General features: G+C 43.6%; 10 protein-coding genes and 2 long non-coding RNA genes across 23 annotated transcripts in view; 5 read left to right on the top strand and 7 right to left on the bottom strand.

The window, feature by feature from the left end:
* The window catches only part of LOC135109496 (uncharacterized), a 181076-nt gene extending 179790 nt beyond the window's left edge, over window positions 1–1286 (bottom strand). Inside the window, exon 1 of the mRNA XM_064020875.1 lies at window positions 995–1286. Within this exon, the coding sequence (XP_063876945.1) occupies window positions 995–1286 (292 nt within the window). The remainder of the gene's footprint in view (window positions 1–994) is intronic.
* Window positions 1287–12606: 11320 nt separating this feature from the next.
* LOC135109849 (galactose-3-O-sulfotransferase 4-like) lies at window positions 12607–16258 on the bottom strand. 2 transcript variants are annotated; one of them, XM_064021610.1, is made up of 9 exons: window positions 15791–16258; window positions 15284–15573; window positions 14870–14957; window positions 14571–14744; window positions 14332–14427; window positions 14031–14180; window positions 13717–13854; window positions 13341–13583; window positions 12607–12960 (listed from the first exon to the last, which is right to left on the bottom strand). In XM_064021610.1, exons 2-9 carry the CDS (start codon window positions 15412–15414, stop codon window positions 12823–12825), a joined length of 1158 nt encoding a protein of 385 aa, XP_063877680.1. In that variant the 5' UTR covers window positions 15415–15573; window positions 15791–16258; the 3' UTR covers window positions 12607–12822. The 2 variants fall into 2 exon arrangements, with proteins under 2 accessions (XP_063877680.1, XP_063877681.1); XM_064021611.1 differs by lacking the exon at window positions 15284–15573 and having other exon boundaries at window positions 15791–16254.
* Window positions 16259–17193: 935 nt separating this feature from the next.
* On the bottom strand, window positions 17194–24159 carry LOC135109847 (galactosylceramide sulfotransferase-like). Its single transcript, XM_064021603.1, has 9 exons — window positions 23888–24159; window positions 21199–21380; window positions 20794–20881; window positions 20110–20283; window positions 19356–19451; window positions 18953–19105; window positions 18696–18833; window positions 18371–18613; window positions 17194–18016 (listed from the first exon to the last, which is right to left on the bottom strand). The coding sequence occupies exons 1-9, from the start codon at window positions 23918–23920 to the stop codon at window positions 17861–17863; spliced, it is 1263 nt and encodes a 420-aa protein (XP_063877673.1). The 5' UTR covers window positions 23921–24159; the 3' UTR covers window positions 17194–17860.
* Window positions 24160–29139: 4980 nt separating this feature from the next.
* On the bottom strand, window positions 29140–39333 carry LOC135109846 (galactosylceramide sulfotransferase-like). Its single transcript, XM_064021602.1, has 10 exons — window positions 39057–39333; window positions 33460–33638; window positions 33027–33114; window positions 32342–32515; window positions 31591–31686; window positions 31175–31327; window positions 30924–31061; window positions 30548–30790; window positions 30323–30435; window positions 29140–29324 (listed from the first exon to the last, which is right to left on the bottom strand). The coding sequence occupies exons 1-10, from the start codon at window positions 39087–39089 to the stop codon at window positions 29180–29182; spliced, it is 1362 nt and encodes a 453-aa protein (XP_063877672.1). The 5' UTR covers window positions 39090–39333; the 3' UTR covers window positions 29140–29179.
* Window positions 39334–39427: 94 nt separating this feature from the next.
* LOC135109843 (nuclear protein localization protein 4 homolog) lies at window positions 39428–51839 on the top strand. 2 transcript variants are annotated; one of them, XM_064021597.1, is made up of 10 exons: window positions 39428–39490; window positions 45007–45241; window positions 45599–45863; window positions 46197–46335; window positions 46599–46961; window positions 47488–47730; window positions 47895–48038; window positions 48193–48338; window positions 48537–48675; window positions 50127–51839. In XM_064021597.1, exons 1-10 carry the CDS (start codon window positions 39443–39445, stop codon window positions 50394–50396), a joined length of 1992 nt encoding a protein of 663 aa, XP_063877667.1. In that variant the 5' UTR covers window positions 39428–39442; the 3' UTR covers window positions 50397–51839. The 2 variants fall into 2 exon arrangements, with proteins under 2 accessions (XP_063877667.1, XP_063877668.1); XM_064021598.1 differs by lacking the exon at window positions 39428–39490 and adding an exon at window positions 42016–42122.
* LOC135109841 (trichohyalin-like) lies at window positions 49971–58455 on the bottom strand. 4 transcript variants are annotated; one of them, XM_064021592.1, is made up of 11 exons: window positions 58101–58455; window positions 57437–57621; window positions 57174–57245; window positions 56992–57081; window positions 56595–56699; window positions 56119–56298; window positions 55533–55673; window positions 55092–55220; window positions 53672–54610; window positions 52581–53322; window positions 49971–52184 (listed from the first exon to the last, which is right to left on the bottom strand). In XM_064021592.1, exons 2-10 carry the CDS (start codon window positions 57578–57580, stop codon window positions 52582–52584), a joined length of 2541 nt encoding a protein of 846 aa, XP_063877662.1. In that variant the 5' UTR covers window positions 57581–57621; window positions 58101–58455; the 3' UTR covers window positions 49971–52184; window position 52581. The 4 variants fall into 4 exon arrangements, with proteins under 4 accessions (XP_063877662.1, XP_063877659.1, XP_063877663.1 ...); XM_064021589.1 differs by having other exon boundaries at window positions 57437–57618; window positions 58101–58454; XM_064021593.1 differs by having other exon boundaries at window positions 49971–50320; window positions 57437–57618; window positions 58101–58453.
* Window positions 55097–55929, top strand: LOC135109850 (uncharacterized). The gene is made up of 2 exons (XR_010272933.1): window positions 55097–55236; window positions 55479–55929. It is a non-coding gene; the product is annotated as an uncharacterized LOC135109850 (long non-coding RNA).
* Window positions 58456–60759: 2304 nt separating the features above from the next.
* On the top strand, window positions 60760–69332 carry LOC135109844 (inner centromere protein A-like). The gene is made up of 7 exons (XM_064021599.1): window positions 60760–61455; window positions 63116–63204; window positions 63453–63596; window positions 63871–64032; window positions 64207–64357; window positions 64507–64663; window positions 65146–69332. Exons 1-7 carry the CDS (start codon window positions 61398–61400, stop codon window positions 66269–66271), a joined length of 1887 nt encoding a protein of 628 aa, XP_063877669.1. The 5' UTR covers window positions 60760–61397; the 3' UTR covers window positions 66272–69332.
* Window positions 69333–69850: 518 nt separating this feature from the next.
* LOC135109848 (uncharacterized protein C19orf47-like) lies at window positions 69851–76436 on the top strand. 5 transcript variants are annotated; one of them, XM_064021607.1, is made up of 3 exons: window positions 69851–70109; window positions 70893–71975; window positions 76056–76436. In XM_064021607.1, the coding sequence occupies exons 2-3, from the start codon at window positions 70921–70923 to the stop codon at window positions 76078–76080; spliced, it is 1080 nt and encodes a 359-aa protein (XP_063877677.1). In that variant the 5' UTR covers window positions 69851–70109; window positions 70893–70920; the 3' UTR covers window positions 76081–76436. The 5 variants fall into 5 exon arrangements, with proteins under 5 accessions (XP_063877677.1, XP_063877678.1, XP_063877676.1 ...); XM_064021608.1 differs by having other exon boundaries at window positions 70908–71975; window positions 76042–76436; XM_064021606.1 differs by having other exon boundaries at window positions 69852–70109; window positions 70908–71975.
* LOC135109845 (E3 ubiquitin-protein ligase RNF25-like) lies at window positions 74267–82672 on the bottom strand. The gene is made up of 8 exons (XM_064021601.1): window positions 82380–82672; window positions 80781–80849; window positions 80233–80367; window positions 79773–79878; window positions 79277–79410; window positions 78732–78852; window positions 77997–78188; window positions 74267–77596 (listed from the first exon to the last, which is right to left on the bottom strand). The coding sequence occupies exons 1-8, from the start codon at window positions 82397–82399 to the stop codon at window positions 76967–76969; spliced, it is 1407 nt and encodes a 468-aa protein (XP_063877671.1). The 5' UTR covers window positions 82400–82672; the 3' UTR covers window positions 74267–76966.
* A 409-nt stretch (window positions 82673–83081) lies between these two features.
* On the top strand, window positions 83082–90168 carry LOC135109842 (AP-4 complex subunit epsilon-1-like). 3 transcript variants are annotated; one of them, XM_064021594.1, is made up of 11 exons: window positions 83082–83227; window positions 84197–84413; window positions 84836–85031; window positions 85311–85507; window positions 85855–86025; window positions 86391–86533; window positions 86643–86837; window positions 87403–87598; window positions 87696–87900; window positions 88292–88955; window positions 89514–90168. In XM_064021594.1, the coding sequence occupies exons 2-11, from the start codon at window positions 84231–84233 to the stop codon at window positions 89833–89835; spliced, it is 2472 nt and encodes an 823-aa protein (XP_063877664.1). In that variant the 5' UTR covers window positions 83082–83227; window positions 84197–84230; the 3' UTR covers window positions 89836–90168. The 3 variants fall into 3 exon arrangements, with proteins under 3 accessions (XP_063877664.1, XP_063877665.1, XP_063877666.1); XM_064021595.1 differs by having other exon boundaries at window positions 83107–83247; XM_064021596.1 differs by having other exon boundaries at window positions 83124–83146.
* Window positions 90169–90384: 216 nt separating this feature from the next.
* On the bottom strand, window positions 90385–91142 carry LOC135109851 (uncharacterized). The gene is made up of 2 exons (XR_010272934.1): window positions 91105–91142; window positions 90385–90723 (listed from the first exon to the last, which is right to left on the bottom strand). It is a non-coding gene; the product is annotated as an uncharacterized LOC135109851 (long non-coding RNA).
* Between the last annotated feature and the right edge of the window lie 11358 nt (window positions 91143–102500).

The raw sequence follows: 102500 nt of genomic DNA on the forward strand, positions 1-102500 counted from the left end.
CCTCCTCCTCCTCCTCCTCCTCCTCCTCCTCCTCCAATGTTGCTGGCGGGCTGACGGGGCTGACGGGGCGCACAAAGGGAATGGCACAGGCGAGGCGTTGTAACCGATCAACACCTATACAAAGGAAACAAAAGAATAGCGAACCCTAACTACACTTCGAATTTTCTACGTTCTTCCCCCCGACAGCAACAGTAGCAGCAGCAGAAGCCTTGTTGTTGTTGTTGTTGTTGTTGTTGTTGTTAAAGGGGGGATGGTGGTGGTAGGTGGTGGTGGGTGGTGTTAATGCCTTTGTTTTTGTTTTTGTTGTTGTTGTTGTTGTTGTTGTGGTGGTGGTGGTGGTGGTGGTGGTGGTGTCATTATTGTTGTTGTTGTTGTGGTTTTGGTGGTGATGGTGCTGTGCTGTTGTACCATTACACTTGTACTGGAAAGTATCATTAGTGGTGGTGATGTGAGAGAGAGAGAGAGAGAGAGAGAGAGAGAGAGAGAGAGAGAGAGAGAGAGAGAGAGAGAGAGAGAGAGAGAGAGAGAAATTAGAGCAAAGAAAAACGCTTTTACAATTACACATTTAGACAAACAATATGATGAAGAAACGAGAGAGAGAGAGAGAGAGAGAGAGAGAGAGAGAGAGAGAGAGAGAGAGAGAGAGAGAGAGAGAGAGAGAGTGGTGATGAACATATCGCAGCGCGCCGGGTGACCTGACCTGCCTGCGTGGAGTCAAGCAGACAGGTTGCAAGTGAGAGGTTCAGCGGCTATATTTACTGGAGCACTGAGCTTTTTTTGGCGCCTCTCATAAATAACATGCTCTTTTTTTTTCTCTCTCTCTCTCTCTTTCTCTCTCTGAAGCTGTTCAGGTTACATTCATTGCAATAATGCGAAATAATTAGTAGTGTGTGTGTGTGTGTGTGTGTGTGTGTGTGTGTGTGTGTGTGTGTGTGTGTGTGTTCACGCGTGTGTGTTCGCGCGCGCGCGTATGAATGTCGGGCGGCGTGGTTACCTGCGTCAGCGGGGTGGAGGGCGGCGAAGAGCAGGGCGGAGGTCAGGAATAGGCTGAGGCCGAGGCCGAAGTTGAGGGAGGGTCTGAGGGCAGGCCCTCGCCGCGCCCCTGGCCCATGGTGGTTGGCGGAGGGCGGCTCACGTAAGACACTCGAGGGGCGGCGGCTCTGAACACCCACACACGGCTGACCCTCCCTCAGCGCCTCCGTCAGATCGGTGGCGCGGATGGCAGTGGGTGAGGGCCGCTCGCGGAACCCTAGGGGCCCAGGTCCCCGGCAGTGGGGGCCGCACATCGGTCTGCCTGGAGAGTGAGCACTGCAAAGACCACCTCGCCCTCCACGCTCACGACGGAGACCTCATCCTGGAGGCGGGGCTTGGGGGGCGTCCCATAATTGGTGGTCTAGGCCCACGTGTCCATGGCGAAGGAAGACAGCGAGGAATGCCCTGAGCGAGAGTGCCGCTGAGGACGGAACGAGGCACTGTCGTCGTCGCCCCCCGGCCTCACCCTCCCTCCCGCAGCCCGCGATGCCAACCGACGGACACAAGCCTGAAAAAACACATCCACTTTTTCCAGTATTGTGGACTCGCCCGGGCGCCGCGTTCGGGGTTCGCTAGCCACTCCGAACAGCAAGTCCGACGTCAATCAATGGCCTGCTTTGCCGCCACTGTATTGCCACCCGCGGAAAGGTTTTCACAAAAGATCTTGAGGACCCGCGGCGGCGCACAACCTCCCTCTCCCACTGCCGAGACTTCACTGAACGGTGCTGTATGTTTTCGAGGTCGAACAGCTGAGTCTGGAACGCGGTGCCAGTTAGTGTTTTTCCGACTAGCAAGCGGGGAGGTTTGAGTCACCTGGCGGCGTCCTGGAACAGGTTGACTGGAATTCTGGGAAGGGGGGCGATTCCATGATGCGCCGCCATGAATGATTTAGCAGCTTCAGGAATCAGGGAGGCCGGGGAGAGGCGAGAGTAAATAAACAAGCGGCGGCAAGCCTTCCAGGGAGCCTCCGCCCTCACCCCTGCCCCCACCATCACCACCACCACCTGCCTCGCCACCACTTGACACGACCCTCACGTTACAACAGTTCAAACCTCGCACGTGGATGCTTCCTCCCCTGCCGCCGCCACCACGCCCTCGCCCGCAACGCCTCCACCACCTCGCAACACCTGCCTGCACCACCTCCGCCGCCCCCGCCTCAACCCCGCCTCAGCAACCCCAGCCACGTGCTCACAACAACAAAAGTTAAAGCCCCCCCTGACGCCCCTGACGCCCCTGCCTGCCTGGCCCGCACTTGCCGCACCTCGGGAGTATGAGGATGAGCAGGGCGGCGTGACGTCTTCCCCGCAGCCTTTACCCGCGCCCTGAAGCCTTATCATAATCATAGTTATCGCAAGAGAACAACAAAGCATTCCAGTTTACATCTGGAGGTCTTCATCGATTTTTAGCCTCTCGTCTGCACCTGCGCAGTTCCCCCGAGTCTTAGATATATCTCATAGAAAACGGACGCTATCACAGGCTGGAGGTTTCGTGACTTCCATGCCAACATCACAGAATCGACTCCTTTCCACTTTTCTCACAGCACTAACACCTTCCAACACTATGTACTAATGGAGGCGTTAATATGCCCCACTGTCAACGCAAAACCCAACACTTGCTCTGCCTCGCACGGGAGATACCGACGTGAGAGCCGAGAATGGACGAAGGCCGAGTTTTCCCGATGAGCGTAAACAAACACGTCGTGACTGCCTTGAGGTAAACACACCTGCACCTCAAAACAAAGGTTACACAAGGGCCATGTCAACACGCCCCAACATGACACGGGCGGCCGCTGCATACACGCCCACACAACGTTCTCTCTCTCTCTCTCTCTCTCTCTCTCTCTCTCTCTCTCTCTCTCTCTCTCTCTCTCTCTCTCTCTCTCTCTCTCTTCTTTGTAACTGTGGTGAATTACAGCCAAGGAATAGAGTGAGGGGATACAATACACCCCCTCTCCCTCTCCCTCTCTGGCTGTCTTAGTGGAAGCCTTGCCCAGAAACTTACTAAATAATTTGAACGGGCCAAACAGGAGGTGGGGAAGGGAGGCGGGCGGGAGTTAATTCTGGTAAATGAATGTAGCATAAACTTGTGCTTAAGTGAGAGAACGCTGGCAACTCTTGTGTGTATAATTATTGAAACATTACCAGTATTAGTAGTGGTAGTAAGAGTAGTAGCAGCAGACTTGTTGGTCCATACGAGGTTGTTTTGTGGTACTCTACTGTATTTGATTAAGCTCAAGTGTTAAGAGATGTTAGGTCGTAAAGTACTAGTAGTAGTAGTAGTAGAAATAGTAGTAGTAGTAGTAGTAGTAGTAGAAAAAAAGAAAAAAAGAAATAATAAAAATGAAAAACAGATGCAAAAAAAGATCGACGAAAAATAAAAAAAAAAAGAAAGGATAAAAAAGAAAGAAAATAACAAAAGAGAAGAATAGAAAAAATATAACATCCCTAATTGTACCACCGTAATATTAGCAAAATCAGCAGAAATCCAAATAGAAATAATAGATAAGTATGCCAGTAGAAGGAGAAGTAAAGGTAGATAAGTAAGCCAGCTATTAAGAGAACAATTTAACGCTACGACCATTAGCCAAGTAGACCATGGAAGAAGAAGAAGAAGGTAAGAAGGAGCAACAGGTGATGATAATTAGTGTTATTTGGAGCAAGACACCTGAGCGAAGGAGGAGGAGGAGGAAGAGAAGGAACATGAGGGTAAGAAGAGGAAGAAAACGAGAGGGAAAACAGGAAAAGTACATAGAGAAAAAAATTAGTATTGTTAGCACAGGAAACAGTATATGACTGACTGAAGTGTTTTTGTTAATGCAGGTATGTATTGTGAGACAGAAAACGGAGAAGGAGGAAGAGGAGAAGAAGAAAAAAAGGAGAAAGAAAATAGAGAACGTAAAAACAAGAAAGATCAAATAAGAACAAGAAAAAAAGAAGAGAAAGAAAGAAGGAGAGGAGAAGGAGCAAGAAGAAAAAGAGGAAATGTAGAATGAGGAGGAGGAAAAAAATTATCGTAGTATTTAGCACACAACACACTGACCTTTCCCTTCTCGGCCAATCAAATTAGCGAATAAAAAAAAAATCGGATTGTTCTCAAATGATGTAAAAATATCATCCCAAGAACCAACAGTTGTTTAACCTTGGCAACGCTGTCCTTGTGCTCGTCAGAAAGCGCTGCCAATGATGGTGTGGCAATGAGAGAGAGAGAGAGAGAGAGAGAGAGAGAGAGAGAGAGAGAGAGAGAGAGAGAGAGAGAGAGAGAGAGAGAGAGAGAGAGAGAGAGAGAGAGAGACACGCATGCAGATCGACAGACCGACAGATAAACAAATAAATTGCAAGACAGACAAAAAATAAAGCCAATGACACAGACAGACAGACAAATAGACAGATAGATAGATAGATAGATAGATAGACAGATAGATAGATAGGATAGATAGTGAAATAGATAGACTGATAGGTGGATAATTAAATTGAATGACTGACTAGTAAACAAAAACAGAATAATAACAAACATCTCGTACAGAGAGAAAGAGAGAAAGAGAGAGAGAGAGAGAGAGAGAGAGAGAGAGAGAGAGAGAGAGAGAGAGAGAGAGAGAGAGGATTAACTGCTACCTAATGCTCTTTAAAGATGATATTAACACAACACCGTTGCCATGTGACCAGAGACTGACCCTCCCACTCTCTCTCTCTCTCTCTCTCTCTCTCTCTCTCTCTCTCTCTCTCTCTCTCTCTCTCTCTCTCTCTCTCTCTCTCTCTCTCTCTCTCTCTCTCTCTCTCTCTCTCTCTCTCTCTCTCTCTCTCTCTCTCTCTCTCTCTGGTTTTGCTGTCCACCATTCAGTCATGCAATGTAAGTTCATCCAATCTGCAAACAGGAGGAGGAGGAGGAGGAGGAGGAGGACAAAAGAAGAGAAGGACGAGGACGAGGACGAACAGCAGGAAAGTGCAGAGAGAGAGAGAGAGAGAGAGAGAGAGAGAGAGAGAGAGAGAGAGACCATCTACCTACGCAGTGGTTTCAGGGAATTTCAGCTTATCACTATTACCATTTACTGGGAGAAACCAAATGCTCTCTCTCTCTCTCTCTCTCTCTCTCTCTCTCTCTCTCTCTCTCTCTCTCTCTCTCTCTCTCTCTGGTATTAGCTATTAGGGGCTAGGATCTAATTGGTAATATAAGCATGTAATATTCTAAAAATGCAACAAATAAACTAATAAAATAAATCAATAGGGATTCAAGAGCACAAACTGTCATGCTAATTGATTCATGGGAAGTTCTATTGCAAAGTCTTGTGTTGGCGGCGTGGGAAGCAACATGCGAGTGTTCTCAGATGCTTTGTTCTTCCACCACGACTATTTTCAAAGGCCACAGAGATGATTAGCCTTGTTTTCATGTATCTCCCATATTGACGACGCGGGATCTTTGTCAAACTATCACTGGAATCACGAAAATATCTTTGCCTATTGAATCAAGAAGCCACAAGAACAGTAGCGTATTCGTAGTATTCGTTAACGCTTTGTTCTCCCGCCGGTGTTGTTTTCAAAGGCCAAAGACATAACTGGTCGCGTTTCCAGAGGGATGTTTTTTTTTTCTATTTATGATACCGAATTCTTGTTTAGTTATCGCTGTAATCATAAAAAAAAACGTTCTTAGAAACTCATTTACTTCTACACGAGTCTTAACTGGAAGGGGACAAGACAAAGTAATGTTTGGAAATGTTGTTCTTTGAGTCATGAAGCCACCAAAAATTTATAAATTCTTTGTTCTCTCACCGTTACAATTCTCAAATGCTACAGAGATGATTAACTGAGTTTTCATGTGTGTCTTTCATACTGACGATGTGGGATCTTTGTCAAACTATCATAAACTATAACTAGAATCATGAAAACACCCATTAAAAACTCGTGTGATTTCTCACTAGAGCCAGCTAGATGTAAGGGACAGGACAAAGCAATATTTACCAGCGAGTTATGAGGTCACAAGAACAAGTGGGTGTTCCTAAATGCTTTGCTCTCTCGCCACAACTATTTCCAGACCGCACAGAATGATAAGCCATGTCCTTATGTGTTTTTCCTAGTTGATGATGCAGAATTCTTGTCACATTATCACTGGAATCACGGAAACACCCCTGAAAACTCCAATAACTTCCTTTACATCTTACGAGACAGCGCCCAACACAACGCAGAACACGGAGAACCACTTTCCCCTCTCCAGTTCATAACGAAATCTTGCAAATCTAGACCCAGAACCGTATAAACACTTAAAAATCATCGTAACTTCAACTATAGAACCACGCTACTTCTCCTAATAAAAAACAAATAGTACCCCCACAAAAAAAATCGAACTCATGGAAAATTTTTACACCTCCAATGCAAGCACAGTAGCAGAAAGTCACCAGCCAGCGGCGTACCCTAAGGTGGAGCGTGATCTGTGACCGTTCCCTGATTCATGCTCCACGTGCTGCAGCTTACGAGATCATTGTGGGGGCATGCTAAAAACTACTATGACTTACTTTCAGCGTCACGAGAGCGGCTTTGTATGGTTCTATGGTTTCCTTGGATGGTTCTTCTTACTGGATGGTTATGTAAAGGTTCTGGGCACGTTTTGTAAAGTTCTGTGGATGTTTTGTAAAGTCCTGTGGATGTTTTGTAAGGTTCTGCGGATGTTTTGTGAGGTTCGCTGGATGTTTTGTAAGGTTTTATACGTTTTTCGGATGGTTAAAGAATGGATTTTGTTACTGGATGGTACTGTAAGGCTCGAACTGTGTGTTTAGTGCTTGTAGTTGTATTGGTTCGTAGTAAAATGGTCTCTCTCGGTCTCTCTCTCTCTCTCTCTCTCTCTCTCTCTCTCTCTCTCTCTCTCTCTCTCTCAGAACACCGTGACACATTTCAACCCACGCGCATCCCATTTCTCATTGATGCTCTGATTAATTTCCTATCTATTTTTTTCCATTAGTCTCTCTCTCTCTCACTCTCTCTCTCTCTCTCTCTCTCTCTCTCTCCTCCTCTCTCTCTCTCTCTCTCTCTCTCTTGCCAAGAATAAATATCAATCACATTTTTTCACCCATCAGTAGCAGAAATCTCCTCCTCCTCCTCCTCCTCCTCCTCTTCCTTTACCTTCCTCCCTTTCTAATATTTATTCCTCCTTATTCTGCTCTTTCCTTTCCACCTCCTCCTCTTCCTCCTCTTCTCCCCTCCTTCAGTTGCTCCCTTAACTTCTAATCCAATTAAGCATTCTTCCTTCCTCCTTCCTTGTCTTCTTCCTTATCCTCGTCTTCCTCCTCCTCCTCCTCCTCCTCCTCCTCGTCACCATCTTTCCGTGAATCCAAAAAAGTGTCTTACGAAAGCAAACTCAGAATCTCTAAAGGCAGGTCTTCATAAATCTCTCTCTCCCTCTCTCTCTCTCTCTCTCTCTCTCTCTCTCTCTCTCTCTCTCTCTCTCTCTCTCTCTCTGTAGCTATTTTGTTTGGAAATTACTAGGACAAGGTTACTTAGCAAACAGAGAGAGAGAGAGAGAGAGAGAGAGAGAGAGAGAGAGAGAGAGAGAGAGAGAGAGAGAGAGAGAGAGAGAGAGAGAGAGAGAGAGAGAGAGAGAGAGCATTGAGCATATGTTCTTTAGTTGCCCCGTTTAAAATATATTCCTGAAATATTTATTTATTACTCAATTAAAACTACCATAGTTACAGAGAGAGAGAGAGAGAGAGAGAGAGAGAGAGAGAGAGAGAGAGTGTGTGTGTGTGTGTGTGTGTGTGTGTGTGTGTGTGTGTGTGTATATATGTCTTACTAGGCTTCCTTGTGACCTCAGACAAATACCTAAGGAAGAGAGGTCAGGAGGGGGGGGTAGGAGGGGGGTAATGGGGAATAGGGAGGATTCTCTTGACCTCAAACCCGTTGACCTAATGACCTTAAAACGATATTATGCAAGAAGCTTAAGTAATAGAAGAATTCGAAGATAAGGGTGTGTGGTGGTCGTGGTGGTAGTAGTAGTAGTAATAGTAGTGGTGGTGGTGGTGGTTGTGGTGGTTGTAGTAGCAATAGCAGCAGCAACAGTAGTAGTAATAGTAGTGGTAGTAGTAGTAGTAGTAGTAGTAGTAGTAGTAGTAGTAGTAGTAGTAGTAGTAGTAGTAGTAGTAGTAGTACCAGCAGTAGTAGTAGTAAGAAGGAAAACAAGAGAAGAAAAGAAACAAGAAAACAACAACAACAACAACAACAACAACAACAACAACAACAACAACAACAACAACAACACCAGCAGCAACACCAGCAGCAACAACAACAACAGAACAGAACCGGAAGTAACTATGTAACCCCCAGAACCCCCAAAATTCCACGAAAACACACACAAAAAAAAAAAAAAAAATCACTGGAAACACACACACACACACACACACACACACACACACACACACACACACACACACACACACACACATACACACACACTTCCATACACCGACAGCAATCAACAATACCACGAAAACTTTGGGGGGGAGAAAAGAAAAAAAAAATTGAGAGAGATCCCCCTAAAAAACAAAATGGTTCAAAATGCTATCATAATTTCCCGGAAAGTGAGCCTTACAGCGGGTGAGTGAGCGGACAGGAATCAGGAATCGGGAATGAGGCAGCAGGTGTTCCCGAGAAGACATCAAGGGTGACTGAGAAATGTTTGAGTTCAGGTGAGGAAGGAAGGAAGGAAGGAATGCAAGCCACGTGTGTTACCTGGAAGTGGTTACCTGTCCTTTCTCTCTCTCTCTCTCTCTCTCTCTCTCTCTCTCTCTCTCTCTCTCTCTCTATACCTATTATGGTCAAGCAACTACAAGTGAACAAAAATAGAGGATAACTCACTTCTCTCCTTCAAGCAGAGCGGGTCGATAGGACAGCTGTAGTGGCGGTAGTGGTGGTGGTGGTGGTGGTGATGGTGGTGGTGGCTGCGGCTTGAGGGTCACACTATGGACTCAATGTAAAGGAATTCAGCCCATTGTACCCTGAGAGCCACCAAGGCGTGGTCAAGACAGAGCTGATATCTCGCACAGGGCCCGTGTCGGCTTCTTGTTCCTGAGAGACAGGCAGGAGTCATAAAGTATTGCCACACGATGTCTGTCTACAATATCAAGTGCAACGTTTAGCTATAGAGATTATTCCAGTATTGTGTCAAGGTGATGTTAAAGACTACGTACTGTCAGGATCGTGTTTCAGATATCAAGTCAATGTTTTAGCTGACCTAGTACCACAGGGATTGGTAAACAGTGACTGACAAACTATCTTACGGACTCTCATCTATCTCTAACAGACTCATTTGCTCCGTCCTCTTAATTGTGTTTACATGTGAGTCATATGAATACATATCTTTTACAATTTACATGTTGGCACTGTTTAGGAAAATAAAGGCTTTTACTTAAACTAAAATCAAACAAATAATATAGGCACGAGACATTTTAATACATTTGCCTGAAAAGAAAAAAAAAAGTTAAAATTAGGAAAACCATTAAAACTGATTTGCACAACTGAAAAATAATAGCAATAATAATTCAATAAAGAATCCGAAAACATGACATGCAATATTTGAAAATAGTCATAAAACTCATTTAAGCACAACGCATCCAGCAAACCACTCACTCCATAACCTGCACAGTTTCATAAGCTTAATATATCAAATAAAGCCATAATGTTTCGAATGTTCATAGTTGTGAAATGTAAAGACACACCAATAAACAAATCAAAGCAAAGCATCCAGTTACGTAAATTAGTTATGAAATATGAAGGGCATGCACACAACATGACAAGTTCTCATAACACTGAAATGCAAATACACATACACCAGTAAAAGGCTGAAACGAAGATATGATGAAACGAAGATAAGCAAAATACTGAAAATGAATACATGACACGTAAATATTTATTAGAATTGTCATATCACTAACGTGTAAACCAACTTACTCCAGCAAATAATTAAGATCGCAACATGCACTGCTCTGGGAACTTAATATACGTTATGAAGACATGACAAACATTATATTTTAAGTTCTTGCAACACTTAAATAAATAAAAATCAAGTACATGAATTATATAGTTTCATCAGCCTATTTCAGTGAGATGCACGCAACTGTCTGGCACGGGAGCAAGGGGAGATACTCATTCCTGGATTGATTTACTTACATACTTCTTAAACAATTGTTCTAGAGCAGACCACTTCACCGCCTCCTCCCTGCCCTCCCCTCCCCAGTTTGACAACCACTGAACTGAATTAATAAATCGATGTGTACACTTACATTGGGCCGTCGAACACTGCACCACATGAAGGACAAGCCGAGGCGTAGAGGCGGCGGGTCACCAGCTGGCACAAGATCCACAATAAGAGAAACAAGTCATGAAAATTTGAGGAGTTCACCTCGCACTCACTCACCAAAGGAATCCAGAGAAAACGGTGTCCTACGTGGGGTGACTCATACAACCCTCACACCAGACAAGATTATCGGCACTGACTTCAAAACAATACAATTATTGTTAGTTTTGCTGAAAGCTACCAAACGTTACAGTAAACTTAGGCAGATAATGCCCGGCTACTCATTCCGAGGCAATGAGTGGTCATTTCTCACAAAATCTGATGTGGCACCCTTCAGAGCGCTTTCCAGGCTGGCGGAGCAGTAATATATATATATATATATATATATATATATATATATATATATATATATATATATATATATATATATATATATATATATATATATATATATAATTTTTTGTTTTTGTTTTTGCTCAGGTTAACAGATCCGTCCCTCCATCCTCTCCAGCCCTCCAAACATCGCAAACAAGCTTGAGGGGGGGGGCAGAGGGAAATCGGGCATTTGGGAGATAAGAAAAATAAATAAATAAAAAGCAAGCGAAATATGGACTTTCAAATTTAAATTTTCAAGGAAAAACCGCCCATTTTGAGAGATACCTCCTGAGAAACGAACATTAATGTAACCTAAACTGTGGATCCTCAACACTTCCTGGACACCCAACCCCATGTTAAGGACGTTAACCTAACCTACCCTTACCTAGCCTAAAAAACTACCAGAACCCCAAAGGATTACCTAATCGACACAATTTAATCTTATTAGATACATGCTTACCAGCGGGCCTGTTACACTCCAGCCACGGCACAGATTGAGGTAAACAGCCGTATGAGCACAAACTCTATCGCTGAATCGTCTCACAAATGTAATTTTGCCATAAAATTCCAGTAACGGTACTCACACTTAACCACCCCATCACGATGGCAGCCATTTCAAACTGAAGTAGATCTGCTACTTGGTGGTTCCCTGCTGCATGCTGGGTAACGTGCTGTCTTGCCATTGGTCAGAACGTGACGTCACACACGTCACGGACTCCAGAGCATGCGCACCAGTTGGCCAGTACTCTGCTGTAAACAAACACACGAACGAACGCAGTTTAGGCTCAGCTGATCACAGACTAGTCTTTTAAAGATCTTTACATTTACGCCAAGGCGTCAGTGTGTCCTCCTTGATACATAAATTTCAACACTGTAAGCGATAGGGATTTATTATAAAAAATAACCAAAAAAACCTATTCCAGTTCCAATTAAGTGCGTCACAGACTCACCCGCTGCCATTATTTCTCAAGTCTGAAAGGGTAGTGCTGATCACTCTTCATCACGCTAGACTAGTTAAGGCTAGGTTAGATTGGATTAAGTCTTACATCGGTAACTTTGTGTGGAAATCACAACTGAGAGCATTTCCGACAATATCCTGTGGTTAGTTTCGGAGCCACAGCCAAGCGTCTTCACAGGAGCCCATACACTCCCACAGACTTCGGAAAAAATGCCACCCGCTGCGTGCAGAAACACAAACATTTCACCCTGCAGGCCCTTGATCCCCTGCTACCCCTGCCGTGTTGTCTGCTCAGTACTCATCTCCCCGCAGGCTTTTGGTGAACGCCCTTGCACTCCGGGAACATCAGACGTGATGCAGGCAGCAGGGACTCGGAGCAAAACATGATCATTGCCTCAGGACTCACGAAGGGTCTCGAACAAAGGGACGCTGACACAAATTGTCAGCTTTTGCTTCATCGTTGAAATCAAGATTTTTCTTATGTTTTCCTGTAGTTCATTTCAGTTTTTTTTTCGTGTTTTTCTCCTTTGTTCTTTTCTTATATATATTTATTTTATCTTCCTTCCTTCTTCATTCATTCAATATTTTATATAGTTATCCTTCCTTTCTTTGAAACTGCATACATATTATTCTTCTTTTAGGTGATCTGGCAAGACATTTCTCTTGAAATAGAGAGAGAGAGAGAGAGAGAGAGAGAGAGAGAGAGAGAGAGAGAGAGAGACCTTATCCCTCCCTTCCATTCGTCCCATCTCATTATTGCTTTCCCTCCCCCACCACTCCCCATCCCTCCCCTCCGCATTACCTTTAATCAGTGGCGGGCAGGTGTTACAAGGGTCCCCACAGCGGCAGAGAGGACGACCAAGAAAAAAGAAAAGAGGGGTGGAAGAGGGACGCCGACTATTCTGACGCTCTCGCAATTCTGTTTGTTAAGTTAGGTTTTCCTTGTGATAATTATAATATGTTCATACTTGGCTATTTAATATTTTTATTATTATTATCATTATTATTATTAATATGTATATGTTGCTCCTGAAAAGTTTTGGCCTCAAAAATGCTAGACACGTTTTCATGCCATTATTATTCACTGTTATTATTTGCCATTTTTGTTACAGTCTATGGATAAACTGTTCAAATGTTCAAAATGTAGTAGTCTGTCTATTATCTGTTATCCAGCTGTGCATCTGTTATCTGCTGGGAGCCTGTTGTGTCCCGTTGAGGAGTTCCCTGCGTTGCTTCTCCTTCAGAAGGTCAAGATAAATTGGATTTGCTATGGTGAACAGCCCGCACGCCTCTCCACCTCGCGCTGCCACGAAGCCGTCCACCTGCAATCAACACAACATCAAAGTAAGAATGCTGCAGAAGGACAGGTGATCCACGCAAAGCAGCTCCCATCCACACAGGCACCTGCACCTCGCATGTATTGATCAGTATAAAGACAAACAGCGTGCTGTGCTGGGTCGCTGTTTACCTCGCCCCGCAGAGGCTCATGGGCATGACACCACCAAAGTTATTATTATTATTATTATTATTATTTATTTATTTTATTTATTTATTTTTTTTTTTTCATTCTGATCTCATCCCAGCCTCAAGTCAGTTATGACGGCAATGACCCATCGTGGCAAGGGGCAGGAGTCTAATTACTCAATATAAAGCATTAACCACACCCACCCACCGACACACACACACACACACACACACACACCTTATACGACCTCGGCTTCTGCCTCCCCGTGAGACCCGAGGCTTCCTTCCTAACGAAGTTACACTTGCTGACGAGCAGCGCCATCAGCTCCCGCAGCCTGGCCACCTCCGCCGCCATCCTGCGCCGCCCGAACGCCTCCACCTGCTGGTCGAACTTCTCCAGGAAGTGGTTGTACAACAGGTAGTCCGGGGCGAGCCTCTGCTGCAGCGCCTGCCGCGACTCCTCACTGATGGAAGACTTGAACTGCGGGAGGAACAAAATGAGTCACCTGAAGGAGGGAATGACTGAGTCACCTGAAGGAGGAAGTGACTGAGTCACGTGAAGGAGGGAGTGACTGACAGGCACTGTGTGCCCCCTCCCCTCCCTCCCGCCTCACCTCGTCCCTGAGGGAGTTGACCCGCAGCACCAGCACGTCGCGCAGCTCCCAGCACATGTACTTGGCCAGCAACACCAGCGACTCGTCCATCCGCTCCGCCACCAGCACCAGCCCGAACTGCGCGTCTGCGTGCCGCACCTGTATGTATGTATGTATGTAAGTATGCACCTCCAGTAATGCCTGGATCCGTCCTCACTCACCACACATCTTCCGTGTGTGCTTGAAAAAGGCGGTGTGTACTCCCAAGCTGATAAAGGTATCAGGCTTTCTGCACACACACACACACACACACACACACACACACACACTCTTACCAGTTCATGGGCGGCAGTAAGGTTGTCCATGTCCTCCAGCGACATCCCGAAGTCCCAGGACATCTGGTTGTAGCCCAAGTAGCCGAAGCTTCTGTCTTGTGCGAAGCCCACCTGCTTCACGTACTGGTCCAGTGTCAGCCCCAGCACGTCCTGCCCACACCGCCATACAAGGTAGTACATGTCATCTTCATCAACATCATGATGATAGTAATAATAATAATAATAATAATAATAATAATAATAATAATAGTAGTAGTAGTAGTAGTAGTAGTAGTAGTAGTAGTAGTAGTAATAATCATACCTCCCTCATGGTGAAATCGAAGAGGGACTGGAAGAGAGCCGTGGGTTCCCTGACGATGGTAAAGAAGGAAGTGTCTTCAGGCATCGTTTTTTTCACCTGTAAAGGAGAGAGCAGGTTTTTAGGTGCTTGTGTCATTCAACCACCCTTCCTCCCTTCCCGCCCCCTTCGCACTGCGCTCCCTGCACCACCACCACGCCCACCACTACCGCCGCCACCACCACCACCACCACACCACCCACCTCCTCGTAGTCCCATTTGGAGTGAACTGCGAAGATATTGGGCGTCACCTTGTTGAGGGGCGAGGACTGGACCATGGAGGCCTTAAAGGGGTGTTTTCCGCCGCCGAAGTAGTTCCCTCTTTCCGGCAGTGCGAAGTAGAGGTTGTGTTTGTCGCCATAGCGGAAGAGAATGTTCTGTGGGGGAAGGACGGCAATGCATGTACGAGTGTATATTTGTGTGTGTGTGTGTGTGTGTGTGTGTGTGTGTGTGTGTGTGTGTGAACCAGCCATCTGAACCGTCTTCCCAGCGAGATACTCACCTGGATGGCGGAGGACGCACACTTGTGGGTTTTGAGAAAGGCGACGTTGTTCCTCGGCGAGCAGGTGTTGAGCTCCAGCCAGGGCGGTCTGCGGGACGAGAGAGAGAGAGAGAGAGAGAGAGAGAGAGAGAGAGAGAGAAAGAGAGAGAGGCCCATATTGAGAAACGCTTCTCTTTCTCACCACCACTATTTTCAAAGGCTACAGAAGTAATTATTCGGGTTCTCAAAAGTGTTTCTCCCCGGAATAATGTAGCAATTATGTTAATGTGTCTCTAGAATCACACAAAAAAAAAAAAAAAGCTTTAAAAACCCGTATAACTTCAACTACAGCCTTTTGAAAGTAATGGAGAGGCGGCGCGGAGTGATTTAGAATAAGGTCCAGAGAGAGAGAGAGAGAGAGAGGCGCCCACTCACTTTCCTGGGGATTGAGCCCCGTCCATGAGCAGCGCACAATACAGCAGCGCCACTGTCACCGTGGAGAACATGACGGTCCTGGTGGTGAGGTGACGCGCCCTCGCCCACGATGGCTGCGACCTGCGTGCCATCTTCGCCCCGCTGTCAACGGAAGGAGCACCACCAGGCAACACTCCCGGAGGTGCTGCTTGTGGGTTAGCGCGGAAGACGAAAAGAAGAACTCAGTCAACGCTACTTGGAGTATGGGAGCAGTGCAGTCATCTGTTGGCGGTGCATGGCAGAGACCCCACCTGCCGAGACAACCCACGCAGGGAAGGTGTGCATGCTGCCTGTTTCTCTCTCTCTCTCTCTCTCTCTCTCTCTCTCTCTCTCTCTCTCTCTCTCTCTCTCTCTCTCTCTCTCTCTCTCTCTCTCAAGGGACCAAGGCGTCACTGGGACGTCATGCAAGCCTGAGTCGTCACCCTCACCTCCCTCACAGCCACCACTCAGTGCCCAGCGCTCACTTACCTTCAGTACTCCTGTCTCCTCGGTGGCTCACCCTCGCCCTTCACGGCACGGCGATGGTCTGTGGTCTGCACGCGCCCTTCCTCGCTCGCCGCCGCGTCGCGTTTTGCACTAATGGCGCCTTACACTGTCAGCAGCAGTTTGCAGTACTCAAATCGACGCTGTAGTTACTCACTAGCGCCACTCCAGGCTTGTGTCTCCGCCGCGCTGCGATGGAAGAGTTTACTGTGCAGTGTTGTAATTAAATACGCCTTCCATGTTGTAGCGTGTATCTGAGATTCCATGAAATAGGAGACAGAAAATAAGTAAATAAAACCATAAAAATGAAAGGAGGTGGAGTGAAGACCAGCTATAAGGAAAATCGACATAATTTTAGAGGAAAGTTGCTAGAAAAGCGTCTGCCCCCGAGGTTCAGGTTTAAGGGTTTTGGTCCATACTTATCCACGTTTTTACGACCATGCTACCTGCGGATGATTGCTCACCTGCCACCCACCCATCCCATCCCTCCCTACCCCCTGCTCCCTCCCCCCTGCTTCCTGCTCCCCCTGGCCGCTACGTAACAGAATCTGGCAGACGTAACGATGTAGTTGATCTGTTTAATCAGAGTATGTGATGTGGAACAGAAGTCTCTCTCTCTCTCTCTCTCTCTCTCTCTCTCTCTCTCTCTCTCTCTCTCTCTCTCTCTCTCTCTCTCTCTCTCTCTCTCTCTCTGAAAGGTACGCATCGTAAAAAATAACCCATAATTTACGTCTTTTCCTGAAGCAATGTGTGTTGATAAGGCAGGTGAGGTGGCGGTGTTGCTGCAGGAACCCTCTGCTGGATGGGAGCTTGGAGATGCAACCCGCCATGCCTTGGGTCACCAAACGCATTCGAGATACTCCCCCTTGTGTCCCCCTAACTCAGCTGCGCCCTATTCCTGATGATAACGAGACAAGAGGGAGTTATTACAGCAAAATAACATCAAAGTTAAGTTTTCCCCTTAAGCCATTCTTGAAGGTAAGTGAGCAATAAACTGACTCGGGGTTTAGATTCAGTTGGGATGTGACAAGCTGGATCTCAAGGTAAGCTCTGGCAAGAAAATCACCGTGGAACGCCTGCTGGTTGTTACTCTGCCCATCATTACGGTGGTTATGTACAGACCTACATTCCTAGGCCCCAACGCTACCTTCAGACAGGTTGCCTCCCAGTTGCTACCCCTCCACCACCACTACTATTACCACCAGCAACAACAGCAATCCATCACCACCACTACCTTTACCACTATTACCGCCAGCAACAGCACCACCACCACCACCACTACCCAGTATGGCGCCTCCTGCCACGCGTCCAGCTTGTTGAATATTTTTACGTGAAACTCATGTTCTTCCTCACTTTTAACACGCACGGGGAGTAAAGTTAGGAAATGCTATTAACGTCATTACCTTTTATCATCCCCAGCTAGGTATTCATGTGGACAAGCTGATATAACAAGGGTACTGCAGATATCCTTTGGGTCAATAAGTGGAGGACACGAATTAACCACTCAGCTTGATAGAGGTGGAGGAAGGAAGCTATTTTTACATAGTGATTATACATTTCTGCCAGATGGAATGATTGTGGTTCCCGGGGCGTGTGACTCAGAGACCGCCTGTAGCTTCACCTGTGATCTTAGTTACACGCGTCTCACTCTGGCAGACTCCAGTAAACATATGTGAAAAAAAATAATGATAACAATAAAATAATTACAACAACAACAATAATAGAACAATAAGTACTACAATAGCAAGTAAAAAGCATCATTAAATAGCATCAAGAAACACTCACACTCCCATTAACTCCCACAATAGCTTGTTAAAAAAGTAAAAACAAAATCACACCACCACAGATGACGCAGAAACACTGAAAAACACGCTTCTCGATATCATTTTGTTAACACTTCCACCTTCTCTCGCTGTAATAGTCACTGCTCACGATAACATCCGGTACTTTGCTGGCCTCACTCCCCAAGCGCCAGGGAGAAGCACGAGGGTCAATTCAACACAGCCTTCCCTTCCGTCCCTCGCGGTGGCTAGACGCACACTGATCACTGGCAGGTTAAGAGTCTTGAGAGGGAGTCTTGCTAGGAGCCTGTTGTGTCCCGTTGAGGAGTTCCCTGCGTTGCTTCTCCTTCAGAAGGCCAATGTAAATTGGATTTGCTATGGTGAACAGCTCGCACGCCTCTCCACCTTGCGCCGCCACGAAGCCGTCCACCTGCAATCAACACAACATCAAAGTAAGAATGCTGCAGAAGGACAGGTGATCCACGCAAAGCAGCTCCCATCCACACAGGCACCTGCACCTCGCATGTATTGATCAGTATAAAGACAAACATCGTGCTGTGCTGGGTCGCTGTTTACCTCGCCCCGCAGAGGCTCATGGGCATGACACCACCAAAGTTATTATTATTATTATTTTTTTTTTTTCATTCTGATCTCATCCCAGCCTCAAGTCAGTTATGACGGCAATGACCCATCGTGGCAAGGAACAGGAGTCTAATTACTCAATATAAAGCATTAACCACACCCACCCACCCACACACACACACACACACACACACACACACACCTTATACGACCTCGGCTTCTGCCTCCCCGTGAGACCCGAGGCTTCCTTCCTAACGAAGTTACACTTGCTGACGAGCAGCGCCATCAGCTCCCGCAGCCTGGCCACCTCCGCCGCCATCCTGCGCCGCCCGAACGCCTCCACCTGCTGGTCGAACTTCTCCAGGAAGTGGTTGTACAGCAGGTAGTCCGGGGCGAGCCTCTGCTGCAGCGCCTGCCGCGACTCCTCACTGATGGAAGACTTGAACTGCGGGAGGAACAAAATGAGTCACCTGAAGGAGGGAGTGACTGACAGGCACTGTGTGCCCCCTCCCCTCCCCCCGCCTCACCTCGTCCCTGAGGGAGTTGACCCGCAGCACCAGCACGTCGCGCAGCTCCCAGCACAGGTAATTGGCCAGCAACACCAGCGACTCGTCCATCCGCTCCGCCACCAGCACCAGCCCGAACTGCGCGTCTGCGCGCCGCACCTGTATGTATGTATGTATGCATGTATGCACATTCTGTAATGTCTGTACCTGTTCCCTTCCCCGTACAGATCCTAGCCCAAACCTTCTGCACACACACACACACACACACACACACTTACCAGTTCACGGCCGGCAGTAAGGTTGCTCATGTCCTCCAGCGGCATCCCAAGGTCCCAGGTCATCTGGTTGTAGCCCACGTAGCCGTCAGTTCTGCTGGCGTCAATGGGGTTCCGCCTCACGTACTCGTCCAGCGTCAGGCCGCCTGCTCTTTCCTGTCACACACAAGACGCATTACAACATTTCGCTGCTGCCTGCTGTCTGGACGCCGCGTGACCCTTGACCCTCCTTACACACACACAGCCAAGTGGATCACGATGGTGATAATAACAATAATAATAATGATACTACTACTACTACTACTACTACTACTACTACTACTACTACTATTACTACTACTAATACTACTACTACTAATAATAATAATAGTAATAAAAATAATAACAATAATGATAATAATAATACCCCAATACTGGCGTAATCGAAGAGGGACTGGAAGAGGGCCGTGGGTTCCCTGACAATGGTGAAGTAGACGGTGTCTTCAGGCATGACTTTTTTCACCTGCAGGAGAGAGGACAGGCGTGTCACTCACACACTCATCACTGCACACTTACTGTGCAAACCAACTCACTTCAAACTGTAACTGACGCGTGCAGTAAAAACTGGAAAAGTGAACAGACACAACTGACAGCAGGACTCGGGACCCCAAAGTTCATTCGTGTACATTATCTCCTAGTCAGTTTCCTTGTGCTTTGTACATGAAATGACGGTAAAAATCATATTAAAATTGTAAACTCTGGAATTCCCTGCCTGTTTCTGAATCTCCTCCTTCTTATGACTACTTCTTTCACGAGGGAGATTTCAAAACACTTATCCTCCAATATTCTATTATTCTTTTTGACTTCAGTTTGGGGACCGGCACTTAAGTGGGCCTTCATTTCCAATTTTTGGTTGCTCTTGGCCAGAGCCCCACTTAAATAAAAATAAAGACTTTACAAAATTCTATCGATACATTTGTTGAAACTTTACATAATTTGGCTTAACTTGTCCCGTTTCTCCCGACATCCGACGTCCAGCAGCGGACCAGCAGGAGACCTAAGATCTGAAGGGCCTCACTGGTGCCACGACGTCTCCTCCCCGACCCTTCCCCGACCCTTCACCGACTCCTCTCCACAGAGTTCCCTGTACCACCACCACCACCACCACCACCACCACCCACCTCTTCGTAGTTCCACTTGGTGTGAATGGCGAAGATGTTGGGCGTCACCTTGTTGAAGGGCGAGGACCGGACCATACCAGCTTCAAAAATGTGTCTTCCACCGCCAAAGTAGTTCCCCGTGACCGGCAGTGCGAAGTGGAGGTTGTGTTTGTCGCCATAGCGGAAGAGAATGTTCTGTGGAGAAGGGCGGGATGAGCTCCACAAGGTTTGCAGGTTATCCACTTGTGAAATCTTTAGTCGTTTTATATGAATTAAGACCATCTCCTGAAACACTTCTGCACCGCACCTCCACTACTTCCAAGAGGCTCTGGTTGAAGATATACGGGTTTAATTTAAGGGTGTTTTTTAACAAGATTTCTACATTGTTAAGAGGAGAAACACTCTTGAAATCTCGGTCAATAATCTCTGTAGCCTTGGAAAATAGTCGTGGTGAGAGTCGCCCTCTCCAAACACACACTCGTCATTAATATTTGGCTTTATGTTCGCACTAATGACATGATGCGAATTTAAAATGTATTTATTTTAATGTGTGTATTTAGAATATTGTAGATTTATGTTCATGCCTAAGAAGCTATTTAATGTGATTTAATAAATAGCAATAATAAGTGTCTAGTGTGTTTAAAGTGTGTTTAAAGTTTTTGGTGTGTGAGTGAACCTGAACCGTCTTCCCAGCGAGATACTCACCTGGATGGCGGAGGACGCACACTTGTGGGTTTTGAGAAAGGCGACGTTGTTCCTCGGCGAGCAGGTGTTGAGCTCCAGCCAGGGAGGCCTGCGGGACGAGAGAGAGAGAGAGAGAGAGAGAGAGAGAGAGAGAGAGAGAGAGAGAGAGAGAGAGAGAGAATATTTCATAGATAATGGATCATGTAGTCAAATTAGTTACCTACAAAATTAATGCAAAGAAAATTATGACTCATTAGCTGATCCTAATGAGAATAAAAAAAAATCTTAGCTCCTTCTTTCCTTGTAATACCTACAAGCTGAGCTGAAAGTAAATAAAAATTAAAATCAGTTAATAAACATCTCCACTTATCCACTCCCACACACACACTCAGAGAGAGAGAGAGAGAGAGAGAGAGAGGCACTCACTTTCCTGCAGATCGCGCCCCATCCATGAGCAGGAAACCATACAGCAGCGCCACCGCCACCGTGAAAAACACCAGACCCCTGAAGGTGAAGCGACACACCCTGAGCCGCACCATTGGGCAGCGGGGCAAACTCATCATCGTCCATCCCTTGCCGGCGCCGCACTGCTCCCCCTCTGCCACGTCCTGCCGTGAGCGTTGGGTGCTTGTACAAAGATGTTAAGTGTTTAATACAGGGTTAGGCGGCCACGTGTATCCACCATAAACACCTGAGGATACACACACACACACACACACACACACACTCTCTCTCTCTCTCTCTTTACTTCCTCGTGACTCGGCATTGATAAAGAGTGTTAAAATCACGGTACCATGTGCCTCTTCTTCTTCCTCCTCCTCCTCCTCCTCCTCCTCCTCCTCGTCACACGTGATCCACCCCTTGATTTAATGTTCCCCAGACGATCCCTGCAATTTACCTAAAAAGAGGAACTAGTCACCCTCAATTATTGCGATCCCAGGCACGGAGAGCCAAGTGTGGAGTCACGGAAGATGTGGTGACTGACTCTCTTTATCTCCGGTATGTTATCATGTGCTTGAGGTTAGTATGTTCTTAATGCATTTTCTTTCTTCTTCTTAATGCATTTTTCTTTCTTCTTTCATTTCTTTTTTTCTATACTTACTTGTCTTTTATTTATTTTCGGTTGTGTTTTTCCTTTTTTTTTTTTATTGCAGTGCGTCTGATTAGTAGTGATGCACAGAATCTTCTCGCTTTGTCCTTCCTCGTAGTGATCTACATGTACGTTCACAGGATTAAGGTAAGTTAGTAGCACCTTGTCTTTAAATACCATACTACAACTTTTCTTTAAATTTATGTAGCACCTAATGTGTAGCACCCATGTGTCCTCCAATTTTAAATGATCCTTTTGGCCTTCCTTTTGGGATTGGCACCTCAGTGGGTCTTTTTTTTAACTTCCGTTGCCCTCGTTGCTGTTAACCAGTGATCCTGTTACTAAATAATAAGTAAAGAATAATAAAAAAAAAGTTCGCAAGCACCTCTAGAAGTACGGCACATCCATCACTCTCAGGCCACACCTCTCGTGTATCATCTTTTTAGAAACATTTCCCTTTAGTCTCTCAGGCAGCAAGTGTTTCAGGCCCGTATTCAGAAATGCTTTGCTTTCACCACAGCTCTCCTACCCTCCCTCTGGCACTGTCTTGCAATCACTTCCACTTCGTTCTACTCAAAGATTCCATGAGACCACCACCACCACCACCACCACCACCATGACCTGACCTCCGCCGTTCCCAGCACCACGAGTCGTCGGCACCGGCCTGGCCACAGCACAGTTATACTTAAGGTCCCGTGCTCTCAACCGTTTCGGGAGTCTTAACGCGTTACTGCAGTTTTCAAGGGTTCTTTCATGATGCTGGCAGAAATTTAAGGAGTATTCAGTATTATTAATGGGAAAACACCAATGAGAACCTCGATAATCACCTCTGAAAATAGTTATATGAGAATCCAAAGTCTTTTAAATTAAGACTTCGGTATAAGTAAGCTTGTTTCTGCTTCTTCTTCATACCCTCTTACTCGCAACACTGCACTCCCTGTTCCTTGACTCTGCCGTGCCTGTATCTCTACGCAGTCGACAACCGTACAACAAATAAGAGTGTATTGATCTTAACGGCCTGGAGAGCTGCACACAAGGTTGCGCAAATAATATTAACACGGAGTCAAGTCCACTTTCAGAAGGCTCTAATTGGAGCTACACGGGTTTTTAATAATTGCGTTTATACGGTTCTAGTGACAGATTAACACCATTTCTACATTATTAACACGACAAACACTCTTGAGAACCCGATTTATCATCTTTGTGGCCTTGGAAAACAGTCGTGGTGAGAGCAAATCATTTTTTTTTAATACTGGTCAAGGTACTTACTTAACACTGAACAGGCCACAAGCATGTTGTGATCTGAGCACGGACTCTGAAGCGCCTCGGGATCTCGGTCCTATAAGGAGTACCTTCCAAAGCCACGAAGGTTATGAGTTGGGTTCTCATGGGGTTTTTTTTTCCCACTCATGGTGCAAATTTCTTGTTAAAACTTTTCTCTCTCACGAAAATAGCCTTGAAAATTCCCGTTAACACGCTGGAACGCTAAGGAATGCGGTCTCTGTTAGGTGCAGATCATGTTGGCTGTGAAAGCTGTGTCACTGGGAGCTTTAAGAGAAGATTAGACATATTTATGGATGGATAAGATACGTGGATATAGGTAGGTACATTCATGCAGGGGCTGCCACACATAGCCTGATAGCTTCTTGACGGTACCAGTGTGGACGAAGCAGGTGTCATTGGCTGTGGTGTCACGTGAGTGTTCAAAGGCTACACACATGCTATAACATGTTTTCTCGATCTAGAAATCTACCCCATCAACAACAGAACGGTCTTTATAAACAACACTCGGCGCAAGGCTAGGGCAACCACGGCGGGCAATCTTAACCCTTTAGAAATTCTTTTTGAGCTGACAGCATCTCACAACAAGCAACTGATTCTCTATAATTCTCTATATATAAATGATAAAAAATACAAGTTTACTGCGAGGCGAGCGTGATCCTGCAGTAACACCTATATTACAGTGAAGCAAAGGAGAAGCAGGCACGATCAAGAACGTTCTTCCTGCCAGTACATCAAACACACCTTGAGACTGTCGGAGATGACCTCAGGCCTCATCAGGATCCCTTCCAGCACTCATATACTCATCACGTCTGCACACCGCCACGAAAACCTTGAGTGTGTGAGTCAAAGCGAGAGTGTGTGTTTTGCCTACCTCGAACACTTGAGCCACACATCTACCAAACAGTAAGGCAGCGGGGTGTGTAAAGCCACCCTGCTCAGTCTCCTCTTTGCTCTCTCCTCCAGCCCTTCACTCTATGAACAACACCAGCAGCACAACAAGCTCCTCGTGCGCCAGACAGCCTAGGAGGAAAGAAGGTATGAAAATATATACAAGTAATTGAGATAGCGTCTCAGAGAAAGAGACTTCTGTTCCACATCACATACTATACGTCCGCCAGAATCTGCTACTTAGCGGTCAAGGGGAGCAGGAGGCAGGGGGAAGTGGGGCAGGGAGGGGTGGGATGGGTGGGTGGTAGGTGACCAATCATCCTCAGGTAACATGGTTGTAAAAACCTTAAACCTCGGTGGCAAACGCATTTTTAGCGGTAGTCATCTAAAATTATGTCGACTTTCCTCATAGCTGGTCTTCACTCCACCTCCTTTCATTTTTATGTTTTTTTTTTTTTTTTTTTTTATTTCTTTCTGTCTCCTGTTTCATAGAATTTCAGATTCACGCTGCACAATAAACTCTTCCATCGCAGCGCGGCGGAGACACAAGCCTGGAGTGGCGCTAGTAAGTAACTACAGCTTCGATTTGAGTACTGCAAACCAGTGGCGGCTCGTGACTGTTACTGATGGGGGGCTGCCTCACATTCAGACAAATAAAGTCTTAAATGCTTTTATTGTTATTGTTTAACATACCATTGATTGATAGATTATAAAGATAGATAGATAATTATTTAATTCTTTAGATCTTATCCTAACAGCAAATGCTTGACTTCCTTAGTGCTGGCTTAGGCTATTTGAAAAGGATGTCCATTCTCCTGTTCCTATTTTGTTTTGGAAAAATTGAGTTCTTTCAATGCAGAAACCGTCTTTGCTTCTTGTGCGATTTTGCAAAATACTGCTAGGCCTACGTGGGAAAAGAAAAAAAAATACTATTTTATACGATGTTTCTGTGATTTTACACCATCTATGATAATCAAGATTGAGCACAAGCCATCACTGATCAATAATATTTTAAAATCATCCCTGGCAAATTGAAAAACACGATCGAAAATAAGACCGACGCAAGAACACTCACCTAGCCACAACAACGGCCGAGACAAGACCGCTGGACGCAGTCCACACTCGCCATTCCGCCCGGGAAGCCTCCCCCCCTTTCTCCCCGCTTTCGTATCATTAAATAGTAAATAATTTCCGTACTTCCTCATTGTTTTGCAGTATTTTTTTTTTTCATATAAACATATGAGAATTGGTGTTTTCATGTGAATGATAGTCAAAACATAAATAAATTAACATTATTTTCGTGAATCCTAGAAATCCACTGGGGGGGCTGCAGTCTCGCAGTCCCTATTGACGAGCCGCCACTGCTGCAAACTGTTGCCGACAGTGTAAGGCGCCATTAGTGCAAAACGCGACGCGGCGGCGAGCGAGGAAGGGCGCGTGCAGACCACAGACCATCGCCGTGCCGTGAAAGGCGAGGGTGAGCCACCGAGGAGACAGGAGTACTGAAGGTAAGTGAGCGCTGGGCATTGAGTGGTGGCTGTGAGGGAGGTGAGGGTGACGACTCAGGCTTGCATGACGTCCCAGTGACGCCTTGGTCCCTTGAGAGAGAGAGAGAGAGAGAGAGAGAGAGAGAGAGAGAGAGAGATAGAGAGAGAGGTAGCATGCACACCTTCCCTGTGTGGGTTGTCTCGGCAGGTGAGGTCTCTACCATGCACCGTCAACAGATGACTGCACTGGTCCCACACTCCAAGTAGCGGTGGCGCGGCCGTTTTTTGCGAGCGTATTGACTGAGCTCTTCATTACGGGGAGTGTTGCCTGGTGGTGCTCCTTCCGTTGACAGCGGGGCGAAGATGGCACGCAGGTCGCAGCCATCGTGGGCGAGGGCGCGTCACCTCACCACCAGGACCGTCATGTTCTCCACGGTGACGGTGGCGCTGCTGTATTGTGCGCTGCTCATGGACGGGGCTCAATCCCCAGGAAAGTGAGTGGGCGCCTTTCTCTCTCTCTCTCTCTCTCTCTCTCTCTCTCTCTCTCTCTCTCTCTCTGGACCTTATTCTGAATCACTCTGCGCCTCCTCTCCATTACTTTCAAAAGGCTGTAGTTAAAGTTGTATGGGTTTTTAAAGCTGTTTTTTTTGTGTGTGTGTGTGTGTGTGATTCTAGAGAACATTAACATAATTGCTACATTATTCCGGGGAGAAACACTTTTGAGAACCCGGATAATTACTTCTGTGCCCTTTGAAAATAGTGGTGGTGAGAAAGAGAAGCGTTTCTCAATATGGGTCTCTCTCTCTCTCTCTCTCTCTCTCTCTCTCTCTCTCTCTCTCTCTCTCTCTCTCTCTCTCTCTCTCTCTCTCTCGTCCCGCAGGCCGCCCTGGTTGGAGCTCAACACCTGCTCGCCGAGGAACAACGTCGCCTTTCTCAAAACCCACACGTGTGCGTCCTCCGCCATCCAGGTGAGTATCTCGCTGGGAGGACGGTTCAGATGTCTGGTTCACACACACACCACACACACACACACACACACACACACACACACACACACACACACACACACACACACACACACACACCGGAATATACACTCGTACATGTGTGTGTGTGTTCTAAAGCCGTGAGTCAACTTGGGTTCATGGAGTTTTTCCAAGGGTGCCTAGAAACAGTGGGAGGGGGAGGGCGTTACGAGAATGGGCTGAATGGGCACATGCCAGGGTTAGTGTGCATGAGAGAACATAAGAACATAAGAAATAAGGGAAGCTGCAAGAAGCGACCAGGCTTACACTTGGCAGTCCCTGTTTGAAATATACCTTCCTATTTCCATCTATTATCCCCATCCCTAAACCCGTCTAATCTTCTCTTAAAGCTCCTTAATGTTCTAGCACTAACAACATGAACATAGTACCGAAAGATGTTTCAGGAAGAAAAGTGGGTTATGTTGGAAATGTTTCTTAACTGAGAATAAACTACGAGTATTACAAATGTGTGTGTTATATTAGTATATTACACTTGCGTCTCACATATTTAAGATGCGTCATTTTATTTACTATACATTTAGCATCTATTTGACATTTATTTAGGAGTGAATAGATTTTTTTTTTTTTTGTTTAAAATGGATATCTAATAATTCAATTGAGATATTTTCAGTCTTAAAACTAAAAAAAAAAAAAAAAACATTAAATATTCACGTTATTTTTTGTGATTAATCGTCGTACGTTAAGGTACGTTTATGAATTTCTCAAAGGCTTCCGGAAGGATGCATGAACTTAGAAAAGGCTGAGAACCACTGCACTGAAGGAGCTGCGCACTCAGTGAGGAGGTAAGGGAGTTGGTTAAGAGGGACAACAACTGCAACAACAACAACAGCAACAACAACAACAACAACAACAACAACAACAACAACAGCAACAACAACAACAACAACAACAACACCCCTCTTTCCAAACAGATCCTGCGCTTGGTAACCTCCGTCTCATCCAGTTTCTGCAAACCAGTAAGTACTTCATAAATATGCCATGAGTGCGGTTACCTACTTCCCTTATTGCGCCACGTGATCTTAGGTCAAGGGTCAGCTGCTCACGACTCTCTCCTTCCTTTCCCTTCTCTCACGAGACGATGCCAGTAACGGTGACGCAACAGTGTACGAAAGTTACTCCCATACAACAAGTTTCTACTATTATGGGAATTTTAAAAGTGACCATTGTTGTACCTGGCAAGAATGACGGCTTCTGTAAGGACCAGTGGATATTATTTCCATCCGTATTTTGTTTGTGTAGAAGAGTGAGAGTCCGTCCCGAGAGACGAGCTCAGCTGCGCCCTGTTCCTGATGATAACGAGACAAGAGGGAGTTATTACAGCAAAATAACATCAAAGTCAAGTTTCCCTCGTAAGCCATTCTTGAAGGTGAGTGAGCAATAAACTGACTCAAGGTTTACATTCAGTTGGGATGTGAAAAGGTGGATCTCAAAGTAAGGGGTTTATGCATAGACCTACACTCCTAGACTTCAACGCTACCTTCAGACAGGTTGCCTCCCAGCTGCTACCCCTCCACCACCACCACCACTACTATTACCACCAGCAACAACAGCAATCCATCAACACCACTATCACCATGATCAGGAAAACACTCCTGAAAACCCTGATAGGTTCCACAAGAACTTGTTATAACAAGCAGAGGAGACAGGACCCCGAAAGCCTTCAGAAACCAGTTCATTGTTTGTAGATTGTCTTCCTCTCTTGTCTGTTTGCATCAAGTCGGAGATCACAAAAGAAAGTTTGATTTGATTTATAACTTCTCTAGTTTTCTTACTATTATCAGTATTACATTAGCTGGGAACCGAAAGCTATCCCTTGAACCCCTTTCTCAGGCTTGTAGGGCTTTGTCAAGACTTCTATAGAATATTTTGATGCTGTAAATTGTTACATAGCGCAATGAAAGTGCTTCTTCAAGGTCATTCACGCCAACCTATACCCACCACCACCACGGCTTGCCTGCTGTGCCCGAGATTATCTAAGGTTATTTATTAAACCTTGGCTGTCCTTCCTTCAGCGTGGCGTGGGGAGCTGTCAGGCCCTGAAGGCAGATGGTGCGTGTGGGGAGTGGTGCTGTGCTCTCATCGGGGTGCCGGTCCAGAAAAGGCCACTTATTATTATTATTATTATTATTATTATTATTATTATTATTGTTGTTGTTGTTGTTGTTGTTGTTGTTGCTGTTAAGTAGTAGTAGTAGTAGTAGTAGTAGAAGTAGCAGCATAGTATCAGCATCATCACCATCGTTGTTTTATCATTGAAAAAATCATAAGTTTTCAGATATTTTTATTCATTTGTTAGATCACACAAGTCTTCATAATCATTGCCTTCTTCTCCTCGTCCTCGTCCTTCTCTTTCTTCTCATTGTGCTCCTCCTCCTCCTCCTCCTCCTCCTCCTCCTCCTGCATCACATCTTTATAATCACTGCCTTCTCCACTTCCTCCTCCATATCCCTCTCTTCCTCCTCCCCGTGTATCGGTAACTCACACTCATAATCACCCCACACTCACCTAAACAAGAACAACAACAATAATGGTCCCAGATGATCACAGCCACAGCAGCACCCTTCCCTCCCTCCCTCCCTCCCTCCCTCCCTCCCTTCTCATCCTTGCTCCCTTCACTCGCCGCCCGCAGCACTTTTTCTGTCACTTCCCATCTTCTTTGGTGCTAAACTTTTCCGCATCTTTTTGGGGTTCAGCTTCCCGATCGCCTGCGCTCCCAGAGGTATGGCGCCGATGGGAGGCCCCGGCGGAAGTCCAAACCTGAAGGAGACGATGAAGGTGAGACTCGGCGGGAGGGGGAGCAGTTTACGTATTAAGGAGGTCGGTAAAAGGCACAATAATGAATGAATAAGAGAAATTAACAAATCTTGCTCATAATAATGGTTCACCCCTTAAAAAAAAATAAATTACTGCAGAAACTGAATTATACAAAAAATTATTTACATGACCTATTTAGTCTGGTTAAGTTCAGCGTCCGTTTGGTTTTGTGGAGTTCGGTGTGAGGTTCTCGTGTACGTCCCTGATCCTCACAGGTGTGTTGGTTTCCGCAGTAGGTGATTAGTGTGAACATAAGACCGAATAATATATCATAGTGACGTGTATGGGGTGATGGTGGGGGGGGGTAAAGCATATGTCTTTAGGACCACAAACCTTCTATTGCTAAATGATATTGATCTATACTGGATATTTGTGATCAATAAACTAATTGTGTGTGTGTGTGTGTGTGTGTGTGTGTGTGTGTGTGTGTGTGTGTGTTTTCCAGACCCCTACAAAATGCGTCTGTAATTAGGAACTCTGAGTCAACAGTGACGCAGCCGCGCCTCACACCAGCGGCAGGCCAACTCGCTCTGGTGACCCACCCACCTCGGGGCCACATTCACACCTGAACTTCATCTCATAAATCACATTCCATAATGAATTACACCTTCTCAAAGACCGCAGCACCTGTCCCTACGCCGCTTGCCTCCACATGCTTCCTCCAGCCACCTTTCGCAGTTGCCTCCCGGAAACAGTTGCCTTGTTCAGCACACCGCAGCTGATTTGTTGACTTGCACACGCCCCGCACCCTCACACGCATACGTATTTTCAAAGTCGAACCCTACGTACGCCCCGCACCTACATGATGTGTGCACGGTGCGACGACACTGGTTGCGCACTGCGAGCACTCAAGGGATCCGCATTGATGGTCTAGTAAACACTGTGTGTGTGTGTGTGTGTGTGTGTGTGTGTGTGTGTGTTTGAGGAAACCAGACACTCACTTTTTCTCTATGAACTTCTGTTGCTTGTTCCTCAGCGCATCCAGGAAGTGAAACTCAGCGAGGGTGTACGAGCCGCAGCTTCCCCCTGCCTCTCCAGCCTGGAACCCGTCCACCTGCAAAGACAGCCGTGAAACAGCTGAGGGCCGGGCGCCGGGTGGGAAGAACTTCATCTTCTTTTTTCCTTTCAAACTTCCAGTCCCGCTCGGCCACGCCCTGCACACACACCTTATTGGACCACGGCTTCTGCTTCCCACTGAGACCCGAGGCTTCCTTCCTAACGAAGTTACAAGTGGTGACGAGCAGCGCCATCAGCTCCCGCAGCCTGGCCACCTCCGCCGCCATCCTGCGCCGCCCGAACGCCTCCACCTGCTGGTCAAACCTTTCCAAGAAGTGGTTGTACAGCAGGTAGTCCGGGGCGAGCCTCTGCTGCAGCGCCTGCCGCGACTCCTCACTGATGGAAGACTTGAACTGCGAGAGGAACAAAATGAGTCACCTGAAGGAGGGAGTGACTGAGTCACCTGAAGGAGGAAGTGACTGAGTCACGTGAAGGAGGGAGTGACTGACAGGCACTGTGTGCCCCCTCCCCTCCCTCCCGCCTCACCTCGTCCCTGAGGGAGTTGACCCGCAGCACCAGCACGTCGCGCAGCTCCCAGCACAGGTACTTGGCCAGCAACACCAGCGACTCGTCCATCCGCTCCGCCACCAGCACCAGCCCGAACTGCGCGTCTGCCCGCCGCACCTGTATGTATGTATGTATGCATGTATGCACATTCTGTAATGTCTGTACCTGTTCCCTTCCCCGTACAGATCCTAGCCCAAACCTTCTGCACACACACACACACACACACTTACCAGTTCACGGGTGGCAGTAAGGTTGCTCATGTCCTCCAGCGGCATCCCAAGGTCCCAGGTCATCTGGTTGTAGCCCACGTAGCCGTCAGTTCTGCTGGCGTCAATGAGGTTCCGCCTCACGTACTCGTCCAGCGTCAGGCCGCCTGCTCTTTCCTGTCACACACAAGACGCATTACAACATTTCGCTGCTGCCTGCTGTCTGGACGCCGCGTGACCCTTGACCCTCCTTACACACACAGCCAAGTGGATCACGATGGTGATAATAACAATAATAATAATGATACTACTACTGCTACTACTACTACTACTACTACTACTACTACTACTACTACTACTACTATTACTACTACTAATACTACAACTACTAATAATAATAATAGTAATAAAAATAATAACAACAATGATAATAATAATACCCCAATACTGGCGTAATCGAAGAGGGACTGGAAGAGGGCCGTGGGTTCCCTGACAATGGTGAAGTAGACGGTGTCTTCAGGCATGACTTTTTTCACCTGCAGGAGAGAGGACAGGCGTGTCACTCACACACTCATCACTGCACACTTACTGTGCAAACCAACTCACTTCAAACTGTAACTGACGCGTGCAGTAAAAACTGGAAAAGTGAACAGACACAACTGACAGCAGGACTCGGGACCCCAAAGTTCATTCGTGTACATTATCTCCTAGTCAGTTTCCTTGTGCTTTGTACATGAAATGACGGTAAAAATCATATTAAAATTGTAAACTCTGGAATTCCCTGCCTGTTTCTGAATCTCCTCCTTCTTATGACTACTTCTTTCACGAGGGAGATTTCAAAACACTTATCCTCCAATATTCGATTATTCTTTTTGACTTCAGTTTGGGGACCGGCACTTAAGTGGGCCTTCATTTCCAATTTTTGGTTGCTCTTGGCCAGAGCCCCACTTAAATAAAAATAAAGACTTTACACAATTCTATCGATACATTTGTTGTAACTTTACATCATTTGGCTTAATTTGTCCCGCTTCTCCCGACATCCGACGTCCAGCAGCGGACCAGCAGGAGACCTAAGATCTGAAGGGCCTCACTGGTGCCACGACGTCTCCCCCCCGACCCTTCCCCGACCCTTCACCGATCCCTCTCCACAGGGTTCCCTGTACCACCATCACCACCACCACCACCACCCACCTCCTCGTAGTTCCACTTGGTGTGAATGGCGAAGATGTTGGGCGTCACCTTGTTGAAGGGCGAGAACCGGACCATACCAGCTTCAAAAATGTGTCTTCCACCGCCAAAGTAGTTCCCCGTGACCGGCAGTGCGAAGTGGAGGTTGTGTTTGTCGCCATAGCGGAAGAGAATGTTCTGTGGAGAAGGGCGGGATGAGCTCCACAAGGTTTGCAGGTTATCCACTTGTGAAATCTTTAGTCGTTTTATATGAATTAAGACCATCTCCTGAAACACTTCTGCACCGCACCTCCACTACTTCCAAGAGGCTCTGGTTGAAGTTATACGAGGTTTAATTTAAGGGTGTTTTTTAACAAGATTTCTACATTATTAAGAGGAGAAACACTCTTGAAATCTCGGTCAATAATCTCTGTAGCCTTGGAAAATAGTCGTGGTGAGAGTCGCCCTCTCCAAACACACACTCGTCATTAATATTTGGCTTTATGTTCGCACTAATGACATGATGCGAATTTAAAATGTATTTATTTTAATGTGTGTATTTAGAATACTGTAGATCTATGTTCATGACAAAGAAGCTATTTAATGTGATTTAATAAACAGTAATAATAAGTGTTTAGTGTGTTTAAAGTGTGTTTAAAGTTTTTGGTGTGTGAGTGAACCTGAACCGTCTTCCCAGCGAGATACTCACCTGGATGGCGGAGGACGCACACTTATGGGTTTTGAGAAAGGCGACGTTGTTCCTCGGCGAGCAGGTGTTGAGCTCCAGCCAGGGTGGCCTGTGTGTGGGACGAGAGAGAGAGAGAGAGAGAGAGAGAGAGAGAGAGAGAGAGAGAGAGAGAGAGAGAGAGAGAGAGAGAGAGAGAGAGAGAGAGAGAGAATATTTCATAGTTAATGGATCATATAGTCAAATTAGTTACCTATAAAATTAATGGAAAGAAAATTATGACTCATTAGCTGAGCCTAATGAGAATAAAAAAAAATCTTAGCTCCTTCTTTCCTTGTAATACCTACAAGCTGAGCTGAAAGTAAATAAAAATTAAAATCAGTTAATAAACATCTCCACTTATCCACTCCCACACACACACTCAGAGAGAGAGAGAGAGAGAGAGAGAGGCACTCACTTTCCTGCAGATCGCGCCCCATCCATGAGCAGGAAACCATACAGCAGCGCCACCGCCACCGTGAAAAACACCAGACCCCTGAAGGTGAAGCGACACACCCTGAGCCGCACCATTGGGCAGCGGGGCAAACTCATCGTCCATCCCTTGCCGGCGCCGCACTGCTCCCCCTCTGCCACGTCCTGCCGTGAGCGATGGGTACTTGTACAAAGACGTTAAGTATTTAATACAGGGTTAGGCGGCCACGTGTGTCCACCATAAACACCTGAGGACACACACACACACACACACACACACACACACACACACACACACACACACACACACACACACACACACACACACACACACACACACACACACACACACACACACACACACACATACACACTAAGGCAGCCAATGATCTCACCTGCATACACACACACACACACACACACACACACACACACACACACGCTCTTTACCTCCTCGTGACTTGGCATTGATAGAGAGTGTTAAGATCACGCTACCATCTCCCTCTTCCTCCTCCTCCTCCTCCTCCTCCTCCTCCTCCTCCTCCTCGTCACACGTGATCCACCCCTTGATTTAATGTTCCCCAGACGATCCCAGCAATTTACCTAAAAAGAGGAACTAGTCACCTTCCATTATGGCGATCCCAGGCACGGAGAGCCAAGTGTGGAGTCACGGAAGATGTGGTGACTGACTCTCTTTATCTCCGGTATGTTATCATGTGCTTGAGGTTAGTATGTTCTTAATGCATTTTCTTTCTTCTTCTTAATGCATTTTTCTTTCTTCCTTCATTTCTTTTTTTCTATATTTACTTGTCTTTTATTTATTTTCGGTTGTATTTTTCCTTTTTTTTTTCATTGCAGTGCGTCTGATTAGTAGTGATGCACAGAATCTTCTCGCTTTGTCCTTCCTCGTAGTGATCTACATGTACGTTCACAGGATTAAGGTAAGTTAGTAGCACCTTGTCTTTTAATACCATACTACAACTTTTCTTTAAATTTATGTAGCACCTAATGTGTAGCACCCATGTGTCCTCCAATTTTAAATTATCCTTTTGGCCTTCCTTTTGGGATTGGCACCTCAGTGGGTCTTTTTTTAACGTTTCCGTCGCCCTCGTTGCTGTTAACCAGTGATCCTCTTATTAAATAATAAGTAAAGAATAAAAAAATGTTCGCAAGCACCTCTAGAAGTACGGCACATCCATCACACTTAAGCCACACCTCTCGTGTATCATTTTTTTTTTAAACATTTCCCTTTAGTCTCTCTCAGGCAGCAAGTGTTTCAGGCCCGTGTTCAATAACGCTTTTGTTTTCACCACAGCTATCTTCCAAGGCCACAGACATTATCAGTCAAGTTCTAAAAAAGTATTTTTCCTGCTTATAATGTAAAAATTTTGTTAATCTATCACTAGAATGATAGAAAAAAAAAAACACCCTTAAAATCTCCGTGCAACTTCAACTAGAGCCTTTTTAAATGTAGTGGGGATGCGGAGAGAAGTGTTCCAGAACATGGCCTTTACTCACATCTCCACTACACGCCATTACCTGTAGCCGCAAAGGTCTCGTGTTCTTCATCACTATATAACCAGGTACATAGACTGGTCTTTTTTCTCGATTTCTCGCTTTCTCGCTTCCCGTGTCCCTTATGCTAGCTTAAGGACGCTTCCCGTCCTTATGCTACGTATGTAAGCACAAGGCGATGTGTTTCATACTGGGACTGCTACGTGTAAGCCTGGTCGCTTCTTGCAGCTTACCTTATTTCTTATGTTCTTATGTTCTTACACAGCTGTGCCTCATTTCGACACACCTAATTCAGTCTACACACCTGCAAGGAAATGCAACGAAGCAGCTGTCCAATTTAAAATTCAGAAAGATTGGCTTTTCTCTTAATTTTTATGACACCTCTCATTAGCTAGAGCTGCCTTTGACATGAAGCTTGATGCCTGCCTGCCCCCTCCCCCCACAGCACCACCACCACCACCACCACGACCACCACCACCACTCCACATCAGCCTTCCTGCCCCTCTCCTCCTCCCCCATGTTTCTTATGCTTCCTCCATCCACTCAACGCCGTATTTGTGATATTTCTTTCCTTGTTCTTTTTTTTTTTTTATGTAAGAATGGGACTGGCGTTAGGCAAAAAAAAGAAAAATGAAAAGAAAAAAAGGCTCACTAAGGTGCCTTATTAAATATGAAGCAGACTGCACATACCTGTTAAATTATCCTTGATATATGGTTAAATAATTTCAGCTTTAGTCATGCTTCAATAAATCTTCAATATACTCGTTTTAATTTACCGGACACGTGTGACCGATTTGGATTTTCAGTGTGCGTCGCGTCACCGCGCCCCTCCAGGAAGTTATGAGGGGAGGGTGTTCCGTTACCCCGAGGAAGATGACGCCCACGGAGCAACCTGCCGCGTCATTACATATTGTTACCGTCATAGTTTGTGGCACTCACGAGTTTTTTTTCGTCACGGGGAGGAACGCAACAAAACACGCCCCGCTAAGTCTCCGGGGACTGGAAACTAAACCGGCACTAGCTTTTCTCCGCAACCCAAGGGAGTGTGAAGAGGCAGACGAGCACTGCGTAGGGTCATTCAAAATTTGTGGTGTTTTACTGTGGATCAGTGTACGTCGAGGCCGCGTAGGGGTGTAAAGGAGTTTATCTTTCTTCTGTTCAGCTCCTTCTACCTTCATCTTCCTCCTCTCATTTTTTTAACTCCGTTTTCTTTCTCTTACTCGCTCTTTATCAGTCATTCCCTTCCCATCTGCCGTTTTTTATTAATCTTTTCCTCCCTCGATCCTTTTCTGTGTATCACTCCTTCCATCTTTATCTTCCTCCTCTTAATCTTTCAGTTCCTTTTTCTTTCTCTTACTCCTTCTTTATTAGTCATTCCCTTCCTATCCGCCGGTTTTTGTCAGACTTTCCCTCCTTCCCTCTCTCCTACTCTCCATCTGCCACTGTCTTGTAATCACCTTCCACTTCGTTCTACACAAAGATTCCGTGAGACCACCACCACCACCACCACCACCACCACCACCACATCCTGACCTCCGCCGTTCCCAGCACCACGAGTCGTCGGCACCGGCCTGGCCACAGCACAGTTATACTTAAGGTCCCGTGTTCTCAACCGTTTCGGGAGTCTTAACGCGTTACTGCAGTTTTCAAGGGTTCTTTCATGATGCTGGCAGAAATTTAAGGAGTATTCAGTATTATTAATGGGAAAATGCCAATGAGAACCTCGATAATCACCTTTGAAAATAGTTATATGAGAATCCAAAGTCTTTTAAATTAAGACTTCGGTATAAGTAAGCTTGTTTCGTAAAGAGACTGTCACGTGTGGGTCTAACGGGTTCTTGCAGCTTCCCTTATTTTTTGTGCTCTTATATTCTAGGAGAGTGATTTTCTTTTCCCTGACGTCAAGTTGAAGGTGAAACGTGCGGGGTGATGACAGACACTGCACTACTAGCGTATTGCTGTGTTGTGGAAGATGAGCGGAATGTAGCGATGATTTGTATTTGAATTCACTCTCATTTCTCTTGTTGCCCTCTCCGGAGAGAATGAAAAAGGCAGCAGGAGAAGCGTTAGGAAGCAAAGTAGTATCTCTGCTTCATACTGTCTACCTCGCAACACTCCACTCTGCTTCATACCCTCTTCCTCGCAACACTCCACTTCCTGCTCCTTGACTACCGTGCCTGTATCTCTACGCAGTCATTGAACGCGCAGTCAATAACCGTAAAACAAATAAGTGTATTGCTCTTAATTAATGGCTTGCAGAGGTGGACTCGAGGGTGCATTCGTGCCTGCGCAAATAACAATAACATGGGGTCATATTCTGAAACACTACTGCGCCGCACCTCCTCCACTTTCAAAAGGCAGTAACTGAAGCTACACGGGTTTATAATAAGGGTATCTATACGGTTCTAGTGACAGATTAACACCATTTCTACATTATTAACACGAGAAACACTCTTGAGAACCCGATTTATCATCTTTGTGGCCTTGGAAAACAGTCGTGGTGAGAGCAAATCATTTTTTTTTTATACTGGTCAAGGTACTTACTTAACACTGAACAGGCCACAATCATGTTGTGATCTGAGCACGGACTCTGAAGCGCCTCGGGATCTCGGTCCTATAAGGAGTACCTTCCAAAGCCACGAAGGTTATTAGTTGGGTTCTCATGGGTTTTTTTTCCCACTCATGGTGCAAATTTCTTGTTAAAACTTTTCTCTCTCACGAAAATAGCCTTGAAAATTCCCGTTAACACGCTGGAACGCTAAGGAATGTGGTCTCTGTTAGGTGCAGATCATGTTGGCTGTGAAAGCTGTGTCACTGGGAGCTTTAAGAGAAGATTAGACATATTTATGGATGGATAAGATACGTGGTTATAAGTAGGTGCATTCATGCATGGGCTGCCACACATAGCCTGATAGCTTCTTGACGGTACCAGTGTGGACGAAGCAGGTGTCATTGGCTGTGGTGTCACGTGAGTGTTCAAAGGCTACACACATGCTATAACATGCTTTCTCGATCTAGAAATCGACCCCATCAACAACAGAATGGTCTTTATATACAACACTCGGCGCAAGGCTAGGGCAACCACGGCGGGCAATCTTAAAAATTCTTCTCCATCCTTCTCATTAACACGAAAATTTAATCGGTCAAATATTAAATCCTCTCGAGCAGTATGAAACAAAACACCACCGGCCAGACCTTACGAGTAATGCGGCGTGAGGAGAAAGTAACCCGGAGAGAGAGAGAGAGAGAGAGAGAGAGAGAGAGAGAGAGAGAGAGAGAGAGAGAGAGAGAGAGAGAGAGTTCACTTTCACTAATCTTCCTCCTCCTACTCGTCCTCCTCCTCCTTTTTCTTTTCCTACAGCCGGGTGAGTCGCTGTCCCTTCCCCGGCACTGACTTGCTGGGTGAGGCATTCTGAGACACGAGGCACGGATCCCTCACACTACTAGCTACTCCCCTCCACTCGTAATCATTGTTCTGAAACGCTTTGCTCTCTCACCACGACAGTTTCCAAGCCCCCAAAGATCATTAGCAGCACTCTCAACAGTGTTTCTCCTATTGATAATGTAAAAATCCCTAAAACCATAAAAATATCCTTAAGAATCAGTGTAATTTCATCTAGAGCCTTTTGAAAGTGGTGGAGATGCAGCGCAGAAGTGTTTAAGATGCATCACAGCCACCCTTCCCGAATCCTGCCGTCAGTCACGAAACTACGCAATGAAATGAAGGCACGAGGAGTTTTATTTTACCAGTTCATTTACTCATTTAGTTATAAGCACAATCACACGCGTCCCTCGTCCTTTCGCCGGTAAACTAATGATATGCGGCTGGCGGGTAAAATCGCTCACTATCATCACAGAGACTTTTTACGTAATCTAATCTGAGCTGATAGAAACTCATAACGATCAACTGATTTTCTATAATTCTCTATATATAAATGATAAAGAATGCAAGTTTACTGCGAAGCGAGCGTGATCCTGCAGTAACACCTACAATACAGTGAAGCAAAGGAGAAGCAAGCACGATCAAGCACGTTCTTCCTGCCAGTACACCAAACACACCTGACTTACCTTGAGACTGTCGGAGATGACCTTAGGCCTCATCAGGATCCCTTCGAGCACTCATATACTCATCACGTCTGCACACCGCCACGAAAAACTTGAGTGTGTGAGTCAAAGCGAGAGTGTGTGTGTTGCCTACCTCGAACACTTGAGCCACACATCTACCAGACAGTAAGGCAGCGGGGTGTGTAAAGCCACCCTGCTCAGTCTCCTCTTTGCTCTCTCCTCCAGCCCTTCACACTATGAACAACACCAGCAACACAACAATCTCCTCGTGCGCCAGGCAGCCGAGGAGGGAAGAAGGTATGAAAGTATATACAAGTAGTTGAGACAGCGGCATCTCCTGTCATCCAAAGCGCGACGGACTCTCACTCTTCTACACAAACAAAATACGGATGGAAATAATATCCACTGGTCCTTACAGAAGCCGTCATTCTTGCCAGGTACAGCAATGGTCACTTTTAAAATTCCCATAATGGTAGAAACTTGTTGTATGGGAGTAACTTTCGTACACTGTTGCGTCACCGTTACTGGCATCGTCTCGTGAGAGAAGGGAAAGGAAGGAGAGAGTCGTGAGCAGCTGACCCTTGACCTAAGATCACGTGGCGCAATAAGGGAAGTAGGTAACCGCACTCATGGCATATTTATGAAGTACTTACTGGTTTGCAGAAACTGGATGAGACGGAGGTTACCAAGCGCAGGATCTGTTTGGAAAGAGGGGTGTTGTTGTTGTTGTTGTTGTTGTTGCAGTTGTTGTCCTTCTTAACCAACTCCCTTACCTCCTCACTGAGTGCGCAGCTCCTTCAGTGCAGTGGTTCTCAGCCTTTTCTAAGTTCATGCATCCTTCCGGAAGCCTTTGAGAAATTCATAAACGTACCTTAACGTACGACGATTAATCACAAAAAAAAAATAACGTGAATATTTAATGTTTTTTTTTTTATTTTAAGACTGAAAATATCTCAATTAAATTATTAGATATCCATTTTAAACAGAAAATATCTATTCACTCCTAAATAAATGTCAAATAGATGCCAAGGCGTGTATAGTAAAAAAAATGACGCATCTTAAATATGTGAGACGCAAGTGTAATATACTAATATAACACACACATTTGTAATACTCGTAGTTTATTCTCAATTAAGAAATATTTCTAACCTAACCCACTTTCTTCCTGAAACATCTTTCGGTACTATGTTCATGTTGTTAGTGCTAGAACATTAAGGAGCTTTAAGAGAAAATTAGACGGGTTTAGGGATAATAGACGGGATGGGGATAATAGATGGAAATAGGAAGGTATATTTCAAACAGGGACTGCCAAGTGTAAGCCTGGTCGCTTCTTACAGCTTCCCTTATTTCTTATGTTCTTATGTTCTCTCATGCACACTAACCCTGGCATGTGCCCATTCAGCCCATTCTCGTAACGCCCTCCCCCCCCCACTGTTTCCAGGCACCCTTGGAAAAACTTCATGGACCCATAGTTGACTCACGGATTTAGAACACACACACACACACACCAATTTGAGATCAATATGATTTAATGAAATACACACATGAGTTTTTTTTTTTTTTCCCTCTGCTTACGTCCACCTGTGTGTGTGTGTGTGTGTGTGTGTGTGTGTAGTGCTAGATCTTGCATCAGTGAGAGAGAGAGAGAGAGAGAGAGAGAGAGAGAGAGAGATTGCGCTAAGGTTATGTCACATACTGTTCAAGACCTTCAACTCACTCTCACCCTTACAGTCCTAATGCAAGAATTAACCAGAATCTTCAAGCCTTCATCCCTTCCACTGGTAATTTCAGGAACTTTCTATTTCTTCCTCCTTCCTACGACTTGAACTGTTTCAAAAGAGAAGTATCGAGACACACTAGGAACTGAGAGTCAAGTTTTTGAAACTCTTTTTAATTATTCTGGAGGAGGAGGAGGAGGAGGAGGAGGAAAAGGAGAAAGAGAAAGAGGAGGGAGAAAAGGAGGAGGAGGAAGAAGAGGAGGAGGAGGAGGACGATAATGACAACAACAACAACAACAACAACAACAACAACAACAACAACAACAACAACAGCTGCAACGATAATGATGACAGTGATAAATGATGAAACGGACTGACTGTGAACTGAAGAAGGCACTGCGCGTTACTATAAGAAAATTCATGAATCTGCTTGAGAGGGGGCCAGAATAACTCTAGGTGGATATATGTGTGCACGTGGGTGATATACTACAACTGTTGGCCGCCTGCCTCTGATGCCTCACTCACTCCTGTTGTTTGTTATTTCTTTCCTTGTTCTTTTTCAGTGTAAGAGGGGCACTGGTCTAGGGCAACAAAAAGAGCGAAAAAAAAAGGCCAACTGAGATGCCAATCCCTAAAGAAAGGTCTTAAAGGATCATTCACAATTAAAATTGTCTTAAAACCTTCCTCATGAAAGTTCAAGCCATAGGAAGGAGGAAATACGGAATCAGGCAGGGAGTTCCACAGTTTACCTTTGTTTAATACGACTCTTGCTGTTTTGAAGTGGTATTAGATTATAAAATGAGGCAAAAACTTAACCACGGGCACTAATTTAAAATGCTCCATCACTCCTTTTGTCATTTGTGGTGTGTATGGAAACTGTATTCCAAGTTTATACAGACCGTAGCAGTCGAACAGCTAGTCCTCCTGAATACTTCCTGAAGAAATATTCATATACTGCACATATACATTTTTTTCTCTTTCTCTCTCTTCTTATTCCTATTCTTATTCATCTGATCATCAAGAGAGAGAGGACCTTAACTTAATTCATATTTTTATGTTTTATTTAATCAATATTTTATATAGCCAATAAAATCTATCCATTTATCTATCTACCTTGTTGGTGATGACATGACATGCACAAGCTGCAGAGTATAGACGCCTTGGCCCTTCACTACCCTTACTATTCAACCCCGCAATATATGACACATAAACACCATAAGGAATCCATAAGAAGACTTCAAGTCCATCATTCCGATTTTATTTTGTTTTTTTTGGCCGGTGCAGTTTGTTATGGGTTCCTGTGTTTATGAATCCCAGGCCGAGGAGACGGACCCCAACAAGCGCTGCCATGGTGCGTATTTTGCCATCAAATCAGTAGAATAAGAAGGTTCAAGGGCTATTTGGCTCTCTAGATCATAAGTACAAGGGTAAATCAACATGTAAGATTAATAAGAGATTGTATAGATCTCTGAAGCCTGGGATTTATGGGGTACTTGAATGATGATGCATTTTGGTATTTATTTGTACCCTCTGTTGGGTTTGCGTGATGTCTGTGTGTGGAATTTTCTGGTATTAGTTGTTTGTGTTGTACTGTTAGTGTCTGGGAGTGCCACGTGTATGGGCTGGTATTTCTTTTATTACTGTGACATCACGCTGCGTGCACTCCACTGGTTGGCTTTGTTTACGTGAACCTCTATCACCAGGGCTTGTTTGTGTCGTGCAAGGTAACTTTTGGCGAATATTGAAAGCGAAAGAAAAAACGCCCGGCTCACAGTGGTAGATCTAAAGAAACCTAGCAGATGAGACAGGAATTGTTGCTGTAAATTGGGTGTAGTTGACTTACCTGGTTGGATCACCTGGTTGGCTCATCCAGTTGGCTGCCCTTTAATGACATGTATGTATTGGCAGGTAGAGGTTGTTTTTCTGAATATAAGGGCAGCACGGATCTGCAGGTACGCCAGTCAGGAAGATTTCAGTACTATAGCAAGCTGTTCTAATAGTAGTGACTGAGCTGTGTACCTTATGCAGAATATTGAAGTAGGAAAAATATATATTAATTTTAAATAATTAATATTTAAGGCTTTGTTTGTGGCATTGGTAAGACCACATGTGGAGTACGCTAACCAGGTATGGAGTCCACACCTAATGAAAGACATTGAGATGGTCGAGAATGTGCAGCGAAGGGCTACAAGGATGGTGCCGGGACTCGAAGGACTGAGTTATGAAGAAAGATTAAAGAAACTGAACCTACCAACACTGGCATACAGAAGAGCATGGGGAGATATGATAGAGACCTACAAGATACTTACAGATAAATATGATAGCATCTGCAGTCAAGGCATACATATTAACACTCAGAGAAGAAAACATCAGTAGGGGAAATTCACTGAAGCTGTTCAAAAAGAGGTCACGACTGGATGTTAGGAAACATGCTTTCCCTTGTAGGGTGGTTAATAATTGGAATCAGCTGTCAGAATGGGTGGTTGGAGCAAAATCAATTAAGCAATTTGAGGGCAGACTTGATAAATTCTGGATTAATCAAGAACTAAAATATAACTATAAGGCAAAAATCCACCGCACGCTACTACAAGGTGAGTCACAGGCGTAAGCCTCTTCCAGGAAGTCTTCTGTGAGTATCTGTGAGTTAATGGTTATGAGATCAAGGAATAACACTGTATGATGAGATAGTACAGGTTAGTAAAATGCTATATCACAAACATCACAAATATCACAAGTTGTATAGTTGGTAGGGTAGGTCATATTCGGACCATTCGGAAATATCAGCTTGGACCACCATCTCAGTCAGCTCGTGTACAAGAATGACTATTCTTGTTTTGTTGTTTGTAGTCAGTGTTGGGTTGCCATGGTGTGCTCAAGATGTACAGAGGAGTGCCAATGAAACAGTTGTAGCAGGCTGCTGTACATTAACAATAATTATGGTAGTACAGGGACCTCACACCCACCAAGACTAAAGATGTGTGAGTCATGGGAAGCTGCTGTATGTAGGAAGGTAGGGGACATGGCTGGGATTGTCTGAATCATGACACTCAAACTGTCATCTCAACTAACTCGGACCATTCTGAATGACCGAGGAATGTGTGAATGTCATTGTCTTAATGTTATATGTGGTTTTTATTGTTTGAAAGCTTTTATAATTTTATTTTTCAATTAATACATTTTAGTTTTTATTTTCTTTTAACCTTGTTGTTTTATGTCTTTATGTTAATAATGAATTACAAACAGTTTCTTGGGTGGGTGAATTTTATTTCTTTAAAGCTTTTGTTTTTACCTTCTGTTCAGTTTATTGATATTTAGAACCGGTCCGAATTGACAATGGACCAAGCTGGGGGCTAACCATAGTTGCTAGCAAGTACCAGTTTAGCCAGTGACAGCTCATCTTTCAGTAATTCTTTATATTAGGTCCAACACCTCATCATTCCTTTCCTCAAACAAGCTTAGGGACTAGGTGAGAAGATGGGTTTTTAGGGAGGGGAAGCCAAATTAGACCAAATTTGAAAAAAAAGTCTAAGGATGAGATGCCATGTTTTGAAAACTGGGGAAATATCTAGCCTAACCTAACATAACGAATGGTATTACACTGCTACCCACAATTCCCAGTTAAAAACAATGGAAAGTCATTTCTATATCAACTCTCAAGCTGAGTAGCTGGCTGAACTTACAAGAAATTGTAAAACCTCGGCACGTTCTCAAAGGTATTGCACTCTTACTAGACACTGCCCCTTGCCTCTGTGGTAAGGCCACAAAGTCTCTTATAACATGCATGAGTTTCACCATTGTATGAGCCTCAGTGACTGTGGGAACTAGAAAGAATGAAGAATCTGTGGAAGGATGTGGCATCATATACCTTACTCTTCCTCTTCTTGTGGACAACATCACATGGCACTATTCTAATTGGCTGTCTCTCCCTTCATGGTTTTAATATTCACTTTGTTTGCCTTCCCTTCTCCTTTTGGTTGTTCTATCTCTCTCTAACTCTCCATGGCCTCTTTTGATTAAACTATCACAGGTAATCCATTTGTGAATTAACTGTGAATGCGGACTCTTACTAGTCAAGGTAAATCACGTGCAATTTGGAAAGAAGAGTGGTACAGAAGTGGGAAGTTACTAATGAAAAATGTGTTTCAAAACAAAACCATGGTATAATACCCACACTGGTTTATTCCTAAGGGTAATGTATGGAAAGATTTTCAGTTAAACCCAACATTCCATTTCAGATCATCCGTGTCCAGTCAGCAGATGGCACTAAGAGAGTGGAGGTGAAACCCACAGACACCACCAAGACCTTATATGAGAAAGTCTATGAAATACACAACCTCTCCTCCTTTGACTTCACTCTCACCACCTCCCGAGACATTAAGTCTGAGATTGCCTCCTCCAGCCGTAAGACACTCAAGGGATGCAAGCTGAACCATGGTGACATGCTTTTCCTGCACAAGCTTGACACTGAAGGTGAGGCTGTAGGGCTGGGGGGCTGGGGCTGTCTCCTAGTGATGGATGATAGTACTAAGAAAGGGTGACGGAAGATTGTACAGTAGTACCAACAAAGGGTAATAAAGAAATGTAAGTTAGTAACAGAAACTGCAGTAGATAAACTTGCACATTTTTTTTTATATGGATGTACTCTTTTGCTTACTTCTTACTTTCTTCCTGTGCATGTTCTTACTAACTGCCAATTGTTCTGCCGTAGGAGTGTTATGTGTGAGCTCAGTGCTTCAATTTGAGTGAGAAAATTTAAATGAATCACACATACACCTAAAAGTTATCCTTATGTATGCTGAGGAAACACTCTTGTCTGGCTTTGAGCAGGAAAGAATGGCAGCAGTATTAAGAGTAAGGAGAATGAGATCTTTGGCCACCCAGTTGCTGGCAGCAGCAGCAGCAGCAACACCAGCAGCAGAAGCCTCCCCAGCACCAGCAAGAATGCGATGAAGAGCAGTCCATCCACATCCACATCCTCAGGCACCTCCCAGCAGATAGCCTCCAGAATCAAGAGTATGGTGGAGGAGGATGAGGTGGACCGCATCCTGGCCAAGGAAGATGGCCGCATCCCCAGGAAACAGAACCCCCAGTTGTGAGTTTTGTTGGTTGTTCATTTTGTATATGATTCATTCCCATGGTGTAGTGTGTTCCCTTGTGCCAGGTCCACAGTCACTCTTTTTTGCATGCTAGGTAGCCAACAAAGCCAATTATGTGTAATACAGTAGTCCATGAGACTGTCCCTTTCCACTGCAGGCCAACAGGACTAACAGTGAGAGTGTGGTACCTTGTCTGGGCCACTGTGTGTGGGATTGCTGGCCTGGTATATGCTAGATAGATTATTCCCTTGATATATAGTCCTCAGTCACTGTCACCATTACCAGCACCAGTGGTAGTGTGTCTTCAATCAATCTCTGTCTTCCCTCAGGTGTCGGCATGGGTCAACCAATAAGTGTGTTCATTGCATTCCCCTCGACCCTTGGGATGAGAATTACCTGAAGGAGCAAAACATCAAGCACCTTTCCTTCACCTCATACCTACGGAAGCTAACATCAGGTGTGGACAAGGTAAGTAGACTAAAGTTTATTTAAAAGTATTTGTCTGATGTTACTGTATGTATTTCTATATTATTTGCCTTAGTTACTCCAGCAGCAGTTAGTCCTAAACCAGTTGTGTCTCTTCCTTTGCCCATGATGCAAGAGAGGTTTATCCTCAGCCCTCACACACTCAAGGACATGCACACATTCAAAATAATTCTAACTTAAGTAGATGAAAGCATGTGTTTCAGGTCTTACCTTTGTTTCCTCTTCTAATGTCATCCTCTCCACAGGGAAAGTTTGTCAGCTTAGATGACATCAACTGCAGAATTAAGGCTGGATGTAAAGACCATCCGCCATGGCCTAAGGGCATCTGCTCCAAGTGCCAGCCATCAGCCATCACCCTCAACCGTCAGTCTTACCGTCACGTGGACAATGTCATGTTTGAAAACCCTAACCTGGTGGAGCGCTTCCTCAACTACTGGCGGGTGACAGGCCACCAACGCCTCGGGTTCCTGTATGGCCGGTATGAGCCACACCTGGACGTCCCACTGGGCATCAAGGCAACAGTGGTGGCAGTGTATGAGCCACCACAGGAGGGCACCAGAGACCATGTCAAGCTGCTACCTGATCCCAGAAAGGATCTGGTGGATGAGGTATTGATCAGTGTTGTTATTTTAAGCTCTGCTTGAAGCATCACGTGCCATGCTGTTTCCTGGTGTGCTTATGTTGCAGAATAGCTCAGAAGAGAGGAAAACCTTTTCTGTAGGGGGCCAGTTTTGTAATGAATCTTAATGTGGCTTGCAGTAAAGTTACAGGCAGACATTTTTTCTAAACTGAAGCACTTCTGTCTCAGTCTGAGAGGCATTGATGATCAAAGAGTACTTACCTCAGAAACACTATGTCTATTTCACTGTATTTATAATAGTACATGCCATTACCCAATGTTGCTTTCTGCTCCCAAACTTGAAACTACTGCCCTTCCTCTTATTTTCTACATTTATCAAACTCTCTTCCTTTCCCTTTATTTCCTCACTCTTCACCAAACACTCCATCCTCCACTCATTCTCCCAGCACCACGTACACTCCTCTGAAGCCTCCATCCTTATCATTAGTATGTAGAGCTAGAATGATAATAATGACTGATATTGTGTGTGACAGTCCTTGATCTTCCACTTCCAGATTGCAAAGGGGTTGGGACTGACCTGTGTGGGCTGGATCTTCACTGATCTAGTGCCACTCGATGCCAACAATGGCACAGTGCGGTATCTGAGGCATGCTGGCACCTACTTCCTCTCTGCCCACGAGGTGATCACCGCTGCCCACCTCCAACACCTCCACCCAAACCCTTGCAGACTGTCCCCAGAGGGAAGGTTTGGCTCCAAGTTTGTCACAGTGATAGTTACCGGTGACCAGAATAACCAGGCATGTGATCTCTTTTTTGTATGCTGAGTAAAAGATGTATTTCTCTAATTTAGCACATAAGTTGCCACATCTATAATTATAATAAGTAAAGAATAATTGCATAAGAGCATTGGTGTGTACACGGAACTGTAGACCCGGATGTAACGATGTATTCCTTCTGACAGGTGCACATGGAGGGGTACCAGGTAAGCAACCAGTGCCAGTCTGTGGTGAGGGACAAGTGCCTCATACCCACCAAGGATGCCCCTGAGCTGGCCTACATCAAGGAATCCACTGCTGAACAGTACGTCCCCGATGTGTACTTCAAGGTCAGTTTTTGTTGTTGTGGGGAGATGTGTAAAACTGAAAGCTTGACTCAAAACTTTTGAGAATAACAGTCATGGTGGAATTTATGACTTGATTCATCTCTTATGTGCCTGTATCTTATCCTGATGGCTCCCGCTTCTGTTCATCCCCTCACAGGAGAAGGACCAGTACAACAATGAAGTTGTACGTTTAGGAAGACCTTTACCTGTAGAATACCTGCTCTTAGATTGCCCAGTCTCAACTCCTAATGAGCCTCTCTATACATTTGCTGTGAATGAAGCCAGTTTTCCTGTGGCAAACAGGTACGACTCTGTTATAGCATGTTCAAGCATTTTGGCTTCATATGTGAATAAGTTTTTTCTTAATGACCATATATATATATATATATATATATATATATATATATATATATATATATATATATATATATATATATATATATATATATATATATATATATATATATATATATATATTGTACCATTGTGTTCTTCCAACAGGATGGTGGAGGGTCACCTGCAGGACTTCACTACGCTAGCAGCGTATCTCAAGAAGTTCACTGATGACCAGTTCTTGGAGGCCATGTCAGACTTGCATGTCCTTATATACATTGCTGCGATGGACATGCTACCTCTCAGGGTATTTATCCTTTTGTTCAGTTCATTGCCATATTGTAAATACACCATTGATGCATGAGAAATTAATGGGAGTGGCACTGTCTCTACTCTGCCAAAATTATAAGAAACTTTAAATTTCTGTGACAGTTTTAACTTGATAAGAGTTGTGTACAGGAACTGCTCAGTATGATTTCAGTTCATCTCCCATTTACTTTTTTTTTTTTTTTTTTTATGTAGGAAGGACACTGGCCAAGGGCAACGTCAGGAATATGAGTAGGGTGTTGCACCAATTGCTCTAGGTCATGGAGGATAGCAAAGTTGTAGGCTAGTTCACTAGGATGGTCAGTGAAGGGAGAGGAAAGCCAAAGCTGGTGTGAACATTGAAGTCTCCAAGAATGGAGATCTCAGCAAAAGGCAAGAGGGTCAGAATGTGCTCCACTTTGGAAGTTAAGTAGTCAAAGAATTTCTTATAATCAGAGGAGTTAGGTGAGAGGTATACAGCACAGATAAATTTAGTATTAGAGTGACTATGTAGTCGTAGCCAGATGGTGGAAAGCTCGGAAGATTCAAGAGCGTGGACACGAGAGCAGGTTAAGTCATTGCGCACATAAAGGCTGCATCCAGCTTTGGATCGAAAATGAGGATAGAGAAAGTAGGAGGAAACAGAAAAGGGGCTACTGTCAGTTGCCTCAGACACCTGAGTTTCAGTGAGGAAAAGAAGATGAGGTTTAGAAGAGGAGAGGTGGTGTTCTACAGATTGAAAATTAGATCTTAGACCGCAAATGTTGCAGAAGTTAATGAAGAAAAAGTTGAGCGGGGTGTCAAGACACTTAGGGTCATCGACAGAAAGGCAGTCCGACCTGGGGACATTTACGGTCCCCTCCCCAGATGGGGACTCCGAGGCTGGTGTAGGAGTCGCCATGATGATTTTAAAATTTTTGAGTGAAGGGTGTGTGTTATTATGTGCTTGTAGTTTTGTGTGGAGGAAGAGAGTTGTCTTTAGAGGGCAGGCTGTGACTGCCCCCTTGTGTTGTGAGACACAAAGGGAAACGTTCAGTGTGGTCACAGCTGGGTTTAATAAGTTCACAGCACCCCCTGAACAGTGCTTTAGACCTCACTGGGAGTAATTATCATTTCAGCAGGTCTCTACTGCCTCCTCCTGCTGAGTAATCCTTCATTATAACTGACCACAATATGGCTGACATCAGTTATTATGAACTCAACAGCTAAGACAAATTACCTTCATGATTCTTTTTATGCAGATCTCCCAATCACTTTGCTCCTTCTGAGTTTCAGGTAATAGGTAAAGTTTTGGTAGGAAACAAATCTAATGTAATTTTATTTATAAACTACACTGGTTGATACATCTGGAAGCAACAGGTGTTCTTTTTGGTCTTGGTGGTGGACATCTCAGAAAACCACCCATCACACTGGATGTGTGATGGGAGTACATGTGATGGGTGTACTTTTCAGGAGTACATTGGACCATTACTTGAAGCCGTCAAGACCCGCAACCGAGCCGCAGCACTGGAGTGGAAGCAGTCGGGCCACTGGGCAACAGTAGAGCAGTTGGTGATGGCCTCGGGACCAGAGAGTCTGGCTGGTGCACGGGGGGCTGATGTGGTAGGGGTGGGGTCCAGCACGCAGCCCTCGGCGGCGGCCACCTCCTGGACGTGCCAGCATTGCACCTTTATTAACCAGACAGCAACTGAGAGCTGTGATATGTGCCACCTTCCTAAGTGAATTGGCCACAACTATAACTAATGTGACTTTCAGTGCTGATGCTGATATTCAGTATCTTGTGTGACCTAGACAAATTCACTGCAATTTGTTGATGGGTAAAAAAAAGCTCATGTTGTTCACTGAACAGCAGGAATATCTCAGATATATATATATAATATATTATACACAATGATTTGCTTGTATCTTATCAAGCACTGTAGTGCATCCTCTGATGAGGGTATTCAGGTATTTCATAGGTATGTTTCATTTATAACTGCTAAAGTCCTCAAATAAACACTGCTGAGCCTAGGTAAATTCTGGTGTAAGGGGACACTTCCGGAGGTTTTTAGTTTGGTTTCAGTGACAAAATTCTAACAACTTATGCATTATACTGACTGTGGCACTCAATGAGAAAGTGAGGAATGGAAGGGTCTGTATGTAGCCCACCTGCCTGTATGCCTTCAGAACATTCTATTTTATGGCACACTCTGTAATATTTCTCTCAAGTAAATGAGAAAAAAAATCCTGATGAAACAATGGTTAATTGATTTTGTCAACATCTTGAGAATTGTATTGAGGATTAGGGAGCTCCCATGCACCCTTACAGCAGAGAAAGTATTCGACATTGTGTGCCTTCTCTTTATCTTGTTTAGAGTGATATTACTCAGATTATACTAAATCATTATTTTTAATATGTATCTAGTGAGATTTATACTGTGGCTTGATAATTTTTCACTACAATTTTGACATTGCAAAAAACCTTAGCAGGGTAACTACTAGATGGAGTTTTTCTTACGGCCTGAAGGTGTGAGGTCTGACTGATGCAGGGAGGGAGTGTGGTGTAGCTGCATTAGAGGGAGAAAAGTGTTCCAAATTCTTACTGGTAAAGATACGTTCTATGCCTTATCAAATAATGTGTTGGTGATTACTAGGTGCTTCAGACTTGGTAAATATGATGTTTAAATGTACATAAAGGTAGCAACTTGTTAGCGCTGCCACAAGCATGGCACACCTTCAGGCCGAGACGTGAAAACTAGAGGCACAAAGGTCACAGTAGAGGAATATTCATAGAATTTTGGAAAACAGTTGTATCAGAGCTTGAGTGAGGCCTAAGCACAGCACACCTCAGGTCCCACAGAGCTTCCACAGGTTGGCTTGAGTTTTATGAACATGAGTAAAATGCAACATTTCATCTGATAGGTGTAACTTTGTGTTGTGCAGGAGTTGCAAGTTTTATCTTTTTACATTAGCAAGTGTATGTGACCCTTGCTGTTTTATATTTTTCAGTTCTTAAAGGGTTACTTTTGAGCATTACACACAAAGTAATTGAGCATTTTGCAGTGTGACATTAGAGACCACTTCCAGTGTTAGCCTTACTTATTGCCCCTTTTTGCACCTGTTATTTCTAGTTTGTACAGGACCCACAGTGGTTGAGTAGATTATTAATAAAAAATCAAAGTGTTATGCTCATCATTTATATATACTAAATATAAGTAAATGTAAATATATTTTCCCTGTGGTATGGGAGATGGCCCAGTTACACACTGCAGCTGGGGTAGCAAGAATACTACCACTGTATCTCTATATATCTATGTCATCAAAATGCTGTTAGGGACATTCTGTGGGTCTAGTGAGAAAGAACAGAAATCAGTGTGTGTGAAAAAGAGAATAGTAATGTGTGTATTTGAGTAATCCATCATGATGTTGAGGATCACATGCTGGATTTAGGGATGCCAGCCTGTGAGAGCCTGGAGCTCATAAAATGTGATCTATGGGTAAGTCTGCAACTCAAATTCTTGTCAGTCATCACTGAAAGAAACATAAAAAAAAGCATAATACAAACCTCAGCAACAATCAAGCTTGTTACGCACACACAAGAATAAGGTAGCATGGGAGATCTTGAGTAAGGAATTGGATAGATGTGTAGAAGAGCATGCAGTACCAGATGAAGTACAAACAAACCAAGGCTCAAGATTAATACTCGTGAATGTCAGAGAAAGTTAAAGATATGAATGCAGGTGATAAGTTTTCAGAGATAGAGAAGGAATGAAGAATGACTAAGAGAGGCTAAGCATGGAGATGAACTACCATTTGGCTAAAAGACTGAAACTTCAAAGAGATATAATGAGCCATTCAAAACAATGATGAACCAACCAATAAACCTCATAAACCTAGAAGACAAGTGAAAAGTAATAATTTAGTCACCTTAAATGCCCTTGAGACCAGTGGTGCCTATGGCCGGAGAAGTCACCGACTGGAGGTCAACACTGGAGAACAAGTTATGGTAAGTGGAGGTAAAGGTGGTCAATTGCCTCTGCAATGTGGAGTTCCTCAGCTGAAGTTGGTCCACTTGCTCCTCCAGTTTCCTGACAGTACAGCGAAGGGACTTCTCTGTGTGTTCCTTCTCCATACGCAGGGCTGCCACTTGAGCCTGGTAGCGAGAGGCCTGTGTTTGCGCCTCCAGGAGCTGCTTGTGGGAGGCAGTTTCCCTCTCATTCAGCTGTGTCTGGATGCGGTCTGAATCTTGGTTCTGCTGCAGCTTATAGCGGTCAGCGAGAGCGGAGAGGCTGGCACACTCCCGGATCCTCTCCTCCAGCTGAGCAGACGTGTGCTCCAGGATGACATCTTTGGTGGAGAGTTGTTCACACAGCTGGTTCATCTCCCTTGTCATCTCCTCAAGCTGGTGCTGCAGGGATGAGACAGACTCCCGTGCCCCTGCTGCCTCCTTCTCCCTGCTCAAGCTTTGCTCACGTTCTGCCTTCAACTTGGATTCCTTTTTGCCAAGTTTTTCTTCTAAGTGTTTAAGTTGGCTCTGCAGTCTTTGGTTTTCCACCTGAGCCTTGTGCAGCAGCTCCTTGGTGTCTACCAGCTGCTGCTCAGCCTCCTGCACCTTCTGAGGTAGTCCACTAAGAATACCCAGCTGTTCTGTGGTTCGTGTGGAAGCCATCTAGAGAATAAAACAATTTTACTGGACAAGGAAATAATCTTAGATGACAAAAAATCTTATTTTTCACACTTAGAATAATAGTTGAGGTAATCAATTTTCTGACTGGTTAGGATTCACTATTATTGAACAACTACTCATACAAACATAACTGCATCAAGACACTATTTATCCAAGTACTAAAGATACCTCATGATTAATACTGAGCTCTATTACAATCCCCCAATTTGCTCCAGCCCTGATACCTTACCTCCTATTAACTAATCTCTCATTTATAATTTAATACAATATGAAGGCAGACACAAGTTACCCTTAACTTCCACAGTCCACCAAGACTGAAGGTCACATTTACCTGTGATTCAAGGAGGGAACTCTGGTGAAGCAGCTTCTCATTCTGCCGCTGCTGGTCTTCATTCTGTTTCTGCAGGGTCTCTATCTTCTTGTTCCTCGTCCTCAGCTTTCTTTGCAGTTCCTCATTTTCATGCTGCAGTTGGTTTTTATGTGCGTCCTGCTGTGATTTGGTCTGTTGGAAGCTGTCCCTCCATTCTTGCAGGCAGGTGTTGATGGTGTCTTTAATAATAACCATCATTCCCTCCACTTCCCCTCTGCCTATCTGCAGGCTCTCAAGTCTCTTAACAATAAGTGTCAAGGCCTCATTGTACATCTCATCTGTTCTTGTCACTGTTGCTGATTCAGGCTTCCCCTCACTCTCTTTACCATGGCTCACTGCCGTGGCTTGTGGCTGAGCGCTTTGTGTGTCCTCTTTTGAATGCTTTGGGGATCCCTCATACGTACCACTAGCCAGGTCCTTTGGGGAGTTACAACCATCAGATTTAGCTACTTGATGGCCAGGACTTTCCTTTACCCTGACCTCATTTTGGTTTCCCTTCAAATGATCTGCCATTTCTTCTCCCTCTCTGGCATGGTCTTGCTCCTCTTCCATGACCTTGGCCTCCTCCAGTGTGTTCCTCTCCTTGGTCTTGAGTTGAGTCTGGGCTTTCTGCAGCTGTTTTCTTAGTTCCTCTATCTGCTGGGCATGGTCCTGCTCATCCATCACCACCTTCCTCTGCGTCTGCTCCAGCTGATCCTTGTATCCCTGAATGGCTTCCTCATACATCTCACGTGTCTCATTGAACCGCCTCATCCACTCCTCCTCTAGCATAGCTGTCTCAGGGCTCCTGCTGCCTCCTTGCCTTTGCTTTTTAAGGGCTTCTTGTAGTATGATAATACTGTCCTTCATTGCCTTCAGCTGTTCCTCATATTTCATCAAGTTCTCATCTTTTTCCATAAGCTGGGGAAAGAAGCAGAAAGTACAGTAAGAAAGATATCTATCTATTCATCTACATCTCACAGCTTTTCCTAAAAATTCTTCCCTGGCAATGACTGCAACAGCAGTCTCCATTTATTACTATCCTTGCATTTCTCCTTGCATGCCATAATCTTCTCATTTTCCTCTCTTCCTTTCCTCTCATTTCACACAAGGTCTTCCTGCTGCATCCAATACATCTCACCTTCTGCCATTCTTCACATCTGACCAAGCCACCTCAAGGTGTCACACTCACCAAAAAAACACTGACATTTCTCATACATCCCTTGCATTCCAAAAACTTTACTGTTTTCTCAATTTACCCAAACAGAAGCAAAAAAGATGCAAATATACATGAAAACAAGGAAACAAAATGAAAACTGGCAGGTTGGGGATCACAGAGTAAGAATCACTCCTCAGCAATATTTATCAAGAGTGATAAGACAGTTTGCATGAAGGCACCCACCTGCTGCCTCAGTGCCTGTGTCTCTTCCTGCAGCTCTGTTAGGGTCCTCCTGGTGGACTCAGTGTCTATGCCTCGGCCTTCCCCTGGTGCCCCAACAAGGCTGTTCAGCTTCTGGTTCTCAGCCTCAACCTGTTTGGATTGTGAGGTAGTGAGCAACTTTTTCCTTCTTTCTTTCTTTCTTTCTTTCCTCCATTCTTCCTATTTCTCTTCCTCTGAACAAGCCTGATTCTCTAAAATCCTCATGTGTATTCCCATCTTCTTATTCCTGATACACATTCAGTATTTTGATGTATCTTTCCTTTTTCATTCATATGAAACATTGATGAAAATGTAACATGGTGAGCCATGCAATATGAAACATCAGAAAACTACAAGATCTCTTTCAAGGACATTTTCTAGAGGCAGAGTGAGAAGGCTGCAGACCACCAACACCAGTGGTACCTTGAGGACATACTGCAGCAGGTCTTCATACTTCTTCTTGAGGGAAAGGATAACATCATCTTGCCTGGGGACCTCCACACTCTCCCTGCTGCCTCTCCTCGTTTCCCCTTGTCGCTTGGCCCTCTGCCGCAGCTTCTGAATCTGAGGAGGATTTGGTGATTCCTGCTGTAATGACCTTGCCAGATTTAATTGATAACTGTTATAATTCACAATCCTGAAGTCTAATGTTCAGTATTGAAGAAACAGCCATGAGCCTACATTTCACAGTAAATAACCCATTGCTAGAAAAATCCTTGTTGTGAAGAAAACTGTAGCACTTAGAGACTTGTGGGGGCGATGGTCCTGTACATGTTGTGAATGGAAGGGAAAGAATTTAATAAAAAATCTGGTTCTAAAATTCTTGTCCCTCTTCATCAACAAATCTATGGTGGCTTCTAAGATATGGTGATACACTACCATGGTTGTTTGGAAGATAATTAAATGATCTACCATGACTATACAACAAAGGAGAGTGTGGGAGTATATTTTGATATGGTGGGAATGACAGCTTGGTATACAGTCTCAAAATGTGGGAATCTCAATTTACCTTCTTCATGAGCCTCTTGTTCTCCTCCAGCAAATAGATGTTGTGCTGGTTTAACTCCCTCGCATTCTTCAACTCCTGACGCAGCTCCTCCTCTTCCTTCTCAAACTCACGTTCACTTGTTTCCTTCTTCCGTCCACTCTGGCTAGTTTGCTGCTTCCTTCCTTTCTTTTGTCCTGCCCCCTGAATTAGAAAGTGCTCAATGTACAGTCTCCTATCCTCCACTTCCACATTCATCACTCAGCATTGCCAGTGTGTAAATCGTCTGCTGTGAGCCATCCAGCCTGATTCAGGTTGTATCTGAGACATCCCAATCAGTGTGAGTAAGTGGGAGGAAGACAGAGGGACTGGTGAGATTTTCTTTGGATAGGAGCCAAAGCAAGTGGTCTACAGTGGCAGTTCACAGTGAATGGACTGTACATGTGGAAATCTCAGCTTTTGATTCATCTTACCTCACAGTACAGCAAGAAGCAACTCACCCTGGTCTCCTCCTCAGGCTTGGGTGACATCTTGCTCCACTTCATGACAGTGTTGTACATATCCTTGGGCAAGGGATCACCATTGCGCACCCTTCTCTGCGCCTCCTGCCTCAACAAGAAAGGGTAAGCTACAGAGGTACAATCATGGTCATTGGTCAAATAACCTGCCACACTCATTTCCATTGTGTTTATCTTTTGCTCTCAGTTTGTAAGTCCTCCAATCTGGTTAAAATTAGTAAGGAGATTTTCAGATTTAAGGACTTAAAATTATAGGAAAACTCAATATAGAAGGATGGGCAATATGTTTCAACTTATGACAATCTATACAGAAAGGTAAGATAAAGTAAGGAGATAAGAACAGAGGCATAGCAAGGTAAGGTGATAGTGAGACTGTCACCTTGATAAGATCTTCTTCATGGTGGAGGCGCTCAATGTAGCGGGAGTGCTGGGCCTTGTCCTTCTGACTCAGTGACCTCCTCTCCATTCCCTGTCAGAAAGAGATGCAATGATACATTTTTGTTCTATTGCACTGCAGTCAAAGGTCAATATGCAGTGGACTGAGTGAAAATCTCTACTCACGCCAATGTGAGATGAGTGTGCCAGCAGCTCAGGGTTGGAATGAAACCTTCTTGACAACAGAAGAGAAGGTTCCTGCACACATAAGTAGATAATGAGTAATTGTAACTGTATAAAGATGATAAGAAAAGAGCAATAAAACAAATGTGAATTCAATGAATGTCTGTAGTTTCTCCATCAATGTCAATTCAGTACCAGTAAACAGCATGAAAGTAAAACATGAGCCACTGAACAAGGATATATTTCTCTCTTCTCTGGCTACTCACTCCATGGGGCCTGGATGTGCGGCAGGGTGGAGGCACCCAGGGCCGGGGGTGCAGGTGGAAGGGGCACAAACACAGCCGTGGCTCAGGACGCCTCAAAGTCTTCAAGAACTCTTGGTAGCGACGAACCCTCCTGCTGTGCAGCATCTTTGGCCACACATGTAGTCCTTCTACACTGGTATTTCCTGCTAGTGGTGTGTGAATCCTAAACTACTTATGCTTGGGATCAAAACACAACACACCTCCCTACCACCTGACATTAATATGTGTGGGAAAATCTCTGTTTCAGGATGGGAGAAGCCAAATATTCCAAATTTGGACACTCATGAAAAATCTAAGGATGTGATGCCACATTTTGAAAACTGGGGAAACTTCTACCTGACCTCAGGATGGTTCATCACCTGCCAAACTGAACAGGTTGCAAGGAATTTTAACCTGGAAACGACTACAACTGACTGCATTGGCTATCAATATTTACATATAATCTTTAACGATTAACGTGTCTTGGGAAGGAAAAAGAAAAGGGAAGGTAGAAGGAAAAGAAAGGAGTGGAGGAAAAAAAAGAATGGAAGGAAGGAACGAAGAGAATGGATACATGGAAGGAAGAAAACAATGAATGGAATGAAAGAAGGGACGAAAGGAGGGCAGGAAGAAATGCATCACTGACCTTTCCAGTGCCACGGAGCAGCACCACTCCCCCACACACGAGCATTAATGAAGGTCCAGCGGGTATATTGCAGCAACCCACTGACACCTTAACCTGGAGTACCCAATGCCAGTGTTCCCGCCCTTCGTCTTGCCTTCTCTCTTGTTCTTCCAATAACGCCTTACATCGCCTCCTGCGGCCTGGATTTCTTTCAGCTGGGTTTGAGTTTTGTTTTGTTGGTCGGGAATGTTGCCTTCGAAACGGCACTCCCTGACGTGTCCCTTCTCACTGTCTGGCTCTTCTGTTTTCTTTCTTTTTCCTTTCCTTTTCATTTATTACTCAAAATTTATGCACTATTCTCTTTTGCAAACCATAGTTCCAACCGGAGAGAGAGAGAGAGAGAGAGAGAGAGAGAGAGAGAGAGAGAGAGAATCCACGTGTAGATAAATGACAGGTCAAATAGAAAACCAATAATCAGTGGATGATACTATATGAGGCTATAGCGTGGTGTGGTATGAGAGAGAGAGAGAGAGAGAGAGAGAGAGGGGGGGGGAAATTTGCATTGGATAGCTTTGCGCCAATTATTATATTCTACTTTTACGCTTTATCACCATGAGCTGTAGTAGTAGTAGTAGTAGTAGTAGTAGTAGTGTCTGTGTCCACAAATCAGTTAACATATAGGTAAGGTATTTCACGTTAATTCACTCATATCTATGATAAGGAGTGGAGGAGGCAGTAGACACCTGCCGAAATGATAATTACTCCCAGTGAGGTCTAAAGCACTGTTCAGGGGGTGCTGTGAACTTATCATTAAACCCAGCAGTGACCTCACTGAACGTTTCCCTCTATGCCTCACAACACAAGGGGGCAGTCACAGCCTGCCCTCTAAAGACAACTCTCTTCCATACAACATATCAAAAGCTTTTGATAGAGTCTGGCACAAAGCTTTGTATTTCCAAACTATCCTCCTACGGTTTCTATCCTTCTCTCTGTAACTTTATCTCAAGTTTCCTTTCTGACCGTTCTATTGCTGCTGTGGTAGACGGTCACTGTTCTTCTCCTAAATCTATTAACAGTGGTGTTCCTCAGGGTTCTGTCCTGTCACCCACTCTCTTCTCATTATTCATTAATGATCTTCTAAACCAAACTTCTTGTCCTATCCACTCCTACGCTGATGATACCACCCTGCACTTTTCCACGTCTTTTCATAGACGTCCAACCCTTCAGGAGGTAAACATATCACGCAGGGAAGCCACAGAACGCTTGACTTCTGATCTTCCTAAAATTTCTGATTGGAGCAGAGCAAACTTGGTATTGTTCAATGCCTCAAAAACTCAATTCCTCCATCTATCAACTCGACACAACCTTCCAGACAACTATCCCCTCTTCTTCAATGACACTCAACTGTCCCCCTCTTCTACACTGAACATCCTTGGTCTGTCCTTTACTTATAATCTGAACTGGAAACTTCACATCTCATCTCTAGCTAAAACAGCTTTTATGAAGTTAGGTGTTCTGAGATGTTTCCGCCAGTTTTTCTCACCCCCAAGCTGCTAACTCAGTACAAGGGCCTTATCCGTCCATGTATGGAGTATGCTTCACATGTCTGGGGGGGTTCCACTCATACTGCTCTTCTAGACAGGGTGGAATCAAAAGTTTTTCGTCTCATCAACTCCTCTCCTCTAACTGACTGTCTTCAGCCTCTCTCTCACCGCCGCAACGTTGCATATCTAACTGTCTTCTACGGCTATTTTCATGCTAACTGCTCTTCTGATCTTGCTAACTGCATGCCTCCTCTCCTTCCGCGGCCTCGCTGCACAAGACTCTTCTTTCTCTCACCCCTATTCTGTCCACCTCTCTAACGCAAGAGTTAACCAGAATTCTCAATCATTCATCCCTTTCTCTGGTAAACTCTGGAACTCCCTGCCTGTTTCTGTATTTCAACCTTCCTATGACTTGGATTCCTTCAAGAGGGAGGTTTCAAGACACTTATTCATCAATTTTTGACCACTACTTTGACCCTTTTATGGGACTGGCATTTCAGTGGGCATTTTTTGTATTAGATTTTTGTTGCCCTTGGCCAGTGTTCTTCCTACATAAAAAAAAAAAATAAATAAATAAACATTAGAATAGCATGTCACCAACGAGCTAGGTATCCCAAATGTTCTAATGCCTCATAAAATCGATGAAAGTCTATCTTAGGTATACTACTTATCTTATCAGCCTTTTCCCTCCAGAGTTAATTGTTTGTTGACACACACACACACACACACATACACACATGATGCAAGACTCAAAGGTCATCAGTCCTCAACCCGCTTGTGGGATTTCCTGGTAATAGAAAGTGAAGATTACGTGTAGTAAGCAAAAGATAACCCATCCACACCCTAATAGTTTTAATAGTTTCAGTTGGATGCATTACATGAGAGCTGCTCTGTTACATCCATTCATACGTCATATCATGGACTATATTTTGAAACGTTTCTGTCTCGACTACATTCAGAAGGCTCTAGTTGAATTAATACAGAAACGGCTAATCACCTCTGTAACCTTTGAAAATAGTCGTGGTGAGAGAGCAAAACCATTGAGAACACGGGACCATATTATGTCATGTGGTGGGCAGGACCATATAATACACGGGGGAAGACACATCACCAGTGAAAACGTGTCCTATCACTATGGAACGTATTGCACCATGTTAGATGAGCGAGGTAGGATGCTCGCCCCGCCGCTCTCTTATCTGGCCAGACAACTTTCAACTGTACTCCAAGACGGATCATACGCTACTCACGGAGGGATAAATGTGTGCAAATCTATTCTTCGGAGTGTACTTTATTGTTGAAGTGATATATTATGGCGTGGTAATGGCAAGAAACACCTGCAGCATGAATTGACGTGACAAAGAATGCTCTGTACTGACATGCAGAGCAGTGCATGGTACATAGCGCCTTACCTTTGGCTATGTAGTATGCCATCAGTGATGCAATATTACGTGAAAGACATGCCAGAAGTTTAAGCAATAACTGAAGCCAGCAGAAGAATAAGAGATTATCAAGATAGTAAGATTGATGGAAGTTGAGATGACACTTCTTCTTCAGCGCTAGTAATTCACTTTTGAAACACCTCAGGACAACGGGTGAAGGCGGCAAGAGGATACGAAGAGGACAGCAAAACATTCTCCAGGACTTAACTTGATACCAAAAGATCGCGAAGTCGGAAAAAACTCGTTAGGCAATTCAAGGAATCGGACAGAGCGTGCGCCTGCCTAATAAGGGCGGCTGGCTGCTCCACTCCTCGCTTAATATCTCAGCATTCGGCATGACCACGGCTAAAACCACCATGGAAAAGACGGAGACGAAACCAGAGGACGGTGGAGGTGAGTTTGGGCGGCTTTTGTTCCTCATACAGTAAGAGTAAAGAGGGAATAGGCACGTTTATGGAATGAGTCAGACAGGCACTTGGGATGCGTCATACTTAAAACATCGTCATATGCCACTCGCCTCACTGGCGCACACTCGCCGCCCTACCATTGCTTTCAGTGTATGACGTGTGTGGGATAATGTGCCTTGTGACCTCTCTGTTGCATATCACTAATGACAATGATGGTAGGAGGAATGATAAGCCTGCTCGCATTCGACTCTTGCTAAATGATACCATAATATATTTCCTGCTTCAGTTATTTATTCCTGTTTGTATCTCCTTCCACACAGGTTTCATTCCACTAGTACTTAGCGGGGCTCATAACTTACGTATGTGGTATCAGCATTGTTTAATGGTCGTTTACCTTAATGACAGGTTAATTGCGTAGAGGAGTGATTTGTGTATCTCTTTATGTTGGCACGCTGATATTCAAAGCTGATGACGCCCTTATCGATACCACTTGTCAAGAAGTTTGATCACAGGTTCAGGCGACGCCCCCCTGTGACATGGTATGCGTAATGACAAGTTTGAAGAACTGATGTGATTGACATTTTCAAGGATAAGTTTCAGTTAGATGCTCTTCTTATACTCTTGTCACCATTTTTATTAAGACCCAGTGCTTCACATGATTACTCCTTCAGACAACCGTTGTGACTTTCTTTTGCTATTTCTGTATCAGTGACCTTCAAGAGTAAAGAATCAAGTATGGATATCAGTGGTTCATGTGGGGGTGGATCAGTGTATCAGAGAAAGTCAGAAACATGTCAGCATCCATATGTGTGAAAATGGTCTTATCTCTTCAACATGGCCGTAGCCCTTGACATGATGCAACATCAGGGTCATCCTGTTGAGTTGACAGAGTTAATTGAAAAGAAGAAATGACTGTAGTGACTTGCAGTATGTTTATATGGTTGAAATTGCATAATATGCAATCATTTCACAGGTGAAGGTCTAGAGGAAAAAAACAAAAATCGAACTTTAATTGTTTGTAATTTTGAAATAACATAATATTGTGCAACTATTACACAGATGAAAGTCTGGAGGAAAGATGCTTAAAAAACAAACAAAAACTTAACTGTTTATAACATTGAAATAAAATAATATTATGCAACCATTACATATATGCAAGTCTGCAGGAAATATATATATATATATATATATATATATATATATATATATATATATATATATATATATATATATATATATATATATATATATTAACTAATCAGTCTACCTAAACAGTAATGTATGATAAACAAGTGATCATATCAAAACTCAGAATTAGGGTGATGACTTTTGGCTTCAGTGTCGGAATATATCATGTTCATGAACGTTTATTGTTTGCTTACCATAACTGAATGTGAGTCATACAAAAGACTGTCAAACTTAATATGAAAGGAACCAAGTTTTCACCATATCATGACAGTTCTATTGAATAAAAATCTATATGATTAAGATGATTGGTATGAGCATTGAACTTGCAGCACAAAGACAAGTACACTAGCATGCAGTATCTGACTCATGTTGCAGTGACCTTTGTGAATTGATCTGGTCCTCACAGATCAAGGTAGCAACCTTCATAGAGTGTCTAACCAATATCCTCTACTTTCCAGAGATGACAGAGTCTCAGATGACACAGGCAGAGTTCACTGATAAGATGGAGACTCATCAGGCCTTCATACATGCCAAGTCAGGTGAACTGGTGAGTAATGAGTTACATTTCACCTTATTGTAACCTCATAAATTTGTTTCATGTCTTTTTTTTTTTTTAATGTAATTTAATTACTTTTGATAATGCTTGAAGCAGTATGATAATTGTTCATGTGCAGCGATATAAAACTGCTTAAGGAAAACTAAATTAAAATGTTTAGTTTAAGTTTAGCTCTGTTTTTTGGATAATTTTATATATTTAATTTATTATGAGCTTAATACTTATATAATCGTGGACAGACCCGCCTGATGGACACCCTGAAGACAGTGCGTGAGAGCAAGGAGCCACTGGCACAGGTCAAGAATACCCTGCAGGAAGAAATCAACACCTGTAACAAGGCCATCAATGCTGTATCTGAGGAAGTCACCCATCTGAAACAGAAGGTGTGTGTGTGTGTGTGTGTGTGTGTGTGTGTGTGTGTGTGTGTTCATACATGGTTTCTTCGTCGCCAGCTAAATTGTACCACATATTTATCCATGATTTGAATACAAGTGTCATATATACATAGCCATCATCAGTGTTCTAGCAAGAAATTATTTTGGTCCATCTGTTTATGTTCATATACAATGACTGTTTCTAAGAATTTCTGCCCCCTCAGAGGGATAGGAGCAAATACCAACCAGCTCTGTCCATTGCTGACCACCATTCACCCCACAGCTGAGGTACCACAATGTGAAGCAGATCCTTGATAACATAGAGCGCCTTGAGTACCAGCTGCGCAACAACAACTTCAAGCCCAGGGAGGAACAGAAGATCCTTGATGAGATCTCAATGCTCCAGAAGTCCATCCGCACCCTCCGGGAGTACGAGGCCAAACAGGTGAGGCTTTGTTTCTCAGATGCTTGTTGTGTGCCATAGACTGCTGTTAATACTGAGGTGTTGGAAGAGTAACAGATTCACAAGATAAAAAGAGATGACATAGATGCCAAAGAGTATAAAATTGAGTCTGTTGTAATATGGAATTTGTACTTATTCCATTTTTCTTTGTTTTAGGTTGAGAACAAAAAGTACCGTGCAGAACGAACTAGACTGATAGAGGAGAGAAACAACAATTACTCCAAGATCAGGGCTCTTTATGCTAAGGAGGATGAAATTAAGAAGGAAGTAGCAGTTCTGCGTGGGGACATTTCTGCCAATAGAAAATGTAAGAAATCAAGGAGGCATTGTAGAGTAGTGCCACCTTGGTATAGAGATGAGGATATTGTTGAGCAGTTTTCCAAACTTTCCCTTTATAAAAATTATTTCCCCACTTTTGCCATGAATCATCTGGATTCTGTCCCTTTGTCTGTCTAGCCGTTGACCAGCTGCGGCAGTTGCGGCCTAAGCTAGAGCAGGAGTGGACAGCTCAGCAGCGGAAGCTGAAGGCAGCGCGCAATAAGCGTTATGAGGAGAAAAAGCGATTGCGGCAGGAACAAATACGGGAACGGCAGGAGGAGAAACGGAAGCTGTGGTAAGGCACCAGCAACATACTGAATGTATTATGTTGCTGCCTCTAGGTGTATTCAGCCAGTTTTGCCTTTTTATGCAGATAGTTGGGCAAGGGAAGGAGTATTAATATAAGGAATATATATATATATATATATGAATAATATTCATATAAGGAAGGAGTATTAATGTCGTCATCATTGTTTTTGAAAGGCAGCATTCATGGTTTTGCAAGTGAACCTTAGCAACTTGATGGCTGAATGCCAGTTTGAGTATGCATGGTTATGTGCAACTTTTGAGATTCCTCTTCAGAAAATATGCATTTAGTTTATTCCAGTTGATCATACTCAAAATTTTTAATCCAGTGACCCAAACCACTACAGTCTGTTTTGTCCTTATCACTTCTTCATTGTGCTCAGTTTCACATCCTGCTTTCATAGTTTTAGTTGTTAAAAACAGGAAGGCAGTTTAGAACCTTTATGAGTGGCAGTTTTATTAACTCTTCAGGGAGGAATATGAAGCAAGCCGAGAACCATATGAGGAGGAGAAGAACCTTTGTCGACTCCTCATCAGTTATCTGCAGTCCAGTGTGAACGGCAGCACTCCCACCCCCAGCACCCCAGCCTCCATCACGTCCCGGCACTCAAGCTTCAGCACTCCCAGCCTCACTCCTGCCACCACTCCCTCCCAGCCACCCCCACCTTTCCCCTCATGCAGCTCTACAGAGGCATTCAGCTTTCCCTCAAAGTGTAAGAACATGGTGCCTCCTGAGTCATCTGGTGCTTACTATTGTAAACCCAAGGATGAGAATGCCTTGACCAAAGTGAGCAAGCGAGAGAAGGCCAAGGTGAGGAGGGAACAGAAGCTGGCAAATCGCACAAAAGAGTTGCCACACACACCTGATGTGCTCCTGAAGTTCAGCAAGTTGTCCATCACTCCGCCCAGGAACACAGAGCAGATCCCTGGGGTGATAGTCTTGCTGCAGGACCAACTTCAGCACTTCCACTCACTAGCACTGAGTGAGGGCACCAGCAAACAGATTGATGGCAGTGTGGATAACACAAACAAGGTCAAGGGTGCAGGTAAAAGCTCCAGACCCAAGAGCTTGCCTGTAGTGTCTTGCTCCCAGCCCACTTCTGCCTCAGTCACCACCACCACATCCACTGAGCAGGAGCTCTCCAGTGAAGTGAAGGAAAATGGCCAGCTCTCTCCCATCACTTCTGCTGCCTCCTCCACCTCCCCTGCTATCAGTGTGTACAGTGTGACTAGTCCGGTGTCAGTGCCGGCAATAAATGTGGTGGCGCCTGGTGTGTCGTGGGCAGGCAGTGTTATTCCTAACCATGTACCTAAAGACAGTTTAAGTGAAAGCAGTGTTAGTAGTCCAACAAACACTGAGCCTGTGTACAGTGGCATTTCCCATGCAATTAATGGAATGCGGCATGAAGTGAACTCAGTGCCAGAGCTACAGATGTGCTCAGACATCCTGTCGACAGGGAACAATGACTCGTACTTCTCTGGACCAATATCATACACCTGTAATGTGGTGGAGGGAAAGAGCTTGAAGGAACCAAACAATAATGGTGGCTTTAGCTATGCTGCAGTTGCAGCAAAGGTGAAGCCACTTGAGTTTTGAGCTGTAGCCAGATAGCTTAAGCTTATATATTAATGGTTTATTTGTATTGCTACCAAAGATGATTTGTAAATACTCGTTTGCTAAATACCCTTGTTCTATATAGATTTAGTTATTTTTGCATTTCTATTAAGAATGACCTATAGATGCTTGTTAATTGTGTGCAGAAGGCAGAACTTGCAGACAAACAAAAACTAGTATGGTGGTGCTTGAGGGAAATCACTGTTAAGTGGTTGGTTGATCTTCATCCATGTAGAGTAAGAGTTCAGTGCTCAAAGGAATGTAAAAAAATAGTATGAATAGAGGAAGAAGCGGAGAAGGTGTAGGAGGTGCAAGAGGAAGACCACCAGTGATAGGACAGTGCTGGAGTACATGGGAGATTAGGGTGTGTGTGGACAGGAATGTAACTAGTTGTGGTCATCCATGGGGGAAGGTGTCACATAAATATGATACTAATTTAACTGCATTTATTACTCAACTAATGATCTAGTCACTAGTCTTAGTTATTCAATGTTAATAATGTTTGTGTTGCTTTAGGAAATTACCTTTGGTACTGTTTTTATATTTATATTGTTTTATATGCTAAAAAATATATATATTGTTGCCCAGAAACGTGTCATACTCTCCCCCTCCACGAATGTGCCTCTCATGGGAACACTGATTCATTTCAGAAGATAAGCCTTCTGTTGATGACAGCATGGGACACAATGCCCTCCACATGTGTACAGTACAGCCAACCAAAACATCCATGTTTGCAATAACACTAAACTATACATTGCATATAGACATGGTACCAATATGCATCTACTGTTTTTATTTCATATTCTATTGATCTTGAGTGTCATTTTGTAGATAACTGCACCATCCCATTCGGAGGCAATGCTTTGACAGGCACTGATGTGGTGGTGCCCCTTGGAGTGATGTCTTCAGTGCTGTGTTGCTTCTAAAGCCACAGTGAACTGAAGAAGTGACACCAAGGGCCAAGAACAATATTTAATAGTATTTTAGATGCCTGTAATTTAATTTCCCTCTCCTAGAAACACTGTTATAACTCGTGTGGTGAAGGTATTATTGATGAAATGGCCGTGTCCAAGTTCATTGTTTACAAAAAGTCCAGCTCAGGTAAAGCCCAGATATCATTTGTATACATCCAAATAAATTTCTTTTACGCAATATATGACAGGCTTATGGGCAGTGCCTGGAAACTTGTCAGCTGCCTTGTCCAAGCTTAACTGAAAAACTTTGGGGTCCAGAGAAAAACTTTACATTGAATGTTGTGTGCAGTGTCTTTCTGTAACACCAGGCTAATAGCCAGGCTTGTGCACTGACACCCTCTGTTTTCATGTTAAGCTCTTCTTGGATAGGACTGTTCATGATTGTGTCTAGGCTGACTGGGATGTCTTTAGACACTTCCAGGATGTGTTTGTGGTGATGCATCTCAGACATGCTAGGGAAAGGGGTGTTACATATACTATTGGCTACTGATCTGTTTCCCACCATGAAGTGTGTGGTGTGTTGGTTAGACAATTACACTGAGCATGTTTGAATTGTACCATCTGACAGACACTGTTAGAATAACTGCTGTTGGAAGTGAATGGTTTTGCCATCCACAGGGAATAATTTGACAGTTGTAGGTGATGTTTTTTGATGCTCTGATTTGTTATTTAAAGCACATCAGTGGTCCATGACCTGCTTAGTCCAGACAGCCACATTGCTGTACTCAGCAGCATGGCGTCTTCTGTGAAGAAGAGTGTCACTAAGACATGTTATTTATTTCTTGAGTAAAAGTATCACCAGCTTATTTTTGCTCTAGCTTCTCAATGTTTTGTATCATTGTTGAAGTATACTGCATTCTCATTCAGTATTGCAGGTTGGATTGTGATACTATGCCAGATTAAGATAACTACTATAGTGAGACTAGTTCAAATGTATAGAATATTTTAAGTGATGGGGCAAAGCCCATCTTTTGTTATGGTGTGTAGCTTCATAGTTATTCTCATGATAGAGATCAGCTTTATTTGTTGAGTGAATCTATGAATCATATATTTCAAAAAGATTATTTGCAGTGGTGTGTTATTATACTGCAGTTTTATGAAACCTGAAATTTCTTTAGTGTGTGTGTGTATAGAACCTTTTGTTTTTGTGACTAGCTATGATCCACTCATGTGCACCCTCCTGGCATGATAGTGCTACTTTATTTAGACTGTACTGATAAGGGTACTGACCGCACACACATCTGGTCAACTCAGTATTTAGTCTTGTAACATCAAACACAAAAACGGGTGTTGATTGTAACTGTGAAGTATCCATGCTTTAGACAAAATGATGTAGCAATTTTTCCTCATCAGGTAACAAGTGGGGCATCATAGGAGTGACACTTGATCATTCAGGATGTTAATGTTATGTAGATGAATGTTGTTAGTTATGTTATAATAAGAAACACTGCTAACCATTAGTCCTGCTATCATGAAATGTCAACCAAACAAAAAACCTTGAGCATTTCTTGTATTAAGAATGAAAATTATGTTTAAAAAAGCATACTGTACTCAGCAGTCCTGGTTCGTTTCCATGATAGTTTAGACATGATTTTGCCAAGACCTTGCAGAACAGTAAGTTTTCTTTCTGCTTATAGTGAAAAATGAAAGACTTAGGAACAGTGTTATTAATTAGACCTCAGGTGGGCTGCAGTGTTTGGCTTATTGCAACATATTGGTGTGCTATTCATTTCATATCAGTAATGCTTTGATTCAGAATGTAGTACTAATCAGTCAATGCTCTGTAAGTGTCACCAAGTTTGAGTGCAAAGCAGAAAGGGTGTTGTCTGAGGAGATCCTAGGCACTGTGTCCAAAGAGGGGTGTCTTAGTGGAAGTATTGTTAAATATGTGCACAAATCTTGTTAAGTGTGTTATACAGAGGACATGATGAGGGACATTACTGGCACAAAGGTGGTGGGAGTGTCTGTGACTACTTACACATCATTATTGGAAATTTTAGGTACAAATTTATGCATAATTGGACTCGTTATGTACATAGGTAAATATTTAATAAAATAAATAATGTTTATATGCTTGGTTTGAAGGTCCACTTGATGTATATATATATTAAAAAAAAAAAAATGTACAGGATGATCCGACCTAAAGATACCATTACCTCTTAGCTATGCTAGGACACACACACACACACACACACACACACACATTGAGTGAAATGAAAAGGGACAAAGCAATAGAGCCAACACAAAAAAGGACAAAACAAGAGACGCCACTAAAAAGGACACGTCACAAATAGGGACATGATTAAAGGAAAAGAAGCTATAAAAAGGAACAGAGCTTTATAAGTTGCAGAAAGGGACACGTCACAAAAAGTGACATTCATGACAAAAAGCGACACAAAGCAGTATGTCACAAAAAAAGGACACAGGTCACAAAAAAAGACATCTGTCACAAAAAAGGGACACAGAGATGATGAAAAAGTACACAAAACAATATAAATAATGAAAAAAAAGACATAAGACAATATGGGTCATAGAAAAGAGGACATAGGTCACAGAAAAAGGACATATGGAAGGAAGCCACAGCCAATGGCTGTTAGACAGGGAATCGGATGCAGTGTTGTGATGGCGGCGAGGCGCGGGCCAGGAATAACCTCCCAGGAGCCTCAATAACCTCTTCCCGGCCTCCCTGCAGCGGCCTTGACGGGGGTGCTGACCAGGCGTTACCAAGGGGGCGGCGTGAGGGCCTGATCTGACCCTAAACAGCCCCCCATGACAGTGCCCGGTGGTGAGGAGGGGCAGGGCTAGGGGGTTGACCGCTTCCCACTCACTCACTACACTGGTCTGAGGTTTGTTGATTTGCTGCTTTTTTAAACGTATATTTGGATGATATTGAAATAACATTAGCGTTTTCATCTGAGGGCGGGGTTAGGTTAAGTTAGATTTAGATTCATTCATTTGGCTAGGGCGGGTTGACCACTTCTCACTCAGACACTGCACCGGTCTAGGTTTGCTGAGTTGCGTCTTGGGTAGAATTGCAGTTTACGCAAGTAGAAATGCTCCTAGTAATGTGATCTGCAAGTTGAACGTGATCAGAAGTACCTTGTGTGAATTGTGTTAAACTGCAAGAGAATCGCAGTTTGTTTAAATGTATGTCATTTTATTGTGCTTTCAGATCATACAGTGCTTGTAGTTATAGTATTCAGTTAGTTTTATATATCTAATTGACCATGAGGAAAAGTGAAATAGAAGATTAACTAGATATTTCAAGGTTTCTATGCAAAAATATGATTTATTTATTTATTTATTTATTTTTTTTTCAAATAAATAATCAAAACAAAATCAAACCCTTTGATGAAAATGCAAATTTTGTTTCAAATATCAACTAATACAGTCCATGTAGTTATAATATTCAGTTAGTTTTACATCTCTCCAGTTAACAGTAATGAAAGAGATGGGGAAAGATTAAGTGCACTGGTTGAAACTAGTTTACATCCTACAATAAATAGGTAATCTGTAATATTTCTTCAACTTGTAAACTTCTAACTACCTTTACATTTTACTTACTTAATATGTAATGATTATTTGACATTGAAACTCTCTGTTCAGACATTGAAACTCTCTCTATTCAGACTCTCTCTATTCAGAAAGAGGAGCAAAATGTCATCCATCAGCGACACCTCAACATGGCTCAAATTCTTTACCGAGGCTGGCATCCCAGCAGGCGAGGCCACCAACTATGCCATCATCTTCACTGACAACCGCATCAAGACGGATATGCTGCTGGACCTGAACCGGGAGTACCTGAAGGACATGGGGATCACGGTGATGGGGGACGTGATTGCCATCCTTAAGCATGCCAAAGTGTTCTCTGGCCAGCTCTCCCGTCAGAAGGTGCTGCAGGTCACACCAGCTGCCCCTGCCCAGCATGAGACACCGCCCCCTGCCCCAGCCCCCAAGAAGAGCACCCCAGCCACCAGGATGCTGGAACATTATGTCAGGAAGGAAGGGCCACCCCCATCACCTCCCTCCACCAACCCAAGTCTCTCACAGAGCCTCTCTTCGCGCCTTAGCTCAGGCACCAAGAGGCCTTTGGAGGAGGAGGACTCAGGAAACAGCAAGAGGAGCTCAGTGTTTAATAGGCTTGGTGATAACTCTGTCACGAGCACCACCAATGAGAACCCCAAGATAACCATTACAATGCATGGGAAAGATGTCATCCGCTCATCCCCATCAGCGGAGAATGGCACCAAGAAGTCCTCTTCAGTCTTCGGTCGTTTGGTGTTCAATGAAGATTCTGACTCGGGTGCTGGAGAACGCGACCTGAGCCCAGGGAAGCCACTGGAGTACCAAGGTATTCTGAAGTACACCTCCAAGGAGAGTGCAGAAAAAGCAACACCAGTTAAGAAGCTGTCAAGCAGTTCTTTGGGCACCATAAGCTCAGCCACGGCCATGAATGCAGACACCACCACCAGTGTCAAGAGCAGGCTAGGGGTGCAGAAGAGTACTGGAGGTGCAGCTTGCTCCAGCGCTGGGATATTTGCCAGGGATATAATAAGCAAGACGCCCAAAGCATCCGCTGTCAGCACATTGAAGGGAAAGGTGTCTCCTGCTGTGGCGACAACACCAGCAGCATCCAAAAGTCAACCGGTGGGAAGGACTGTGGTTACAGCGGCAACCTCTTCTTCTTCTGTGTCTTCAACAGCAGGGAAAAAGTATGTCAAAAAAATTGTAAAAGTGAACAAAAAGACTGGTGAAATTGTGAGTGAGGAAATGATACCTTTAAAAACTGATGTGTTTAGTAGACTTGGAAATTAATTAGTGTGGAAAGTGTCTCTTCACATCAACATTATGGTATGGGCATTGATTAATTCAGCTGAAACCTGGAATAGAGAAAAGTGGGCTACTTCCAAATTTACATGAGATAGATAACTTCTTGTCATTTTATCAGTGATTGCTCTTCAGCCAAGAAACAAAGCTTCATGCCAGTGTGTAAAAACACCCCATGACAGGTTTTGAGAAACTGTCATTTAAACTTCATGACTGCATGACACATTAGTTTTATTGATGTAAAGCATTGTGGCTTTCACACAAAACCAGTAACACCAGAATGAAACTTTATTAATGTGTGTAGATATCCCAACTGTCTTTATGGACTCTTAATAGTTGATATATTTCAAGAATGATATTTTGAGTACAAGGAAGTGAGGAACAAGTATGCTTAGTTGAGAGTGTCATGCTTTCTATTCAGGGACTGTTATGATGCAATAGTGTGTGCCCATGCTTGTGTGTGTGTGCGTGTGTGTGACACTTATGTGCTGAACCGTTTTTATTTTGAAATGGCATGTAACTCTACTGTGGAAAGTACTGATGCATACTCACAAAGTATTGTGTGTGTGTGTGTGTGTGTGTGTGTGTTTCCAGGAATGCACAAGGTAAAAGTTAGCCTGACATTGAAGTGATGTGTGTTTTAAGAACCAAGTTAGTTTTATAATTTTTGACTGAGGTCACACTTTTCCCAGGAAGGAGGAAAGTATGTTTATCTAATTTGACATGCTGCCTAATACAAGTAATATGTTGGAGTTATGTTGCTTATTGACCAGGAGGGAGGAAAAGGTGGCCTAAGGATGCAGTCATTGAGGGAAGCTTTGACTGAGGAGGGAGGAGGCTGTGGAGGCAATGGCCAGTCTTTACAACTTTCTCCTTCATTCATTCATGTATTCATGACTAACACCCTCCAGTCCTACTCACCCAGGGAAGAGGGAAATGTGTTATGGGTCAGGCCAACACCTGGAACACTGTGACTGCATAATGGAGCAGATAACACCCAATCTCTGTTCATCAGACAGATGTGTAGAGCACAAGGCTTCAGCCCAAAGCTTTGTCATAGATGACACCATTCTAGTGGATACCAAACTGAGTTTCCTGCTCAGGCCTTGTGTTCTGGGAGGACTGGAACAAGTGGCACCTCTGTGGTATTAGACAAGGATGATGAGGGCATGAAATGAGGGAGTATACAGATGTTACTAGTGTTGCTTAGTTTGTCATTATTCACTTTACAAGTTATATTTTTAATATATCAATAAAAAAGGTTTGCATTTTTGCTGTGTAACTTCATGTCATGTCAAAACAAATTAATACATGCCTTTGAAACAGTAGTGTAAGATATAATTATTGTAGTGTATATTGTGATACCTGTACTGCATGACTGCTCATCTGCTAAGTGAAGACTATCAAGCTTGTTAGATGCAGTGGTAGAGCCACTCGTATTTGGGTTCCTATCTGTCCGTGGCACCAAGCTGTCACTTCAATTGCTTGTGTTGTGGCTTGGAGCTTGGAGCACCAGTAGGTATATACAGATGGATGTACTACCAGCTTGCAGGTGATGGTTTGAACACCAACCACATGGAATGAAAATCTGTCTTGAGGTCCAAGGGCATGATGATGATGATGATGATGTGCAATATGATGGACCCAAAACCAAGATAAAAATATATATATACTTTCTTTGGTATAGTAAAGCAAATGTTCAGTTGAAGCGCTTTGGTATTAGACATTGGTCGGAAAATGGATATGCATTAATATTATGTCTAAAAGTATTTAATTTGGATATGTGCATGGAGATACTTTGTCTCAGCCACCACCTCTGTGAGGCTTCAGGCTGGCGCAGAGAGATAGATGAGACCTCTTGTGGTTTCATAGTACGTACAACTTTTAAATTGTAATGTATTTTTGTGAAGGTATTGATATTGACATCAGTCATATACTATTTATGATACATGTCAAATATAAGCATTACTTCTTATAGTATTATGAAATAGATATGTTCCTTTGTTTCTGCTCCTCAGAGTTGATTGTTCAGTAGGCAACAAAATTGAGTTAAAGTTTCTGTGTACAGATAACTAAAATTTTTCTGAAACCTAAAACAAGTAAAAATTTTCTTTATACATTTATTCATAAGACTTGGTCATCCAGTGAAAATATAAAAGGGGAAGTAAATACTGTGTAGCCAGTAGGAAAGGGATAATTTATATTTCACATTTAATACAGTATGAGACAATTATTGTGTTACGTTGATCCCAGTAAATACAAATCAGTGTCATTTCTACAAAGCATAATTCAAAAAGGTATTTACCGGGCTGTGATTGCACACAAAGGAATGCAGGGTTCAGTCTATTGTTGAACTAAGATTTTTAAAGTTTACAATAGCTACACAAATTTCAGCCTTTCCAAGATATGGTTCAAGTGCAAATGTCCATGAGTGTGACACTTGGGGAATGTCTCGTCGGAGTCACTCCTTCCACCGTGCTTCAGCGAACCCGTTGGCAAGACCTTGAGTGGCACAAACCTGTATCAGCACAATTGCCAGATAATGTGTAAACAAAACCAAGTGATAAAAGGTCCAATCAATCCCACGGGTGGCACCAGACCTTGAACTATTCCACAGACTGCTCTTTGTAGAAGTGGAAATATTGTCAAGAAAATAGCAATAACTTAGAAAATACATACTTAAGAAAAGTAATTAGGAACTTGTAAGATAAAGCAAGGCTTGCATGATGGTGCAGAGCTTGGTGAACGACTTCATTACTTAGTTGTGGATTAAAAGTCCAGCAGTGTGTGAGGAAAGCACCTTCCTCAGAGCCACCTTGACATTTGTCAGCAACAGCACACCAAGACCAAAGCCTTGCTGGCTGATCTCTGTACCTAACTAAAACTTTTGTTTCAAGTTTATTCTTATTATTTACTACTATGTAAAACTACATTAGCATTGTCATCTGGGTGACAACTTTTTCCCCCTCTTGTCTGTGCTGCAACAAAGTCATGGACATAATCCTTTTTCTGACAATCTGAAAACAATAATCACAATACATATATAGTATAAACCATGCCGTATGTTGTACATAACCTGTTAAGTAATTACTGCATCTATTCACTGTTACACAAATAAAGAATAAAATGAACACATGATAGTAATAGAAAACTGATGGGCCCAACATTCGGGAAAATACCACCACATACTAATCAAAATCTAGGAGACATGAAACAGTCCTTAAGTTGTAGTGCATGACTGATATTAGTCAAGTGAGTAAAGGTACCGCAGCAACCGTCCCTAAGTTTGTCATTCCAGTGGCTATAAATTGTACTGTATTAGGAAGCTGATATCCCCATCCTCTCCCTCCCTTCATCAGATGCTAACATGGCACTCAGCTTAGCCTATAATATCATCACAAAGGGTGAACTGAAGTGGCTGTCTTGTGTCGTCCCTCAAGTAAGTGTTCCCTTGCTTCAGACTTTCTAACTTTATGGCTTATACTTATCAATGTGTACATGGATATGACTAACAATGTGCCCTTTACACTAGAAAACATTTTATTTGTCCCTGAAAAATACCTGTCAAATGTAAAACAATCATACATAAGTGGTAGGTTTGTCATATCAGCTGATTTAATAATTAGATTCTTGTAAAATGTCTCAACATGAATCTGTTCCTCCCCAACAAGACACACCACAAACTGAGTATGAGGCAGGCAGAGCACATCTATGGATCACTACACCACAGTCAGTACTAAGTGGTGCTGTGAATTAAAGCAGCTTAACCAGTCTGTCTTCAGGGCACTGGTCATCAAAGTCGATTACATATATTATAAGTAGTCAAGTAATTTCCAACACATACACCATTAATTATTATGTGAATCACAGCTTTAATTATTGTTATATTTAGTTTTCACCAATCCTGAAACCGTCACATCTTCTGTTTCTTCCTCTTCAATTGATGCACAGTTCTTCATTTCCAGGGTGAGGAAGTTGCTGGCCAGATAATGAGGCTGGTGTGTATGTGTGTGTCTGTCCTTGGCACTCCAGCTTGAGGCCTGGCCCCTGGCACTGCCACTACCACCAGGTGCTGTCCCCCTCACCCTCGACCCAAGAAGGTTGCCGAGTGTTACCACGGAAGTCTGCCTTGTGTTGTGTTTGAGATGATACATATTTAGAAAAGAGTAGTTACAAGCATCCCTTTCCATTCACCCTCAATTAAACTCATAACAATTCTCATCACAGACTAAAATGTAAAACTAACTTTTGATCATCTAAAATAGATTAAAAACAAACTATTACTATACAAAGTAAATATTTTGTGCATATAAAAAATAAACTTTGTGAAGAACTCAAATACAAAATCTTTCCCCAAAAGAACCCAAGGACAGCAGGGTGTGCCACTGTCTGCCACACACTGCCAGCTTCTGCATCTTCTCCTAGTGTTTATATTATGCAGGACTTTGATTCTCATCAGATTTGCTGTCTTTAATTTGTTGTCTCCCCTCATAGTTGGGAGAGTACAGAGGACATTAATTCTCTGTCAAAGTTGTGAGTTTAAAATTTCTATGAAAATCTTGATTTTGCTAGTGGTACACCTAGAGGAATATCTTACGGCCAAGGGACACGTAATGCTATTGCTATACACCGAGTTGGGGGGTCTGGGGGATGCACGAGGGGGGGATGACGCACGGCCAACACACTCATCTATGGCGCTACGGTGAGTAAGCTGATCATTGTAACTACTTCTACAACACCCATCTCTTTTGGAAGTTGAATATACTGAATACTTGAGGGTTAAATACATCATTATGGTAATACTTGGTACACAGACGAGGAGAGAGAGGGCAGAGAGGAGGAGACAGGGCGGCCAAAACCCTGCAAGCCACATTCGTCAACTCCAGTCTTGAGCAGAGTGACGCTGGGCTGATGGGGTGAAGTTGGCGGGAGGCCCACGGCCCCTGCCCCTGCCAGGACCATACCGCTGCCTGCTGCCAGGCCCCTTGGAACCCCTCTTGCTGCCCCCGCTGCCTCCCCCACCACGTGCCCCAAAGCACACCTCAGCCCTGTTGTCACCATGATGGTAGATACTGCCATTCTCATATTTGCCTTCATCGTGGCGGCCATGGCTCTTGCTGCCCAGGTTGTTGTCTATCATGCAGGAGTTCTTCAGACCTGTAGTGCTGTACTCTTTGTGTTCAGGGATGATCCTGGAGGACCCGTGCGTTCCTCCCCGTCCGGCACCCCGCCCCCGGCCCCCACTGTTGCCTCGGCCTCCTCGGTTGCTAGCCCAGTGCCGCCCATCACCCCCATGGTCTGTGTTCCTCCAGGGCTGCCGGCCGTAGCCTCCCTGTGTCTTGTGCCCCTGGTGTCGGGGCTGGGTGGGGCGGCTGCCTCGCCGGGCAGCGGGAGGGGCAGGGGCAATGGGCGGCTGGTCCTCCACCGGGGCCTCCACGGGGGAGTCTGGAAGGCTGAGACTCGCCTCCTCCTCCAGGCTGCCCCCAAAGCCCTCATAGAAGTCCACCTGGGAAAAAACAGGCAATACAACACTAATGAAGTATTAACAGTGAACCTGTCATATTGATAAACGTGTCAGTCTACATAGATCAGCTAGAAACTTTCAAATCTTCCTTCCCCTATCTGAGGGTTTCTGCAGGGAGATAACCTTGTGAAACATGCATGAATTCATGTCTTATTTTTCTTTCAATATGTGAATATTCACCATTTATTACCATCAACTATTTGTCTTTCTTTTTCTTAGAGAACAAACTATAGTTGCACCCTCCAAAGGAAACAGCAACTTGTTTTCTTCACTCTGCAGCACCAAAAGGTCTTACTTTTCACAAAACAGTGTTACTCTCCTACAATACAGCACAACCTTGTTCTTCCTCCAGGATTTTACTCACTACAACACACAACATTACCCTATTAGATGACAACAGAAACTTGTTCTTCTCTTCCTCTAAGTCAATGATGCCTCCCTTTTCCTTCTGCTTGAGGTACAGCTGTGCCATCTTCTGCTGTAGAGCCACCAGGGTTGGGTCATCTGCTCGGAACTCCATGGTGTTCTCCTCTTCCTCAGGTGGGGCAGCCAGCAGCAAGTCCTCACTGTTGAGCTTTACAGGAAAATAATCCCATTACTTATATGTTGATGCATTGGGTTGATGCTTGCCCAATGCTGCACACAGACACAATGCCTGCTAGGTGCTGTGGAAGCTACCAAGGCAGTGATGAGATTATGATATAGCACTACTGGTAACAGCAATGCAGAAAGGCTGCTTCAGCCAATACATACTTGGAAAATATAAAGGCAGGTTAGACAATACAGTACAATCTCTAAATGATTATGAAAATATCTTTGACACTCATCATTAATCTCATTTGTGGAATGACATTCTTAAGAAAAAAGATTTCTAATAGGAAATGAAAGAAGCTCTGTGGATATGTGAGATTGTGTGTATGTGTGTGTGTGCGTGTGTGTGTCGCTATTTTCAAAGGCCACAGAGATGATCAGCCAGGTTTTCAAGACTGTTTCTCCTTTTAAGCACTAAGAGAAATCTCATTAATCTGTCACTTAAACCTCAAAAATACTTAAAAACCTGTGTAATTTCAACTTGAAACTTTTGAAAATAGTAGAGGTGCAACACAAGGTCTCCTACCTCCTTCTGAATGGGATCACGACACACAGGACACATGAGCTGCTTCTTCTCCCGGGCCATCCATGCGGGCTGCGGCTGCTCCTCCTCTGCAGCAGCCTCTTCCTCACAGTTTGCAATGTACCTGTCAATACAACAATCAGATGAGCAAAGATATGCTTCTTCCATTTAATTCTCTGTTGTGATGGTAAATACTGAACCTTTATTTAATCTTGTTCTGCTTCTTTATGCTCCAACTGAATTTATGATTATATGGTTAGGTTAGGTTTATCTTTGTGCATTCACATCCTATTCTATCTCATTTTTTATAAAACACAGATCATGTTTCATCATAAAACACACACTAGTATTAAGAAAAGTTTTCATACTTAAAAACCTGCTAAAAGTAACAAATTAATATGTAAAATTCTTAAAATTTCCTTAACTTACATAACAGGATCATCATAATCACCACCACTAAATATGAAAATTAATATAAGATGAAGACAGAAATATCAAGCCACACATTTCACCTCATAAGCACAAAGACTGAGAACAGATCCACCCACCTTCCAAGGCAGTAGGAGTGGAAGTAGTGGAAGCACTGAGTCTTGGTGAAGGTGTCCGTGTCAGTGAAGTGGTACAGGCAGATGGCACATGGGCAGCTTGGGGTGTTGTTGGCAGTCAGGTTGTCACGCACCACCTGGAGTCACATTACAGTATCATGAATCACCACTACCATCAAATTGTCTTTAATCAACATATGATATTAACTGCCAAACATCCGATATCTTTCACCTTCCCTTCACCAATAAATAATACCTAATAAACTACTGCTAACATATTAATATTATCAGTAGAATGTGAACTGCCAGGCAAATGTAAGATAACTTCAACCTTCCATCCTGTCAGACAGTAGACTATAAATACATCACAGCATTCTCCCAAAAGTGCATCATATGAAGTGTGCAGCATCACTGGCAACAATGTGAAGGCTTCCTAGTGTGTGGTTACAATTCACGTGAGTCACTGGTGTGTTGCTCAGTGGTGTCAGTGGTGTCTCACCTCTATCAACTCATAGATGACAGGACAGCCCAGGTACTCCTCACACCGCTGACGACTCTCCTGGTGGATCTTCTCCAGCACATCGTCATCCACACCACGAGGGTTTCTGAAAGGGATGTGCAACATAAGAGTCAGGCACTGGTAATGTGAACTCTCTGCTTCCTTCTGTATTCCCCCTTCAAGACACTCCTCTAGATCTGGTTTATCCTTTTTGGCTCTTCTTGGGGATTGGCATCTCAGTGGGCTTTTTTTTATATAAATTTTGATGCTTTTTGTCAGTGTCCTTCATAGAAAGATAAAAGATACAGAATCAACTGATCGCATGACCGAAACAGAACATGCAGGATGTCTATGCCAAGAAAAGTAAATAATTTCAAGAGTATCTACTGGCAGAGAAGTTAGCAGAAACAGCAGCTAAGGAACATTCTGGGTAAGATGGAGCACTCAGTAACAGCAGTACCTCAGGGTGATGCTGGGTGATGCATCAGGGTACTCAGGGGGCAGCGAGATGACCAGAGTGACACGCACATGCTGTTCTTTGACATTTTGGGCTGTAGCTGGCACCACCACCACCTCCACCCCTGTTGGCACTCCTCTGCAGGGGTGTGAAGGCAGAAACGAGAGGCAAACTTTATTATTATCATTTTCTCACTTTCAATCATTCCTATACATAAAAAAGACATTGCAGTGTGATTCATTATCTTTTAATTCTATTTTTTTCACTTTTATATTTCCCCTTATTTTGAATGCATGAACACTTATTTATTTATTTCTCCCATATTTTGACATCCAGCCCATCACACGATAAGAAAAAGAGGTAGAAATGTAAAAACACACAAAAGGTCCTAATTCAACAGTACCATATGTGAAGATGGTGCTGTTCCCTGACTCCCCAATATGTGAGGTGTGGCCTGACTCTACTGACTGAGGTGAAGGTACACACCCATCCCACTGGAACATCATCACCTAACCTAACCTAACCTAACTGACTTAGGAAGAGGTACAGACCCATCCCCTTGGAGCACCATGACCTCGTCCAGCATGATGGCCTGCAGCGCCTCAATCTCCTCAGTGATGCTGGAAACACAACAAATTAATAAGTAGGTTCATAATTACCCATATGCAGAAATCATTATATCAAGAGAGAGAGAGAGAGAGAGAGAGAGAGAGAGAGAGAGAGAGAGAGAGAGAGAGAGAGAGAGAGAGAGAGAGAGAGAGAGAGAGAGAGAGAGAGAGAGAGAGAGAGAGAGAGAGAGAGAGAGAGAGAGAGAGAGAGAGAGAGAGAGAAAATTTATATGAATGATTATTTCCTGGGCTTCAAAATGCACAGATTCACACAGACCATCACCAGTGTAAGTCTGGTAAGTTTGCTTTTCTTACACAAAAATAACCACTGCAATGCCTCTTTCCCTTTAACAGGTATGCGGTGCTTCAATTTCCTCCTCTACCTCAGTTTTTTTTTCCTGACTGGTCCCCTTTAATGTAACTTTGAAGGTCTGTATGTTTCAAAATCCTTACAGACTGATACGAGTTAAGCATGCAAGTAGTGTACCCCTGATACGTAAGGATTCTCTATCTACTCCCTAACTATGCCGCGCTGATAAGGGTTCACGCAAGTACAAGGATTACCTCTCAATTCCCTAACCATGTCAGGTAAAGTTAAAGGCTGATTGATGAGGTTGGTCAGTGAAGGGAAAGGAGAGTTTAGTTAGTTAATTTAGATTCATCCTTCTGGCACCTCAGTGGGCCTTTTTTTATGTAATTTTTGTTCCCTCTGGCCAGTGCCCCTCTTACATCATAAAAAATAAAATAAAATAAGAACAATGGATGCTTACTCATTCTCCGGATATTTAGCATTACCACTTAAGATGAAATATGCCTTCCCTGGCAGTGAATTTACATAACTATTCCTAATCCATTCTTTCTGAGGAGCCTAAGTTTATGTGATCTTTATTCTCAATCCTTTACACACTCTTGGATTTACATAACTATTAATAACACATTCTTACTTTTGAGGAGTTTTAATGTATGACCTCTATTTCTTAACCCTTTGAATACTTTCACTGTTTTTATGTAATAGGGACAATGGCATGGGGCAACAAAAAGGAAGAAATTAAGTTATCAGTAATGGCAGTCAAATTCTTATCTAAACAATTATATTTCACTCATACAATACCAAGAATACATAAGCCAACATATGACGCAAATAGAGCAAAACAGGAACATAAGAAGAGCCACCAAAATAATCTAAAACTAATTTCTCTGTGAATCTTTATTTCCGTCTTGGTATACCTTCACCAACACTCCCACCCCTACCTCTCCCTCCTTCCCTACCCTTCTTCTTCCTCCCTCAACACCTCAGTGCCTCACATACCTCACTTCCACACACAAAACACCCAAACCATCCCCTGACACCACGAAATACCCACAAAACACCAGCGGAAACGCGGAAACACAAACTGCGAAGATTGAAATTAGCATCGCATCGTCCATAGATTTTCACACGCATCCATTAAACATTTCCCCGTTCGGGTTTGAGATTCGAACACCAGCTAATACCGTAGCCAAGGTCCAGGGAGGTGATAGTGCAGTCCAGAGGTTACTTACGCTTCGTTGCTGGCGGCCATGACGGAGAAATAGGTAGTTTTGGGAGGGCGAAATAGCAGGAAGGACTCGCTACAGCGGATTCTGTCTCTTTTCTAGGCTTATTACGTCTTTAATCCGTCTCTCGTCGTGTTATAGCAAGTCTTTATCCTCGCTCGTATGCAGGTCACTGCGGCCAATGGGGTGAATGGGTTAGTTTGTCATTAATTTTCGATTTTCCACACGTATCAGACGGGAAAGAGGTGATGGTGGTGGTAGTCAGCTGGCCTCTTGCGCGCGGCCGTCACCTGAACCTCACGACTTCACCCGCAGTGCCACGAGGGAGCCAATCACTGCCAGTCTTCTTCTAGCACTCCTTTCTCATTGGTGCTCGTCCCCCTTGCATCTCCCCTCTTGTCCACTCCCAGCATGTCCCGCAAAATATATGCATGCAGTCAATTAGTTTTTAAAAATGGGAAGGAAAAAGAAAAGTTGAAAGCTGATTGGTTTCTGATGGTTGTTGTAATTATATGGTGCCGTTTCATGTGACTCAGTGGCTCCCTGCAGGCCAGTTTGGTTTTAAAGTAAAGTAGATGTGCTATGTGGATATTATTGTGCAGTGTTGCCAAGGCAATTTTATCATGATTCCATATCAGTACTGTCCATTGTTTCGTGTCATTTTGCTTTAACACCAAAACATACATATAAGTTCACGTTTAAATAAAATATAATCTTATTTATTAAAGCGTTCCTAGTGATTTGACATGAAATAAGTTGATATTTAGTGTAAGGTGAGTGAAAGTTGAATTGGCAAGACTATTGGTTTGTTTACATGACCCTCAGGTGTGTCAGAAGAGTTGCGGCAGTGCCAGGTGAGCCTTACAGGTGCCAGGTGAGCCATACAGGTGTCACGGGAGGGTTAGTGGCGTTATGAAGGTACACTGGTGCCGGGGTGCCAATGTGTGCCAGGCTGTGGTGCTGTGGGGGAGTTGCTGGGCGTGTCCTTCAGGAGTGGCCAGGCCTAAGGTGTTTAGGGATGACATGGGATTTACGGGCATCTATCTCACAGTGTTATTCATTGCCTTGTCATTGCACGACGGTTTGATGATACAGCTATTGGTAATTCTTTACAATAGCTCCGTCCCCCTGCACTCGTGGAGAATTGAGGTCCTGGGCTGGCTGAGCCCGTGGCCTGGGGTAGGTTCAACTCAAACTATTTTGAAGTATCAACTCGGACACTAGTGGAGACGTGGGGTCCATGACCAACTCTGGCCAGTTTTATTACAAACTTGAACTGTTGTTTATTCCAATTCAAACTCAAGAATTATCCGAATCATGTCGCTCTCACTCATGTCCAGCCCAGATTAATTTCTGTGCTGTAGTAAGCACACCATGAACAAGTGTTTGGTGTGCCTGAACACAGTGCATCCCTGACAGGTGAGATTACAGCTTTCTGTGCAGTTTTCCCGGTTTAATAGTACATTATGGAAATTAAACATACAAGTACTTATTGATATCTAGGTGTGGTCTGAGTTGGTTCACTATCGTGGTCAGAGTTGGTATCTTGTGGTCTGAGTAGGGAATGGTCCAAGTTGGGGATAAACCACAGCCTGCCAGTATAAGGCTGGTGATGCATTTGTGCAGCAGTGTTACCACACTGGGTGATCAAGGATACTGCCAAGCTGGGCATATTCACTAAAGGATAATGTCCCTTGGAGGTTGGCCCCATCCTCTGTGGTGACGTCACGCACAGTTAACTTCTGATTGGCTGCTGCCTCCCTCCTCCCGCCTCTCTCTCAGTTCAGACAAATAATGCTTTCCTAATCATACACGTGTTTCAGAAATGTGTGGAGGTAGCCTGAGGACTATGTAGAGATGTCTGGTGTGCTGGAGAAGACCCTGAGTGGCCTGGTGCACAGTGTGTTTGGGGCCAGCAGCAGCGGCAGCGGTGGCGTGGCCAGGCAGGGTGCGGCCGCCCTGCCTGGCCTCAAGAATGTCTCCCTCGGCCTCATCCACTTTGTTGAGAAGCTTCAGGCTGCACAAAGGATATCAAAGCAGGTCAGGCAGAGAGGATTGTTTGTTACTTATTCTAGATGAATGAATGAGCTACAGAATATCAGTGTTAAATAAAATTCCATTAAATGATTCTGTTTTGCAGTGCCAATCAGTCAATCAGTTTCCATTATTTGATTGAATTCCTTAGTTCTGGATTTTATTGGTGCTGGCAGCTGTCATTTTCTTGATAATCCTCTGGGCATAGCAAATAAACCATCCTGATATAAATACAAGTCTTCTTTCATTACAACTCACATAACTATCTGGAGGAGGAGGAGCTCTGTGCAGAATGTGAGATTGAAATCCTTAGTTCTGGATCTTGTTTGGTGTTGGGAGCTGTGGTTTATTTGGTCACCTGCAGGACACAACAAACGTACCGCCCCAACTAAATTTCTTCTTTCTTATTACATCTTACATATCTGCAGGAGGAGGAGCACTGTGTGGAGCGTGAGAGCCGTGAATGGGTGAAGCTCCTCTCCTCCCCTGGTGTGAGCGGTGCGGTGGTGGCGGATGTGCTGTGCCGCGCCCTGGTGGTGGCGGCACGTGGCTACTCCCTGCCCAGCCTCCACATCCATGCCATCAAGCTGACACAGAGCACAAACATACACCAAAAGAAAATAGGTTTGTGTCCATCTGTCATCTTGAAATATGTGTAGGAAGTTGTATGATTTGATTTGTTAAGTATTTTTTGTTGATTCATTTATACAGTAAAAATGTGTATAGTTCATGATAGAATTTTCTTATGATCACAAAAACATCAACATTTCAGATAATCATTAGAATATTCACAAGGTTCTTCCTTACAGAATCACAGATTAAGCAATATAAGCATTGACTTCATATACTGTCACTAATCCAGCACTGCCAGTCTAACATTGGTCTTTGCTTGGTATCACGTAGGGTACCTGTTTGTGAGTCAGTCCCTGGGGCCCGGGTCAGAGCTCACACTACTTCTAGTCAACACAATCCAGCGTGACCTCGCGGCCCCCAATGCCCTACACGTGGCAGCCTCCCTTGCCTCCCTGCCCACCGTGCTCACCCCAGACCTCACCCCAAGTGTCATCCTCGCCCTCACTCACTGCCTTGCCCACCAGCAGGTACAGGGGACATAACATTTCTTGTGGTGATGCCTGTGTGGTATTTGTGGTGGTCAGCAAGTACTGGACTCGTCATTGTTAGTCACTTGCTACCCATATGTCCATACATATGGGATGATAGCCAGATGTCTTCCCTTTAAGAGGAGTCTTTAGGAGCAGGTGTCATATATAATGATAAATAGACATAAGAAGAAGAGGAAGACCTAGGATCAGGTGGAAGAGTTAGATGAAAGAATGTCTCAAGATAAAAACATCTGGAAAAGACTCATTAGAAACAGTGATCCCAAATAGGGATTAAGCTAGGAAGGAGAAAAATATTGCAGTGTGTTATATGAGTGGTGTTTCAGGTGTACATAAGGAGGCGTGCAGCAGCCATGGTGGGTGTGGCAGCTGTCAGGTGTGGCCAGGAGCTGCAGGAGTTGGCAGGGGATCAGGTGCCTCATCTGCTGCACCTCCTCACAGACCAGGACCCGGCAGTGGCCCTCGCTGCAGTGTCCTCCCTGGCCAAAGTGTTCAAGGTGGGACTCTGAGACGTTATCATTTTCTGGTTTGGTCACGTAGGAAGAAGAAAAGACCAGGAACAGATTAAAAGAGTCTGGAGAAAACTAGTTGATGGAAGAAGATTGAGGGGAAAGACGGAGTGAGATGGAGGAATGGAATCATCTTAGAACTGCAAAGGATGGGAGTCAGAGGAAGATATAAGACAGAAACAACTGGAGGAGACTCATACATGGTGCCAACCCCTCACTTCAGGGAAATGGCAAAAGGAGAAGACAGTTTTTTGTGTCTGTCTTTCCGTATCTCCTTGAGTTGAATTCAGTGCTGTTTTTGTTTATCAATTTTCCTTCTCCTTCTTCCCCTGTCTCTACTGCTTGCTCCTCAGATGTGTAGTCAGAAGGCAGCTTTACAAGACCAGCTTGGGAGGAGTGCATCTCACCTCCTTGTGCAGTCTCTCAACGGTGCGCTGCCCAAGGACTACCAAGTGAATGCCCTGCCTGCTCCCTTCGTGCAGATACAAATGCTAAGGTAATGTAGGACTACTTCAATAGTTTCTACCTTCTACTTTTTAATCTTGTCCTCTCCATGGTGTTGTTATTGGGTGTGTAATTTTTAACCCTACACTCGTCCTGTCCAGGGTGTTGCAGCAGCTTTCCTCCAAGGAATGGCAGGTGCCAGGGGAGGTGCTGGAGGCAGTGCAGCAGGTCCTGGGGCAGCCGTGGGGGGGCAAGGAGATGGCCCTGTATGCTGTGTTGCTGGAGTGTGTGTTTACCGTCACTGCACTGCCTCACCATGACGAACTCACCCTCAATGTGCTGAGAGTGGTGCTGGGGTGAGTGTTGGTGCATGAGGGGATGGTGATAGGTATATGTGTGTGTGTGTGTATTTTTACCCTTTGACTGCTGATGATAGTATTAGGTTTCCCACCTCACTGGAGTAATCCTAGATGTTTTTTATTAAGCCTTTCATTGCTGTGGTCTTCCTTTGTTAATATTAAGAACACTGTGAAAAGAAAGAGTAGAGGGTTCATTTATTATTTCTTTGCTACACAACTACTTTAAGAGACTAGCACATCAGTGTCTAAAGAGTCATAGGCGGACATAGGAAAGTATTTGTCTAGCAGTGCAAGGGTAATACGAAAATACAGCTACAGGCTCTGAAAAGTGTGAGGTGCTTAGTCACTCCTTTTGCTGTCTCTTGTGTGACTGATCCCTGTAAAGTGAGGGTTGGAGTACTTTCTCTTCTTCATCGGGATCCAAAGGGCTGAGAGAGTGGTGTGAATGAGTGTGCATGTGAAAGTTTTCCTGGCTACCTGGCCTTTTTGGAAGAGACATCTTTGGAATGTATGTATTTTGAAACCTTGCTTTGAATTTAACTTGTAAAAACTCTCTGGGCAGGTTCCTGAAGAGCTCAAATGTAGATCTAAAGTATGTTGGGCTGAAGGCTCTGGCCAATGTGTTCTCTGTGCTGGAGGAGGCGCTCACCCCCGGCCACCTGGAGGCTGTGCTGGACTGCCTCTACCACTCTGACCAGAACCTGCAGGCCAAGACACTCAAGCTGCTGTGTTCCATGGCCAATGTATACAACTACCAGGTACTTATGAACAAAAGACAACTTCTGTGCTGTTTAGCAAAGGGTCTGTTCCTACTTTTCCCTGTCTATCTGTGGTTACACCCATGTTGTCACTCAGGCTGTGTGCACCACCCTGCTGGAGTTCTCAGGCCGCATCAAGGACGAGGTTACTCAGAAGATCATCATAGGGGAGCTGGCAACCATCATCGGCCAGCAGTGCCAGGATGCTGCGTGGTGTGTTGGCATAGTGTCTCCTGTCGTCTTGGCCAAACCTGACCCTGATAGAAGGCTTGTAGATGCTCTGATTCAAGTCATGGAGAGAGGTATTGTTCTGGTGCATGTCACTCTTCATTTTCTCTGCCTGTTGTCTCTCTTTCACCTTTCATTTGTCAGGATGGTTTTGTTAATGAGACAAGTTTATAACTTTTTGTATACATCGATGCTTGAGTATTTTAGGAACTAAGAAAATATATGTTTTTTTTATGCTTTAACTAAGAATATGTTTTCATTGATGGGAACTTGTTCAGAATGACCTCACAAGCTCTCATTAGGTAATTTTATACATGCATGTGGATTCTGTGATCAGTTTAGGAAGTACCTATATTTTGTATGTGTGAGCCAGTTGAAGCATGATCTTTCAATTACTATAACTTTTTAGTGTAGGAAATTTATCTGTTTATGTTGATGGAAGAACAGGACTTTTTTTGCACCCAGGGTTTCAAAATGATCAGAGTTCTCAAGAATGTATGGAGGGCTCTCAGGAGTTGCTGTTGAAAGTGTTCAGCTATGACTCCCTGCCAGAAGCCTTTGTCATCCTGGTGGCCTCAGTGCTCAACCTCCACTACGGCAAGGATCCCAGGCAGGTTTCCAAGTACTTCACCGACACCTTCCTGGAGAGGCTCAAGGACACCAGTCTGAGGGAGAGTGATATGGCAGTCTTCCAGTGCCTTAAAAACATCGGACTCAATGACGAAAGTGTCTGCCCAGAGATCCTGTCCTACTTGGGGCCCTATGCAGCCAGTGGGAGCTGTGACGTGGCACTGCAACAGAAGGCAAGTGAAATCTGTCGGTGGCTGACCAATCCCAGGCTGAGTCTGCAGATCATTCAGAGGCAAGAAGACATCCTGAACCAAAGAATGCCTCTAGACCTCACCCTCAGCTTCTTGGATAGCTATGTGGTGGAGAGTCTGGAGAATGGTGCTGCCCCCTACAAGCCCTTCACTGATGCCCCAAGCCACACCACACAGGATGGTCCTGATGCCCAGTGGGGGAGTGGCACCACGGCCGCCACCACCAGCACTGGCTCTGAGGACGCCCACTCGTCCAGCAGCATCAGTCTCACCTTCACTAGTCACGGCAGCAACCTGCTTCCTAACAGGTGAGTGGCTTGCCACACCCAGCAGGCTGACTTGTAGGCAGTGAAAGCCGGGTGTGGTGTGGCATGGGGAGAGTCAGCTATCAGCAGTTTATCTGGATAGTCATGTACAAGTAGTTGATGTTGATAGCCATGTATCAACAGTTTGCCAGGTGGCAGGCATCCCTTGCAGGGCCTCCTCACTGGGAACTGATGCATGAAAGATAATGATGGTCAGGGAAATCACTGTCTGAGACATTTCAGACTTTAAACTTGTAGGAACTGTAATAAAAGTTTTCCTCTCAAAGTTTTGAGATACAGTTATTGCTGTTCTCTTTTTCCATTCTTTAAAGTTGAGGTATACTCATTTGATGTTATCAGATAAAGGTAATTAACAGAGGTTTTGAATTTCTGGATCAAGAAATTAAAAGCACATAGATGACATGTAAGCACCAATAATTAATATCCATCACCAAAACAAATGAAGTTCAGTAATGAATCATACAAGCAAGTCACCAAGAGAGAGGCAAGGAAGTGAAGGGATAGCAGGACATGAGTAACAAGTTGTCCTTGGCCCACCAGAGGCAGCATCATGAGCAGCAGCAGCCTGGTGGTGCCGAGCCGCAGGGTGTGGAGCACCACAGGTCGCATCCGCCAGGCGTCAGAGGGCGAGGACTTGAACCGATCCCGCTGTGACCCGACTGCACCCCAAGAGGGCCTGGTGACCACACTCCTCAGGGCTGGGGAGGAGGAGGATGAGGACGAGGTGACGGAGGGGAGTGTTGAGTTGGCAGATGAGGCGCAGGAAGACCAGGGGGAGGCGGAGCAGGACAAGATCCCTGACTCGCGTTCCCAGCTGACTCAGGCACTGCTGGCTGGTCTCGGCATGGCCAGGATTAAGTAGTTGCCGACTCGTCCCTCTCTCTCTCTCTGTGTGTGTGTGTGTGTGTGTGTGTGTGTGTGTGCATGTGTGTGCGTGCGTGCGTGCATGCATGCGTGTGTGTGTGTGTGTGTGTGTGTGTGTGTGTCCTGGCTTGCTTGATGTACTGTTACTTAATGGTTTTAAGACAAGTGTGGTTTTCTAGTGACTTGCCATTACACGATGTGGAGTACCTCTGTTATACGAGGCATCTGCTTGACATTACCTAATTTATGGAGAACTTAAATAATATTTTTACATGATTAACATAAGGGATTTTCTTTGTGTAATGTTGTTTTAATTAAATTTATAATATATTTATTTTATATTAATTTATTTTCCCCATATATATATTAAGTTCATAATTATGATACTTGAGTTCAGCAATACATTCATCCTGGGACTGAAAGTATATGCCAGTTTTAAATACAAAATGAAAAGGTGCATTTTCTACATTGACAATTTCTTCATTTAAAAAGTGTTAGAAAGAAAATTTTTTACTAAGGTATAATGAAGTAAATGAAAGATAAGGAGAAATCTTCAGTTCCTGTATTTACTTCCAGTGACAGACAATAAATGTGAACAGAAAGAGAATGTTTCAAACCTAATGCAAATATTTCTGAAATCCTGTACAGCAACATCTGAAGGCATTGTGAACACTTGGCTGGGAGAACCGTGTGTACTAATGCTGAGGAGCAAACAAGTATGTACAACAAGCTGCTGCTGAGAGAGCGACATTGTGAAGGATGGAAGTGTTACTAGGTGTTTATATGAAATATTTTATTAACTTAACTGATGACTTTATACATATGCACATACACCACATGGAAATGTACAATTTTCTAGACCAGACATGATGATGATGAGCCGATTCTGTACAAAGAAAAAGAAAAAGATTGGGTCAGAAATAATCAAAGGAGCCCAGCTTGCATCCTTTAAATCCCATCACCACAATCTTCAGAAAACAACTAAATGCGACTTCGATTCAGGTGGTCAATATGTTTAGACTTATTTACCCTTGTATACTTAGAACAAAGCATCACTACATCAGTTACAGGCATATAAATCCAGCTAGACACCAGAAATTCATGAACTTTTATATCATTACACAGGTGTTAAGGAAAACAAACAAAAAAATACATAGAAATAAATAAAAACAAAACAACAATTCTCAAGATGCTAAACTAGACAGTTTTTTTAGTCAATGAAGGACAAAAGACCTGCCATTATCATCATTACAGATGCAACACAAACCTGCAGAATTAGTTAACAGTTTACAGTCCAGCCTCCATCTCTACTCCTCCTCCTGCTCCTGCTCCTTGTAGCGGCCGCCATAGAAGGGAATATACTGGTTGATCAATTTCCATTCAGTGAAGTACAGGCCGATACCTGCTGCCGCTGCACCGAACCCCATGGCAGAAGGTAACCTGAAAAAATGGTGTTGGATGTTTGTGTATTTGCTGTATGTGGTATTGTCTATGTATGTATGTACGTATGTGCTCCTTTTTTTACTGGGGATGACCAGGCTAAGAGGTCCCTAGGCTTGTTGGGGATAGAGGAGAAACAGGAGGATGTATTGTATGAAACTGCAATTTTACTGCTTAGGATAGCGTAGTGATGGTTATGGGTGTGGAGATTCCCCAATTAGCAAGATTAGTAACTTCAAAAGGTTAGGATAGCGTTGCAGGGGTATGGGAGCTGGATATTCCCTGTTACCTTAATATTTTTTGGGGTTTTCTTTTTTTCTCCAAAAGCGGTGTTTTCACAAAACTGTTTCCCAAACCTGGGCTATTTAGGCCTCCCCCACCCTAAAAACCTGGGCTATTTAGGCCTCCCCCACCCTAAAAACCCCCACCCTAAAACCCCGCTCTGCCACCAGGTGCCCGAGCGTGCTTGTCCTGGAGAGGGACAGCAACAGGCGCAAGGAGCCGCTATTGCTAAGATTTACCGGATATTTTCATAATACCCAAATACTTAAGTGAACAGCTGATCTGGGACAATGATGCAAATAAAATACTGAAGTGAACAGCTGATCTGGGGGAATGATGCAATCCTGCCAGGCCCCACAACACCCTGCCGCCGTCTGGAAATGTCTAGGCTGGGATTTTCACCATAATGCCCAAAATACTGCAGTGAACAGCTGATCTAGGGCAATGATGCAATCCTGCCCGGCCCCACAACTCACTGTTCAAGTCTGCCCACCCGCCCCCTCTGCCCCCACACGTCCTCCCCTCCCTGCCTCACCATAGCTGTAGCTGCTGCACCTGCCGCGCGCCCACAGGCAGCAAAGAAAGGATCTTGTTGATCATCTGTGACGGTGAGAAGGTTCCAGTCACCGGAGTGCAATATGGCTGACGGTCCTCTGCTTCTTCCTCTTCTTGTGTCCCCCCACTCCCGTGCAGCCCAGCGTTGCCAGATTGTTTTGGCCATATTATCGTACTACACAGGTTGAAATTATTGCACTTCTGGTAAAATTGTCGTACATATGTAATTATTCCAAATATTATGCAAAAACTGTCACTTTCAGCAGAATTTAGGTTTTATATATATATATATATATATATATATATATATATATATATATATATATATATATATATATATATATATATATATATATTGTCTGTCTGTCTGTGTCTGACAGTCTTTACAACCTTTGATAATAATAACTAATAATAATAATAATAATAATGATAATAATAATAATAATAATAGTGATAATAATTGTAATCTTGATAATGTTTGACAGTAATAAAGAGAATTATTTGTAATTACGAGTTTTATTGATTACATACCATACAGAGAGAAAATAAATTAATTAGGTGTTTTATTTACTTTTAATTAATGACTAATGTTTTAAGAATATTTGAGTGAATTTAAAACAAGAAAACTGAAAATTAAAGAAAAAATCTGCATCTCTCTCTCTCTCTCTCTCTCTCTCTAAGGAAACAAAAATTTTATAAACACAACAACAACAACAACAACAACAACTACTACTACTACTACTACTACTACTACTACTACTCACCCTGGAGTAGGCTGGGGTGTGGGGTGAGGCAGGTAGACTGAGTTGATTTAATTTTTTTTTTTTTTATTGTTTGTTATGTGCTTATGTTTAATTTATATTTTATCACGATCTGTACACTAAAAGACAGAGCAACACACACACACACACACACACACACACACACACACACACACACACACACACACACACACACTGCATAAGCATATGTACAACGAAAGACAAGGCAACACACACACACACACACACACACACACACACACACACACTGCATAAGCATATGTACAACGAAAGACAAGGCAACACACACACACACACACACACACACACACACACACACACACACACACACACACTGCATAAGCATATGTACGACGAAAGACAAGGCAACACACACACACACACACACACACACACACACACACACACACACACACTGCATAAGCATATGTACAACGAAAGACAAGGCAACACACACACACACACACACACACACACACACACACACACACACACATACACACACACTGCATAAGCATATGTACAACGAAAGACAAGGCAACACACACACACACACACACACACACACACACACACACACACACACACACACACACACACACACACACAAGAACATAAAAACATAAGAAATAAGGGAAGCTGCAAGAAGCGACCAGGCTTACACGTGGCAGTCCCTGTATGAAATATACCTACCTATTTCCATCTGTTATCCCCATCCATAAACTTGTCTAATCTTCTCTTAAAGCTCTCTAGTGTCCTAGCACTAACTACATGATTACTGAGTCCGTTTCACTCATCTACCACTCTATTTTGAGCACCAATTTTTTCCTATCTCCTTCCTAAACTTAAATTTTTCAAGCTTGAACCCGTTATTTCTTGTTCTACCCTGGTTGCTGATCCTAAGAATTTTGCTTACATCTCCCTTGTTATAACCCTTATACCACTTTAAGACTTCTATCAGGTTCCCTCTTAACCTACGTCTCTCTAAAGAATGTAAATTTAACAGCTTCAACCTCGCCTCGTAAGGAATACTCCTCATCCCCTGTATCCTTTTAGTCATTCTCCTCTGTACTGATTCTAATAGACCTATATCTTTCCTGTAATGTGGGGACCAGAACTGCACAGCATAGTCTAGATGAGGTCTGACCAGTGCCAAGTATAACTTTAATATTACTTCCGGCCTTCTACTTTTAACACTCCTAAAAATTAATCCTAGTACCCTATTTGCCTTGTTTCTGGCTTCTATGCTGGAGTTCAGAGCTAACTACAACTCCTTAATCTTTCTCGTACCCTGTACCTACCAGAGTTTGGTTGTTTAATGTGTACCTATTGTGTGGGTTTCCTCTACCTACACTAAGCACTTTGCATTTATTGATATTAAATTGCATTTGCCATCTATCCGTCCATTCATTCATTCTATCTAAATCTGCCTGCAAGGCGATGCCATCCGATTCTGACGTAATTAATCTACCTATCTTTGTGTCATCCTCAAATTTACTAACATCACTACTAATTCCACTATCCAAGTCATTGATATATATTAGAAATAACAATGGCCCTAATACTGATCCCTGTGGCACCCCACTAATTACATGACCCCACTTGGATTTCGAGCCTTTTATTACCGCTCTCAGTCGCCTGTTACCAAGCCATGACCCTATCCAGCCTAACACCTTCCCATCTATCCCGTGTGCCCTAACCTTTCTCAGGAGCCTTTGATGGGGTACCTTGTCACACACACTGCATAAGCATCTGTACAACGTAAGACAAGGCAACACACACACACACACACACACACACACACACACACACACACACACACACACACACACACACACACACACACACATACACACACACACACACACACACACACACTGCATAAGCATCTGTACAACGTAAGACAAGGCAAAACACACACACACACACACACACACACACACACACACACTGCATCACCATCTGTACAATGAAAGATAAGGCAACACACACACACACACACACACACACACACACACACACACACACACACACACACACACACACACACACACTGCATAACAATCTGTACAACGAGACAAAGTAACACACACTGCATCACCATCTGTACAACGAAAAATAAGGCAACACACACACACACACACACACACACACACACACACACACACACACACACACACTGCATAAGCATCTGTACAACGTAAGACAAGGCAAAACACACACACACACACACACACACACACACACACACACACACACACACACACACACTGCATCACCATCTGTACAACGAAAAATAAGGCAACACACACACACACACACACACACACACACACACACACACACACCTTGAAATACCTTGAAAAAAAAACACTGAATATTTACTGGGAGGGACTGGAAGGGAGTTAGGGAAGGTACCACTCTGATAACATCACGGCTGGGGGGGGCTTGTGACGTCACGGCTGGGGGGTTGATGACGTCACAACGCCCGTTATTTACGTACGTACGTATTTCATTTTGAAAATGACCCCTCTAAAAAACGCAGCTAGACAGGAATGCTTTATAAATTCAGACTTGCCACACATTTTAACTAATACCACAAATAACAACACATTTCAAAACACAGTAGTATTAAAGATATTTAAAAAGAAGTATCTGGAAACTGTTCGAACTTTCACCCCATTCAAAATCGTTCAAATGTCCACCCATTCTGGCTTAAACATAACGGAAAACACTTTAAAAAATCTAAACTATTTTCTAAAACCATTTAAAGTGAGCTACAAGCACAAATAAAAAATTACCGAAAAAAAAAATCAATATTATTGGAAGTTGAACACGAATAAAAACAAGTGTACGGTGCACGCATTTCACTGAGGGGGACGGCAACACACTTAAAAAAACACCAACTATTTTTTAAAACCAATAAGAACCTGGTACAGGCTGAAATAAAAAAAAAAGAGTTTTGGTACCGTAAAAAAATACGCCGAAAACGGCCCTCATTTACACAAAAACAACGCCAAAATCACCACTTTTCACGCAACACACGTGCTCAAATAACTTAAAAAACAACGAAATATTTTTACAAACCATAAAATCTTAGCTACAAGCCGAAATAAAATACTTAGGAAATAAAAAAAATAATATTGGAACCGGAGGGGGCTTGGGAGCCTTATCCAAGATGGCGGCGGTGGGGGGGCCAGTGGAGGGGACGCCCAACCCTTCTCACTCATTTAAACCCTCGCCAAACTTAAAGTAAGTAATGGCAGGTATATCTAACGAGCGGATATTAAAGCTTGGTCATGTGGCTCCGCTTTGCGACAGTATTGGTTTAAAACACTCACAGATAAGATAAATAATGGCTGATAAATAGAGACGACCCAGATTGTTTGCATTTTCATTAAGTTAAATTTTACGGTTTCTAGCAACGAGACGAGGCTGACACAGGGATATATTGTGCTGCAGGTTAGGTGAGATGCGTTAAAATGAGTTAAAACCGTGGATTGTTCAGTTATTCATTAAAAAGTTACGCTGTTACCTAAATTTATTCTAACACTTCCTGACCTTACCTTCCCTGTGGTGGTGATGGTGGTAGTGCCTCCTCGTCACTATGGTTGGCTGTCTAGCACCTTCTCACAGTCAAACTTTTCTTTATTTTGCTTGTTTTCACCCACTGCTACCTTCGGGTGTCCACTGCTAGAACCCACGCCTTCCTCATTACCAACTAAAGAAGGTTTAACTCATGGGTAAGCCTTGGCAGCCACTGTGTAGGCGTGGTTACACACACACACAAAAAAAAAAAGAAAACAAATTCTGTCGGGCTGGGAGTTGAAACAGACGCGTACTAACACCACCCATGGACGCGACACACTGACTGGTTGTCAGGCAGCAGCAGTCAGCGTTGCCAGATTGTTTGCCCATATTATCGTAGTTCACAGGTTGAAATTATTGTACAAATATATATATATATATATATATATATATATATATATATATATATATATATATATATATATATATATATATATATATATATATATATATATATATATATATATATATATATATATATATATATATATATATATATATATATATATATATATATATATATATATATATATATATATATATATATATATATATATATATATATATATATATATATATATATATATATATATATATATATATATATATATCGAGAGAGAGAGAGAGAGAGAGAGAGAGAGAGAGTGTGTGTGTGTGTGTGTGTGTGTGTGTGTGTGTGTGTAATGAAAAAAAACAAAAAAACAATGCCCTTAACAAACAAAACACTTTCCTAAATACATGTCATTAATAACTGAAGAAAAACTACAGGACATTTCGTAAAGTTGTTTACTTACCATGTGGGAGATTACTGGTCTTGTTCTTCTATACATCCGGCACTTCGTCAGCAGCCCCGGCACTCTCTTCATTGGAGGAATATAGCACTCTTGATGTCATGTTTTTTATCATTGACTTTGATTGATGGCTTGAAGGTCGTACAGTCACTGCTGATGTGGAAGCAACACACTGCTTCGCTAGGATGATGTCTCTTACGGTTTCTGTTTTTAGCTTATTTGTCTTTTGTTTTCACACAGTTTACACTAGAGAAGCAGCGCTCACAGTCAGCATTAGCATGAGGCAAAGAAAGACATCCTAGTGAAAAGTCTGAAACAAGCTTAAACTTGGGGTTTCCATCACTATCCTCCAGTTTTTATGGCACACCAAAATTTATCAGGCTGGTTGTAACTGCTTTTGTCCACTTTTTTCGCCATGTTGGTAATGGATTCAGGCAGATCTTCTACGGCAAGCCTCCTCCACTCATCATCCAGTTGCTGGAGGGTAGAATCATCCTGGGCAATGATTCGGGGAAGGTGTGTCGCGAGGGGCACCAAATTTTGCTCTTGCACTTTGCCCTGGATGCCTAGAACACTGGTTGGCTCCAGCATATGCATTCTTGAAAGGACTTCATCTCCGAAATTAAATCTCTTCCTGATCTGTTCTGCTGCTACTATCAAAAATAATCTGCAGTGGAAGCGAAACTCATACATTTCCTTTTTTTGCTTGCTTAATTCTGGATTGTCTGTTATTGTTTTTAAGACAGATGCACCCAAATACACCTGCTCTAGCATCAGGAACTCACGTTGATATCTTGGATCAACTTTTGAAAGCATGGTTTTCATAATGTATTCATGGTTCATGTACATCAGTAGCAATTCTTTACATAAATTACAAACTTGCCTGTGCAATTCAATTATGACCACTCTTTCACTTTAAAATTAAAGGTTCAGCTGAGTAAACTTTGGTAATACTGAAGAAAGGAATCAGTAGTAAAGTCTGGTAAACGGATTGTGCAGTTGTTCATAAGCACTTCTAACTGTGCTACCACAAGTTTTCGTCTGTTGAAAATTTAATTCAGTAAAGAACATCTGAAGAGGGCCCCACAGCTCAAGCATCCTTTTTACAACAGCCGTGTAGGAAAGCCAGCGCGTTCTAGATGGCAATAAAATCCTAAGCTTTTGAGCCCCAGCAAACTCTTGAAATTCTACAAATTGAAAACAACCTGGCAGCTGTAGCACCTTCATTAGCTTTACTAGGATCACTACTAAATAATGGCACTAAATCCCAAAATTTGGTGACAACAGCATTTCCTTCAACCACTCTTACCATGATGCATAAATTCTGAGAGACCGATATATCTGTGGATTCATCCACAAGAATGCTGAACTTGTTCTGCTTCAAGATGTTAATGAGCTCTTGTTTGTGAGAGTGTGCCATAACATTATCACACACTCTTTGACATTTTGTTCTTTTCATTTTCAATTCCTTTGCAATAGCGGAGTCAGAGAAGCAACCTTTCAGGACTTCACACAGATGATCGGCCACACGGAAACTTATATTGTGTTCCACCATAAATGCAGTAAGCCTTATTTCAGCAGCCTTAACAGAATCATTTACTCCATAAGTTTTTCCCATAAGTTTTTTTTTGGATGAGGATGGCGCACACATTTTCTTGTGCTTTGCAGTGTTTTCTTGCAACTTCAGAGTTGTGACCTGGGCGGTTATTTCAACACTGCAAATAAGGCACATGGCCTTACAAGCATCCTTCTTTACAGGCCCCACCCACGGAAACTGTTTTTCCCACTCGGGCCTATATTTCTGTTCCCGTCTCCCGCACCACATGCCTCCTCTCTCTCCTTTCCTTTCTCTTTAGACATTTTTAATGAAAACTGAAAATGCTGTCCTGCGTCGCGACGCGCGAGACTGACGACTGACTGACGACTACAAGACTATGGGACGGGGATTCGGGTAGCGGACGGACTGGTCGCAGACAAAAACGAGACCTGTTGTTCACCCGTATGGTGAGACTTGTCTCGTAAGGAAAGCAATACATCTGGCACTTTCAGGTTTTTATTTTGTTATTCAAATTTATATAAGAAATTTTGCATTACCTAATATTGATAACATTAATTTTCACTCAAATTATTGTATATTTCATAAAAATATCGTACGAATTCCCAAATTATCGTATTATCGTATGAGTCCCATTGTACATCGTACACGGGCAAAAATTGTTGTACTTGTAGAATAATTATCGTACGTCTGGCAACGCTGGTGCAGCCTCTTAGCCCGTCTTCCTCCCGGGTGTTACTGGGATGACTAGCTTATTCTCGTCATCCATTCCTTATTATTACAGCAAGGAGCCACTTTCCCATACATTTCTAACAGGCTCTAATAGAGATTGAAATAATGCCTCCCCTTCCGTGTAAGGTCAACATTCTGGCTAGTATTGCAGTATAGTATAGGCTAGTATAAAATGTATATATCAATCCAATAATGTTTTTTTTTTTTTTTCCATGTATCTTCATTTTTGTATAAAAATTGAAATAGGATTTTTATCTGAACCGTTCTCCGAAAAAAAAACTCAAAACACTAATTTACACATGTATAATGGTTCTTTTCATAAGGAAAGAACATATTATCACAGTTGTTAGGGAAAAATTCTTTAAATTAATTTTTTTTTCAAAAATTTTAACCGAGGTCTGGTGTTATACAAATTAATAAATAAATAAATAAATAAATAAAATAAATAAAAAACTTTCCAATAAAAATTTTTCCTATAAGGTTACAGATGATTGGTGACGCGATTCGTTTTGTGTCGCATCTTAAATTCACAAGTCTTATGAGGCTCATTTGGAGGGATACAGTGTAATACGTGTGTTAGTATGTTGGCATACAGTTACTGTGGCTGCATCCCGCTGCCACATTAACTAGCCCCGTGTCAGGTATCTTATTCACTATTGTATTATTGACTGACATTTTTGTTGCACTGGAAGGAAATTAATTGTCAAATTAATATATAATCAAATAATGCTTTATTCGCGACACATTTATATTGCACGTACTGCCACTAATTCAAATGGCCTGTGCAGTCTGGAATTAGTGCTCGTGTAGCTCTTCGTGAGGGGAGCTGCGACGTCAGTTCCACCTTCATTATGACGTCAGGCAGGTGCACGGATTGCGAACTGGGTCTACTTGGAGTTTTCCTGCGCTACAGCGGGAAAACCAGGGATCTGTACATCTTAATTTTGTGAGTACTTCTAAATAATTCTTGTTAGTGTGGTGTGGTGGTGTAATATAAGGTTAGGTTATAGTGTCCATAAGGAAGGGTTTAGAGGAGCGAATGAACAGAATACAGAGGAAGCCGCTACTGGTGAGATTTGCCTTTCTTTATTTCATTCTATACTTGTTCTTTCACTCATCCACTCACTCATAACATTATTCACTCATCCATCCACTTATTCATCTATTATCCACTCCTTTCACTACATACATACATACATACATACATACATACATACATATACATGAATACACATATACCTAAGCACATGCTGCGGTTAGTTCTTGTTTTTCTTCTTTTTCCTTTCTGTTTTTTTTTTTCCTCCTCTTCTCATATACCTCTCCTACCCTCCCTGCCTGCTTCTTTCCCGCACATTTCCCTCCTCCTCCCTCCTCCTCTCTCCTCTGTACACCTTACCTGCTTCCTTACCTGCGTGCATCTGTGTAAATGTTAAACTTTCCAGTCTTTCCTCCCCGGTCAATGGCTTTGCTCCCTTACTCCCTCTCCCTCCAGTACTTTCATCGTTAGACTCTATTTTGAAATGTTTTAGCATGTTATATTGTTGCTTTGCCTTCCTGCTTGCTCCAGTTAAGGTTTTCTGTGTTTTCTGTGGTGTTTTCATTACTGTATTGATGGTTTAATAAGAATTCTGCACAGTTCAGTTGATAAACGCCATTCAGAACGCGACTAATCGTCTCTCAAGTTGTCTTGGTAAGAGAATAAAGCGTTTAAAAATATGACTTCTGTTTGTGTTAATAATTTAAAGAAGTTTCTGCAAAGTAAATTTGATAAACACCTCCAAGAACTTTAGTAATCATCTCTGTGTCCTTTGAAATAGCTGTGGTCAGAGAATTAAGCGTTGTGTTGATAATATGACAAAGTTTCTGCACAGTAAACTCAGTAAACTCACAATAAACTCTAGGAACTTTACTGATCATCTCTGCGTCCTTTGAAATAATCGTGGTGAGAGAATAAAGCGTGTTGGAACATGAGCTTTTCACCAGTAAACTGAAAATCACGTGGATATCTTCCCGTTCCTTCGTCCCTTATTCGGAAACGCTTTGCTCTCTCACCACCACTATTTTCAAAGGCCACAGAGGTGATAGGGCGGGTTCTCAAGACTTTCTCCTCTTAATGGTGTAAAAATCTTGTTAATTTGTCACTATAAGAACCATAAAAACACTCGTGGAAACCAGTGTCACTTCAACTAGAGTCTGTTGAATGTAGTGAAGATGTGGCGCAGAAGTGTTTCAGAAAAAAAAAAAAAAATACCCATACAGGGACTGCCACGTGTAGGCCTGATGGCTTCTTGCAGCTTCTCTTAATTTTTAATGTTCTTACGTTCTTAATATGATCCTTTTACTCTCCCTTTTACGCAATTTATACCGGAGGATAATCCAAGCTAATTTTAATGGACTTGAAAACAGTTTAAGCCAATCTTTCGCTTCTGTAGCCACTTTTTACTTGGAGAATATTCAGAATAGGTGCAGGACGGGAGGACGATGATCTGAAACACCACGCAGCATCTTCATTACTTCCAATAACCTTTATTTAAAATTATACGGCTTCTTAAGGATGTTTTCACAGTTCTAGTGACAGATTAACAAGATTTCAAAATCATGAACAGGAGAAACACTTGAGAACCCAGCTAATAGTCAAGATTGTCTTAACGAGGGCAAAGAATTTCAGAATACAAGCCATAAGACCACAAACCAAACCAGACCAGACCAGATTCCTAGCAGCCACGTAAGGATGAGACTGACCACCACTACCACCACCACCACCACCAGTAGAGCAGCGCGCGGTGGCGGTGGCACTGCTGGCCTTGCTCGGTGGTGGCGGTGGTGGTGGTGGTAGCTCTCCCTTGCCTCTAGATGGCCCAGTGTTGCTCGGGAGGTGACGGGGGGAGGATGGTCTCGGTCCCTCTCGGCGAGCGTGGCTGACTCGCAACTGAAGAAA

This window comes from Scylla paramamosain, chromosome 19, assembly GCF_035594125.1.
Source record: "Scylla paramamosain isolate STU-SP2022 chromosome 19, ASM3559412v1, whole genome shotgun sequence".
In the NCBI taxonomy this organism is placed as follows: domain Eukaryota; kingdom Metazoa; phylum Arthropoda; class Malacostraca; order Decapoda; family Portunidae; genus Scylla; species Scylla paramamosain.

What these genes read in the sequence shown, in the direction of transcription:
- LOC135109849 (XM_064021610.1), bottom strand. Translation starts at nt 15,414, where the DNA reads ATGGCACGCAGGTCGCAGCCATCGTGGGCGAGGGCGCGTCACCTCACC. An exon ending in CCAAATGGGACTACGAGGAG is followed by an intron (nt 14,428 to 14,570) that starts GTGGGTGGTGTG and finishes TCTCCTTTACAG; the next exon opens with GTGAAAAAAACGATGCCTGA. An exon ending in TCAACTCCCTCAGGGACGAG is followed by an intron (nt 13,584 to 13,716) that starts GTGAGGCGGGAG and finishes TTCCTCCCGCAG; the next exon opens with TTCAAGTCTTCCATCAGTGA.
- LOC135109847 (XM_064021603.1), bottom strand. Translation starts at nt 23,920, where the DNA reads ATGAGGCCTGAGGTCATCTCCGACAGTCTCAAG. An exon ending in CCAAGTGGAACTACGAAGAG is followed by an intron (nt 19,452 to 20,109) that starts GTGGGTGGTGGT and finishes TCTCTCCTGCAG; the next exon opens with GTGAAAAAAGTCATGCCTGA. An exon ending in TCAACTCCCTCAGGGACGAG is followed by an intron (nt 18,614 to 18,695) that starts GTGAGGCGGGGG and finishes TTCCTCCCGCAG; the next exon opens with TTCAAGTCTTCCATCAGTGA.
- LOC135109846 (XM_064021602.1), bottom strand. Translation starts at nt 39,089, where the DNA reads ATGAGGCCTAAGGTCATCTCCGACAGTCTCAAG. An exon ending in TCAACTCCCTCAGGGACGAG is followed by an intron (nt 30,791 to 30,923) that starts GTGAGGCGGGAG and finishes TTCCTCTCGCAG; the next exon opens with TTCAAGTCTTCCATCAGTGA. An exon ending in CAGAAGTTCATAGAGAAAAA is followed by an intron (nt 29,325 to 30,322) that starts GTGAGTGTCTGG and finishes CGTCTCCTTCAG; the next exon opens with GTTTGGACTTCCGCCGGGGC.
- LOC135109843 (XM_064021597.1), top strand. Translation starts at nt 39,443, where the DNA reads ATGGAAATAATATCCACTGGTCCTTACAGAAGCCGTCATTCTTGCCAG. An exon ending in GAAAGGATCTGGTGGATGAG is followed by an intron (nt 46,962 to 47,487) that starts GTATTGATCAGT and finishes TTCCACTTCCAG; the next exon opens with ATTGCAAAGGGGTTGGGACT. An exon ending in AGTTTTCCTGTGGCAAACAG is followed by an intron (nt 48,339 to 48,536) that starts GTACGACTCTGT and finishes TTCTTCCAACAG; the next exon opens with GATGGTGGAGGGTCACCTGC.
- LOC135109841 (XM_064021592.1), bottom strand. Translation starts at nt 57,580, where the DNA reads ATGCTGCACAGCAGGAGGGTTCGTCGCTACCAAGAGTTCTTGAAGACT. An exon ending in ATGAAGAAGATCTTATCAAG is followed by an intron (nt 56,700 to 56,991) that starts GTGACAGTCTCA and finishes TTGTTGAGGCAG; the next exon opens with GAGGCGCAGAGAAGGGTGCG. An exon ending in AGCCTGAGGAGGAGACCAGG is followed by an intron (nt 56,299 to 56,594) that starts GTGAGTTGCTTC and finishes TTTCTAATTCAG; the next exon opens with GGGGCAGGACAAAAGAAAGG.
- LOC135109844 (XM_064021599.1), top strand. Translation starts at nt 61,398, where the DNA reads ATGACCACGGCTAAAACCACCATGGAAAAGACGGAGACGAAACCAGAG. An exon ending in TCACCCATCTGAAACAGAAG is followed by an intron (nt 63,597 to 63,870) that starts GTGTGTGTGTGT and finishes TTCACCCCACAG; the next exon opens with CTGAGGTACCACAATGTGAA. An exon ending in CATTTCTGCCAATAGAAAAT is followed by an intron (nt 64,358 to 64,506) that starts GTAAGAAATCAA and finishes TTGTCTGTCTAG; the next exon opens with CCGTTGACCAGCTGCGGCAG.
- LOC135109848 (XM_064021605.1), top strand. Translation starts at nt 70,921, where the DNA reads ATGTCATCCATCAGCGACACCTCAACATGGCTCAAATTCTTTACCGAG.
- LOC135109845 (XM_064021601.1), bottom strand. Translation starts at nt 82,399, where the DNA reads ATGGCCGCCAGCAACGAAGC. An exon ending in CACTCCTACTGCCTTGGAAG is followed by an intron (nt 78,853 to 79,276) that starts GTGGGTGGATCT and finishes TTGTATTGACAG; the next exon opens with GTACATTGCAAACTGTGAGG. An exon ending in TTCTGTTGTCATCTAATAGG is followed by an intron (nt 77,597 to 77,996) that starts GTAATGTTGTGT and finishes GTTTTTTCCCAG; the next exon opens with GTGGACTTCTATGAGGGCTT.
- LOC135109842 (XM_064021594.1), top strand. Translation starts at nt 84,231, where the DNA reads ATGTCTGGTGTGCTGGAGAAGACCCTGAGTGGCCTGGTGCACAGTGTG. An exon ending in GTGCTGAGAGTGGTGCTGGG is followed by an intron (nt 86,838 to 87,402) that starts GTGAGTGTTGGT and finishes CTCTCTGGGCAG; the next exon opens with GTTCCTGAAGAGCTCAAATG. An exon ending in AGCAACCTGCTTCCTAACAG is followed by an intron (nt 88,956 to 89,513) that starts GTGAGTGGCTTG and finishes TTGGCCCACCAG; the next exon opens with AGGCAGCATCATGAGCAGCA.